The following is a 134,686-nucleotide window of genomic DNA, read 5'->3' on the forward strand; positions in this document are numbered from 1 at the left end:
ACCATTGTCCCTTTAATAGTTTTAAGCCACTCACTTTTCTTTTGTCCCAGGGGAGTCTGCTGTGGGCACCCTCTTGCAGTCTCCGTCTTGGATTTTACTTTTCCATTTCTCTAATATCCAGTACACCGTGCAATGTGTGTCTGTGCTCCCAGAGCAGATTACTAGGGCTGGTTATTTAGCAGTCTGTGCTTCCACTCCCTCCCCACTCTGATTCTTTTCCTCCCCCTGGTGAGCTGGATTGGGGGCAGTGCTTGGGTCTCACCAGGTCACGGCTTTGTGTCTTACCGGGTTTCATGAGATGCTGAGTTCTCGCAGATGTAGATGTAGCCTGGCTGTTGTACTGTATCTTCTGGTCTCTTTTAGAAATAGTTGTATTTACTGTATTTTCCAAAATATGTATGGTTTTGGGAGGAGATTTCTGCCACCCTACTCATGCTGCCATCTTGAGCACCTCTGATCCATTTGTAGGAATTTACCCAAATAATACAACTTCTCTAACTCAAAAAGACATATGCACCCCTATGTTTATCACAGCACTATTTACAATAGCCAAGACATGGAAGCAACCTAAGTGTTCATCAGTAGATGAATGGATAAAGAATATGTGGTACATATACACAATGGTATACTATTCAGCCATAAGAAAGAAACAAATCCTACCCTTTGCAACAACATGGATGGAGCTGGAGGGTATCATGCTCAGTGAAATAAGCCAGGCAGAGAAAGACAAGTGCCAAATGATTTCCCTCATTTGTGGAGGATAACAAAGAAGCAAAACTGAAGGAACAAAACAGCAGCAGACTCACAGACTCCAGGAAGGGACTAGCAGTTACCAGAAGGGAGGGGTTGTGGAGGGTGGGTGGGGAGAGAGGGAGAAGGGGATTGAGGGGTATTATTATTAGTACACATGTGTAGAGGGTATCCTGGAGAAGACAGTGTAGCACAGAGAAGACAAGTAGTGACTCTGTGGCATCTTACTACACTGATGGACAGTGACTGCAATGGAGTATGGGGGGAGACTTGATAATATGGGTGAATGTAGTAACCACATTGTTTTTCATATGAAATGTTCATAAGAGTGTATATCAATAATACCTTAATTTAAAAATTGTAATAAAAATAATTCCTGGCACTTATGGAGAATTTATTGTGCCAGTTGCTATTCTAAGTGTGGCCATGTGTGTTAACACATGTTCTGATAAGCTTCTATTACTATCATATCATTTTGCAGCTGTAGAAACTGAGGCATGGAGGGGTTATGCAACCCACTCAGTCATGATGGTGGTAGAACTGGCTCCAAATTGTGCAGATTGGCTCTATGCACTAGTGTGCTTAGTACTATACTTTCTCTTCTCTGTTATTATAGATCTCCCTGACTCTGTTTTCCCCTTCTGTAAAGTGAGTTCATAATATCAACTTCATAAGATTTTTGAGAAATAAACATCAAAGCATGTGAAGTGCCTGAGGCATACATAGCATGTGTGAAATAAATTGACTGTTATTAGCATCCTGGGAAGTCATCCATTTACCAGGATGGCCGTCCCAGAGGGCATTCTCTGTAGACCCTGATCTTGCAAGGACACACCCCCTTGAGGACCACTCTTGCTCTGCTCTGCAGTGGGAAAGCCATTGCTTATGATGGTTTAGACTCCATAGTAGCAACGTTCAGACACAGAGAAGCTGCATCCAAACTGGCCATTGGAGACTCAGGCCCATGTCCTCTCACTATGGTTGCCCTTCTCTCTTTGTCAGCCAGGAGGTGGCCACAGGGACATGGATGAGGAGGCCACTGGCAGCCTCAAGAGCACAGGACAGGAGGAGGGCATCCCTCTGGGGCAGCACTGCTGCCTCTGGCCAGCAGGTGAGGCTGAGAGGCCCGGAAGCGTCAGCATTAGTCTCTCAGCATCTTTTGAACAGATTGTTGGAATCAGGCACCTTCTGCCCTAAACCTTCCACCCCTTTTTTAAGTGGAGGCTATTCCTTAATAATTATTATCAGTATTATCATTATTTGGATATTACTATTTGCAAGACAAATGGAAAAATGTACCTCACATTTTTAATGTTGGTTAGATCTCAGTAATGGGATTATGGGAGACTTTTTTTTTTTTTTTTTGAGAGGGCATCTCTCATATTTATTGATCAAATGGTTGTTAACAACAATAAAATTCAGTATAGGGGGGTCAATGCTCAATGTACAATCATTAATCCATCTCAAGCCTAATTCTCGTCAGTCTCCAATCTTCTGAAGCATAACGAACAAGTTCTTACATGGTGAACGAATTCTTACATAGTGAATAAATTCTTACATGGTGAACAGTACAAGGGCATTCATCACAGAAACTTTCGGTTTTGATCACGCATTATGACCCATAAACAATCAGGTCAAATATGAATATTCATTTGATTTTTGTACTTGATTTATATGTTGATCCCACATTTCTCCCTCTATTATTATTATTATTTTTATTTTTAATAAAATGCTGAAGTGGTAGGTAGATGCAAGATAAAGGTAGAAAACATAGTTTAGTGCTGTAAGAGGGCAAATGTAGATGATCAGATGATCAGGTGTGTGCCTATGGACTAAGTATTAATCCAGGCTAGACAAGGGCAGCAAAACATCCACGGATGCATAAGATTTCTCTCAAGGCAGGGGGGGTGAGGTTCTGAGCCTCACCTCTGTTGATCCCCAAATTCTCACCTGATGGCCCCCATGCGACTGTGCCTATCTTAGGTTGTTCCTCCCTTGAGGAATCTTACCCGGGGAGACTTATTTTTTAAATACAAATTTCTAGAAGTCTTTGATTGCTTCTATTAGACCCATTTTTACTTTTGAATCTGAAACTGAAAAAATATACACAATTTCATGATGGACAGTGGCACTTAGGAGTGTTTTGGGTGTGGAAGCTGGAGTGATGGTGTCCATTCTGTTCAGGTGTTCTACAGCATCCAAAGCACATTCACAGATATAACTGACTTAGGCTCATCAACATCTGTGATGGAACTAAGGCAGAAAAAATTTCTACCTTTTTTATATAAAGAGACGAGCATCCAGAAAGTGGACCTAAGGTCACAACACCTAGAAAGTGACACATTCAGTCCTCTCCCCACCTCCTCTGGCTGGCTCTGTGGCTCTGTGGCACCTCTCTTCGGAGTCCATGCCTTCCTTATCTCCCACACTGCTCCTCTTCAGGTCTCCTAGTCCTTCCTGGGCTGACTACAGCCCCCACTTTGAGCTCCCTACTGCCGGCTTCCCCTCCAGACTCTCCCTTTCACAAAATCCTTCAATGGCTCCCTGCTTTCAGAACAGTCTCTAACCTACCTTTTGGGCCCTGACCTTCTGGCCCCTGCCTATGCACTCACACTCTTCTCCCGGCATTCCTCCCCTTCCAGTACCTGCCCAGGCCAAGGCTACCTGCTCATGTCAGGCTCTCTGAGGCCTCAGGCCATTAGTGAAGGCTATTCCTCTTGCCTAGAATGTCTTTCTACATTCTTCAAATGTAAACAGTGGTCACAGAATTAGCTCCTCTCTGAAGCCATCCCCAAACCTTCCAGGCAGTCTGCCACTCTCTTTCTTCTATTTTAGGGAATTGCAGACACAAATGCCTACAATGGGCAGGCAGGTGACTATAAGTTGGTGTAAAATGATCATTAGCATAGATACAAACCCATGATAAATAGCAATAGTCTCTGACAATGGGCCAGGGGACTGGTACAAACTTGAGAGCACATGTCCCTTCTCAAGGAGACAACCTTAACAAGCTGCAGCTCATCACTGTCTAGCACCAATGCCAAGTGTCACCAAATTTCCTAGCTTTTTAAGGTAAGTCAGAAATCTGGATTTTTACATTAAAATCCCATATTTTAAAATGCTAACAGCCAATTCAAACTTAAAGCACTGTAGAGGCCAGCTCTTGCAAGCCAAGTGAAAGACATTAGTGGGCAGGCTTTATTCTGTGAACCTCCGGTGAGCAACCTCTCTTCTACATTTTAACGGAGCATTGTACATAACAGTGGCCAACATATGAAAAGCCCACTACATGCCAGGCCAGTCCTTTTCTAAGTGCTTTATGTGTACCCATACATCCAGTCTTCTTAGCAACCTGGGAGGTGGACACTATTATTATCTCCATTTTACAAAGGAGCCAACAGAAGTTAAGTAGCCTGCTGAGGGTCACTGAGTTGGTAAGTGCATTCCAGTACTAGCAGCGCCCCCAATCTAGTGCTTCTCTCATGATGTCACCTACCAGCCCACAGCTCCTTGGGTTCAGACACCACAGCCACTCACCTTATTTCCTATGGTGTCTGGCCTATGAGGGACTCCTTAACTGTACGTTGAGCTGAACTGGTATGGTATGTAATAGATGTAGTTACATCTTCATTCATTCACTCAGTAAAACATCTGGAGTGCCTACCACTTTTCCTGTAGTGTGGGAGTCCTGAGAGGTGGCCTTTACCCTCCAGGTGCTTGCAGTCAAGAAGCACAAAATAACTATCACTACTGAAGTGCTGCATTGCTAAAGAAGACCAACTGAAATTTTTTACTGAGTACTGATTACTAATTCACCAGATAAAGCAGGAAATACACAATTGAACTCAATCTCTGGGGATCTAGCAATATTTCACAGAGAAGAAAATATGTGGAGAGAACAAAGGAAAAGGTTGATTTTAGGGAAAAAACTTCAGAAAGCATTTCAGAATGTAATACTTATGTGGCAAATGACTGGTTGAAATGGAGCTTAACTGAAGTTCATTTACCAAAGGCAGTTGGTAGAAATGTACCTTCTTTGGTATAGGGACAGACTTGGGAAGGTATCTGAAAAGGTTTCAGAAAATACACCATTTTACTCACTCTGTATGTCTCTTCATGTACAAAAGACAGAAGTATGGAAACACAGGTAGTTTCTCTAAACTGTGTATAGAAGGCAGATTCTACTGTGACATGTAGTTACACATGTGTCTCTTGAAAACAAATGTCTCTTAGGAAGCCTTGCGGGAGGGAGGGACTAACGAAGGGATGATGGAATGTTTGTTACCTTAATGATAGTAATGGCTATACTGATATATGTGTTTGTCAATTAGAAACGCCTCAGGTCCCCCTCTAGATTCCTTCCTGGGTCAGAATCTGCAGTTTAAGGAGCTCCTCAGGTGAGTCTCATGCCCATAAATGTTTGACTTATTATTATAGTGACTGTCTGGAACCTATTTCCCACAGTGAGTTGTTAAAGAGAATTCCCTAATCTATTTTAGGTCACTAAGAGCAACTATCTACAGGACATTTTTTGATGGTTGTTAGGAAGAGGTTTCAATGTGTGATGGGGAGGATGTGGGGATTTTTCAAGAATAGTCAATATGTTAAGTTCCAAAACAATAAAAAATAAGTAAATAATGGTTCATTATATGTTACCTATCTTCCTAACGGTATTCTGTAGGTTTTAATGTTTATACTGTCTAAAAAAATTTGTTTCTGTTTACAAAAGACATTCTTTTTGTAGAAAACTTGGAAAACAATCTAGGATTCCATGAAGTAGAGTTATATTTACCCATCTTGTGGGCACCTCCAAGTTATTGAATACCAGAGGCAGAACACTGAACCAGACACAACGAAATAATATATTTATTGGAGTCCTTGGAGGTTAGACTTTGTGATATGCTTATTTTTAAGGTAATTAAAGCTAAATTTAAAGATTCAAGTTAAATGGAAAAAAATAACTGGGCTTAGAGTTGAATTAGTTTTGAGTCCCCTACCAGAGGTGAGTTTACCATAATGAATTAATGAAACTTAAGCTTCAAAGCCCTAGCAGTGTACTTACCTAGTCAATGTTTCCAAAGAAGTTTCTAAAGTAAGATATGTGTGACCACTGTATCTGCCTACTTTCCATCACTCCTCCTCTGCATTAGGTGATTATAGGGAATGGCCATGGATATGGCTAAAAGGACAATGATTGAATAAAAGATACATTTAACTTGGGTGTAATGGCATGCATTTATGTGGTTTGCCATCATTTCATGTACTGTTAAATTATTGCTCATGTGGGTGTACGAATGGCTTTCTGGAATTACACCTACTGCTCATTGTGGCAACTCGGCTGGCACCATGTCACAAAGGTACAGGGCCAAAGGGCAAAGGAGCTCTGTGATGCCTGGCATAGGACATGCATGGATAGTGGAGGAAAAACAAGATTTGAAAGAAAAGGAGAAACTCGTCCATAGAAAATCCTTCCAACCAACAGAAGTAAAAATATTACAAGTGGAGGGATCAATATTTTCAATTTCTAATCTAAAAACCTAACCTCAAATGGAGGCTCTTACTCATCAGCAAACTACTAATGTCATATATACAATTATAAATGCCCCATACTTATTGTTTTTATGTGAATCATGTAAAATGTTATATATTAGAATTCCTGTGTTTATGGGACACAAATTTGTAGTTGTATTACAGTGAGTCTGTCTGTATGTGAAATCACGTTGTATTCATATTAATGCATCAAATCCTGTTTTAACATAGCAGAAAACTCTTGTCCTGAAAAACGCTGGGGATCCAGTAAGCCACACACAAATGGCCCTGAAATATTATAGCTCATGTGTGAGCAAAACCTTGATACAAATTTTCCCAGATTTGACAATAATCTTAAAAAAAATACACACTAGCAACAGTAATGAGCTGTGAAGCTGAAACATAGTATTAACAATGCTAAAAAAAAAGACATCTATTTTTTTTTATAGAAGACATTACAAATAATTGCCATAGTGATGCCAGAGTTCTTGTTTGAGTTCTTGTTTGCAGAGTTGAAGAATAAACTTAGCAAACAGTCAAGGTAGGAGAGCTAGGGAGACTTTTATTGAGATACAGTGAGGGGACAGACAGAGCTCCTGGCATGAGCCAGGAGGGGGACAAGAGAACCCCTAGTGGTGCATTGTCTAGGGGTTTTATAGGCAGTTGATATTTGGGAACATGAAAAAAAAACTTAGGGGTGTGGACTTAAGTGGTCCCTGAAAATTTAGAATTAACTTAACATAAGGAATTTCCTGCCTTGATTTATCTCTGGGATACTGGCGTCTTGGTCTGGGAGAATATCAAAAGGCCGCCTGCCCAGCCCCCAAGCTGGGCTGAGGTATTGTCTGTTTGCTAAAGAGTAAGTTAAGAATCTTACTTCTTAAACTTCCTGGGTGTTAAAATGCAATCTTATCTTTAAGGTGGAATCCTTCCTGCCTTTTACTATGTTTTTTACAGCTTGGTCTGCACACTAAATTCGTTGCCCAGTTTGCAAAATCACCTCATCAGATCTGAAGGAGGAAAGGCAGCATCTAGGCCTAGGCGTTTAGCATGCTAAGGTGAATCTTGCACATAATTACAAATGATTAACATAATAAAAACATGTGCTACTCTTCTTTATCTGGGGAATATTAACTAATCTCACTGAAGAATGACTCTAGAGCTTAATGTTCAACGCAAGAGTTTTGGTAGGGGGTTTCCTTGCATGTAGTTACATTGCTCTGCCTGTAAATATCCTGCCTTGCTTTTTCCAGAGACCCTCACCCTATTCTGTTTAAGCTCGTGGTCCCTGTCTCAATAAGAAAGAGGGATCAAAAATATGCAGCCAAAAACCTTGGGGAAAATTATTATAAATGGGGCCCATGAAGTCTAAACACTGGTGAATATACATAATGTCAAGGGCATATTCAATCTTTAAAAAAAAAAACCGTTACTTCTTTTGGACACCTATAGAAAGAAGTACGTCAGGAGTTAACAAAACTTTTGTGGTACTTGCCATGTTTCCGAGATTTGAAAACTTCCCAGAATGTCATTTGGGATTTCTTTCTGGTTCTAAGTACATATTCACTTTCCTCCCTGACTTTTTGCATCTAATTTTTTGTGATTTTTCCTTAAAGAGGGCCCCACAAATTGTAAGGGCGTCAGTTCTCGCAAAACCAGGCTCTGCCCATTTACCACTGCCTCAGGGAAGCCACCGAATTTCTCCGCAGCCGGTTTCCTACTTAAAGGAAAAAGCATTTGCCCTGCATTTCCTCAGACCTGCTGTTGTAGGGCCGCCCGGATCGGTGGGGGCGGGGGAGCCGCGACCCCCGCACGATCCTGAGGACGGGGTCTCCTTCCCGGGGTAAGGGGGCCACCCCGGGTCACGGCCCGCCAGCCTGATCGAGGGCCGCAAGAGCTCAAGCGCGGGGATTTGAGCAGAAGACAGCCGGGCCCTGGCCGTGCGGAGGGGAAAGAAGAGACGGGGGCTGCTCCCGTGGGGGCGGAGCGCCGAGCCCAGCCCTCCCCGCCTTCGAGCCTCCTCGGCGGCGGAAGTTCCGGTGTCGGCTAGCGGAGGTCAGAGGTCCGCAGGAAGTCGATACGTGGCCGCCGCCTGTCCCCGCCGAGGAGGCGCAGCAGCGGAGATGGCGGCTGTGCTGAATGCCGAGCGGCTCGAGGTCTCCGTTGACGGCCTTACGCTGAGCCCGGACCCGGAGGAGCGGCCCGGCGCGGAGGGCGCCCCGCTGCTGCCGCCGCCGCTGCCGCCGCCCTCGCCCCCTGGGTCCGGCCGGGGTCCGTGCGCCGCCGGGGAGCGGCCGGAACCCGGGGAGGCGGCGGAGGAGGAGGCGCGGCGGCTAGAGCAGCGCTGGGGCTTCGGCCTGGAGGAGCTGTACGGCCTCGCGCTGCGCTTCTTCAAAGGTGAGCCTGCCGGCCCGCCCGCCACCTCTACCGCCCGGTCCACCGGGCAGTCTCATCTCACCCACCCGTGCTGGGCGCAGAGCTCCGCCCTGGGGGCACCTGAAGTTGGCGCCTGGTCACACCCCCGAAGGGCCTGGACCAGCGGCTCTCCAATCCGAGGCCCGCCTCCGCGAAGTTGCGGACAGTTCACCTGATTGAGCTGCTCGGGTTGTCACGAACCAGGGTAGAAGAATGAGCTCTTTCTCTCCCGGAGGACCCCATTCTGGGGTTGTCCGTTTTACCGTCGCATTTCTTTTCTGTTTCCTATGGGTTGTCAAATCAGACCCAGCCGATTTTTATCCTTTTCTGTAGTGAGCAAATCTTTCATCAGTTCCAAAATACCCTTTCCAGTCATACTCGGACTGGAACTCAAATAGACCTGATCACCTGGCAGTAGTGATGTGTCCCGGAGGAGGAAGTAATGTATTAAGAGAATACATCCCCTCTGGCTTGTCAAACCATGAAGAAAAGGGGTGCCTGCTATGTTCAAGTATCGTCTAGATAGTTAAAATTCTACTTTGCGAACAGTATGCAAGAGTGAATTCTCAAGAGTTGAGGCCTAAAAGTACCCTCTTTGCTTCTCGAAGATTGAATTGTAAAATGACTCTTGCTTATTAGAGCAAGATTGTGATGTGTGGTTTTTTTTTAATTGGGTGATTCGCTAAGCCGAATGGTTGGTGATCCTAGTTACATGATCTTGTCAGTGGGAAAGACTGGTGCCCGTTAGTTTGATTAGAGATGTTTAGATCTCATAGGTTGAGTGAGCAAAGGGAGACTAAGCAAACGAAACTTGAAGAGTGGTTGCTAGGTTTCATATACATTCCAGGACAGCATTGTTTATGACGCTTTTCCCAGAGGAAGTACCTTTTGGAGGACATATTTTGCTAGCTCAGCTTGAGTAGTTCATTGTAGTGATACATGCAAAAGTTACTTGTTTTCTTACAGCATAACTGTAATTGTGCAAACTAATGAATGTCTCTTTTGTAAATTTTTCAGAACATTTGATCATTCCACAGTCATTGCATTTCTTATTAAAAAGTTTACCCTTGAAATATATGTCATTTCACAATGAGTTCAGCTCTCTGCACTAGCTAGCTAGGAAATTGGTAATGGCTAATGGGTTTATATCACTTCACCTTCAGGTCACTGGCATGAATTTAGAGTTTCCTTTGGCAGTGATATATTACCACCTATATAAAAATCTGGTGGTTTCTGTACAGTTCATATAACTACATTTTACTTAAAATTTTTATTACAATGTATTTTCTCAATGTTCAGTAAGATTATATGGTAGCAGAAGAGTGTATAAGAATAAAGAATCAAACTTCTAATCCTAGCTTTTGCGACATGACTAACAAAAAGATAAATAGGTAATAATAAAAAAAATTTCATTTTCTTTCAAATAAGAGCCTGTCTTATTTGAAAATAGTAGTAATATTTTATTTGAAAGAATAATGTGCAGTAAACAACATTGCTTTGGGGTCAGGAAACTCTGGATTCTATTTGCCATGTAAATGCCTAGACAATTTTCCTCTTCTAGATTCGATTATATATATAGCTTGACTAAATGAAATTTGATGTCTCAGATTTAAGATTTGGTCTAAACCTAACCTTATTTTAACATGTTTGTTGAGTGGTGGGACTCCTATGGGAACCTATAATTGGGAGGCCTCATCAGTGACCTTAGAGAAAAAACTATGTTAACAGGGATGGTTCACTCAGTTCCTAAATTAAGCTCTCAAAGCAGTATTCAAATACTTAAAAGGAGAACTACTAGTGTAGCAATTAAAAGCTACCTTTCTGCATGAAGCATTAGATAGTTAGCAGTGAAGAAGCTATTAGTATGTTAGATGCCTAATTGGACAGGAAGTGCTGAAAGGAAGCATCTAAAAGTTGTCAGGAGAATTACGGAAAATGGGGTGAATCAAGTATTGCTGCCTTTGTTTTAATGTGTGGATTTGTCCATTGTAATTCTTGGCATTTTTATCAGTCTTGAGAGGACTTCTAATTGGTCACTCTTTTGTGGTTTTGTATCAGGTATCTCACAAGAATTAGAAATCATTTATCTTATGCTGTGGAGTAAATATGAATCTTGAAAGAATGAATATCTTTTTCCATTGAAAATAACTTGGGTTGGGAATCAGGAACCTTGTTTCTTATTCCATCCCTGTCACAGTGGTCACAGGCCAGTGACTGAATCCATTATGTTAACTACTCCTAATTTTGTGAAGGCAAAAGTGAAATATTAGATGAAAATATGGGTAAATATAAGTTAGAATTTTACCATCTAAATTTTAGACATTATTGAATCCTTATGGATAGAGTGTTATATTAGGGTACCACTCTAAATGAATAGTACATTCCCTTTTGCTATTAAGGAACTTAGAGTCCAAAAGGAGTTAAAGACCCAGTGACAATGCAATGTGAAGTGCACTGTAATGTGCAGGATCCAGGGAGCAGATATTGCAGAGAACAGTCTAGAGCCATGAGAGGGCAAGACATGTGTCTGGGAAATGGCAAATAGGAAGTGGTTTGATGGAGAGAGCTGAAACAGTAAGTCAGTGGCAGATCCGTGGAAGGACCTGAATGTCATGTGTAAATAGCTTTTTTGTAGGTAGAAAGGAGCCTTTGAAGGTTTTTAAAGGAGCAAAATTTGCCCAATTCTAGTTTAGCAAGATTGAGGTGGTTTTCTTATCTCTTTAGGAAGGACTATTGGTTGGCTTTATTGTAGCTTTCATATTTCTGGGATGGAGCTAACCCAGGGAACTGTATTTTGGTTTTTAAAGTTCTTGGGGTGAATTTTTCCTTCTCTAATACTTTATTGCCTCATTACATTAAGCTCGTAGATGGTGGCATTAACCTAACATTCCAGAATAATTGCTACCAGTTATTGAACAGTTATTCACTAAATGTCAGGTTCTGTTTTGAGAGCTATACATACACTATATTGTGTGATCCTCCACAGCCTTTCAGTGAGGGTATAGTTATCCCAGTTTCCTAGCTTGGCCTCAGGCTGGTCAGTTAGTTGTAGTAAGAAGAAAAGTTAGTTTTACGATTTCAAAGACAGTTCTTCCCACTTTCCAATGTAATAATGTTCATTGGAGATGGAAGCAGATAGGACCCTGCTTTTTCTGGTGGTGGTCTGAGAAAAATACTCAAAACTAAAGCTGCCTACCCTGATGCCTTACCACATTTTGGAACTTCTTTAGTGTGTTTGCTTGAAAATATTAAGGGCCAATGGAAAGAATTTTATTGTTCATGTACATGTGATCGCTTTATTGACAGTCTCTTTAGATACCTGGAAAAGTATGAGAACCATGTACTCTGAATTCTCACATACATTGCTATCAGTTTTGAAGTTTTGAACAAAATGGGGGCAAAATCACCTCCAAAGGACTGAAGTAAATGTTCCTGTTCAAATATTGATACACTGGATCCCATTGCTCGTAATACAATATTAGATCTTTTGGGAGGCCTACATTTAGCCACTGTGATGATTTTTTTTTAATCTTGTAAATTGAAAATAGATACATTAATTCATTAGGGATTGAAAAATGGGGATATTCTAATTGTCTTCACTGCAGTACTTTTCCTCATATACTGTTTGGTCTGGGTTACAAATTCAAATGAGAAAGGGTAGGTTAATGCTTCTTTCCCCCTTTTTATTAGTTTTTCAAGATTTTCTCCTTCGAGTTGTCTCCTTCACAGCCTTGGAAGGTAACAGTTTTTTGTTTTAGGTGTGCTTATTTTTTTTTAATTGAGGTGCAATTGATAAACGTTCTTACATTGGAACAGTTTTTTTAAATGTCATTTTGTACTCATGCTTTCAAACATAATATACATATATTTTTTAGGTTATTGATGCTTAACTTGAACCATCTTTGGCAAGGGGGAGCCTAAGTTCCTTTGACATGACTAGTAACCTCCCAGGGCTACCCTGCTGTCTAGTATGATGAGATGGTCCAGGTTCATCTTAGACATTTCCTGCCTCAGCAGAAATCAGCCATTTCTCCAGGGAGACATGATTCCTTTTAGTGGGAAGAGACATTTGAAGATACATAGTCTGGGTAATAGGAGTGGTACTCATTGCTAATGAATTGGTCATTATTTCTAGTCCTTTTTAGGAGTCAGATCTAGGGGTGTGTGGGGGGGGAGAGTATTTTGAGGATAATATATGTAAAAGGAAGCTCTGGTTGAATTTGGAGGAACTTAAGTCTTGAACTCAGTTTGTTTATGGAATTGTTAATGCGTTTCTGAGGGCATTGCTGTTGATTTCACTCAGTTATACTACTGATAGCAAAGAAGCAGTCATATAGACATGCTGAAGCAGTTCTGTTTCCTTTTGTCTTCTTTAAACATACAACCTTATGAGAACATTTATAGATGGCCCCTATTGGTGTTTTAAAATACTGTACAGCTGTAATTTATTCTTTGGTAACATACATAATTATTGTGTGTCTCCTGTAAGTGTTCCGGCCTCACATAATTTCAAGTTGAACATGTATTAAATTTTGAGCTTATTTTTCCCTTCTTTATTGTCTTTACTCTTAGACTTTAGTATAGGAGAATGTATAGACCTAAGAAACAGTTGTAAGAAAGAAAATCAAAGCACCAAGTAATGCCTCTCAAACATTTTATTTTTTAATTTGCTAGTTCATCTTAAATCTGAGCTTAACTAAAGTTTTCCTTTGAAGACTGGATTCAAGGATATGTTTATACAGTTGATCCTTAAACAAGGTGAGGATTAGGGGCACTGACCCCCTTTGTAGTTGGAAATCCACATATAACTTTTTTTTTTCTCTTCTGTTTTTTTATTTTGGTATCATTAATCTACAATTACATGAGTAACATTATGTTTACTAGACTCCCCCCTTCACCAAGTCCTCCCCACATACCCGATTATAGTCACTGTCCATCAGCGTAGTAAGATGCTGTAGAATCACTACTCGTCTTCTGTGTATACTGCCTTCCCCATGGCCCCCACCCCCTACATTATGTGTGTGAATTGTAATGCCCCCTTTTCCCCTTTCTCCCTCCCTTCCCACCCATCCTCCCCAGTCCCTTTCCCTTTGGTAACTGTTAGTCCATTCTTGGGTTCTGTGAGTCTGCTGCCGTTTTCTTCCTTCTGTTTTTTTTTTTTTTTTTAGAGGGCATCTCTCATATTTATTGACCAAATGGTTGTTAACAACAATAAAATTCTGTATAGGGGGGTCAATGCTCAATGCACAATCATTAATCTATCTCAAGCCTAATTCTCATCAGCCTCCAATCTTCTGAAGCATAACGAACAAGTTCTTACATGGTGAACGAATTCTTACATAGTGAATAAATTCTTACATGGTGAACAATACAAGGGCATTCATCACAGAAACTTTCGGTTTTGATCACGCATTATGAACTATAAACAATCGGGTCAAATATGAATATTCGTTTGATTTTTATACTTGATTTATATGTGGATCCCACATTTCTCCCTTTATTATTATTATTATTTTTATTTTTAATAAAATGCTGAAGTGGTAGGTAGATGCAAGATAAAGGTAGAAAACATAGTTTAGTGCTGTAAGAGGGCAAATGTACATGATCAGGTGTATGCCTATGGCCTAAGTATTAATCCAAGCTAGACAAGGGCAGCAAAACATCCACAGATGCAGAAGATTTCTCTCAAAACAGGGGGGTGAGGTTCTGAGCCTCACCTCTGTTGATCCCCAATTTCTCACCTGATGGCCCCCCTGCGACTGTGCCTGTCTTAGGTTGTTCCTCCCTTGAGGAATCTTACCCGTCTCTGGCTAACCAGTCATCTTCCGGGGCCATACAGGGAAATGTAAAGTTGGTAAGTGAGAGAGAAGCCATATTGTTTGAAAAGGTTAGCTTTTTACTTCTTTGCATATTTATGCCCTGTGGCTTCTATGCCCAGCACTTGTCTCGAGGTATCTTTACCACCTGGAGGAATTATGATATTCAGTAAATTCAATATGAGGCACGAATTCTATTTAAGGGTTGTAATTAGGAAGGAAGAAGAAAAGCTATAGAGGTAGCATATGGAGGAAAACATGGGAGGATTGATTATTTCTTTGACATATCTTCCTGTAGAGTACCTTAAGCATGTGTAGGTTTTAAACTACTAACTAACTTGCGCTCACATATTAACATAATAGGAATACGGTGACATAAACAAAGCAAATCTGTAATTACCATCCATCTCCAGTGAAGACAAGAAAACCATTTAGGCACCTTAGGCATTTGTGAAAATTTGTCTATGATTTGATGGATATTGTCCAACTGTACTTGAACAGTCTGAGAGAAATCAGACAAATTAAAGCAACCCATTTCTGGGATCTGTTCACATCCCATATGTTCTTTTAACCGTAGATAGTCTATAGTCATAAGATTTTGGAGTGCTACAACTTGCACCCCTCCCAACTCCTGGTTGAGTTCCAACAGTACAGATCCGGTCAAATTTGTTGTCTCACTGTATGCACATGCCAGCCTAGACATCTCCCTCCTCATTCCAATGGCAAGTCCAGGAAATGGTGGGGTGGATGCAGCCACAACCGCAGCATCGTCCGGATCCCTGTGGAGGCTTTTTGATGATCATCCCCCGGCACAAGTCCTCCAGAGAGTGCTGATGCCGGAAGCCCCTCCTCATAGCGTATCTTAGTTCATTTTCTGGGTAGCCAAGCTAGGCCTTGATCTTCTGCATAGAAACAAACAGACCCTTTGCCCACACTTTGACATGCCCTCTATACCACTGTGTAGAACTCATTGGAGGTCAGCACACAGGAACTGCTTTTTTTTTTTATTATTAAGAGAAAGGAATATTATCAGAAAAGAGTACCTCCATAGCTGATAATCTGACACCCTTTAAGTGATCAACATTAAGGATATTTAAAGCATGTGTTGATCTTTGATTTACCAATAGTTTTATCCTATCAAGGAGTAATCCCCCTTTTCCTTCTTTATTTCTTTTATTTTTTAATCTTTAATCTACACTTACATGAAGAATACTATGTTTACTATGCTCTCCCCTATATCAGGTCCCCCCTAACAACCACATTACGGTTACTGTCCATCAGCTTAGCAAAATGTTGTAGAGTCACTACTTGTCCTCTGTGTTGTACAGCCCACTCTCCCCTTTCTCCCTGCCCCCATGCATGCTAATCTTAATACCCCCCTTCTTCTTCCCCTCCCTTATCCATACCTGCCCACCCATCCTCCCCAGTTCCTTTCCCTTTGGTACCTGATAGTCCATTTTTGGGTTCTGTAATTCCGCTGCTGTTTTGTTCCTTCAGTTTTTCCTTTGTTCTTATACTCCTCAGATGAGTGAAATCATTTGGTATTTCTCTTTGTCCACTTGGCTTATTTCACTGAGCATAATACTCTCCAGTTCCATCCATGTTGCTGCAAATGGTTGGATTTTTCCACTTCTTATGGCTGAGTAGTATTCCATTGTGTATATGTACCACATCTTCTTTATCCATTCATCTACCGATGGACATTTAGGTTGCTTCCAATTCTTGGCTATTGTAAATAGTGCTGCAATAAACATAGGGGTGCATCTGTCTTTCTCAAACTTGATTGCTGCGTTCTTAGGGTAAATTCCTAGGAGTGGAATTCCTGGGTCAAATGGTAGGTCTGTTTTGAGCATTTTGATGAACCTCCATACTGTTTTCCACAATGGTTGAACTAATTTACATTCCCACCAGCAGTGTAGGAGGGTTCCCCTTTCTCCACAGCCTCGCCAACATTTGTTGTTGTCTGTCTTTTGGATGGCAGCTATCCTTACTGGTGTGAGGTGATACCTCATTGTAGTTTTAATTTGCACTTCTCTGATAATTAGCGATGTGGAGCATCTTTTCATGTGTCTGTTGGCCATCTGTATTTCTTTTTTAGAGAACTGTCTGTTCAGTTCCTCTGCCCACTTTTTAATTGGGTTATTTGTTTTTTGTTTGTTGAAGCGTGTGAGCTCTTTATATATTCTGGACATCAAGCCTTTATCGGATCTGTCATTTTCAAATATATTCTCCCATACTGTAGGGTTCCTTTTTGTTCTATTCATGGTGTCTTTCGCTGTACAGAAGCTTTTCAGCTTAATGTAGTCCCACTTCATTTTTGCTGTTGTTTTCCTTGCCCGGGGAGATATGTTCAAGAAGAGGTCACTCATGTTTATGTCTAAGAGGTTTTTGCCTATGTTTTTTTCCAAGAGTTTAATGGTTTCATGACTTACATTCAGGTCTTTGATCCATTTTGAGTTTACTTTTGTATATGGGGTTAGACAAAGGTCCAGTTTCATTCTCCTACATGTAGCTGTCCAGGTTTGCCAGCACCATCTGTTGAAGAGACTGTCATTTTGCCATTGTATATCCATGGCTCCTTTATCAAATATTAATTGACCATTTATGTTTGGGTTAATTTCTGGAGTCTCTAATCTGTTCCACTGGTCTGTGGCTCTTTTCTTGTGCCAGTACCAAATTGTCTTGATTACTATGGCTTTGTAGTAGAGCTTGAAGTTGGGGAGTGAGATCCCCCCTACTTTATTCTTCTTTTTCAGGATTGCTTTGGCTATTCGGGGTCTTTGGTGTTTCCATATGAATTTTTGAATTATTTGTTCCAATTCATTGAAGAATGTTGCTGGTAATTTGAGAGGGATTGCATCAAATCAGTATATTGCTTTGGGCAGGATGGCCATTTTGACGATATTAATTCTTCCTAGCCATGAGCATGGGATGAGTTTCCATTTATTAGTGTCCCCTTTAATTTCTCTTAAGAGTGACTTGTATAAGTATAAGTCTTTCACTGCTTTGGTTAGGTTTATTCCTAGGTATTTTATTCTTTTTGATGCAATGGTGAATGGAGTTCTTTTCCTGATTTCTCTTTCTATTGGTTCATTGTTAGTGTATAGGAAAGCTACAGATTTCTGTGTGTTGATTTTGTATCCTGCATCTTTGCTGTATTCCGATATCAGTTCTAGTAGTTTTGGAGTGGAGTCTTTAAGGTTTTTTATGTACAGTATCATATCATCTGCAAATAGTGACAGTTTAACTTCTTCTTTACCAATCTGGATTCCGTGTATTTCTTTGTTTTGTCTGATTGCCGTGTCTAGGACCTCCAGTACTATGTTAAATAACAGTGGGGAGAGTGGGCATCCCTGTCTAGTTCCCGATCTCAGAGGAAATGCTTTCAGCTTCTCGCTGTTCAGTATAATGCTGGCTGTGGGTTTATCATATATGGCCTTTATTATGTTGAGGTACTTGCCCTCTATTCCCATTTTGCTGAGAGTTTTTATCATGAATGGATGTTGAATTTTGTCAAATGCTTTTTCAGCATCTATGGAGATGATCATGTGGTTTTTGTCTTTCTTTTTGTTGATGTGGTGGATGATGTTGATGGATTTTTGAATGTTGTACCATCCTTGCATCCCTGGGATGAATTCCACTTGGTCATGGTGTATGATCCTTTTGATATACTGTTGAATTCTGTTTGCTAATATTTTATTGAGTATTTTTGCATCTACATTCATCAGGGATATTGGTCTGTAATTTTCTTTTTTGGTGGGGTCTTTGCCTGGTTTTGGTATTAGGGTGATGTTGGCTTCATAGAATGAGTTTGGGAGTATTCCCTCTTCTTCTATTTTTTGGAAAACTTTAAGGAGAATGGGTATTATGTCTTCTCTGTGTGTCTGATAAAATTCCGAGGTAAATCCGTCTGGCCCCGGGGTTTTGTTCTTGGGTAGTTTTTTGATTACCGTTTCAATTTCTTTGCTCGTAATTGGTTTGTTTAACTTTTGTGTTTCTTCCTTGGTCAGTCTTGGGAGGTTGTATTTTTCTAGGAAGTTGTCCATTTCTTCTAGGTTTTCCAGCCTGTTGGCATATAGGTTTTCATAGTAGTCTTTAATAATTCTTTGTATGTCTGTGGAGTCTGTCGTGATTTTTCCATTCTCATTTCTGATTATGTTGATTTGTGTTGATTCTCTTTTTCTCTTAATAAGTTTGGCTAGAGGCTTATCTATTTTGTTTATTTTCTCAAAGAACCGGCTCTTGGTTTTGTTGATTTTTGCTATTGTTTTATTCTTCTCAATTTTGTTTATTTCTTCTCTGATCTTTATTATGTCCCTCCTTCTGCTGACTTTAGGCCTCATTTGTTCTTCTTTTTCCAGTTTTGATAATTGTGATGTTAGACTATTCATTTGGGATTGTTCTTCCTTCTTCAAGTGTGCCTGGATTGCTATATACTTTCCTCTTAAGACTGCTTTCGCTGCGTCCCACAGAAGTTGGGGCTTTGTGTTGTTGTTGTCATTTTTTTCTATATATTCCTTGATCTCTATTTTGATTTGTTCATTGATCCATTGATTATTTAGTAGCATGTTGTTAAGCCTCCATGTGTGTGTGAGCCTTTTTGTTTTCTTTGTAGAATTTATTTCTACTTTTATACCTTTGTGGTCTGAATAATTGGTTGGTAGAATTTCAATATTTTGGAATTTACTGAGGCTCTTTTTGTGACCTAGTATGTGGTCTATTCTGGAGAATGTTCCATGTGCACTTGAGAAGAATGTATATCCTATTGCTTTGGATGTAGAGTTCTGTAGATGTCTATTAGGTCCATCTATTGTAGTGTGTTGTTCAGTGCCTGTGTGTCCTTACTTATTTTCTGCCCGGTGGATCTCCTTTGGGGTGAGTGGTGTGTTGAAGTCTCCTAGAGTGAATGCATTTCAGTCTATTTCCCTCTTTAGTTCTGTTAGTATTTCTTTCACATATGCTGGTCTTCCTGTATTGGGTGCATATATATTTAGAATGGTTATATCCTCTTGTTGGACTGAGCCCTTTATCATTATGTACCGTCCTTCTTTATCTCTTGTTACTTTCTTTGTTTTGAAGTCTATTTTGTCTGATATTAGTACTGCAACCCCTGCTTTCTTCTCACTGTTGTTTGCCTGAAATACGTTTTTCCATCCCTTGACTTTTAGTCTGTGCTTGTCTTTCAGTTTAAGGTGAGTTTCTTGTAAGCAGCATATAGATGGGTCTGCGCTTTTTTATCCATTCTATTACTCTGTGTCTTTTGATTGGTGCATTAAGTACATTTACATTTAGGGTGACTATTGAGAGATATGTACTTATTGCCATTGCAGGCTTTAGATTCGTGGTTACCCAAGGTTCAAGGTTACCTTCTTTAGTATCTTACTGCCTAATTTAGCTCGCTTATGAGCTCTTATATACACTGTCTGGAGATTCTTTTATTCTCTCCCTTCTTATTCCTCCTTCCTCCTCCTCCATTCTTCATATGTTGTATGTTTTGTTCTGTGCTCTTTTTAGGAGTGCTCCCACCTAGAGCAGTCCCTGTAGGATGCCCTGTAGAGGTGATTTGTGGGAAGCAAATTCCCTCAACTTTTGCTTATCTGGGAATTGTTTAATCCTGCCGTCATATTTAAATGATAGTCGTGCTGGATACAGTTTCCTTGGTTCAAGGCCCTTCTGTTTCATTGCATTAAATATATCATGCCATTGTCTTCTCGCCTGTAGGGTTTCTGTCGAGAAGTCTGATGTTAGCCCGATGGGTTTTCCTTTATAGGTGACCTTTTTCTCTCTAGCTGCCTTTAAAACTTTCCTTGTCCTTAATTCTTGCCATTTTAATTATTATGTGTCTTGGTGTTGTCCTCCTTGGATCCTTTCTGTTGGGGGTTCTGTGTATTTCCGTGGTCTGTTCGATTATTTCCTCTGGAGAAGTTTTCAGCAATTATTTCTTCAAAGAGACTTTCTATCCCTTTTCCTCTTTCTTCTTCTTCTGGTACCCCTATAATACGAATATTATTCCTTTTGTATTGGTCACATAGTTCTCTTAGTGTTGTTTCGTTCCTGGAGATCCTTTTATCTCTCTCTATGTCAGCTTCTATATGTTCCTATTCTCTGGTTTCTATTCCTTCAATGGCCTCTTGCATCTTATCCATTCTGCTTATAAATCCTTCCAGGGATTGTTTCACTTCTGTGATCTCCTTCCTGACATCTGTGATCTCCCTCCGGACTTCATCCCATTGCTCTTGCATTTTTCTCTGCATCTCATCCCATTGCTCTTGCATTTTTCTCTGCATCTCTGTCAGCATGTTCATGATTTTTATTTTGAATTCTTTTTCAGCAGGACTGGTTAGGTCTGTCTCCTTCTCAGGTGTTGTCTCTGTGATCTTTGTCTGCCTGTAGTTTTGCCTTTTCATGGTGATAGAGATAGTTTGCAGAGCTGGTACAAGTGACCGCTGGAAGAGCTTCCCTTCTTGTTGGTTTGTGGCCTTCCTCTCCTGGGAGAATAGCGACCTCTAGTGGCTTATGCTTGTCAGCTGTGCGCAGACTGGGCTTCTGCTACCTGCCCTTTTGCTATGGAGTTTATCTCCGCTGTTGCTGTGGGCGTGGCCTGGCTGGGGCCACTCCTCCAAAATGGTGGAGCCCCGTTGGAGGGGGAGTGGCCGGGAGGCTATTTATCTCTGTAAGGGGCGTCTGTGCTCCCCGTTGCCCAGGGGGTTAGAGTGCCCAGAGATCCCCAGATTCCCTGCCTCTGGTCTAAGTGCCCAGCCCTGCCCCTTTAAGACTTCCAAAAAGCACTCTCCAAACCAAAACAACAACAGCAACAATGAAAGAGGAAAAGGAAAAAAAAAAAAAAGGAAAAACACGCGATTTTCTTTGTCCTCAGGCGCCGATCCCAGGCACTCGCTCACCGGTACTGCTGCTCTGCCTCCCCAGCACCAGGGTCCCTGTCCCTTCAAGGCTTCCAACAAGCACCCGCCAAAAAATAAATAAAATAACATAAAAAAAGGAAAAACATGCGATACTGTTTGTCCTCAGACGCCAGTCCCAGGCACCCGCCCACTGGTCCTGCTGCCCTGCCTCCCTAGCACTGGGGTCCCCCCTAAGGCCTCCAAAAAGCACTCGCCAAAAAGAAAAAAAAGGGGGAAACGCGCGATTTTCTTTGTCCTCAGGCGCCTGTCCCAGGCACCCTCCCACTGGTCTTGCTGCCCTGCCTCCCTGGTATTGGGGTCCCCGTCCCTCCAAGGCTTCCAAAAAGCACTCGCCAAAAAAAAGGGAAAAATGCGCGATTTTCTTTGTCCTCAGGCACCGGCCCCAGGCCCCCGCCCACCGGTCCCACCGCCCTGCCTCCCTAGTATTGGGAAAAACGCGCAGTTTTCTTTGTCCCCAGGCACCGGTCTCAGGCACCCGCTCACCAGTCTTGCTGTCCTGTTTCGCTGGTATTGGGGTCGCTGTCCCTTTAAGGCTTCCAAAAAGTACTCGCCAAAAAGAAAAAAAAGGGGGGGGAAACGCGCGATTTTCTCCGTCCTCAGGCGCTGGTCCCAGGCACCCGCTCACCGGTCCTGCTGCCCTGCCTCCCTGACACTGGGGTCCCTGTCCCTTTAAGGCTTCCAAAAAGCACTCGCCAAAAAAAAACCGCTCCGGTTTCTTTCCACCCGCGGGGAGCCGGTGGAAGGGGTGCTCGGGTCCCGCCGGGTTGGGGCTTGTATCTTACCCCCTTCGCAAGGCGCTGGGTTCTTGCAGGTGTGGATGTGGTCTGGATGTTGTCCTGTGTCCTCTGGTCTCTATTTAAGGAAGAGTTTTCTTTGTTTTATTTTCATAGATCTATGTGTTTTTGGGAGGAGATTTCCACTGCTCTAATCATGCCGCCATCATGGCTCCGCCCCCCACATATAACTTTTGACCCTTAAAATCTTCACTGCTAATAGCCTGCTGTTGACCAGAAGCCTTACTAATAACAAACAGTCGATTAACACACATTGTGTACATGTATTATATGCTGTATTCTCACCGTAAAGTAAGCTTGAGAATAGAAAATGTTTTTTCAATGGTCCCAAATCTCCAAAAGGTTTTCCAGTATTTATTGAAAAAAATCTGTGTATAAGAAACTCATGCAGTTCAAACCTGTGTTCAAGGGTCAACTCTTTGTGTTTGTATATATATATTTTTTTAATGTAGGTGATTTTAACATTGGCTTGAGGCCTCCCCTTTATTTACTACACATGCAAAAAAGTACACAGATCAAAAATGTATAGCTTGATGAGTTTTTATAAAGTGAGCACAGCCTGGTCACCAGCACTCAGAAGATAACCTTTACAGTAGCTCCTCCTCCTCCACAGAGTCTCCTCAGTTTCAGTTTCCCACATCAGCTGCAGTCCATGGCAGGTGATCCTCCTTCTGACGAATTGTTGGGTCAGTAGTGGCCTGACCCTGTGTCACAACACCTATGAAATTCACCTCACTTCATTTCATTTAGGCGTTTTATCATCTCACATCACAAGAAGGATGAGTATAACACAATAAGATTTTGAGAGACACTACATTCATCTTTTATTACAGTATACTGTTATAATTGTCATATTTTATAATTACTGTTATTAATCTCTTACTGTGCCTAATTTACAAGTTTTAACACAGGTGTGTGTGTTAGGAAAAAACAGTATATATAGGGTTCAGTACTACCCATGGTTTCAGGCATCCACCAGGAGTCTAGGAACGTATCCTCTACAGAGAAGGGGGGACTGCTGTACTTGTATCAGTTAACTAAAATAAGAGCTACTCTGGCTCAGTATTTCGGCAGTTGAGCTTTGGAGTCAGCACTATTAGGGGTACAGTCCTTGTTCTCCTGGTTGTTTAAACTGTATGCCTTTCTTTACCCAAAGGGTTGTTGTAAGAATTACAAGAAATTGTAAGCTCATAGTAGAGTACCTGGCAATTGGTATTCTATGGCTGCTATGTTGCTGAAGAGAACTTATAAGAATTTATTATGAGGTGTGTTGAATTAATGAGGGTGGGGAGTCAACTTTTATAAAGTGCTTGGTACATGCTAGGCAGTTTCCAAAGTGTTTTATATTCATTGGATTAGAAATACTACAGTGTATTAAACTTGTACATAGTATAAGAATTTATCAGCCAGGTTTTTTTTTTCTCAGTCCAACATGGGGTAGCTGTGGTTTTAATTTTAATGTTTCTGAAAGATGGCTTTTATTTGAAGTGTATTCTCTGGGAGGCAACAATGTGATAGGCCCTGAAAGAAAATGGGTTTGATCTTAGGCAGCTATGGTGGGAATATGGTATCTAGGATGAGGGAAGGAATAGATGGTCTTGCCCTTGTCTGCACAGATCAATCCCTGGAAAGTGCTTTCAGTTTGGAGCATCATCCTTTGGGGTTAAAGATAAAATGGAGCTCATTCAGAGGAGAACAACTTGTGTAGTGTGGAGACTCAGACCTCTGCCATCAGTGTTGCAGTAGCTGCTGTCTAGTCGGTGTCTGTGCTGCTCAGGCACTAGATCAAGACTTTGGAGCACATTGTTAACCTCACAAGAACCCTAAGGAGAAGTTATCTCCATTTTATTGCTAACAAAATTGAGGCTCAGAAAGGTTAAGTAACTTGTCCATGTTACATGCTTAGTTAGTGGAACGTAAGCGCAGGTCTTTAGGATTATGAGTGACTAAGCTGGGGGTTCTAGCCTAGAGAATAGAGAACTTAGGGCAAACATGATGGGTATTTGTTGCTTTTTGAGGGCTGATGTGTTAGATGTTTTATTTAATGCTGAGAACTAAAAACAGACCCTGTGGATAGAAAAGAAATCAATGCAGAATAAAGAGATAAACATCACAGCCATCCAAAGACAGAATGGACTGCTGGGGACTGTGAGTTCCCATCACCAGGACTTGCTCAGGCATGGCTTAGCAGTTACCAGGTGGATGCACTTTGATCCCTTTTCCTGATCTTCCATGTATCTACCATATGATCTATCTTTGTGGTCCCACAGCTTACATAATTTATGTCTTAGGGTTATACTAGTTAAGGCTGGTAACTTTTACAGTATACAGGAACTCTGTACTAATGCCTCCCTCACATTTTAGGTTATTGATACTATAATTTACATCTTTTTTATATGCGTATCCAATAACAAGTTATTGTAGGCCAAATGAATATGTAGAAGGGATTTAAGCTTTGTGTAGTTTGGTCACATGTCTTGAACATCCATTCCAACCCACAGATTTCATTTCATCAAGTAAAAGCTAGAAGGGACATTGAAATAATTTGTTACATCCCTCTTACCTTTACCTCCAGAGAGAAGAAAAATACAAATTTCTCTCTAACCTTATTCTAGTAATTGAGGTGTGAGACTAATAACCTTCCTTATAATTGATTTCAGGTGAAAGGGACTTAATTTTAATCTTTCAGAGCTTTGGGCTTCATAACTGTGATTATAATGCTATTATCAAATTATTATGCTATTAGAACTATAAAGGTAAATACTTAAGAATTTCCAAGAAGGGACTAGTGGTTACCAAAGGGGAGGGGTGTGGAAGGGTGGGTAGGTAGGGAGGGAGAAGGGGATTGAGAGGTTATGGTTTAGTACACATGGTGTGGGGGGTCATGGAGAAAACTGTAGCACAGAGAAGGCAAATAGTGACTCTGTGGCATCTTACTACACTGATGTACAGTGACTGTATTGGGGTATGGGTGGGGACTTGATAATATGGGTAAATGTAGTAACCACATTGTTTTTTTATGTGAGACCTTCATAAGAGTGTATATCAATAATACCTTAATAAAAAATTAAAATGAAATACTTATGAATTTAATGACAATCTAGAAGCCATTTATGTTTTTAATTGCTTGGGAAAATGTGTTTTGTATATTAGTTTCCTGTTCCTCCTGTAACAAAAATACCACAAATTTAGTGGCTTAGTATGACACATGTTGTCTTACAGTTCTGGAGGGAACAAGTTCAAAATGGGTCTCACTGGATAAAATCAAAGTGTCAGGAGAGCTCTGTTCTTTTTCTCCTTCAGGAGAACCTGTTACCTTGCCTTTTCCAGCTTCTAGAGGCTTCCTTCCTGTAGCCTGTGGCCCCTTCCTCCACTTGGACAGCCAGTGACATAGCATCTTCAAATCTTTCTTTCCCCCTTTCCATTTATAAGGAACCTTGTGATTACATTGGGCCCACATAGGTCATCCAGGATGAGGTGTGCTGTGGCCTTCATTCCCCCCTTTCATGTAACCTCACGTGATCACAGATTCTGGGGATTGGGAGGTTGCCTCTTTTGACTGTTCCTCTGCCTACCACATATGTCATATATCTTACAGATTGAGTGCTAAAATGGAGCATGTGACTAATCATTTTACCTTTTCATCCAAGTGGAAACCAAAGCCATTTAAAAGGTAAAGTGTACTACACAATTTATAATGAAAAGTAACATTCCTTGTCCATTGTTTTCTATCTCCAAGACCATTTCTGCCAGGTAACCACTTTCCATTATTTTAACTGTTTTTTCCTGATATTTGTCTCCTTTTTCCTGCTGCTGCTTTAATTTTTTTTTAATTCAAACTTATATGTGTGCGTTTCTCACTCCTTCCATTTTCCCAAACTCCTAAGTTTATGCCATCCCATTTTGTGATCATATCAGTGTTGTTTATATTATTCATGGGTGAGACAGATTGTGCACTTTGATTATAGTTTGGTTCTTGTGCAAACCCTTTGTGGTTTGTGTAGTTAGAGGCAATTGTTACTTGTTGACGGCTCTCCACGTTCTTCTTTAATTCTTGATCAGTTTTAGCTTCCTACCTTCTGAGTTGGCTGCCTAGCCATTACCTTGGAGATTACCTTCACCTCCTTGTGATGTAGGTTCCTTTCCCTAAATCCCTTATTTTCTTTTGCTGTTATTTATTCTCTTACCTTGGAAATGCACACACACACCCCAAGTAGCTTCTTGAGAAAAGGGTTTGTAGGAAGTAAAATTTTTAAGACTTGCCTTTACAAAAATTTGATTATTTTTACTGTCACATCTAGTTAATTTGACTGGGCATAAAAATCTAGGTTGGAAATAATTTCCCCTTGAATACCAAGATATTATTCCATTGTTTTCTAGCTTTCAGTATTCATACTCTTGAGAAATCTGTAGTCATTCTTACTCTTGATCCTATGCATGTGACCTGTTTTCTTTTTTAGAAGTTTTTAGCATTTTCTCTGTCTCCAGTGTTCAGAAATTTGTTATTTCCTTTTTGTTTATTTACTACTTATAATTAATGACTGTGCTGAACGTTTAATTGTCCTCTCTATCTTGGTCTTGATCTCTTAACTTGTATCCTTTATTTCTGGGAAATCTTGTACTATCTCATTGATAATTTCTTCTCATCTTTTCCTCTTGTTTTCACTCTAATGCTGTTAATATCCAGATAGTGAATCTTTTGGATTACATTTAGTATTCTCTTATCTTTTCCATCTTTATATTTTTACTGTATTTCCAGGATATCCTCAATTTTATTTTTCATATTAAAAATTGTTTTAAAATTTTTTGCATTTTTTACTTTCAAGAGTTTATTCTCTGAATGGTCTTTCAAGTTTTACTTTGTTTTGCTTCATGGACATATTAGTCTTCCTCTCTAAGGATATTAAATAGAAATTTTGGTTTTTTGTTTTAAAAATCTGTTTTGGACATTTTTTTCCCCATGTTGAAAGCTTTCTCAAATGCCTGGTAGTTCTTGGGTATTCATTCATGTTAAACGGTAAGGCATTAATAGCAAATTGTGACCTTGAATAGAAGCCTTTTATTATACTGTGATGAGGCAGAGGTCTCAAGGGCACCCTCAGACATAAGTATCTTTCAAATCAGTTATCTGTAGGTCTTTTCTTTTGGGCTAGTTTTTCTTGAAAATACTCCTGCTTAAGATGTGTGAATCTTACTGGCAGCATTCAGGAACTGAGCAGGAGAAGGGAGGTGGGGGCTGTTTACCATTTACTAGGGAAAGTTCCATTTCTTTTTTTTTTTTAATTTGTTATTAAGGTATTATTGATATACACTCTTATGAAGGTTTCACATGAAAAAACAATGTGGTTACTACATTTACCCATATTATCTGCAGGCACTGTCCATCAGTGTAGTAAGATGCCACACATTCACTATTTACCTTCTCTGTGCTACACTGTTCACCCTGTGATCCCCCACACCATGTGTACTAAATATTATACCCCTCAATCCCCTTCTCCCTCCATCCCCACCTGCCCTCCCACACTCCTCCCCTTCGGTAACCACTAGCCCCTTCAACAGTCTCTTGAGTCTGCTGCTATTTTGTTCCTTCAGTTTTCCTTCATTGTTATACTCCACAAATGAGGGAAATCATTTGGCACTTATCTTTCTCTGCCTGGTTTATTTCACTGAGTGGATTATCCTCCAGCTCAATCCATGTTGTTGCAAATGGTAGGATTTCTTTCTTATGGCTGAATAGTATTCCATTGTGTATATGTACCACATCTTCTTTAACCATTAATCTGCTGATGGACACTTAGGGTGCTTCCATATCTTGCCTATTGTAAATAGTGCTGCGATAAACAAAGGGGTGCATATGTCTTTTTGAATCTGAGAAGTTGTATTCTTTGGATAAATTCCAAGCAGTGGGATTCCCGGGTCAAATGGCATTTCTATTTTTAGTTTTTTGAGGAACCTCCATATTGCTTTCCACAATGGTTGAACTAGCTTACATTCTCACCAGCAGTGTAGGAGGGTTCCCCTTTCTCCACATCCCCGCCAGCATTTGTTGTTCTTAGTCTTTTTGATGCTGACCATCCTTCCTGGTGTGAGGTGATATCACATTGTGGTTTTAATTTGCATTTCCCTGATGATTAGTGATGTGGAGCATCTTTTCATGTGTCTGTTGGCCATCTGAATTTCTTCTTTGGAGAACTGTCTGTTCAGATCCTCTGCCCATTTTTTAATCATATTATTTGCTTTTTGGGTGTTGAGGCATGTAAGTTCTTTATATATTTTGGATGTTAACCCCTTGTCGGATATGTCATTTACAAATATATTCTCCCATACTGTAGGATGCCTTTTTGTTCTGTTGATGGTGTCCTTTGCCATACAGAAAGTTTTTAGTTTGATGTAGTCCCATGAGCTCATTTTTGCTTTTCTTTCCCTTGCTCGAGGAGATGCCTTCAGGAAGAAATTGCTCATGCTTATATTCAGGAGATGTTTGCCTATGTTGTCCTCTAAGAGTTTCATGGTTTCATGACTTACGTTCAGGTCTTTCATCCATTTTGAGTTTACTTTTGTGTATGGAGTTAAACAATAATCCAGTTTCATTCTCTTACATGTAGCTGTCCAGTTTTGCCAACACCATCTGTTGAAGAGGCTGTCATTTCCCCATTGTATATCCATGGCTCCTTTATCATATATTAATTGACCATATATGGTTGGGTTTATATCAGGGCTCTCTAGTCTGTTCCATTGGTCTATGGGTCTGTTCTTGTGCCAATACAAAATTGTCTTGACTACTATGGCTTTGTAGTAGAGTGCCAAGTTGGGGAGCATAATGCCCCCAGCTTTATTCTTCCTTCTCAGAATTGCTTTGGTTATTCGAGGTCTTTTGTGGTTCCATATGAATTTTTAGAACGGTTTTCTCTAGTTCGTTGAAGAATGCTCTTGGTATTTTGATGGGAATTGCATTGAATCTGTAGATTGCTTTAGGCAGGATGGCCATTTTGACAGTATTAATTCTTCCTATCCATGAGCACAGGTTGTGTTTCCTTTTATTGGTATCTTCTTTAATTTCTCTCATGAGTGTCTTGTAGTTTTCAAGGTATAGGTCTTTCACTTCCTTGGTTAGGTTTATTCCTAGGTATTTTATTCTTTTTGACACAACTGTGAATGGAATTGTTTTCCTGATTTCTCTTTCTACTAGTTCATTATTAGTGTATAGGAATGCCACAGAGTTCTGCAGAGTAATTTTGTATCCTGCAACTTTGCTGAATTCATATATTATATCTAGTAGTTTTAGAGTGGATTCTTTAGGGTTTTTTATGTACAATATCATGTCACCTGCAAACAGGGACAGTTCAAGTTCTTCCTTGCCAATCTGGATGCCTTTTATTTCTTTGTGTTGTCTGATTGCCATGGCTAGGACTTCCGGTACTATGTTGAAGAGAAGTGGGGAGAGTGGGCATCCTTGTCTTGTTCTGAATCTTAAAAGAAAAGCTTTCAGCTTCTTGCTGTTAAGTATAATGTTGGCTGTGGGTTTGTCATATATGGCCTTTATTATGTTGAGGTACTTGCCGTCTATACCCATTTTGTTGAGAGTTTTTATCATGAATGGTTGTAGAATTTTGTCAGATGCTTTTTTAGCATCAATGGAGATGATCATATGGTTTTTGTCCTTCTTTTTGTTGATGTGGTGGATGATGTTGATGGATGTCTGAATGTTGTACCATCCTTGCATCCCTGGCATAAATCCAACTTGATCATGATGGATGATCTTTTTGATGTATTTTTGAATTTGGTTTGCTAATATTTTGTGGAGTATTTTTGCATCTATATTCATCAGGGATATTGGTCTGTAATTTTCTTTTTTTGTTGTGTCTTTGCATGGTTTTGGTATTAAAGTGATGCTGGCCTTATAGAATGAGTTTGGAAGTATTCCCTCTTCTATTCTTTGGAAAACTTCAAGGAGAATGGGTATTAGGTCTTCACTAAATGTTTGATAAAATTTAGCGGTGAAGCCATCTGGTCCAGGGATTTTGTTCTTTTGTAGGTTTTTGATTACCAGTTCAATTTCATTGCTGGTAATTGGTCTGTTCAGATTTTCTGTTTTTTCTGTGTCAGCCTTGGAAGGTTGTATTTTTCTAGAAAGTTGTCCATTTCTTCTAGGTTATCTAGTTTAACATATAATTTTTCATAGTATTCTCTAATAATTCCTTGTATTTTTGTGGTGGGCGTCGTGATTTTTCCTTTCTCATTTCTGATTCTGTTAATGTATGTAGACTCTGTTTTTCTTGATAAGTCTGACTAGGGGTTTATGTTTTTCATTTATTTTCTTGAAGAACCAGCTCTTGCTTTCATTGATTCTTTCTATTGTTTTATTATTCTCAATTTTATTTCTGCTCTAATCCTTATTATGTCCCTCCTTCTACTGACTTTGAGCCTCATTTGTTCTTGTTTTAGTTTCATTAATTGTGAGTTTAGACTGCCAATGTGGGATTGTTCTTCTTTCCTGAGGTTCGCCTGTATTGCAGTATACTTTCCTCTTAGCACAGCCTTTGCTGAGTCCCACAGATTTTGCAGTGTTGAATTATTGTTGTCATTTGTCTCCATATATTGCTTGATCTCTGTTTATATTTGGTCATTGATCCATTGGTTATTTAGGAGCATGTTGTGAAGCCTCCATGTGTTTGTGGGATTTTTCATTTTCTTTCCATAATTTATTTCTAGTTTCATACCTTTGTGGTCTGAGAAACTGGTTGGTACAATTTCAATCTTTTTTAATTTACCAAGGCTCTTTTTGTGGCCTAATATATGATCTATTCTTGAAAATGTTCCATGTGCACTTGAGAAGAATGTGTATTCTGCTGCTTTTGTGTGTAGAGTTCTATAGATGTCTGTTAGGTTCTTCTGTTCTAATGTGTTGTTCAGTGCCTCTGTCACCTTACTTATTTATGTCTGGTTGATCTGTCCTTCAGAGTGAATGGTATATTGAAGTCTCCTAGAATGAATGCATTGCATTCTATTTCCCCTTTTAATTCCATTAGTATTTGTTTCACATATGTGGGTGCTCCTGTGTTGGGAGCATAGATACTTATAATGGTTATATCTTCTTGTTGGATTGACCCCTTTATCATTATGTAATGTCCTTCTTTGTCTCTTGTTACTTTCTGTGTTTTGAAGTCTATTTTGTCTGCTACAAGTACTGCAACTCCTGCTTTTTTCTCTCTGTTAGTTGCATGAAGTATCTTTTTCCATTCCTTCACTTTTAGTCTGTGTATGTCTTTGGGTTTCAAGTGAGTCTCTTGTAGGCAGCGTATAGCTGGGTCTTGTTTTTTTTATCCATTCAGTGACTATATGTCTTTTGATTGGTGCATTCAGTCCATTTAGATTTAGGGTGATTTTCGATAGGTATGTACTTATTGCCATTGCAGGCTTTAGGTTCGTGGTTACCAAAGGTCAATGGTTAATTTCCCAACTATCTGAGAGTCTAACTTAACTCACTTAATATGCTGTTACGAACACAATCTAACAGTTCTTTTTTTTCTCCTCCTTTTTCTTCCTCCATTCTTTATATATTAGGTATCATATTCTGTATTCTTTATCTATCCCTTGATTGACTTTGGGCATAGTTAATTTACTTTTGGATTTGCTTAGTAATTAGCAGTTTTACTTTCTTTACTGTGGTTTTATTACCCCTGTTGACAGCTATTGAACCTTAGGAACACTTCCATCTACAGCAATCCCTCCAAAATCCACTGTAGAGACGGTTTGTGGGAGGTAAATTCTCTCAGCTTTTGCTTATCTGGAAATTGCTTAATCCCTCCTTCAAATTTAAATAATAATCTTGCCGGATAAAGTAATCTTTGTTCCAGGCCCTTCTGCTTCATTGCATTAAATACATCATGCCACTCCCTTGTGGCGTGTAAGGTTTCTGGTGGGCTTTCCTTTGTATGTGATCTTACTTCTCTCTCTGGCTGCTTTTAATAGTCTGTCCTTATCCTTGATCTTTGCCATTTTAGTTACTATATATGTCTTGGTGTTGTGTTCCTTGGGTCCCTTGTGTTGGGAGATCTGTGGACGTCTATGGCCTGAGAGACTATCTCCTTCTGCAGGTTGGGGAAGTTTTCAGCAATTACCTCCTCAAAGGCACTTTCTGTCCCTTTTTCTCTCTTCTTCTTTAGGTACCCCTATAATGTGAGTATTGTTCTGTTTGGATTGGTCACACAGTTCTCTCAATATTCTTTCATTCTTAGCAACCCTTTTTTCTCTCTGTGCCTCAGCTTCTTTGTATTCCTCTTCTCTAGTTTCTATTTCATTTATCATATCCTCCACCATATCTGATCTGCTTTTACTACTCTCCATTGTGCTTTACAATTGGATCTCCGACCAGAATTCATACCTGAATTCTTGAATATCTTTCTGTACCTCCATGAGCATGTTAATGATTTTTATTTTGAACTCCCTTTCAGGAAGATTCATGAGGTCAGTGTCATTTAAAAATATTTCTCAGGAGTTGTGTTAATGATTTTACTTTGAACCAGATTCCTTTGGTGTTTCGTAGTTGTATATTATGCCCTCTAGTGCCCAGAAGCTCTCTTCTCTGGAGCTGCTCAGCCCCTGGAACAATGTCAAGGGTCACATGGGAGTTGTATTGGTGCCTGGGGGAGGAAAGAGCTGTTTCCTGCTTCCTGGCTGCTGTACCTGTCTCCACTGCCTGAACTAGTGGGCTGAGCACACACATATAAGCCTCTATGCTTTACGTTTGTTGTTGCTGTAGACAGTTCTTCCCCCTGGCTGGCCTAACGCCAGGGTAGGGTTTGATGGTTTGTGAGCCAGGTGGGGCTGGCCTGGAGAAAGGCACTGTAGGCTGCGTATCACAGAAGGAATCCTTGAAGCTGTGTAGCCAGCCAGGGAGCTGGAACACCTGAAGATGGTGAAAGCTCCCAACCTGCTGTACAGTGTGCACCTGGACAATTTTGTCTACCTGTCCTTTCTCTTGAGCAGTAAGCTCTGTGCAGTCCTTGCCCCTTTAGCAGCCCTCTTGCTGTTGGGAAGTCTCTCAGACTGCCCGCCTTTCTTTTGTCCCAGAGCAGCCGAATATGAATCCCTTCTTTCCACAAGCAGCTGGAATCTCAGTCTCTCCAGGAATTCTGCCTGTCTTTGCTTTCCAACCCCTTAATCATGAGAGTACCATGCAAGCACCATGAAATGTAGGTTTGTGCTCCCAGAGCAGATCTCTGGAGTTAAGTATTCAGCAGTCGCAGGCCTCCACTCCCTCCCTGCTCTGTTTCTCTTCCTCCCGCCCGTGAGCTGGGGTCAGGGAAGGGCTTGGGTCCCTCTGGGCCGGGCCATGGCTTTGGTACGTTACCCTGTTCCATGAAGTCTGCTCTTTTCTCCAGGTGTATGCAGTTTGGCACAGCCCTCTTTCCTGTTGCTTTTTCAGGATTCATTGTATTAATTATATTTTCGTATTATATGCAGTTTTAGGAGGAAGCTTCTGTCTCACCTCTCATGTTACCATCTTTAATCCCTTCCAGCTAGGGACAGTTGCATTTCTTTTCTTGGTTTTAGCCCTGCAGTTCTCTCCCAGCCTGGGGTCCTCCCATCTGGAGCATCTGTGATTCAGGTCTCTGGTAAACATCCAGCCCTCTGCTAATGTAGGGCACATAGCCTCACCTGCCTGCTTGGAGTTGCCAAACCCAGTGGGAGGGAGGGGTACCTGCTTCTTAGAGATTAAACTAAAGCTGTTTCTCACCTCGACTCCAGCTTTTAAAGAACCTGGAACTATCAATTCCTGAACCTTTCCAGGGTTCTCTGAATTGGCTTCCTTATTCCTTTTAATGGGGTTTCATAAGGATCAGAGGTAATTAATTGTGTGTGTGCACTCCACCATTTCTAACTGGAAGTTTGTAGGTATGTTTCTATCCTTTTAATTATATTAGAATTTTTTGAAATATCTGGAAATTATTTGGCTTCTAAGGTTACTTCTTCCTGTAGTCCAGGGTCATAATAAATATTTTAGGTTTAAGGTCCATTATGGTCTTCGTTCATATTTATTTTGTTTTGTTTTGCTTTCTGTTTTTAAAACCCTTCAAGAATGTAAAAACCATTCTTAGCCTATTGGCTTTACAAAGAAACCTGTAGGCAGAGTTGACCATTCTGCCAATCTCTACTTCAATCTGCGTCCTTTAAATAAAACAGGTTTTTAACCTGACTTTTTACTGGTCTTCAAGTTTATAGAAAATTAACTTAAGAATTATTGCTGGATGAATACCAACAATGGATCCCTTTTAGTTCATTCAGTTTCAAGTGGCTAGCTTTGTAGTCACACTCCCCTAGGTAGCAGAAGTAGTTATTTTCTACTCATTGGTGTGTGTTTATATACTTGCACCTAAAAAGAGCTCTGCAGCTTCTTTCTAATCAAACGTCTGTCTCTTTGGCCACCATAGAAAGCAGAATCTGAAAATCAGCTGAATTAAATAACTACTAATTAATTAGCCCTGTACATGTGGGAACCTAGGAAGATGCCAGTGGTCCTTCCTGGCAGGACTGAAATGGAACTTTCCTTTGGGAATATGGTCCTGGTTAAAAGTTTTTGAGTTTCAGCAAGGCTTTTTCTATGTGATTAATGTTAGTTATAATGTATTTCTTGCTAAATTTCCACATTTAATGCCCTGAGAACCAGAAATTTTGAAGAAAATTATTCTTATCCAACTCAAAAACTAGACAAAACAAACCCTTGTGATGTGTGAACCAGACCCATCTGAAGACTAAAGAGAACTTTTTTGTAGTACTTATAGTTTGCCTAGTGATGTAGATATAGATCATTTTCTGTGTTTTCTTTGAAGTTTAGAACGTCAACACAATGTGAGCATAAAAAGAGCAGCTGTTAAAATGACATCCAAAAATCCTGAAACTTACCCTACCAATGAATCACTTCTTAGGGCTGGAGATAGACTCATCTTGTAAAAGTGGTTGGGATTATTTGCACATCCTCCCAGGTTTTTCTCAGGGGAGAGAATTGATCTGTAAACCTCATCCCAAAGGCTGAAAGATAAGTTGCCATTTTAACTTTTAAAAAACGTTTGTTAAAAAATTAAAAAAATATGTCTATTTACTAGGAAAGTATATATGTGTTTTGAAGAAAATTTGGAAAATAAAAAAATGAATAATGATGAAATCTGTAATCCAAACTTTCAGATATAATTATTAGTATTGACATTTTGGAATGTTTCCTTTTCTTTTAATTTTTTTTCTTGTAAGGCAGATTTGGTCCCTGACTAGAATAATGATGATTAATTTGAAGATTTAGTAATAGGATTTAAAAGAAGGATTTAAGAGTAGTTCTTAACAAAACAGCAGCAGGCTCACAGACTCCTAGAAGGGACTAGCAGTTACCTAAGGGGAGGATTGGGGAAGGGTTGGTGGGGAGGGCGGGAGAAGGGGATTGAGGGACATTATGATTGGTACACATGGTATGGGGGGTCACGGGTAAGACAGTGGAACACAGAGAAGACAAGTAGTGACTCTGTGGCATCTTACTACACTGATGGACAGTGACTTCAATGGAGTATGGGGGGGTACTTGATAATATGGGTGATTGTAGTAACCACAGTGTTTTTCATGTGAAACCTTCATAAGAGTATATATCAATGATACCTTAATTAAAAAATGTATTTAAAAAGGCAGTTCTTAAAACTAAATTACATAAAAGGTTCTATGGAAATGCCAATAAATTCAAAAGAATGGACTTGCTGTTTTGCTAATTCTGTAAAATCAATTTCTTCCTCAGTGAAACTTACTGGGCATGGTTTTGTGGTGAGTGCTAGGTGAAAACACAGCCTTGTGCTCATCACTGGGGTTCCTGGTGGTGAACAGATTCATTTGACTTCTTGACCAGAACTAGCACTTACAACATACTCCTCTTCTGAAAAATTCTCTATGGATTGGCAGTATATTCTTTATTCTGTCAGGTGTAAAAAGGGCAGCTGTTAAAATGACATCCAAAAATCCTGAAACTCACCCTACCAATGAATCACTTCTTAGGGCTGGAGATAGACTCCTTGTAAATAAAGGTAGTTTCCTTGTTTACTCTCGCTATCCCAAGGTCCTCCCACCTGCTTCACACTACTGGATGTTTGAAATACAGAGGCAGATTTATCACCTAATAAGGAATGGACCCACCCTCCATTAAAATAACTTTATAGTAGTCATAGATTAAAATTTTTTTCATGTCCACTAGCCCTGTTGGCTTCAAATCATCTCCCTGCAGCAAAGAAGAAAAATTTTGTGTGTATATGTTTGAAAATTGCTGTATTACATGACAGAAAAGTGTTTGGTCTTCCAGTGACCAAGTTTTCCAACTGATTTTAAGTTTATTGATGTTTATTTAGGTCAAAGCAACCACACTCAGAATACAGATTTTTTTTTTTTTTTTTAAGGAAAAACAATCCCAGGAATCCTGACGGAACAAAACAAGGAAGTTTTATCCTATCCCCAGTCTTCCTCAGGCCTGTATACCCTTTCTTGCATCACTAGCAGCATATTTTCCCTTTATAAGACTCAAGGTAAAATAACATAGTCAGGTGGATGCTTTTTTTGGATTTAAAAAACAAAAACCTTCTAGATAAGTAATCTTTCAAACTAATAGACCAAGATCAGAAGTTGGAGCTGTTTTTCAAATCATCACGATTTGGGGAAGGTGAGAAGGAAGTTGTCCTGGAACCACATTTCTAATAATTACCTTGACATAATTAGCACAAGAAACTTTCGGTGATTAATTATGTGCAAAATTAAGGTAGAGATGGTAAAGGAAGGTTATGGACACCTTTAAAATTGGAGAAGGGCTTTTTGGTAAATAGTAGGCAAAATGTAGCTGCTATTGTTTTGTATGTTTTAACACGCTACATTAACATCTTAGATTTATAGCTAGCTAATTTTGTTAAGAAAATCTTAACTGCCGACTTTTAAAGAACTATGCATGTGATGACTCACCCAGATTCTTAAAACTTTCTTCCTACATTCTCTTTGGGTATTTGGTCACATCTTGCAGGCATTTTTACAGAGTTGTAAACAGTGCATATATAATTTTCAATTCTACGTATTTTAATTAATATATAATCAATCTGTTCTCTAAAATGCCATATAGCCCTTATACTTGTCTTTTCAATAGCTGTATAATCTGTTCAATGGATTACTGTAATTGAAGCTTGTGTTATTGAATAGTTTTGTAAAAATTTAAAATTATGCAGCAGTGAACACATATAATACCATTTTTCTTACTAATTTTTAAATATTGTATTTCAGAGGGGTTTCATTGGGAAGAGAATAAAATAAAGAGCAATTCTTTCAGGCTTGTTGATTTCTAGGTGAAAGAAAATGCAAAGGTGTATTTTGGCTTTGTAAAGTCTAATCCATTTTGCTTTGATTATATACTATGTTAGAAAGTAACTGCTGGCCCACCCTAAGGAGCTGGAGCAGATCTACCTCAACCTTTTTGATCTAATTTTTTTCCCCCTAGGTCAGAAATAAACTCTAAAATAATCTTTTCTTTATCTCAATGCAATTCTGTTACTATCTGAGATATATATATATATATATATATATATACACACACACACACACACACACACACACACACACACATACACCTAGACACAATTATTTTCTGTATTGCCAAGTTACAAATTTTTAATTGGAACTTAATTGATTGTCAACTCTTGAGGACAATCAATCCCTAGCATCTAGTCCAATGATTTACATACACACAGGGCTCAATAAATATCTGGTAAGTTGAATGTGTGAATATGAAAAAGATCTTCTTATAATGTCCATCATTGATTGAAACAGCATTCTAATACTTAGATTTGGAAGTGGGAATTTCCTCTTAGTTGGTAAATATAGAACTATGGTCACACTGTTTTAAAAGCTTCAGAGGAAGTTCCTACTTCCCTGCGACTAATTGTCTTGGTAACAGTTGTCTAGTACTACTGTTTCCTCAGTAACAAAGATAGGTGGCTGACTCACAGGTTACTGAGATGTTTCAATTTTTATTAAATAAATGAGGTGTCACAGTTTTGTCTTTTTAAAATATTTTTTCCAATATTGCATGAATTTTTTCCTGTTGGAAAAAGAATGTATACTTATATATACAGAAGTATATATAAATGTAAAACTCCTCTTCACTCCCACCCACTAGTTGGCCAATCAGAGGCAGTATGTCTTTAACAGTTGAGTTTGTTCTTCCACACATTTTCCTTTGAAAAATTCAAATGTTGCGAGTAAGGCTTACATTCTCTTTGATACTCCTTCAGTCTCCTTTAGTGTGACTCCTCCTAGGTCTTTTTCTTTTGTATTCTCATAAATGTACCCACATAGTATATGTGGGTGTGTTTACATGCTGAATTTCATCGATTCTAAGATTATTATCTCGTACTATTACAAAATAAAAACCGATTATAACTGTAAAATACCATACACTATAAAACCTCATCTTTTAGAGATGTTAAAATTTGTGGTCGTGGAGTGTATAGAATTGATGGAATATATGGGTGCTGTGTTTGCATATAGTTTTCTGCAGCTTGCTTTTTTTCCCTTAGCAAAATTTCCTATAATTGCTTCATTTGAATGACAGTCTGAATATAGTGCATTATCCAGCTGTTTCCTTGAACTTCTCAGGCGCTTACAGTAACAAGCAGACAGTGCTGTAATGAATAGCCTTACATGCCCCTGCGTCTACATGTTTGGATACTTACCAGGGATAGAAAATGGGAGTTGGAACTGTGGATCATAGGCACACACATCTGTAATTTTGAAGGATATTGCCAAATTACCCTGCAATGTAACTGAAAGAGTTTATATATTCAACATTAGTGTATGAGAGTGGGTACCTGTTTGTCCCATTTTATCAACTCTTGATGTTAACTTTTTTGACCTGTATGAGGGCAGAGGAGATCTTGCATTTTAAGGATTCAGTTTTCATTTCCTTGACTAGTAAGTTTGGCTCTCTTGGGATGCTTATTGGCAACTTCGATTTTCTCTCATCTTGTGTATCCTGCTTATAACCTTTAACTCATTTTGTCATCCATCATCAGTGATTTTATTAGGTGACTACTATGTACTTGGATAAAACTTGTAGCAATACATACTACTTCCTACCTCCTTTTTTTTCTTTTAACTTAGTAGTCTCTTACTATCATTAGAATCAACCAATAGTTAATGCTACCATTTATCAAAGAAGCAGAATTACTCTCCACAGATTTTCCATTTTACCTGCACCTGTTTCATACTGCTTTTGAATGTTGGTGGTAGCTAAAGTCAAACTGGCTCTGCTCTTAACCATCCTTTGGAGACCTGCCAGAGCCTATCATAATATGAAGGAAGGAAAAGGATCTAATAGTTATTAACAAAACTCATAACCTCTGAAATAGTAGGGGACTCCTCACTTTATTGGTGAACAAACTGAGAGGTTAAATGGTCCTAATGCTAGGAAATGTCTGAGGTGAGATTTAAACCTAGGTTGTCTGATTCCAAAGCCCCTTTGACCATGTCACACTGCCTTAGTGGGATGGATTATGTTTGGAATATAGCCTTTCAAAGTATATGTAATCTCTTGTGCATGATCATATTAAAAGTGATTGATATAAAATTATTAATAAAAAACTTTAAAAATGATTGTACCTTTTTAATATGTGTGCAAGACATCAAGTGGTACTCTCTTATATGTGTGCACCTGACTGTAGCTTGACAGAATGGTTTCCCTGTTGTAGTTTTAATATATATATTAGTACTTGGCTTCATTTTAAATTATTCAGCCTAAAGGGTTACTGTCTTGGGCTCTATTAAAATTTGGTCTTTAAAATAAAAAATTCACTATAATAGTGTTATAACATACCTTATAGAAAAGCTTCATATACTGTTGAAAATATGTATTTTGCTAATGCTAATTGTTCTTTCTGTGCTTCTGTTTCTCACAGAAAAAGATGGTAAAGCATTTCATCCAACTTATGAAGAAAAACTGAAGCTTGTGGCACTGCACAAGCAGGTTCTTATGGGTCCATATAATCCAGACACTTGTCCTGAGGTTGGATTCTTTGATGTGCTGGGGAATGACAGAAGGTAACAGTGTTTTGTTGTGTATGAATTTTTTTTTTTTTTGATAATTATTTTTTATTGAGGAGTAGTTGACACACAGTATTACATTAGTTTCAGGTGTACAACACAGTGATTCAACATTTATATACATGATAATTCTAGCTACCAGCTATCACCATACAAAGTTGTTACAATATTTTGACTATATTCCTTATGCTATACATTACATCCCGGTTACTTATTTATTTTACAATTGGAAGTCTGTACTTTTTTTTTTTTGAGAGGGCATCTCTCATATTTATTGATCAAATGGTTGTTAACAACAATAAAATTCTGTATACGGGAGTCAATGCTCAATGAACAATCATTAATCCACCCCAAGCCTAATTTTTGTCAGTCTCCAATCTTCTGAAGCATAACGAACAAGTTCTTACATGGATAACAAATTCTTACATAGTGAATAAGTTACATGGTGAACAGTACAAGGGCAGTCATCACAGAAACTTTCAGTTTTGATCACGCATTATGAACTATAAACAATCAGTTCAAATATGAATATTCGTTTTATTTTTATACTTGATTTATATGTGGATACCACATTTCTCTTTATTATTATTATTTTTAATAAAATGCTGCAGTGGTAGGTAAATGCAAGATAAAGGTAGAAAACATAGTTTAGTGTTGTAGGAGAGCAAATGTAGATGATCAGGTGTGTGCCTGTAGACTATGTGTTAATCCAAGCTAGACACAGGCAATAAAACATCCACGGATGCAGCAGATTTCTCTCAGACCAGGGAGGGGAGGTTCTAAGCCTCACCTCTGTTGATCCCCAATTTCTCACCTGATGGCCCCCCTGCCAACTGTGGCTGTCTTAGGTTGTTCCTCCCGTGAGGAATCTTACCCATCTCTGGCTAACCAGCCATCTTCCGGGGCCATACAGGGAAATGTAAAGTTGGTAAGTGAGAGAGAAGCCATATTGTTTGAAAAGGTTAGCTTTTCACTTCTTTGCATATTTATGCCCTGTGGCTTCTGTGCCCAGCATTTGTCTTGAGGTATCTTTACCACTTGGAGGAATTATGATACTCGGTAAATTCGATATGAGGCACGAATTCTATTTAAGGGTTGTAATTAGGAAGGAAGAAGAAAAGCTATAGAAATAGCAGGCGGAATAAAACATGGGAAGATTGATTATTTCGTTGACATATCTTCTTCTAGAGTAACTTAAGCATGTATAGGTTTTAACCTACTAATTAAATTGCACACACACATTAACATAATAGGAGTACAGTTACATAACCAAAGCAGACCTATAATTACCAGCCATCTCCAGTGAAACCAAGAAAACCAGTTAGGCACCTTAGGCATTTGTGAAAACTTATCTATGATATGGTGGATATTGTCCAACTGAACTTGAACAGTCTGAGAGAAATCAGACAAATTAAAACAACCCATTCCTGGGGACTGTTCACATCTGATATGTTCTTTTTACAGTAGATAGTCTGTAGTTGTAAGATTTTGGAATGCTACAACTTGCACTTCTCCTAATTCTTGGTTGAGTTCCAACAGTATAAATCCAGTCAAATTTGTTGTTTTACTGTATGCACAGGCCAGCTTAAATATCTCCTTCTTCATTCCCATGGCAAGTGCAGGAACCGCTGGGATGAATACAGCTACAGCTGTAACAGTGCCTGGATCTTTGTTGAGTTTTTTTGATGATCATCTTCTGGTATGGGTCTTCCAGAGAGTGCTGATGTTGGAAGTTCTTCTTCATATCGTATCTTAGTTCATTTTCTGGGTAGCCAAATTAGGCTTTGATCCTCTGTATAAACACAAACAGACCCTTTGCCCACACTTTGATATGCCCTTTATACCATTGTGTAGAACTCATTGGAGGTCACCACAGAGGAACTGCTCTTCTTTTAAGAGAAAGGAGTATTATCAGAAAAATGTACCTCCATAGCCGATCATCTGACACCCTTTAAGTGGTCAAAATTAAGGATATTTAAAGCATGCATTAATCGTTGATTTACAGTTAGTTTTATCCTATCAGGGAGTAATCCCCCTTTTCTTTCTTTCTTTTTTTTTTGTTGTCATTAATCCACACTTACATGATGAATATTATGTTTACTAGGCTCTCCCCTATACCAGGTCCCCCCTATAAACCCCTTTACAGTCACTGTCCATCAGCATAACAAAATGTTGTAGAATCACTACTTGTCTTCTCTGTGTTGTACAGCCCTCCCCTTTCTCCCACCCACCCCATGCATGCTAATCTTAATACCCGCCTTCTTCTTCCCCCCCTTAACCCTCCCTACCCACCCATCCTCCCCAGTCCCTTTCCCTTTGGTACCTGTTAGTCCATTCTTTGGTTTTGTGATTCTGCTCCTGTTTTGTTCCTTCAGTTTTTCCTTTGTTCTTATACTCCACAGATGAGTGAAATCATTTGGTATTTCTCATTGTCCGCTGGGCTTATTTCACTGGGCATAATACCTTCCAGCTCCATCCATGTTGCTGCAAATGGTACGATTTGCCTTCTTCTTATAGCTGAGTAGTATTCCATTGTGTATATGTACCACATCTTCTTTATCCATTCATCTATCGATGGACATTTAGGTTGCTTCTGATTCTTGGCTATTGTAAATAGTGCTGCGATAAACATAGGGGTGCATCTGTCTTTCTCAAACTTGATTGCTGCGTTCTTAGGGTAAATTCCTAGGAGTGGAATTCCTGGGTCAAATGGTAAGTCAGTTTTAAGCATTTTGATGAACCTCCATACTGCTTTCCACAATGGTTGAAATAATTTACATTCTCACCAGCAGTGTAGGAGGGATCCCCTTTCTCCACAGCCTTGCCAACATTTGTTGTTGTTTGTCTTTTGGATGGCAGCTATCCTTACTGGTGTGACGTGATACCTCATTGTAGTTTTAATTTGCATTTCTCTGATAATTAGCGATGTGGAGCATCTTTTCATGTGTCTGTTGGCCATCTGTATATCTTTTGTAGAGAACTGTCTGTTCAGTTCCTCTGCCCGTTTTTTAATTGGGTTATTTGTTTTTTGTTTGTTGAGGCATGTGAGCTCTTTATATATTCTGGACGTCAAGCCTTTATCGGATCTGTCATTTTCAAATATATTCTCCCATACTGTAGGGTTCCTTTTTGTTCTATTGATGGCGTCTTTCGCTGTGCAGAAGCTTTTCAGCTTAATATAGTCCCACTTGTTCATTTTTGCTGTTGTTTTCCTTGCCCGGGGAGATATGTTCAAGAAGAGGTCACCCGTGTTTATGTCTAAGAGGTTTTTGCTTATGTTTTTTCCTAAGAGTTTAATGGTTTCATGACTTACATTCAGGTCTTTGATCCATTTTGAGTTTACTTTTGTATATGGGGTTAGACAATAGTCCAGTTTCATTCTCCTACATGTAGCTGTCCAGTTTTGCCAGCACCATCTGTTGAAGAGACTGTCATTTTGCCATTGTATGTCCATGGCTCCTTTATCAAATATTAATTGACCATATATGTTTGGGTTAATGTCTGGAGTCTCTAATCTGTTCCACTGGTCTGTGGCTCTGTTCTTGTGCCAGTACCAAATTGTCTTGATTACTATGGCTTTGTAGTAGAGCTTGAAGTTGGGGAGTGAGATCCCCCTACTTTATTCTTCTTTCTCAGGATTGTTTTGGCTAATCAGGGTCTTTGGTGTTTCCATATGAATTTTTGAACTATTTGTTCCAGTTCATTGAAGAGTGTTGCTGGTAGTTTCACAGGGATTGCATCAAATCTGTATATTGCTTTGGGCAGGATGGCCATTTTGACAATATTAATTCTTCCTAGCCACAAGCATGGGATGAGTTTCCATTTGTTAGTGTCCCCTTAAATTTCTCTTAAGAGTGACTTGTAGTTTTCAGAATATAAGTCTTTCACTTCTTTGGTTAGGTTTATTCCTAGGTATTTTATTCTTTTTGATGCAATTGTGAATGGAGTTCTTTTCCTGATTTCTCTTTCTTTTGGTTCATTGTTAATGTATAGGAAAGCCACAGATTTCTGTGTGTTAATTTTGTATCCTGCTACTTTGCTGTATTCCGATATCAGTTCTAGTAGTTTTGGGGTGGAGTCTTTAGGGTTTTTTATGTACAATATCATGTCATCTGCAAATAGTGACAGTTTAACTTCTTCTTTACTAATCTGGATTCCTTGTATTTTTTTGTTTTGTCTGATTGGCGTGGCTAGGACCTCCAGTACTATGTTAAATAACAGTGGGGAGACTGGGCATCCCTGTCTAGTTCCTGATCTCAGAGCAAAAGCTTTCAGCTTCTCGCTGTTCAATATAATGTTGGCTGTGGGTTTATCATAAATGGCCTTTATTATGTTGAGGTACTTGCCCTCTATTCCCGTTTTGCTGAGATTTTTTTATCATGAATGGATGTTGAACTTGGTCAAATGCTTTTTCAGCATCTATGGAGATGATCATGTGGTTTTTGTCTTTCTTTTTGTTGATGTGGTGGATGATGTTGGTGGATTTTCAAATGTTGTACCATCCTTGCATCCCTGGGATGAATCCCACTTGGTCATGGTGTACGATCCTTTTGATGTATTTTTGAATTCGGTTTGCTAATATTTTGTTGAGTATTTTTGCATCTATGTTCATCAGAGATACTCGTCTGTAGTTTCTGTTTTGGTGGGGTCTTTGCCTGGTTTTGGTATTAGGGTGATGTTGGCTTCATAGAATGAGTTTGGGAGTATCCCCTCCTCTTCTATTTTTTTGGAAAACTTTAAGGAGAATGGGTATTATGCCTTCCCTGTATGTCTGATAAAATTCCAAGGTGAATTCATCTGGCCTGGGGGTTTTGTTCTTTGGTAGTTTTTGATTACCACTTCAATTTCGTTGCTGGTAATTGGTCTGTTTTGATTTTCTGTTTCTTCCTTGGGCAGTCTTGGAAGGTTGTATTCTTCTAGGAAGTTGTCCATTTCTCCTAGGTTTCCCAGCTTGTTAGCATATAGGTTTTCATGGTACTCTCTAATAATTCTTTGTATTTCTGTGGGGTCCGTCATGATTTTTCCTTTCTCGTTTCTGATTCTGTTGATTTGTGTTGACTCTCTTTTCCTCTTAATAAGTCTGGCTAGACGCTTAATCTATTTTGTTTATTTTCTCGAAGAACCAGCTCTTGGTTTCATTGATTTTTGCTATTGTTTTATTCTTCTCAATTTTATTTGTTTCTTCTCTGATCTTTATTATGTCCTTCCTTCTGCTGACCTTAGGCCTCATTTGTTCCTCTCTTTCCAATTTTGATAATTGTGACATTAGACCATTCATTTGGGATTGTTCTTCCTTCTTTAAATATGCCTGGATAGCTATATACTTTACTCTTAAGACTGCTTTTGCAGTGTCCCACAGTAGTTGGGGCTTTGTGTTGTTGTTATCGTTTGTTTCCATATATTGCTGGATCTCCATTTTGATTGGTCATTATCCATTGATTATTTAGGAGCGTGTTGTTAAGCCTCCGTGTGTTTGTGAGCCTTTTTGCTTGCTTTGTACAGTTTATTTCTAGTTTTATGCCTTTGTGATCTGAAAAGTTGGTTGGTAGGATTTCAATCTTTTAGAATTTACTGCGGCTCTTTTTGTGGCCTAGTATGTGGTCTATTCTGGAGAATGTTCCATGTGCACTTGAGAAGAATGTGTATCCTGTTGCTTTTGGATGTATAGTTCTGTAGATGTCTATTAGGTCCATCTGTTCTAGTGTGTTGTTCAGAGCCTCTGTGTCCTTACTTATTTTCTGTCTGGTGGATCTGTCCTTTGGAGTGAGTGGTGTGTTGAAGTCTCCTAGAATGAATGCATTGCATTCTATATCCTCCTTTAGTTCTGTTAGTGTTTGTTTCACATATATTCGTGCTCCTGTATTGGATGCATATATATTTATAATGGTTATATCCTCTTGTTGGACTGAGCCCTTTATCATTATGTAGTGTCCTTCTTTATCTTTTGCTACTTTCTTTATTTTGAAGTCTGTTTTGTTTCATATCAGAATTGCAACACCTGCTTTCTTCTGTCTGTTGTTTGCATGAAATATCTTTTTCCATCCCTTGACTTTAAGTCTGTGCATGTCTTTGGGTTTGAGATGAGTCTCTTGTAAGCAGCATATGGATGGATCTTGCTTTTTTATCCATTCTGTTACTCTGTGTCTTTTGATTGGTGCATTCAGTCCATTTACATTTTGGGTGATTATTGAGAGGTATGTACTTATTGCCATTGCAGGCTTTAAGTTTGTGGTTCCCAAAGGTTCAAGGTTAGCTTCTTTACTATCTTACTGTCTACCTTAACTCGCTTTTTGAGCTATTATAAACACGGTCTGATAATTCTTTATCTCTCTCCCGTCTTATTCCTCCTCCTCCCTTCTTCATATGTTGCATGTTTTGTTCTGTGCGCCTTTTAGGAGTGCTCCCATCTAGAGCAGTCCCTGTAGGATGCCCTGTAGTAGTGGTTTGTTGGAGGCAAATTCCCTCAACTTTTGCTTGTCTGGGAATGGTTTAATCCCTCCTTCATATTTAAATGATAATCGTGCTGGATACAGTAGTCTTGGTTCAAGGCCCTTCTGTTTCATTGCATTAAGTATGTCATGCCATTCTCTTCTGGCCTGTAGGGTTTCTGTTGAGAAGTCTGATGATAGCCTGATTGGTTTTCCTTTGTAGGTAACCTTTTTTTTCTCTCTGGCTGCCTTTAATACTTTTTCCTTGTCTTTGATCTTTGCCATTTTAATTATTATGTGTCTTGGTGTTGCCCTCTTTGGATCCCTTGTCATGGGAGTTCTGTGTACCTCTGTGGTCTGAGAGGCCATTTCTACCCCTAGTTTGGGGAAGTTTTCAGCAATTGTTTCTTCAAAGACACTTTCTATCCCTTTTTCTCTCTCTTCTTCTTCTGGTACCCCTATAATGCAGATAATGTTCCGTTTCGATTGGTCACTCAGCTCTCTTACAATTCTTTCATTCCTGGAGATCCTTTTATCTCTGTCTGCATCAGCTTCTTTGCGTTCCTGTTCTCTGTTTTCTAGACCATTAATGATCTCTTGCATCTCGTCCATTCTGTTTTGAAGTCCTTCCAGAGCTTCTGTTATTTCTGTATTCTCCCTCCTTAGTTCTTGCATATTTCTCTGCAAGTCCATCAGCATGGTTATGACTTTTGTTTTGAATTCTTTTTCAGGAAGACTGCTTAAATCTATCTCCCCAGGTTCCTTCTCAGGGGAAGATGTAGCAGATGCTGAAGCTGTCTAGGTTAGTCTTGTCTGGATCATATTTTTTTGCCTTTTCATGTTGATAGGTGCTATTGACTGTCATCTGGTAGAGCCAAACTTTTCACTTGCCCCTGGCCTGTCTTTACTGGGACAACTGTGACCCCTAGTGGCTTGTGTTGGGTAATTGCGTATAGACTGGGTCTTTGTGTCTTGCCCTGCCTGTATGGAGGAAGCTCCCTTTCTGAGGGCATGGCCTGCCTTAGGCTGCTCTCTGCTTTTGCAGCGCCTGGAGGGGTAATGGACGGGGGGCTGTTTGGCTGTTTACCTCTGTGAGGGTCCCAGAGCTGTTGCCCAGGGGGTTAGTGCATCCAGAGTTCCCTGGAATTTCCAGCTGCTGGACTGTGACCCGGGATGCTTCCTTCCAGCTGTGGCGTCCCGATCCCTTTAAGACTTTCAAAAAGCACCCGCTTTTCTTTGTCACAGGGGCGCTGGCTTCAGGACCCGCTCACAGGTCTTACTGTCCTGTTTCCCTAGTATCCAGGACCCCATGCATACACTGTGTCTGTGCTCTGGTGCGGATGGCTGGGGCTGGGTGTTGAGCATTCCTGGGCTCCCTCTCCCTCTCAGCTCTGACTCCTCTCCTCCTGCCGGGAGCTGGGGGGAGGTGTGCTTGCGTCCCACTGGGCCAGGTGTTGTATCTTACCCCTTTCACCATGCGCTGGGTTCTTGCGCGTGTGGATGTAGTCTGGCTGTTGTCCTGTGTCTTCTGGTCTCTCTTTTAGCATTAGTTGTATTTGTTATATTTTCAAAAATATATATGTTTTTGGGAGGAGATTCCCACTGTCCTACTCACACCGCCATATTGGCTCCGCCTCCTGTGTATGAATTTAACGAGAGTAATGTTGGAAAGGGTGCAAAGTGAATTGGTTGAGATGTAAACAGCTGGTTCATTAGCTTAGAATAAGAACTAAAACAAGCATTTTTACTTACAACTTACGGAGTCTTCAGATGTTTACCTGTTTTTGGCTTGGAGATGTTTATGGTTAAATATTATTGAAGAAGTTTACTCATCTGATTATGAACATAAGACAAGTACAGCTTCATTTGATTCTTCCTAAATATTAAAAGCAGCCATTTGAAATACATAGTAATTGATTCCCTTATTGAGACATACAGAGAGTTGTGACAAAAACAAATACTCTGAGCATTTGATTCAGTTAAGGCTAAAATATGATAGAAAAGGAAAATAAAATGTTGATACCCTTTTGCCATTCAAAAGGTATGGAAATTCTCGGGAGATCATATGTAAACTACACAGACTGTACACAAATTGTTGTTTATGGCAGTAAGTTTGGATTGTATACGCACATCTAATTTAGTAAATCACTGCATGCTTGAAACATGAAGTTTTGAGCCTTTTGTTTATGGTAAAATCGTTCTTTATTTTGTAATTGAGAAGTATTCATATTTAGGTTTAAATTAAATCAAATTCTCATCTGTTAGGAAGAAGAGGTGATTTTTCTTGTTGTTCCTTACAGGAGAGAATGGGCAGCTCTGGGAACCATGTCTAAAGAGGATGCCATGGTGGAGTTTGTCAAGCTTCTAAATAGGTGTTGCCATCTCTTTTCAACATATGTTACATCCCACAAAATAGAGAAGGAAGAGCAAGAAAAGAAAAGGTGAGGTTTGAGGGCACAGAATACTGTATCCTTGAGTAGCCCCAGTACTGGTGCTTTTGCTTTATGGAGTGTCTGCTTTAGATCAGGTGTCTTACTTCCCTTGTATCCCACTTATGGCAGTTGCTCAGACTTCCTGAAGTGAGCAGGTATTTATGTAAGGAGATTTAGGGCAAAGGGCTGCTGCTTCTGTCTGGCTCTGAAACCACCTGTCCATCCTGGCAGCATTCCTTTTGCCCTAATGACACTAAGTTTGTGAGCAAGCTCGACCATAAACTCGGCCATAAACTCCCCCTTACCCTCTCATCTGACATACCCTTTGCTTCTAGAATATTCATACTCCATAGCATCATAATCAGCTGGGCTGCATGGTAGACTTTGAATAGACATTCATATTGGCCCTGGTTCCCAAATGGCTTGTTATTTCCAGGGGTCGGGAGGTGAGCTGCTCAATGCACTGTTTATGTTTATGGATTCTATGTCATGATTGTGAATTCAGTAGAATTATAGTTAACACCTTATTTATGTAGGGGTTATGTTTCCAATAACTTTATCTAATATTTCTAGGTAATGAAAATGATGCTATAATTTTTTCATATTAATTTTTTTCTCAGATTATATTATATTTACTTTTGAAACACTTGTTTCTGATTTCACACCTTAACTGGGATTGAAATAACAGATTAAAAGAGAAAACCTATTAGGTAGAAGATTGCAACCATGAAAAATAAGACACGAGAATTACCGAAGTGTGGCATCAGGGGTCACTTAATACAAACTTCACCCCCACAGTATTATGACATACAATTGCTATGTAGTTAAAGCTCCTGAGTCATCAACAGACAGTACACTAGATAATATTTACTCCTGTTCAGAAGGATAGGAAATAGCTTGATAGATTTTTAGAAGATACTTAACCAAAGGAAGGTTATTTTCTAAAGGAAAAATTTTTATTTTTACAAGAATGGAAATGTAGTTCCTCCTTTACTGTGCCATAGTCCATTGTGTGGTGATGTTGGATCAATGAGGTATAGCTATATTGCCTTTGGAAGCATGTATTTATTGCTTTTCTTTTAAGGTCTTTTTTAATGATAAATTGAATATTTAAATTACTGCTCATCTTGACACATACAACTGTATTTTTCCTTTAAAAACTATACTTCTCTCATTAGATGAAGTTCACATAGAGTTCTTCTAAAGAATTTAAGACTGGGCATCCTCATTCCTGAAGTTTAAGCTCTGGCTTGTGGAGCATCTTGCCCTCTCCCAGTGGGAAGTGTTGAAAGTGGGCATATTATTACCATATTTGAAATATGGCTGTGGCTGAGCTGTGTGTTAATCACTTACAGGATTTGGGGAGTAAACTCGGGTGACCCAGCCAGTATTCGTGGTAGGACCAAGAAGTGGTTCTTCTGGGAGTATCCTCAGACTTCCCTTCATCCGTCTTCAGCCACCCTGTGCTCCGAGCCACTCGTGCCCCGTGAGGTGTCTGTTCCAAGCATAGCAGTTCCCTTTCTCCTCGGGGAAGGGGTCTAGGCGTGGTTGTTGGGTGGGGCTGCACCTGGTTGTCCAGCTGTTCTTTCCTTTTTTAAATTAAAAGCTTTAAAATTTGTTTAGTTTCAGAAATCGTACACAAATGTATGCAATGTAAATATTTTCTTTTTATGGTGACATACACACACAGACTGAAAACCTTCCCTCCCATCTCCCTTTAACTCCATGGATAATAACTGAGACACTTGAGGTGTGTCTTTCCAGACCTTTTCTATGTATTCACCTGTTCTTTTCATTAAACAAATATTAAATGTCTTTATTTATGAGGCCACATGGTTGAGTTCTTTATTTATGGCAGCACAACATTTCAGAGTGGACTTTCATTTCTGTAGACACTTGTTGACTGTTCTTTCCAGCACTATGCTAAGCCCCAAGGGTGCAGTGGTGTGAGCTAGGCAGTCTCTGCCCTTAAGGAATATGTACTTTAATGGGTGAGGCTCAAATGTATTGCTGAATTTATCACACAGATCTAATTGTACTGCAGTAAATGATGTGAAGGAAAAGCGGTGCAGTGAGCATATATTGGGGGTGTCTGCAGGTGAGGGTCTTCCTTAATGATTTAAGTACTATCTTAGTTGGTGAACCTCTTGTTCTGTTGCTATGCAGCAGTAGGTATTCATTGCTGTAATCTTGTGTAGTGCGAGACTGACTCCATATGATAGGTGTCTTCCAGTGGAGTATATCCATTCCAAATGTTTGTATTCACCCCATTGTTCTCTGAAAGGGTCATATTAGTTTTCATTGGTAAGTAAAGTTATATTTTTCAAACAGGATTCTTTGTAAAGGGCTCATTCTCTCCTTTCCCTGCAGGAAGGAGGAGGAGGAACGAAGGCAGCGTGAAGAGAAAGAAAGAGAACAGCTGCAAAAGGAGGAAGAGAGACGGAGGAGAGAAGAGGGGGAGAGGCTTAGGCGGGAGGAAGGAGAGAGGCAGCGGATAGAAGAGGAGAGGCTCCGGTTGGAGCAGCAAAAGTAAGCTATTGCATGACTTCTGAGAAGTAGACTGCCACCCTGCTGTTGCTTGATCCCTGTGCTCACAATAATTTTGGTTTTTGTGACTGGGAGGGAGGTAGACCAGCGCAAGCTACTTACCCTTGTACCAAATGATCTGCGCCCCGGGACAGCCTTGGGTTAAGCTTCAGTTGGTTGCAAAAAGAGGAAGGTATCAGAAGAATTTTGGATTAGCTCTCAGAGCCTAGGCTCTAGATCAGGAGCTGAGGGTGCACACTTGCTCTCTGTCTCTGGGGCCACAGGATCCCTTGTCTTTACTTCTCACAGCTTGTGTCTGTTACATTCTTCCTATGCTCTGCAAATCGTTACTCTGTTTGGCATTCACAGGCTATCCTAGGCTGGATTTATGTGGTCTATGTTTTTGTGCATTTGACAGAGACTGGCTGAAATTTGAGAGACCCAGTTACAGATCCCCAGGACAGAATCCAGCTGGTCCAGCCAATGTCAGGTGTCTGTCTCCACCACAGGGATCGAAACAGACACCATGTCTTAGTCAGCAAGGGCTGTGAGAGCAGCTCTCAGAAGGGACTGGTTCTTCACGAGGGATCTGTGGGCATGGGGAGGAAGGGATCAACACCCATAAAACCTTAGATTCCAGAGATAGCATGGTGTCTAGATTAAACCAGAGAACATGAGAGTCCATTGATTCCTCCTTATTTCTGAGTAGTTGCTCAGAAAAGCTTTGTTGCTAATCTCAAGCCAATCCACATCTCTGTACTCTGAACATCCAGAGACTATGAATACCACTCATTTGTAGGGGAGGGGGTGCCCTAGGGGGACCCAGTGTCACGTTCTATTTGAAGTTTGTAAGATTTTGCTATGTTTCTTTTTATGTGTTTATTTATGTATTAATAGATGATTTTGAGGTTTTTGTTAAGCGGGTCATGAAACTGAGTTAAGCATGTGGTGTCTCTGTGAAAGAAAATATGAGAATTATAGTAGATAACAGAAGGTAGTGTCTCTGAAGCAAGTGTGCCCAGGTATTATTTTCAGTGTTTTTCTTTAAGAGCAGGCTTAAATTAACTGCTAAAGGCCCTCAAATTTGCATTGGCCCTATTATACTTGCTAAGGCCACTTGTAACATCTCACTGTTCTTCTGCCTCTCCCTGCTTTTCATGCATTCAGGCAGAGAGGCCACGGCCAATAGTTAAGTAATCTCACCCCTGGCACAGATGAGAGTCCAGCCTCTTGCAGCATCATGCTAGAGAGGATGGACTGGAACCAGACTGCCTAGACTCGAATCCTGGCCTTGGCATCTACTGCATGTAACCTCGGGCAAGTCACCAAACATCTTCATTTCCTCCTTTGTGAAACTGGGTTGTGAGAATGAAGTGGGAATGAAGACTGTGCTTTGAACACTACCCAGCACATAGCAAGGGCACAGCAAATGCCTGTGATTATGATGTGAGATGTACTACTGTTCTCCCTCTCCATCCCAAGCTTTCCTTGAAAGATTGAAGTTAAAAAATTACAGGCCAAGTTTATTTTCTCAAATGTTTTTCTGGGCCTGGGACACATGCTGATTGGTATACATTACTAGTTCAGTAGCTCTTAAAGCTTAGACATTATAAAAATAAATAAGAACATTTTATTTTGTCATGAACAGCCTCCTGGAGTCAGACTAGTATATGTTTTAACGTTTTAGGCAGCAGATAATGGCAGCGTTAAACTCCCAGACTGCCGTGCAGTTCCAGCAGTACGCAGCCCAGCAGTACCCAGGGAACTGCGAGCAGCAGCAGGTCCTCATCCGCCAGTTACAGGAGCAGCACTACCAGCAGTACATGCAGCAGCTGTACCAGGTCCAGCTCGCACAACAGCAGGTACGGCAGACAGCCCAGAGCCTGGCCTGGGATGGCTTTCTTCCCACAGGGTGCAGGCTCGATGAAGTTTGCATTAGGTAGCTTCTGAGGTGGAAAATAACGTTCAGGTGACCTTTATTAAGTGAGACTTCTGTGTTGCACTTGCAGTTAGGAAACAAAATGATACCATCAAAGCAACAAACGACGTGGCCACTATTGCATTGTCATGAGGGTATCTGGATGTTGTATGGGCCAGGTATCATCCCAGTGAGTCTGGTACAGAGCCTACTAGTGGTCCTAGAACCATGAGAACTTGAGTAATGGGACTGGGGTGTCTGACATGCATTAGGGTGAGGAGTCGGAGGGCGCTTGCCCGCAGTGGGGTTGTAGCCCTCCTCTGACTCCCCACCTCTACCCACATAGGAAGGAGTGGCTTCAAGGAACAAACCCAGGACTGGTATTGGGGCAGGGTGTAATGCCGGGATTCTGTCCTGGCTTTGCCATTGTCTTATTTGATCTCAGACAAGTTACCTACCATACTGATTTGTATGCCTTTTCTCCTATTCAGCAAGAACATTGTGTAAAATACTGGTACCTATCCTGTTAATCTCAGAGAACTACAGAGGAATAAAATGAGACAGTAGTTGCTCTGTAAAAATGTTTTATACACATGGAAGATAACCTTTTTTACATGCATTTTTCACATTTGGTGGAGGCATTAAATGCCTTCTGAGATTTAACTTGGCCAAGTTTTTCTTATTTATATTCACTTATAAAGCAGTTACTGTTTGTCAGAAAATCTGAGTAAAGAAAAGTGTTGCATTATACTTGCTCAGCTTTCTTGTTAGATGAAATAATCTTTGTTGTTTTGCCAAGCTCTTTAAATTCTTTGAGAATTAATACAGTCCCTAAAACGTCTTTCCCTGAGGCTTTAGCACTTTGGAGCTGTAAGCCCTGCAGGTTTCATGCAGTGGTAATGGCTGCTCGGCTGGAGTCTGCTCAGGACAGTCAGTGGTGTTCTTGAGGGATTTCTTTTCTGCCCTCTAAAGACTATTTCTGCTTAGCATATCGCTCCCCTTTTCCTGATTCTTTGATGGCACTAAGATAATTTTTCAATGGCAATAGCTTATACATGCTATACTGTTCATTCATTGCTATCACTGAATGGAAATAGTCCAGTCAAGGCAAAACCAAGAATCTTTGAAACAGAACTAGAAAGAACTATAATCCATAATTTAGGTTACAGTTATCAAACCTGGTTTATTAAGTTGAATGTCTCTGGGAATAGAGAAGGAAAGGGACTGGGAAGAAACAAAGGGAACTTCAGCCCATAAAATATTAATTTCTGTATAAATACTGAGCAAAACAACCAAATGATGACACTTGTTAACATGGAGGTGCAGTTATGTGGGTGTTACATTGTTCAAGGTTTATCTTTCTGTGCTTTAAAAAAACTTCGCATATAAGAGAAGATGTGCGTATAAGTAATCATAGTTTGGTGTATATTCATGGCAGGGGCAGGGGGTCTAGAGGGAGGGAGCTGTACATTTTAGAGAGTTTGAAGGAAGGCCAGCTGGTGAGGGCCATCTGTGCTGGGCCTGCTCATCAACAGAAATGCTTCTTTGTTTTTTTTTTTGCTTTCCTGTCAGGCAGGGAGTGTTGAGTGTGCTGAAATGTTTTGGTTGTATGTACTTTTTCTGGAAGCTAATACTCTTTCTAAAAAATTAATGTGTAAATTACTGAGTATCTAGGCCTTGGAAGAAGGTATTTTAAAATGTCAAGTGTGCTAGCAGCCTGCACTGGAAGCAGAGAGACATTACTGTTCATCTAAGTAATTGGTTTGTGAAGGAAATAGGAGTATGAATGTGTCTAAACATATCATTACCCTAAGCCATGAGATCACGAAGGCTTCCTTCCTATATTTTCTTTTCCTTCTTCCCTTCCTTCTTTCTTCTATTTTGTAAACTTATGCTCTCTTACGACTTACTGTTTTAATCTAAAAAGTTAAATGCCCAAATGCTCATCAACAGTAGATTGGATAAAGAAAAATTTTGTATTTTCACAATGGAATGAATGTCCTATAGTAATGCAAACAAGAAGTAATTACATGTGACCCTATATATAGATGAAGCCAGACACAAAAAGATCCAAAATTCCATTTATATAAAGTTTAAAACCACTCAAAGCACATCTATAGCATTATAAATCAGAGTAGTTGTCATTTTGACTCAGAGGACATTTTGGTTTCATGTTTATGAATATTTTAACACATATTTTGACCATAATAATGTAAACAGTGATGAATTCTCATTAAGGCACTATTTGGAGCTCACACTCAATTTTAGAAGCCTGTTTAACTCTTAGGTCAGTGTTTTGTACAACATGATTAACAATTTTCAATTAATTGCAATAAGAATTTTTTGTATATAATTTACAGTGAAGGTTTAATTTATTAATTGTTTTTCTCATCAGAATACTTGTCTGTATTTAATTTTATTGGTCACCCTGGGGATCACATATCAGATTTACCAACTAGCTTCTATTTTTGTGAATTTGCTTCTGTGACAATTTATTTCTACCAAATTTAATTTTCTTGATTCAAATTTGATTTATCTGAATTTTATCAAGATTTTCCTCTATCAGTTTTAAGGACAAGTGTTACTGTGTTCTGTTTTTGCCCTTAGTAATTTTATTGTGGGTTGATTATTTCTACATACATTAATTTTTCCTGGTTACTTTTTAAGGTAATCCTCAGGTCACAAAAAATTTGATCCTCAGTTACAAGGGTTTTATTTTTATTTCTTTGTCCATGTTAACTTTGGTTTTTTATCCATGTTAATTTTTTGTCATTTGTAGTTGTCAGTTTGATACTACACTACTAATGTTTATCATTGATAAGATAAAAACTAATAATGTTTATTAGTAATCTTGGAGCAGAGTGCTTTGGTAGGGAAAACCCATGCAGTCAGGGTGCATTCCAGTGCAAATGTCCCATTGGCTAGTCTTCCTGATCAGTGAATCCCCACTTTTTCTTGATTTGTAGGCAGCATTACAGAAACAACAGGAAGTAGCAGTCACTGGGGCTTCTGTGCCTACATCATCAAAAGCGAATGTAGCTGCACCAAACGATGTGCTGTCAGTTAATGGACAGGCCAAAACCCACACTGACAGCTCTGAAAAAGAACTTGAACCAGAGGCTGCAGAAGAGGCCCTAGAGAATGGACCAAAAGGTATGGCTGGCAATGGCTGGCACGTGTGTTCATCCATCCTGATTTCATGAAAAGCAAATCAGAAAGTCAGGTTAACTAGCTTCTGAGAGCAGTTAGGTATTTGTGACAGAGTCAAATGCTTTTTCAGTCTGAATGTGATGGTTCTGGTGAGCCTCACAGTGGTGTAGAAGTTGGGCTCATTTTATATATGTTAGCTGTATGTTGCTGCATAACAAATTGTACTCAAATTACCAGCTTAAAATAACAAACATTTATTATCTTTCACAGTTTCTGTGGTTCAGGAATTCAGAAGTAGCTTGTCTGAGTTGTGGTGGTTATTACCTCTAATGAGATTGTAGTCAAGATGTTGGCTGGGACTGTAGTCTTGTTTAGAGGCTCTGTTTCCCAAGGGTGGGGTTCCCTCATGTGGCTGGCAAGTTGGTGCTGGCTGTTGGTAGATGGCCTCAGTTCCTTGTGTTGTGAAGCCTCTCTGTAGGGCTGCTTGAGTGTCCTCAGCACAGTAGCTGGCTTCCTCCAGAGCATGTGATCCAAAAGAGAACGAGGCAGAGTGGCAGTGTCTTTTATGCTCTAGTACGTGAGCACTTCTGTTGTATCCTGTTGGTCACACATACCAGCCCTGATATGCTGTGGGTGGTGATCCCCAGAGGCAAGGATCACTGGGGCTGATTTGGAGGCTGCATACCACATATTACAGTGCATTTTTTGAAACTGAGGTACCATGTTACCCAGCAGGTAACTTAGCATCTTCAAAGGTATACCAGCTTTTCATGGGCAGCTCAGGCAGCTCATTCCTTCAACCAACAGTTGGTTGAAGATACTCTGGGTGCTAGAGGTATGGTGGTGAGGCAGAATAACCCCATAAAATGTAAATTGTCACTGGCGTAGATACTCCGGTGGGGAGAGAGGTACATTATTGTTTGGGAGCAATCTGGGGTATATGACCTAGTCAGAGAGGTCAGCAGAGGCTTTCCTGGGGAAGGGACAACTGAGCTGAGAGAGCTGAAGGAAGAGTAGGACTTAACTGAGAAGAGAGGAGCATTTTGGTGACAGTGATCAGGGACAGTGGTGTGGTCCATCACAAAGTTGGTTTCAGTGATCGTCCTTAGCTTTTTAGAACAAGTAACACAAAATAGCTTCAGGAAAGACCTTGGTTCCCCCTTCCCCTTTTCTCCTATTAAGAGGTTACCTGTATTTTCAAATGAGTCTTTTTTCAAAGGCTCTGTGACTAACTGTACACCCAGTACACGTAGATAGTAAGATTTCACCGCTTTTTATCTAGTCCCCTGTAACCCACACCCTCCACCTAAGTGCCACTGGCCTGGGTGGTTCTCTGCACATGTTGCTGCCTGTAGTAGGTGAAGGCTCATTGTCTTTAGCTCTTGTAATTCCTGTTGCCTTTAGAATCTCTTCCAGTAATAGCAGCTCCATCCATGTGGACACGACCCCAGATCAAAGACTTTAAAGAGAAGATTCGGCAGGATGCAGATTCTGTGATTACAGTGGGCCGAGGAGAAGTGGTCACTGTCCGAGTACCCACGCATGAAGAAGGATCATATCTCTTTTGGGAATTTGCTACAGACAATTATGACATTGGGTTTGGGGTGTATTTTGAATGGACAGACTCTCCAAACACTGCTGTCAGCGTGCATGTCAGTGAATCCAGTGATGACGATGAGGAGGAGGAAGGTACAGCCATTGGTCATATTTAGTAGTTACTAGGTTGTATGTTGGCAAAAATGGCAGCAGTTCAGATGTCAGCCAACCTGTGCTTCCTGATTAACAATTGCCAGCTGGTCAGGGACCCATCTCTTCACTACTGGGGCCCTGGGCTGAGGAGACTGTGAGAAGCCAGCCCTCCTGTAGGGACTGAATGCTGAGCACAGTTCGCTTTTGAATGCTGGGAAGGTCATGTGTTGAAAAGCCAATGTGCAAGGTCATTTTGAAAAATTTCTAAGGAGCATGCAAGGCATTCGGCCAACTCAGATTTATTTAAACATGTTTCTGATACTAGCTTTTAGGTAGTTATTCTAAGATTTTTTAAGTGTAAATACAGAAACTCATTAGAACATCCTCCCTAAAAATGTTGTCATCATTCTTCCCCTACTTTACTGGCATTTAATTTCTTATTTTCTCTAAGTAGACAAAATTGTGTTTCCAAGGACAACCTAAATTGTCTTGGTCTAAGAAGTAGGTTATAAAATGCATTGCTTGTTAATTGAGAAGATGGTCTCCTTAATTTTGTTATCCAGGAAGTTTAAAACTAAAGGTGTTCTACACACTGTAGCACTTAACTATTTATTGCCTTGATTGAGAATGATTTGGAAGAGTGCCACTGACTGAGAATAGTTCCAAGAACTGGGAAGTACTTCTCCAAGTCACCTTTCAGGTGACTGGTAACCAGACTGCTTATTCTCAAAGGGCGTTGGTGATTCGTCACATGGTTTCACTAGGATATGACACTAGGATAACTGTAAAGAAGTTGTTGGAAGTATGTGCAGGGAACCTATTAAATGGAGTCAATCAGGTTAATTACTGCACCATGCCATGCTCTGCGCCCCGGGTCATGCATGAGAACACACAGGCCAGTTTCACTTCGAAGCTGCTCTGTCTTACATGGTATTTTGTTTTCAGCAAGTTTATTTCTGAGTACATCTAACAAGGTAAAGTGTTGCCCATAAATATTACCAAGTAAACCAGAAAGACAAGATACAAGAGTGAAAAACCAAGAGGCTAAAGTCACACAAGCATGGTGCAGGGCAGGTGCCTCTGCCATGGGCTGATGCCCTCAAAGTTGGCCTTGCATCAGCCTCTCTGATGGATCCAGGGCCTCATCACAACCAGACGTGCATGTGCACGTGTGTGTGTGTGTGTATGTGTATGCAGATTATGGTACTTAATCTGTGACGAGTTTGTGAATACACAGGCCAATTCTCTGTTCAGAAGTAGGTTGAGGTGACATGTTTCTCCTGGCTTGTCTTCTGGCAAGCTTCTCCAAGGAGGTTATTTCCTATCTGAGCCCTCCGCTGGTTATCATTTTGGGTTATTGATGCTAAGAGGAGCACAGGTATTAAATGACTGGGATCCAGTGCCTGTCTAGAGGTGAGAACCATCACCCTTGACCTTTGCTCTTATATAGCACTCTTTCAGTAGAAATGGCATTCATTACCTGTCCTCGTGCCCTTCCTAACCAGATGAGTCACAGCTCAAACCGCTCCATTAAAATCTGTTAACAGTTCAACAGGGGGGAGCTATTGCTCCCAAGAATTGTTTGCTTTTAGTGAGCACAGCTTTCTTCTGTTTGAAGATGTACCGGTGCACAAACTACATTTGTCCATATGCCATACTCCCCCGTAGGGAGGCTCCTGTGCCATCTCCCTAAGAAACCTCCCATGTCTTTTCCACACTGTGAATTTTATGGAGGGGTCCTTTTAGCTCAGTTTGAGATGGAAGAGGAGTCCAGTTTTTTTTGTTTGGTGCTTTGGTTTTTCTCCATTAGGTCTTAGGAAGATAGTTTATTTTCTCTGAAGAAGCATGGATGATAACTCATTCATCTGCTGTTAATTCTCTATTTTATTGTTTCCAGGTCCCAACTCTTTGCTTATATTGATGAAAGATGCATTGTTCATCTCTCTCAGTAACCTTTACTTTTACAGGTTTTGAACAAAATTTGGGTCATGACTTAATGAACCAGTAATCTCTTTGATGGATATCCTTATAGGCAATAGTGTACATTTTGATTGGCTCTGTATTTCTCATTTGCAAACAAAGGGCATTTAATTTAATATATAGCTATGATAAAGCATATCTGACTTGGGCCTCTTTATAAGTGTCATTTCCTTTTTTTTCTTTTTAATAATTTTTTTATTTTAGGATATGTTAGATTTATAGAAAAGTTACAAAGATAGTACAAAGAGTACCCCACACAGCCATCCAAGGTCCCCTATTGTTGACATCTTATAGTACGGTCATTGTAACTCCTGAACCAATATTGATACTTGTTATTAACTAAAGTCCCTATTTATTCAGATTTCCTTAGTGTTTACCTAGTGATCCAGGATCCCATCCAGGATGTCACATCTCCTTAAGCTCCTAGACAGTGAGTTTCTCAGACTTACCTTGTTTAAATTCTTCTTGGTGACCATTGACAAGCATCACACAGTTAACTCATGTCAACAGAATTCACTCTGCTATGTTATAAACCTGAAAGTCTCCTATCTTCTGGGCTGAATATATCCACCTGACCAATTTTCCCTGAGGCTGTTCATATTTAATATGTTAAGCTGAGGCTTCTAGGCTGGTTCACAGTTTTCTTACTCCGGGTTTCTAGAGGAATTTTTTTTCCTAACCTCATACCATTACAGTTTAAAACAATTAACAGGGGCAAACCCAGAATCAACTCACTTTTGCCACCCGGATCATCCCTGGGTTACATGGCCTAATGAAAATAGTTGAATTGTTAGAATGCCTCCCAATGCCTACCTCTCTACTGTGGTTTTCTCATTTCACTCTTCATATTTAAGATACATAGAAAATAGTAGTCCTCATATGCTCCGTCACTGGTCCTAAAATAAGGAGGACTCACATTTAGAAGAAGGTGGATCAGAGCAACATTTTTCCTTGGTCTTACTCATGTGAGTGAGATCCCAATATCGGGAGGAATTGGGGGTTGAAAAGATGTGGAAAGGGAGGTGGGGCTCAGAACAGGAGCAGTAGTCAAGGCAGAAGGGCATGCTGCCTACCAGAATTCACCACAGTTCCCAGGGCCCAGGCAGGGCTTGGTACACAGCCATGGCTCAAATACATGAAAGAAGGAACCCATTCATGGCCGTGCACATAAAGTGTAGAATGGATCAAGAGAATTCCTAGTCAGCCTTTTCTCAAAGGGTAGAGTTTCAGGGATTGGTGCAAATGTAGTTTTTCTGGATCTGTCCACTGACTTGTCTCTATTTTCTCTCATAGAAAATATCAGTTGTGAAGAGAAAGCCAAAAAGAACGCCAACAAGCCCCTGTTGGACGAGATCGTGCCTGTGTACCGGCGGGACTGTCATGAGGAAGTGTATGCCGGCAGCCACCAGTACCCAGGGAGAGGAGTCTATCTCCTCAAGTTTGACAACTCCTACTCCTTGTGGAGGTCAAAGTCAGTCTACTACAGAGTCTATTACACTAGATAAAGATGTTACGGAGTCTGGAGTCTAGGGTTGGGCAGAAGATGGCATTTTACTTGGAAATTTCTTTTGACTTTGTGAGCATTGCAGTCAGTGTTTGCCCTCTTGCTTTTGGTCTGGTGGTTTGTGAACTCCTGTTGGGAAGCAGGATTTCCTTGAGACTGAAGCATTTATTTGGGGATAAAGGGATTCTTCAGACTCACCCAGCTCTGGGTGCTGACAGCAGTCATTAGTGGATGAAGGCATATGAGCCTCATGCTAAATCTTTAAAGTCTCCAACAAGACGTCCCAGAGTTGACCCCACTCGGCTGATGGGTGATTGGCCGCTGCCTGTCCATATGTTTTATGAGAGCCCATACTTACAGGATCCTCTGATTTGAAATCCTTATATTAGTAGTCTCCATGAGGTACAGCTGATTTTGATGAAGGTCACTATCTCAAAACACTTACGACCTCACAGATTATAATAAAAAAAGAAATTGCCTCAGTTTGATCTTGTGAATGACCCAGGTTGATTTTGCTTCAGAGCAGCTGTTTAAGTTTAGAGTTACATTACAGAGAATTATTTTCTTATATAATCTAAAGAATGTTCAAAGCTGACTAATAATTGAAGTGTCAGGACACATGGAGCACCCTAGACACGTGGAGCACCCCAGACATCATCATGGCAGCCTCCACAAACCCTCAGGCCTTTCCTCCTCATCTGCTGTTCGTACTACCAGTAACAAAACAAAAATAGTTCATTTTGTCTAATTTGGCTTTATAGAGCATAGTTAGAGTTTTGTAAACTCAGATTGGCACCTACTGAATTAAAACACAAAATCATTTAAACATAATTCTGTGTATGAGGAATGACATTGCGCTAAGTGGAAGTCACTGCCAGAGATGTTCCATTTTCTTTTAATTTGTTATTACTTAGGCACAACCCCTACATGATCCCACTTGGAATTACTTACTAGAGAGAACTGGAAATGTATATGCTTGTGCTTAAGTTTTTTATAGCTTTAATCTGTATTATGTCTTTCTTGGTGGGAAGAGGTACATCTTTGTTTTCTGTACTGAAAACAAATATGGATTAATGGTCTCAAATGTGTATAAGTGATTGACTAATCTAGAGATTCTTGTTTCCAAAAGGGAGGGTGGTATAGATAAAAAGTGATAAAAATGGCAACATACACATAACGTTGTTGTTACATGTTGTTACTGAAATACTTCGATTTTAAAAATTTCAAATCATAAATCACTTTCCCATAGAAGGGTTTCCGTTGATTAGCTGCGTGTATTCTGTAGAAGTTCACTGATGTAAGGAGTTGTTTGTTTTTCGTGTGCTGCATTTCTGTTTTTTAATACCTGGTTTTGTACATACCTAACTGTTCTCTCTTGGTTGCTCAGAAACTGGGTTATTTTCTCCTAAGCAGTGCTTACCTTGTGTTTCTTACTCTGGATTCAGAAGTTGCAGCTGGTAGCTATCCACACTGTTAAACCGGAAACACTCGCCAGGCTGTCCATCATTTCTCATGTATATATGGTAAAGAAACCACAGGGTTAGGCACTTCCTAGCTTTTTTTTTTTAATGAGAAAATACTGTATTTAAAATGTAAAATAAACTTTTAAAAGCAGGCACTAATATATATTTCTTCCAACCTTTGATTACAGATTTGTCCTTGCACATGTTAAGATGAATTATCTTCTAAAAATACTGTTCTTGGGAGCATGTATGTTACTTTAGGTTCCTGTCACGTGTTCATGTCAGACCCTTTTTTGGTTTTAAACTTTTTTATTGCCTTTGGCTGTTGATTAGTACAGTACAAGTATGATTCCAAAAAGGTCTTGAAAATAATATATTTAATCAATTAAAATGTTTATCCATAACTTGTTGATGTTTCATTAAGAACTCAGAGTTACTCTCTGAAGCATTCGTTCTGTATTTCATTATTTGGGTAGGACAAGAAGAAAGGTGTTAAATTATCTTTTCTGTTTTAAAAAGTTAAAATAACAGTAACAAACTATTTCTGGCTAGTTATCTACTTTTTGCTGTGAATCACCCTACTGAGTTGACATAGATTTACATTTTTCAGACTTCTTGATGACAGGAAAATACTGGTCTTTCTTACTGAAAGTGACTTGTCATAAGATTATTTCCCCTGCATAACCATTGTGTGTCCCGTGTTTCCTGAAGCACGTGGGGTCAGCCTGTTTCCTGAGGAGAGGCAAAGCAGTCAAGGGCAGAGTTGGGGCCCAATCAGTATGGCTTGCCAGAAAGTACTCTACAGATGACCCCACCAAAATGTACAAGGGTGCCTTGGACATTAACAAAATTCTTCTTTGAAATTTGGAGAGAAGAATGAACAGATCATGTCACGTTTCTTGCTGTGTCAGAGTACATGAAGCCAGACCAGAGTAAGGGGAGGGAGAGCTGGTGTGTGTGAGCTCATCTTGGAACCTGTGCTCCTCAACCTTGGCCAGTTTCATCTTAACAGAAGAGAAGCAACCAGTTCAAAATAATAAATGATGGCTAATAATTTCCTGGGGCTTAGAGCTACAACCAAAGCCATCTTTGCATCCGTCCCCAACTTTTTTCTTAACTCAGTACTTCTGTCAACAACTTAAAAATATGTGCATGTCTACATTTGCTCTCTTACACACTAAACTATGTTTTCTACCTTTATCTTGCATCTACCTACCACTTCAGCATTTTATTAAAAAATATTATTATAATAATAATAAAGGGAGAAATGTGGGATTCACATATAAATCAAGTATAAAAATCAAACGAATATTCATATTTGACCTGATTGTTTATAGTTCATAATGAGTGATCAAAACCGAAAGTTTCTGTGATGACTGTCCTTGTACTGTTCACCATGTAAGAACTTATTCACTATGTAAGAATTTGTTCACCATGTAAGAACTTGTTCGTTATGCTTCAGAAGATTGGAGACTGACGAGAATTAGGCTGGGGGTGGATTAATGATTATGCATTGAGCATTGACTCCCCTGTACAGAATTTTATTGTTGTTAACAACCATTTGATCAGTAAATATGAGAGATGCCCTCTCAAAAATAAAAAATAAAAAAATAAAATAAAATAAAATAAATTCATCACCAAAGTCAAAAAAATAAAAATAAAATAAAAATATGTGCATGTTTGTCTTCCTGGGGTAAAACAAGTCCTAATGAATTTCTATTCACTAACTTTTCAAAATGTGTTCAAATCAACATTAGACTTTTCTCACATTTATTTGCCTAGAATTCTTCAACTTTCTTATAGAAAGCTATTTAAGACCAAGTTTATTACTGTCCTTTTCAACATTGTTAATTTGAATTAATTATTATACTGTCACTATTTCAAGTGCTTATTCTGCTGGATTTATTTTGTAATGAAAGATGAAATATTAGCTCTGTTTTTATTAGTCGACATGCCACTTACAAGTTGCGATTTGATTGGGGTACTTAATTCAATACCAGGAAACGCAGTGGTTGACTTCTCCAGAAGTGACATTGGCATTTGGCCTCAGGCTGTCAAACATGCAGGAAGAATATAAACTGGAACTAACTCATTTCTTGTAGCTGCAATGAAAGCTTATGTGTGATTGCTCAGTTCATCCCCATGAGGAACTGGTGACTTGCAAGTACAAATTCGATTACAAATGCTGACTTTCTTTAATCTTTCTTTAATAGCACACCTATACAATTAAAACATTTTTTACCCTTTCCAAGGTGATTCATTGAAATATCTCCAGTTGAAGGCAATAAAACTTTTTCTTTTTGGTGTGGCAAAATACAGAAATGTAAACATGTTTTTCATAAGGTCTTCATTTTGCAATTTTTAAGATTTCACATTGTGTTATAGAGAGTTTTTCATGTGTTCTTTCCTCTGAAACACTTGATATTATCAGACTTAAGTTTTGTAAGTCTGGTGGGTGAAAAATAAAATTTCATTTTAATGTGTGTTTCCCTAATAACTAGTAAGTTAAGCATCTATTTGTATTGGTCATCTGTATTTCCTCTCCTATAAATTGCCTGTTTGTGTCTTTTAACCATTTTTCAATTAGGTAATTTTTTATGTTTTACTAGCATTTAAAAATATAGTTTGTGTACTACTTATACATTATATATAGGTATTTTCTTCTTATTGCTAATCTGTTAATTTTGTTGATGGTGTTTTGTGTGTGTGTACATGATCATAGACATTATAAGCTGTGTTGTCAGTTTTATTCAATTTTTTTCCTTTATGGCTTTTGTATATTTCCATACATATGAGTCTGTTTCTGGACTCTCTTCTATTTATCTGACCATTTATATGCTAATACTATAAGTTAACTATAGTTTTAAAATAAGTTTTGATACAAGGCAAATCTCCCCTGTTCTTTTAATACTTTTTCTTGGCTATATTTATACCTTTCTTCCTTATGAATTTAATCATTAGCTTGTTCTACTTCATGAAAAATCTTACTGGAGATGTGGCCAGTTCAATGTGAACTTAAATTGCATTTTAAAAGATAGATAGTTCTTTGTTCTTAAATGGTTATCTTCAGTAGAAGAGTTGGAATGTGCACCCCGTAAGTGGTCTTCCTTGCCATCATTAGTTAGGACAGTAGCTAACCTGGGACAACAGAGACTCACAAGTAAAGTACCTCAGATAAGAGGTTGATCTTACAGGTCAGAAGAGGCAAGTGGTGCAAGGCAGGTGGTCTCCACTAATTTGTGATGTGATTGAGAGCCTCCAATTTCTTTAATTTTGTTGCTGTGCCATTCCAAGGGGTGGTATTGCTTGTATATGCATGGCTAGAAGCAGGCTTGCCAGGATCACATTCCCTGTTCAACCAGGGTGGGAGGAGAGGGAATATATACAGTTTTATGGGGAAGTCCCTTATTTCTGTGCCTTTTTCATCAACAAATCCTTAGTTACATGCACCTTTCAGCTGCCATATCTTGCTGGGCAGTCATGTGCCCGGCCAAACTTGGAGAGGGGTGTTTATTATGAAAAGGAATTGGGTTCTAGTGGACAGTAAGACTGCAGTAACCAGTTGTATGTTTTAAAATATAGAACTTATATTGAATTTTTTTTCATTATAAAAGCCATACCCACTTATTGTAAAAAAAAATTTAGACCATAAAAATGGGTAAAAAGAGTAGAACAAAAATTATACGCCTACCCTAGGAATAGTCATCATTTGGGAACTTTCCTTCTGTTTTTTTTTTCCTGACTTTCAGTTACAATCAGCCCACAGAAAAGTGTGGAGCACAGTGTGAGTGTTTATTACCCACCACCAGCCACCCACACTGGCCACGTTTGCTGTTTTGCCTTATTTGCTGTAGGTCTTATCTAAGTAATAAAACATTAATGGAAGAGTTTGAGCCCTGTGTGCTTTTCCTAATTACAATTCTTCTTTCTTCTGCCAAGGATAATCATTCTGACTTTGATGTTTATCATTCATATAAATATATACATTATTAAAAGTTATTTTCCGAAAAAGGAGATAATACAGGTTTTTGCAGAATGTTTGAATTTTTATAAAATATCACTCAACAGTTTTTTCTGATGTACATTATTTTTAGTGATGAGCTGCATAAAGCTCTACTCTCAGTAATCCATCATGTAGACACTATCACCATGTAGTCATTCTGCTTTTGGACATTTAGGGTTTTTCCAAGGTTTCCACGATTACAAACATCCTTGTATGTGTCTCCTTAAGCCCACAGTAAGAGTTTCTGTAGTGTATATACAAAGAAAGAGAAGTCATAGACTGTATTTCTTCAGGTATTCTAGATAATTCAAAACTGTACCCATTAAAACTGTGAAAAACAATATTTGAGTTTCTGTGTTGCACATTTTTTGACAGATTTTGTTATTTTTTACCGGTTCAGTGAGTGTTTAACAGTCTCATCTGTGGCTTAATTTGCATTTCCTTAATAACCAGTGAGGATAAGCATCTTTTCATGTTACTGGCCTTATGTGAATTGCATGTTTATATCCTTTGTCCATTAATATGCTGGGCTTTTTCTTGGTTTGTAAGAATAAGTGGTCTGGGTACTATAATTTTTTGATCCACATGCATCACAGATAACTGGGCACCACACTTTGGATTGTCTTTTTACTTTGTTTATAATGTCTTTTATTTAGAAGTTTTTACTTTTATTTTAAATTAAGCTTTCATGTTTTGTGTCTTCCCTACCTTTTTAAGAAGTTTTCCTCAACCCCGAGGATAGAAACGTGGTCTTCTGTATTTTAAAATGTGCTCTGCATTTAGGTCTCAGGTACCCCTGAAATTTATTTTGGGTGTGAGATAGGGGTTTCTTATTACTTTATTTTTCTGTAGGGATAACTAAAATTATTCCAGACCATTCATAGATTAATTATCCTTTGTATATTTTGGCTAGTTTTGGTTGCTTTTCCTTACAAACTTTATTTTTCCCTTTTAGTTTTTTGAATATTAATACATTTACATGGTTCAAAATTCAAAGATACTAAGGCTTCTGTAAAAAAAGAGCTTACTACCCTGTCCCCAAGTCACCTGAGGACTCAAACTTTGATCCGTGGAGGCAACCAGTATTACCAGTTTCATGTGTTTTACACATCAAGTAAAATAAGTACATATTTCTAAATTCTTCTCTACCCAATGTACTCCACAACTTTTTTCACTTAGTTTTATTTTGGCAATCTTCCTATGTCAATACATAAGAGCTTCTTCATTTGTTTTTTTTTCTCTCTTTGTATTAGGTGAAAGTCATAGCAAGCAACTGACCATTTTAAAGTGAACAATGCAGTAGCATTTAGTACCTTCACAGTGTGGTGTGACCATCACCTCTCTTAAAACTTTTTCATTATTCCAGAAGAACATCCAGACCCATTTAAAAAGTTACTTCCCATTCTCTGCCCACTTCTTGGCAACCACTAGCCTGTTCTGTCTGTGTGGATATGTTGTGTAAGGAATCGCACAGTACGTGACGTTTGTGTGTGTGTCTTTAATGTTCCCAAGGTTCATCCAAGTGTTAGCGTCTGTAAACCCTTATTAGATACGTGATTTGTGGGTATCTTCTCCCATTTTATAAGCTGCTTTTTTACATTCTTGATGATGTCCTTTGATGCACAAAAGTTTTAATGTTTCTCAAGTCCAGTTTATCTTATTTTTTTCTTTTGCTGTCAAATCTAAGAATCCACTGCCAAATCCAAATCATGAAAATTTACCTATGTATTATTTGCTTCTAGTAGGTTTATAATTTTAGGTCTTATATTTAGGTCATTAGTCTATTTTGAGTTAGTTTTTGCATATGTAGTGAGGTAGGGGTCTACCATTTTGCATATGTATCTGTGTAGTTTTGTTTTATAAGTAGATCTTTAAATCTGTGATTTTGTTGCTATTACATTTTTTTTAATATCAGGTTTATATTGAGGCTTATATTGAGGTATAAATTACATAATAGTAAAATGTACCCTCTGAGTTGTGATTTTAAGTATCATGGTGCCAGTTTTTTTTGCCTTGTCCCTTTAGAGTCAGTCCCCTGTCCCTGCCTCCTGGCAGCCACTGATCTGATTCCTGACTATGTAGATTTGCCTCTTCTAGAAGGTCATGTGAATGTCATCATATACAGGCAGCTTTTGGTGTCTGGCTCTTTTCACTTAGCATAATGCTTTTGGGAGTCACCCATGCTGACGTGTCAGGAGTCTGTCATTGCTGAGAAACATCCCCTTGTATGGATGTAGCCTACTTTGTTTATCCATTTACCTGTTGGTGGTATGTGGGTTTTTCCAGTTGGGAGTAATTAGGATTAAAGCTGCTGTAAACATTTGTGTACAGGTATCTGTGTGGACTTAAATTCTCATCCTCATGGGTTAATACCTAGAAATGGGCTTATTGACTAAGTCGTATGGTAAGTATATGTTTAATTTTTCTTAAACTACCAAACTTTTTCAAAGTAGCTGTGCCATTTCTGTATTCCCACTAACACTGTGTGAGTTCTAGTTGCTTCGTTCCCTCACCAGCACTTTGTCATATAGGTGGAATTATGCAGTGTACATCCTTTTTGTTTCTGCCCTATTTCACTGAGTACAGTGTCTTCAAGGTTCACCCATACTGTAGCATGTGTCAGAAGTCCCTACCTTTTTAAGGGCTAAATAGTATTCCATTGATGGCTGTTTAAGTTGTTTCTACCTGTTTGCTATCATGAATAATGCTGCCGTGACCACGGGTGTGCTCCTGTCTCTTTGAGACCCTACCTATCAAATCTTTTGTGGTATATATAATATACCCACAAGTGGGATTGCTGGGTCATGTGATAGTTCTAGTTTTAATTTTTTGAGGAATTGCTATACTGTTTTCCACAGTGGCTGCATTCCCACCAGCAATGAATAGGATTTCAGATTTTCTTCAACACTTGCTTTATATATAAATGAAAAAGCTACTCTAGTGGGTGGTATTTTGCTGTGGTTTTGATTTGTGCTTCCCAATGGCTAGTGATGTTGAACATCTTTTCACGTACCCATTAGCTGTTCGTGTGCCGCCTTCACAGAAATGTCTGTTTGAGTCCTTTGCCCATTTTTTAACTGGGTTGTTTTTGTTGAGGTGAAGAAGTTCTTTATATATTCTGGATATAAATTCCTTACCATACATGATTGGCAAATATCTTCTCTCATTCTCTGTGTTGGGCAGATTGATTTTTTTGAAGGCCGTTGCTTGTTTAGCCAGGGGCACGGGCAGGCTTGCTAAACCTCAACAACCTAAGTGCAGAGGTACTAGAGGACAGAATGGAAAATTCCTTTCCTGTCTGCCCCCTGGGCTTCAGCATTACATTGAGAACTAGCTTCAGAGTCCAGGTCTGCTGTGGACAAAGACTTGCCAGCCAGCTGGTGATGGTACTTTGAAGTGTGCATTCAGGAAGTGCTGTCAGACCTCTGATGACTCTTCTAGGGGCTTCTGTCTGTTTTTTTAAAAGGTCCTTTTCTCAGCAACTTGTGGAGAGACTGAGGGCTTGGGGCCTGTAATATTGCCCGCAGTGATTGTCAGATACTTTCCAGAGCTCAGCTGTTTCATAATAAGGAACCAGCAATAGCCTGAAGCCTCAGTTAATTGTCTCTGGCGGCAGATACCTGTCCCCAGAAACCTTTCACAGTAAGCCAGCTGGGATAGTGGTACAGAATCTTCCTGGAACAGATTAATTTAGCTCTTGAGTATAATCAGTTCCCTTAAAGGATTAAAGATCCTGTGGCAAACTCTGCCTTTGTGTTCCATTTATTAACATCCTATGAATACTTTCTGCCTTAGGGATAAATTACCTCTGTAGAGTCATAGGAAAATCTTTATATTACACAACAAAACATCGAGGATACATAAGATTATGTAAGACAATGAAGATTTGTGTTTTTTCTCTCCTAAAAATGGGTGTCCCATAGTCTCCAGTGCTTTCTGACTTCCCATACTAGTTGCCAGTGTCTGAAAGGCTGCCTTCCTCAGCCTCCCTGACATCCTAGGACAGACGGGCACAGCCTGCCACCAGCTGTGGGTGTGGCCAGATGCTTGCCTCCTCCAGCAGGACTCACCCTCTCACGTGTGACCGGAGGACACTGGCCCAAATGAACTCATCTCTAGGTTGTGACAGAATTTCTCTCCTAGCTGTTGGTGGCAACCCTGGAAGCTTCCCCAGTGTGACTGAAACCAGCCCCTGTGTGTGGAAGGCAGGGAGACACCAAGGAGAGGCAGCCGCTCCAGGTGGGTGAATGGCAGGTGTGATAAGCAGGGAAGCACATACAAGCTTGTCTCTTATGGGATTCTGCCTTGTACCCTGCCAACATGGGCTCAGCACCACATCACTGCCTTAAACTGTGTCCTTGGAGAGGTCCCAAGGATGGGAGGGGGTGAGGAGCTTCCAATTACCAGGTCCTCACCTGTCAGCTGCTGATCCCATCCTCAGGATGATCTCCCCCAGGTCCAGGCAGTTCTCATACTCACCATTCCTTCTTCCGCTGACAGAGTCAGCCCCAAATTCTGGAGACTAAAATTAAAAGGGTGACCAAAGAAAGCCCCAGACTTGCTGCCATCCCCAGATGGGGAATAGCCGCCTTTCCAGTGACATTCAGTGGGTGGTCTCTCTGGGTTTGGGGTCAGGCTGGGCCCCTGAGGCTGTTGCAAGGCCCTCTGGAACTTGTCAAGCTCAAAGCCGCAGAGCCAAGGCTGAGTCCGCAGATGCCTAGTTAACTCCCTTCTGACAGTAAGCTTTAAAAACTAGGAAATGCTGTGCCCACCTCAGCGTGCACTGGCAGGAAAACCCAAAGGAGCCTTGCAGCTCCCCAGTCCCCTTCTGTGGAAACAACTCCCTGGTGTCGCCATGTGGGGCTTGTACTGTGTTTACCTGCAAAGAGAGGCCAGTGACCCCCCTCTTGAGAATTTTGCTGCTTTTTGGAACAGTTCGAGTCTGTGACCCATGTGTTAAGACCATCACTCAGGCACCCACCCTATCAAAGGGGCAGGCCCACGGCTCCGTGAGGGGTTTTGCAGTAAGAGAACCAGCCCCTTGAGCCTGTTTTTATGTTGGGCCTACACTTGCTGGAGAGGGGCTCCCTGCCCAGGTTATTGCAGGTCATGTGGCCCCAGGGCCACAGGACTTCTGAAACCTTGCACAACCTTGATCCCCTACAGCAGCCATTACAGGCCCGGCAGCCACCATCCAAGTGAGGTTGCCCTGCATCCTCATCCTGGCTTGACCATCCCATCCCACCCTGTGTCCCTGAGGCCTCTGCACCATGAGGGCCTCTTCCTGCCTGGCCGCTGTCAGCATGCATGAGTTTCATCCAAGCCCGGCCCCCATTGACTTTTGCACCATCTCCTCTCCCTTACACATGCCAGCTTCTCAGGAGGAAGTCCTAAGCTTCTTGTCTGTACTGTCTCATTAAGCTGGCTTCTGCCCCAAGAGGCCACCAATAATCTTTGTGGTAAAGGCTGTTGACACCTTTGTGTCTGGGCTGCCTTGCGATGTCCGGCCCCGTTGCGCACTTCCTCCTGGCAGTGCGAGCTCCTCCTGCTGCAGGGAGCCTGGTTCCCGCCATCTCTGGGCGCTCTTCCACCTCTCCTGTGCTCCGCCTCTGTCTCCGAAAGGCCCGTGTTCCTCGGATTCTGGCCGCAGCCCTCCTCCCGCCCTGTGCCCTAGGAGGCAGTCTGTTTCGTGCACTTCCTCTGTAATCCAGGAGTAGGAGCTCCTGCATGGCTTCCTTAGCTGGTTTAAGGAGCTCTTGTGTGTAAATTGCCTTTGGCAACCTGTAAGTAGTGGACAGTGTTGGCAGCTTAGAGGACCTGGGGCGGGAGGCTCCTCATTTGGACCGTGGACCCCGTGGACAGGCTGTGTGACACAGGCCCCCTGGAAACCTGTGCAAGACTGAGATACAGGCCTTTTTCTGAACTTGCTTCTGTTCCCAAAGGATTCTGTGACCAGAGCAGTTAGTGCTCGCTGCTCTGTGCTCTGGAGGACCCAGTGCCCCTCCAGTGCCCACCAACTCCTGTCAGCGCTGCCAGCCCAGCTCCAAACTGGAGTAGGGAATGGGTGGTTCCCCTAAAAGGAGGAATATCTCCCCTGGAGCGGAATATATGGCAGACTGCAGGGGAGCAGAGAGGGTGCTGGAGAAAGGCCAACTCTGAGGCAGGATGGGGGGGCACAGAGGGAGGTGGGCAGCGTGTGCCCAGAGAGCCATTACCAGGGCGACACTTGTTCCAAGGTGCTATCTTAAGGGCAGGGATGTCTCCAGGCTTCCCCAGTGCAAAGCTAGGATGCACTTGGGACCGGGGGCCCTCCAGCATTCAGTGACAGCTCATTGGGCAGCTGCTCACCTGTGCAGACACTGGTGCTCCCTGGCACGAACCCGGCAAGGGCCCTTCTGCCAGGGAGCTGGCCTGCTCTTGGGCAGAGATGATGGGAACAAGGGGACAGGTGTCAACAAGAGAAAAATAGTCAGGTGATGAAAGAGCAGTGCAAAAAGCAAAAGATGGTGGTGTGAATCTGCACTGGCCACTGGTGTCCTCAGAAGTGCAGAGAGGCCTCATTGAGGGGTGTCATCTGAGGTCTGAATGGTAAGTTGGCCCTGTGCAGACCCCTGGGCGGAGCCCTCCAGGGCAGAGGGAGCAGCAGGTACAAAGGTCCACAGTGGGCACAGCATGTATAGGGAGAAGGATGGCCAGTGTAGCCAGGGTGGGGGGTGAGGAGAGGAAGGGGCATGAGATCAGAGAAAGGGGGAAAGGGAGCTTACACTGAGGGCTGTCATGGTCTGGTGTAGGTTTTGAAGGTTCTTGTTGCCATATGGAGAATGGGGCCTGCTCCAGCCTGACCATGGGGCCTTCCTGAGCAGCCACACATGAGTGCGGACACTCTGGCCCTCTCCATGGCCCACAGCCAGGGAGCCACTGGGGCTGATTCCAGAGGCCACAAGTGGGGATAGGGATGAACGAGCGAAGGGCAGGTGGGACGTGCACAACACCAGCTGGGGGCATGCAAGAACCTCTCCGCCTCCCCCAGGATCACCAGGCAGCCCCCCTGTCCGGTCTGTGAGTGGGAACTGCCAACAGCTTGCTTCCATCTGGCAGAAAAGTCATCAGGGCTAATGCTGAGTGTTTCTTCATACCGACCACTGTGCTGACTTAAGGCACTATAAACAAGCTGTCCTTTACTACCCCATTTCACAGAGGTGAACTCTGACCCTTAAGGAGCCATGTAATTTACTGGTAGATGGCAGATACTTGGCTAAGCTGAGGTTCAAATTCAGGGCTGTCTGACTCCATTTCCCCAAACATAATTAAGATTGTTGTTTCTGGAGTCGGATAGCATGAGGCCAGATCCCACCTCTCCATTCACTGTAAACGTGGGCAGGTACCCTCTGTATGTCCGTGTCCTCATTTGTAAAATGGTAATGACTGAACCTACCTCAGAAGCTGTTCTAAGGGATGAAGGTACCACAGAAGTGTGTGGCCGAGGGCCAGGTACATGGAGAGCACCCGCACGCATGGTGGTGGTTATGCGTTACTGTCAGCTTGTAGACCCGGCACTGCTGGAGGGTGGGCCACAGCCCCCTGGGCTCAGCTACCCTCCTCCCCACAGAGGGGAAGGCGCTGCTTGGCTGCCCTTCTACCTGGGGATGGAGGACCACACACAGACATTCTCCCTGCAGGGTCTCCTGCCAGGGACTGAGTATGTGTCAGTCAGACCAGTATGGCTCATTTTTTTCTTAGCGTCAGGCTCCAGTACGGTTTAGTTTGGTACTATTCCTGAGACTGTATTTAAAAATTGGTTATTTTGTTCATCATCGATTTTGTTTTTTGCATGGGTTTTTATTTTCTAAAATACTGCATTAGAAGATCTACCTTGATTACGGACATCGTTAGCACCCTTTAAACATTGTACCTGAAATAAGTGCCTCTCTCACCCCTGTGCCTGCCCTGCTCCCCACAGCTGCATGTCCTCACATCATGGCAGCTGGCTTCCCCTACAGCCAGTGAGCCTGTGTGAGCAAGAAGCTCAGTGTTTAAGGCCTAGCCTTGGAAAGACTCCATATGTTGTCAATATCTTCTTGGTTACACAGATCAGCCCTGTTCAGTGTGGAAGGGACTACACGGGGACATATGAGAGTCAAGAATCATGGTGCCATCTTGCAGGCAGTTACCACACCAGGTCTCCCGCCCCAAGACCCACAGGTTGGGAAAAGCCTCCATAGACTGGAACCACAAATGTGGGTGGTCTTCCCCTCTTTACCACATTTCTCTCCTCAGACCCTGAGTGGTTCTGGCCCAGGGCTGGGCTATTGGGGCCCAGGTAGGCCCTGGTCACCTAACCATAGTTCATTGGTTCAGGGAGAAGCACCTGATCCAATCAGCCCTCTCCCAGGGTCTCTTATTTTGGGAGAGCAAGTCAGCCCCTGGTGGAAGATGTTCCAGCTGGATGGAGAAATTAGCCATGTGAGACAAGAGAACTCATTCCAGACCTCAGCTCCTACTGTCCCAAGACCCAGTGACATCCTCACTCCCCTCTGTCCTTTGAGCCTTGGAATCAGTGAACTGTTTCCATTTGAGTTGGGTTTCTGTCCCTCATCACCTCTTCCCAGGTGGCCCTCTGTGGGAGGTGATGCTAAGGTGGTGTTTCTCAGAGTATGATCAGTGCTACATGCCTCCAAGTCACCAGCATGGCCCCTTTTTGGAAACACCAGCGCCTGGGCCCCACCCCAAGCCCACAATTCAGACTCAGGGCAGGTCCAGGCACTTGCGGTGGTGACCCTGAAGTTTGGGTACAAGTGTGCATGCCTGGCAGCCATATCCGCCTGCGGCAGTCAGGGTGGCTGGTGCCGATGTGGACTGAGATGCCCAGGATGGCAGGGCCCTCCCAGGACGTGCTCACAACGAGGGGAGGAATCGAGCTGTTAGCACAGTGCAGCAGCAGCACGGGCATGGCGGAGAGGGAGGAGGGAGGACTACGTGGGAAGGTGGCTGGAGGGCGAGAAGCTGCTTCTGACTGTGCCTCATTCTCCAAGGGCCTCTTGGCAAGTCCTGTCAGTCAGCTCAACCTGCTTCCTGCCCAGCTGCACGAAGATGTTGACCTGGTGACTGGAGATGTCCCTGTAGCTCTAACACTCAAGTCAAGGGCCCTGGGATGGGCAGTTTCCTTTCCTGAAGGCCTGGCTCTGAGGTCACTCTGGGCTGCTTCCTCCCTGGCCATGGGCTCATCCCTGCACTGTTTGTTCACTTCACTCCTCCCCAGGGGCCAAAGTTCTCCCTGGAAGCAGGTGCCAAGAAGGCTGGGCACTTCCCAGCTAAGCCTGGTTTCCATAGTGCTCAGCCACACCAGCCAGCAAGATGTGGGTTTCTCCTGGTTGACAGCCACAGGAACTTGACCCCTCCATTTTCCTGCCATGCCACTGGGTCAGACGGAATGAAGTACTGGGATTGGTGTGCCCCAACTCAGCCTTCCATTCCAGCCAGTGGCTCCAAAGAGGCAGCAAGGGCGCCTGGGAGCTTGTTAGGAGTGCAGGTGAGACCACACTAGACCCTCTAAATTGGGAACTCTGGGGTAAGACTCAGCTGTCTGTGTTTTAGTAAGTCCCCAGGTGTTTCTGGTGCCCGCTGCAGTCAGAAAACCTGCTCTATCCCAGGTACCTGGGATGCTTCCAGGCTTAACACTGAGACTCGAGTCCCCAAGCAAACCAGGATGTTGGTCACCCTAGCTTTGAGTCTTGTGTTTCATTCTCTACCCACCCCCAGAATGGAGTGACCTAGAAGTGTTACTGTTAATGCATCTACAATCTGGGCAGGGCCAGCAGGCCTGGGCCCTGTGCTGGCTGCAGTGTAGGCATTGGAAGCCACACACTCCAGGTTTGGCTGCTGTGCTGGGATGGCACAACCAGCCAGGCCGGGACCACTGAGGCTCTCACATCTCCAGCTAAAGGTGATCCCTCAGCCTAGTGGCTTCAGGGTGAATGTACTTCTACATATTGCTCAGGAATCCCAGGGACACGTCCCGCGAGGCAGAATGCCAAACACATCACTTTTGGAGCAGCCGCAGGCTCCCCATATTCCAGCAGAGGAAATAGACACCACACACATAGTGCCCCTGCCCCCTGTGCTGGGGGTACTCACCCACAGGTGGTGCAGCTGCCTTTAGGATATCCACTTGGACACTGGATCTTTTGCCCCAGCACAAAAAATTAAGGAAAGGGAACTCTAATCAGCCAGATTCTTCTTTGTCCACTCTTCCTTGTTCTTAGGCCACAAAGTTCATTGAACACCAGCAGTATGCTTAGGAACTGGGGCTGGGGGCTAATGTTTCTCTGCAAACTGTTTATTTTTAACAAGTCAGGCCTGAGCCCCAGTCCAGGAGCCTGGGGCAGCCTGGGGTGCTGGGGAAGGACCAGGCCTAGGCACTGTTAGGGGTGGGTGGCCGAGTAGACAGGTGGCTCTGACCTTGGAACAGCAAGCAAGTGGAGAAACACGAGGAAGGGGGAATCCTGCTGCTCTGAAACTTTCCCAGGTATATGGCAGTGAGCCCATGCCCTCCCCATAGACAAGGGCTTTAGTGGTTTCAGAGGGCCTTCCTCGCACCACCTTTTTTGATTCCAAACTGATAGAGCAGTGACAGAGATATAGCTGTCCAGGGTCTACTCCTTCCACTGCTGAAAGCTCCTTTGGAGGTAGGGACCATCCTAGAGCCACCATCAACACTTCAGTGCCCAGCAAAGAGAACCTTCATCCCATCTGCCTCTGGACTCTATATTTTCTGCAGGAGCTGGGGTCCTCTGCAGGTGCAGGCTGTGGAACACAGGGCTTTCCCCTGCAGTTTTCCCTGGCCTAGCCCACTGCAAGCACTGTCTGAACTTGTGTGAATAAGAAAGCAGCCCCCCTGGGCTGCCAGCCTGTCTCACAGCCTGCATTACACCTCCACCTTGGCTGGAGCCCTTGGGTGGGGCTCAACCTGTAGACATGTTCACCCTGCTCCCCATCGCACAGCCTCCTGGTGTTAGAGGCAGCCGGTGGCTCAGGAGAGCCTACGGGGCCAGACCCTGGAGACACTATCCAGCACGGGCTGCAGAGCCTCGGCCTCATCGTGTGGCTTTGGTGCCACCTAGTGGACGTGTTTGGCTTGTGCGGGCTGTAGTCCAGAAGCAAAATCAGTGGTGCCTTTGGATTTAAGTCCCAGGTCCCAGCCCAGCCGTTCTCCTGGACTCAGCAGGCACTCCACTGGGCCTGCTCAATCAAGTCAAAACACCCCCACCTCAGATGAGCAGGGACTCAAACTGAGACTCTCCCCACCAAATTTCATCCCCTGTACTTAAACTGGTGCACGAAAGTGGGCATAATTTTAACAGAACAGAAAGAAACAGTCCAATGTCCGTCAACATGGTCCACCATGCTGATTCTGCACAATGTTATGTAATGGGGAAAGGACTGTCAGGGCTGGAAATATCACCAAGCCCATTAAAAAACTATATGCAGCAAGATTCCCATTACTGAAAGAAACCCAAACCTGACCTGTTATGTACCTACTGGTGTGAAAATGTAAGGGGGGGGAGTTGGTCAGGACACTCAACCAGGGGAGGGGTGGAGGAGGCCTTTCCTCTCGTACCCTTTCTGTGTGTCTTTCTAGGTTATCAAAACAAAAGGTCAATTAAACAAACATAACAATGTTCTGTCCTCAGCTTCAGAGTCCCTGCCACTGTCCAGTGGTTCAGGAGGAGCAGCCCTGGCCTCTGACTCTCTTAGGGGACCACCAGCCCCAACATTGGCCCCTCTCCTCGCCCTCAGGATGCCTTGCTCAGTCCTCTGGCTTCTTCCACTCACATCTGGCAGCTGAAAGTCAGCTCTGGCTGCCAGCCCCTCCTGCAATGTCATTTCTGACCAGGGGGGCTTTTCAGAAGCCTGTGTGGTGTGGGCTGGGGTGAAGGCCCTTTAAGGCGCTCAGCACTGAGCCCTGGGGCTGCCTAGTGTCCACACCGTCTTCCTGTTGGGGGCAATCCCCACCTGGGCAGTCATGGAGGCAGGGCTTTTGCTCATAAGTCAGAGGTTTGAGGGGTCCAACTGTCTTCCCCTCCCTATGTGGGCAGCTGGCTTGCAGGGCCCAGACCCAGGCTGGGGCAGTGAGAGCTTCCCCAGGAGCAAGTAAGGCAGAAATGCCAGGACATTAGCTTCCCCTCACTGCCAGTTGAGTGACAGTGGCAGAGGCTTTGTCCCATGGTGCTGCAGCCCAGTGGTGGTGGAGGCCCCCCAAACTCCCATGACCCCTCTTTGCTTTCTGAACCCTGTTCCTGCCCCACCAGCAGCCCTCAAGCTCCTCAGTACCCCCACTCCCTTTCTGTTTAAAGCCATAGAGTAGGTTTTGATGGGTGGCTACCTCTCTAGGGTGCAGGCCCCTTCCAAGAGTGACAGTTAAGTAACAGTGGGTGAGGGGCACCGGTAAGTGCCATAGCCTGTCGTGCATGCAGCAAGGGGCTGCAGCAGCAGGAAGCTGTAAGGACCCAGGTGTTGAGAGGCAATGTGACAGCCTAAAGGTAGTTTTCACAACCACAGGAGATGATTTTGCTGGATTTTCAAGGGAGCTGCGGACATAGGAGGTTTGGGAACTCCCACTTGGGACTGACAGGGCCTCAGCTGGGCTGAGCACGGTGAGCCCATCCAGGAGGGCCTGGAGGAAAGAGAGGCTGTCTGTGCAAACATCTGTTGGTGCTCTACTGTCCGCAGATACTGCAGTCAACCACCACTGTTACAAGCAGTAGGCTGGAGGGTTCGTTTCACCCACCCCCTGGGGGCCTTCACAGGCGCCCTTGCTACCCTCAGGACTTTCCACCAGCCCTCCGGCCTCCTCAGCCTCATCCCCACCCAACCAACTTTCTCTCCCGTAGGCAGCCCGCCCGGCCTTGCAAAGGCCCAGGCTCCTCCAGGTCCCCAACTCCCCTCAGACCTTCCCAGTCCTCCAGCTAGCCAGAGCTCGCCCAGCTCAAGGTCCACCTCCATCACGCGGCTGGTGTGTAGGTACTTACGCGTCCAGCGCCCACCCAACCAAGCTCCGGGAGCGTGGAGGCCCTGGCGGCTCCCTAGCCTTCCCCGTCCCCCGCCCGCCCCCTGTCTCTCGCGGTGAGTCGGCGGCCCCCCTCCGCTGGGTCCCAGCCCAGTTGCACTCGCGCTCCAGGCGCGCCCGTCCTCTGGCTGCGCCGGGCGGCTGGGACCCCAGCAGCTCCACTCAGGCCAGAAAGCCACCCGCAGAGGTGTCTGCGAAAAAAGGCATTTTGTAAAGCCAGGGGAGCTGGGGATTTACCCAGTAGACTGTGCCCCCCGCCCTAAGGACGGGGTCGGCCCATCCTGTGCCCTGGGCCTCAGCCCTGCCCTGCGAGAGGAGAGGGGAGGAGGCCGCCGGGGGCGGGGTTGGGAAGCAGCCCGAGACGGGGAAACGCGGGGACTGGGCGCGACTTGCTCCCGCGACCCGAGATCGGCTCCGGCTGTGTGGCCGGTGTCCCTTCCTGGCGCGGACGTTTTCTGTACTGGGGCGCCGGCCTCCAGGCGGACAAAGAGGGGACGAGCGGCGGGTCCCCACCACTACATCGCCCACGCGGGCCAGACGCTGGGCGCGTTGCCCTCACCGCACCGACCGGGGGTCCCTGTCGATTTCCCCAGTTTCACACCAGCTTGGCTGAACAGATGCGCTTCTTTCTGGCAGGAAAGCGGGTCTCGGCAGAGGACGCCCCGCCAGACTGCAGCTTGGGGACTCGGGGCTCCCGACTGCGGCCACCAGAGGGCGCGCGGCCCGAGTGCGGTGTTCTGCTGGCGGCGCGGGAGCCGGTGGGGCGCCGACCCAGACCGGGGTGGGTGCGGGGGTCCTGGGGCGCGGAACCAGACCTGGGCAGGTTATGACTGTGTGGGGACAGCTCTGAAGTCCCCAGCCCGGCCGCGTCTCCAGAGGCCCCGCACAGCCCTGAGGGGTCGCTGAGACACGGCGGGGCTCTCCAGGGGCCGAGTTTCCCGCGAAGGGACGCGGGCGTCGCAAGTCCGCGTGGAGGCCCATGTCCGTTCCTGGAGCTACACAGGCTGCCCTGTCACTGCGCTTTAAAATCCAAAGCAATCTGAAGGTAGGACCAGGTCCTGCAGTTCCCAGGTGCGCCGACCCCCACGCTGCGGCGTCACTGCTCAGGGTGGCCGTAGCCTAGGAAATGAGGAGCAGACCGTTCTTCAAGCGCACTGTGTTGAGGGGAACCTGGCCTGCCAGAAAACAAGCCTTCCCTGGCAAACGTGGGCAGAGGGCTGCGGGGAGGAGACATTTTCCTCTGCCTGCAAAGGTCCTTCTGGCTGGTCTAAAAGTTAAATTAACATGGGACAAATTAACAAAAGAAAATCAAATTAAATTTCATACATCCGGGAACCCCGCGTAGAGGAGTCGTTCCGAGGCAGAGCCGAGGACTGGGTCAGGGTCCGGGGGCCTCAAAGTGGGAGGGCAATTCACAGGGCAACCAGAGGAGCCGATGTCTGGTAATTTGAGTTTGCCTGCCATACAGATGGGTCACGCAGATAAAATGAATCCCTGGGGTACATTATTCTGGGAAAGACCCCCGATTCTGATTCTTCTAGGTAATTAGGGAGGGGCAAGAGTTTCTCTGGAACCCTCTGGGTTTCGCTTGCCTTTGGCTCAAAGTAGTCTACCTGTCAAAGTGGCACATTTTGGGGAGACTTGTTCTGAACTCCTTCAGGGTCAATGGCAGGCATGTGATTGGGGGCAGCTAGCCCCGGAGTCACCTGATAGGTGCCTTAAATAGCTGGATAGGACCTATTTTCTTCTACTCCCTCTATATCCCTCTTTCTATCTCAGTTTCCCTCCTGAACCTCACATTCTACAATATAGATTCTTTGGCTGCTCTCTACGCTCAGCTGGAAGAGACCTGGACACCATTCAGGGGGCAGCCTGGCCAGTCAACTTAGGTGTGCTAGCCAGCCTCCAGCCCTGCCTGGGTGGGTGCTCCTCATGGGGACGCCCATCGTCGCCCCCAACAGCATTCCTGAACTCAGCAGGATATTTCTCTCCACGTGAAGTGGAACCACACTGTGGCCCACCAGCCCCATGCCACCGTGCTGGGGGCTGGCCACACAACATTGCCCTTCCTTGGGCCATCTGGTGATGGGCAGGGACCTGCCTGTCAGCAGGTACCACTGCTCATTCAATACTTTTAAGTCCCCTGAAATGTGTGAATTTTAATTAAGTCCAAAGAGCCAGTGGAACACACAGGTGCACATCCACTGGGCTGGGGGATGGAAGCCAGTGAATATAGGAGTTTGGCAGGACCCTCTTCACCCCCATTTAGGTGGAAAGCACCCTCTCTCTGCAGCACTGGGCCTCTCTGCAGGTGGGGCCGAGCCTGTGACCTGAACCTAAGGTGGGACCCACCTGGCTGCCCTCACCACAGTCTCCCATTACCCCCAGCCACCCAGAGCCCTGCAGCTTGGGAGGGCTTATAGCCCATTCAGGAGAGGCAGGCTCCACCCTCTGGGAAGCATGTGCAGAAGGCGCCCCCTATGGTAGATTCCATTCCTCTTTTTCCAAGTGTTCTTCATTTATTTGTTCTCCCCACAGTTCCTGATGCTTATTTGGAGTCAGGCTGTCCACTGGAGGTGGGAGTGGGGACCTAAGGACATTGTTATAGGACTCGTGGAGGGTACTGCTTACTTCCTAACACCCGGGTGGAAAACTCTGACTCACTACTTATCAGCTGTGTGACCTGGGGCAAGACACTCAACCTCTCTGAGATTGAGTCTCCTCATGTACAAAGTGGCACCAAGGGTGCCTTCCCAGAGACACAGCCCAGACTCTCTCCAAAGCCCCTTGGTCTTTCCTCCATCTGTCCTCACCTGTTTTGGGCTCCTCCACCCCTCTGGGCTTCCTCATCATCTCCTCCCTGTTGTCTGGTGATGTCCAAGGCTGTGCTGTCTGTGTGGTTGGTCCCTGGTCAGCTGAATATTGAGGGCCACTGCGGGCTTCTGTCTGGGACAGGACAGATGTCTCACAAGAGAAAGAGCTCCCTCAGCACACCCTAGTTAGGAGGCCTGGTCACGTCGTGGTCTGTGCTGGCGGCTGTGGGCCCTCCCCTTGCCAGCCTCTCCCCATCGCTCGAGGGTCAGAGCAAGGCTGCTCCAGCATCCCCACCTCCCCACGTCAGCCATCAGTCAGGAAAACTTTTATGTCTCATCAAGACCCTTTGTCTCCTTTCCCTAGAAATACACCTCCACCAGGAAATGCCCTTTCCTCCCTGAAGATCTATCCTCCCTGTCCCCCAGCTCACCACAGCGGCCCCCATGGCAGCCTGGGTCTGACCTCAGTACCTGACCTCTAGAAGAAAACTGCCCCTCCCCTTCTCCGTCCCTCCCACACACAGTGGGCAGCCGCCCAAGGCGAGGCGGAGACAGTACCGCCCGTCCCCCACAGCAGCACCACCAGAGGCGGAGCCACACAGGAACGGCAGGCCACGAGATGTGTGGACAGCTCCCCACATTCACCACTGACCCTCTTCATCGCCTCTCGGTGTCCCGGGTTCTTTAGTGAACCTTCTAGCCGACCACTGATGCTGCCCTTCAGGAGGTGACAGTCCCTTGATGAGGGAAAATCCCCCCAACTTCCGACCAACTCCCCAAATACCAGAGCCCCTATGTCATCCAGAGTACAGCATTTGCCCTTCTCCCAAGTGGCAAAAGAAGACCCTTCCCCACAGGGACGGTGCCATCCTCAGGAGCTCCGTGTTGGCCGGAGTCAGAAAGCCAGCATAGGAAGAGCTCCCAAGACTCCGGTCCCTCGCAGGGTCCCGTCCTCATGATGTGCCCAGATGGGGGAATCACCCCACTGCCTTGTGTCCTGAGAGCTTAGCTCCACAAACCTCCTGAGGCGTGAGTGAAAAATGGGCTCCTGCAGACCAAAGTTGAAGGTTTGGACCAGCCCTATAATGGTCCTAAAATGTGCCCACAAAGTCTTTGACACACTCCCTTCCAAATACAGGGCAAACTCCCAGCCCCTGGATGTGAGCTGGGCTTGACTGAGGGACTGGCTTTTGGAGACTAGGATGTGGTGGAAGTGACATGTGACTTCTGAGACCAGGTCATGGAGGGCCTGACAGCCTCCACTCCCTCTCAGATCACTTGCTCTGGGGGGAGCAAGCCCCCATGTTCTGAGGCCATGTGAGTAGCTTTTCAGAGAGACCCATGTGGGAGGGCTGAGCCTCCGGCCCACACTTGCCAGCAGTGTGAGGCAGCCTTGGAAGTGACCTCTCCAGCCCCCACCAAGCCTTCAGATGCCTGAAGCCCCAGCTGACATCTTTTTGTTGTTGTTGTTGTTATCATTAATCTACAATTACATGAAGAACATTATGTTTACTAGGCTCTCTCCTTCACCAACTCCCCCCCACATCCCCGTTCACAGTCACTGTCCATCAGCATAGCAAGATGTTGTAGAATCACTACTTGTCTTCTCTGCGTTGCACAGCCCTCCCCTTTCCCCCACCCCCCACATTATACATGCTAATCATAGTACCCCCTTTCTTCTTCCCCACCCTTATCCATCCCTACCCTCCCATTCTCCCCAGTCTCTTTCCCTTTGGTAACTGTTAGTCCATTCTTGGGTTCTGTGATTCTGCTCCAGTTTTGTTCTTTCAGTTTTTCCTTTGTTCTTATACTCCACAGATGAGTGAAATCATTTGGTATTTGTCTTTCTCTGATTGGCTTATTTCACTGAGCATAATACCCTCTAGCTCCATCCATGTTGTTGCAAATGGTAGGATTTGTTTTCTTCTTATGACTGAATAATATTCCATTGTGTATATGTACCACATCTTCTTTATCCATTCATCTACTGATGGACATTTAGGTTGCTTCCATATCTTGGTTATTGTAAATAGTGCAGCGATAAACATAGGGGTGCATCTGTCTTTTTCAAACTGGAGTGCTGCATTCTTGGGGTAAATTCCTATAAGTGGAATCCCTGGGTGAAATGGTATTTCTATTTTGAGCATTTTGAGGAACCTCCACACTGCTTTCCACAATGGTTGAACTAATTAACATTCCTACCAGCAGTGTAGGAAGGTTCCCCTTTCTCCACAACCTCGCCAACATTTGTTGTTGTTTGTCTTTTGGATGATAGCCATCCTTACTGGTGTGAGATGATATCTCATTGTGGTTTTAATTTGCATTTCTCTGATGACAAGCAATGTGGGGCATCTTTTCGTGTGTCTGTTGGCCATCTGAATTTCTTCTTTAGAGAACTGTCTATTCAGCTCCTCTGCCCATTTTTTAATTGGATTATTTGCTTTTTGTTTGTTGAGGTCTGTGAGCTCTTTATATATTTTGGATGTCAACCCTTTATCAGATCTGTCATTTATGAATATGTTCTCCCATACTGTAGGATACCTTTTTTTTCTATTGATGGTGTCCTTTGCTGTACAGAAGCTTTTCAGCTTGGTATGGTCCCATTTGTTCATTTTTGCATTGCATTGGTTTCCCTTGCCAGGGAAGATATGTTCAAGAAGAGGTCACTCATGTTTATGTCTAAGAGAGTTTTGCCTATGTTTTTTTCTAAGAGTTTTATGGTTTCATGACTTACATTCAAGTCTTTGATCCATTTAGAATTTACTTTTGTGTATGGGGTTAGACAGTGATCCAGTTTCATTCTCTTACATGTAGCTGTCCAGTTTTGCCAGCACCATCTGTTGAAGAGACTGTCATTTCCCCATTGTATGTCAATGGCCCCTTTATCAAATATTAGTTGACCATATATGTTTGGGTTAATGTTTGGAGTCTCTATTCTGTTCCACTGGTCTGTGGCTCTGTTCTTGTGCCAGTACCAAATTGTCTTGATTACTGTGGCTTTGTAGCAGAGCTTGAAGTTGGGGAGTGAGATCGCCCCCCACTTTATTCTTCCTTCTCAGGATTGCTTTAGCTATTCGGGGTCTTTGGTGTTTCCATATGAATTTTTGAACTATTTGTTCCAGTTCATTGAAGAATTCTGTTGGTAGTTTGATAGGGATTGCATCGAATCTGTATATTGCTTTGGGCAGGATGGCCATTTTGACTATATTAATTTTTCCTAGCCACGAGCATGGGATGAGTTTCCATTTGTTAGTGACCTCTTTAATTTCTCTTAAGAGGGTCTTATAGTTTTCAGGGTATAGGTCTTTCACTTCCTTGGTTAGGTTTATTCCTAGGTATTTTATTCTTTTTGATGCTATTGTGAATGGAATTGTCTTCCTGATTTCTCTTTCTATTAGTTTATTCTTAGTGTATAGGAAAGCCACAGATTTCTGGGTGTTAATTTTGTATCCTGCAACTTTGCTGAATTCCGGTATTAGCTCTAGTAGTTTTGGAGTGGAGTCTTTAGGGTTTTTTATGTACAATATCATGTCATCTGCAAATAGTGACAGTTTAACTTCTTCTTTACCAATCTGGATTCCTTGTATTTCTTTGTTTTGTCTAATTGCTGTGGCTAGGACCTCCACTACTATGTTGAATAACAGTGGGGAGACTGGGCATATCTGTCTGTTACTGATCACAGAGGAAAAGCTTTCAGCTTCTTGCTGTTCAGTATGATGTTGGCTGTGGGTTTATCATATATGGCTTTTATTATGTTGAGTTACTTGCCCTCTATACCCATTTTGTTGAGAGTTTTTATCATGAATGGATGTTGAATTTTATCGAATGCTTTTTCAGCATCTATGGAGATGATCATGTGGTTTTTATCTTTCTTTTTGTTGATGTGGTGGGTGATGTTGATGGATTTTCGAAAGTTGTACCATCCTTGCATCCCTGGGATGAATCCCACTTGGTCATGGTGTACGATCCTTTTGATATATTTTTGAATTCGGTTTGCTAATATTTTTTTTATTTATTTACTGATGTATAGTTGATATACAATGTTTTATTGGTTTCAAGTATACAATATAGTGATGCAACAGTTTATATACATTATTAAATCTTCACCCCAACTAGTGTAGTTACCATCTGTCAACACAAAAAGGTGTTGCAGAACTATTGACTATATTCTCTAGGCTGTACTTTCATTCCCATGACTAATTTATATTATGACTGAGATTTTGTGCCACTTTATCCCCTTTATCTATTTTACCCACCCATCCCAATACCTCCCACATGCAAACAATTTTTCTAAAAAGATTTAACTTTTCACGCAAATTGGTTTTGTGTATGTCTGAAACTAATTTTTTTTTGAGAGGGCATCTCTCATATTTATTGATCAAATGGTTGTTAACAACAATAAAATTCTGTATAGGGGGGTCAAAGCTCAATGCACAGTCATTAATCCATCTCAAGCCTAGTTCTCTTCAGTCTCCAATCTTCTGAAGCATAACGAACAAGTTCTTCATGGTGAACGAATTCTTACATAGTGAATAAGTTCTTACATGGTGAACAGTACAAGGCCATTCATCACAGAAACTTTCGGTTTTGATCACACATTATGAACTATAAACAATCAGTTCAAATATGAATATTCGTTTGATTTTTATACTTGATTTATATGTGGATCCCACATATCTCCCTTTATTATTATTATTATCTTTATTTTTTAATAAACTGCTGAAGTGGTAGGTAGATGCAAGATAAAGGTAGAAAACATAGTTTAGTGTTGTAAGAGAGCAATTGTAGATGATCAGGTGTGTGCCTGTAGACTATGTGCTAATCTGAGCCAGACAAGGGCAATAAAACTTCTCTCAACAGAGGGGGGTGAGGCTCTAAGCTTCACCACTGTTGTTCCCCAATTTCTCACCTAACGGCCTCCCTGCGACTGTGCCTGTCTTAGGTTGTTCCTCCCTTGAGGAATCTTACCCGTCTCTGGCTAACCAGTCATCTTCCGGGGCCATACAGGGAAATGTAAAGTTGGTAAGTGAGAGAGAAGCCATATTGTTTGAAAAGGTTAGCTTTTTACTTCTTTGCAGATTTATGCCCTGTGGCTTCTATGTCCAGCACTTGTCTCGAGGTATCTTTACCACCTGGAGGAATTATGATACTCGGTAAATTTGATATGAGGCACAAATTCTATTTAAGGGTTGTAATTAGGAAGGAAGAAGAAAAGCTATAGAGGTAGCATATGGAAGAAAACATGGGAGGATTGATTATTTCTTTGACATATCTTCTTGTAGAGTACCTTAAGTATGTATAGGTTTTAAACTACTAACTAACTTGCACACAAATATTAATATAATAGGAATATGGTGACATAAACAAAGCAAATCTATAATTACCAGCCATCTCCAGTGAAGCCAAGAAAACCATTTAGGCACCCTAGGCATTTGTGAAAATTAGTCTATGATATAATGGATATTGTCCAACTGTACTTGAACAGTCTGAGAGAAGTCAGACAAATTAAAGCAACCCATTTCTGGGATCTGTTCACATCCCATATGTTCTTTTAACCGTAGATACTCTACAGTCGTAAGATTTTGGAGCACTACAACTTGCAACCCTCCCAACTCCTGATGGAGTTCCAACAGTACAGATCTGGCCAAATTCATTGTCTCACTGTATGCACATGCCAGCCTAGACATCTCCCTCCTCATTCCAATGGCAAGTCCAGGAAACGGTGGGGTGGATGCAGCCACAACCGCAGCATCACCCGGATCCCTGTGGAGGATTTTTGATGATCATCCACCGGCACGAGTCCTCCAGAGAGTGCTGATGCCGGAAGCTCCTCCTCATATCGTATCTTAGTTCATTTTCTGGGTAGCCAAGCTAGGCCTTGATCTTCTGCATAGACCCTTTGCCCACACTTTGACATGCCCTCTATACCACTGTGTAGAACTCATTGGAGGTCAGCACACAGGAACTGATTTTTTTAAATCTTTAATCTACACTTACATGAAGAATACTATGTTTACTATGCTCTCCCCTATATCAGGTCCCCCCTAAAAACCACATTACGGTCACTGTCCATCAGCATAGCAAAATGTAGAATCACTACTTGTCCTCTCTGTGTTGTACAGCCCTCCCTCCCCTTTCTCCCTCCCCCCCATGCATGCTAATCTTAAGACACCCCTTCTTGTTCCCTCCCTTATCCCCCCCTGCCCACCCATCCTCCCCAGTTCCTTTCCCTTTGGTACCTGTTTGTCCATTTTTGGGTTCTGTAATTCCGCTGCTGTTTTGTTCCTTCAATTTTTCTTTTGTTCTTATACTCCTCAGATGAGTGAAATCATTTGGTATTTCTCTTTGTCCGCTTGGCTTATTTCACTAAGCATAATACTCTCCAGCTCCATCCATGTTGCTGCAAATGGTAGGATTTTTCCTCTTCTTATGGCTGAGTAGTATTCCATTGTGTATATGTACCACATCTTCTTTATCCATTCATCTATCGATGGATATTTAGGTTGCTTCCAATTTTTGGCTATTGTAAATAGCGCTGTGATAAACATAGGGGTGCATCTGTCTTTCTCAAACTTGATTGCTGTGTTCTTAGGGTAAATTCCTAGGAGTGGAATTCCTGGGTCAAATGGTAGGTCTGTTTTGAGCATTTTGATGAACTTCCATACTGCTTTCCAGAATAGTTGAACTAATTTACATTCCCACCAGCAGTGTAGGAGGGATCCCCTTTCTCCACAGCCTTGCCAACATTTGTTGTTGTTTGTCTTTTGAATGGCAGCTATCCTTACTGGTGTGACGTGATACCTCATTGTAGTTTTAATTTGTATTTCTCTGATAATTAGCGATGTGGAGCATCTTTTCATGTGTCTGTTGGCCATCTGTATTTCTTTTTTTAGAGAACTGTCTGTTCAGCTCCTCTGCCCATTTTTTAATTGGGTTATTTGTTTTTTGTTTGTTGAGGCATGTGAGCTCTTTATATATTCTGGACGTCAAGCCTTTATCGGATCTGTCATTTTCAAATATATTCTCCCATACTGTAGGGTTCCTTTTTGTTCTATTGATGGTGTCTTTCACTGTACAGAAACTTTTCAGCTTAATGTAGTCCCACTTGCTCATTTTTGCTGTTGTTTTCCTTGCCCGGGGAGATATGTTCAAGAAGAGGTCACTCATGTTTATGTCTAAGAGGTTTTTGCTTATGTTTTTTTCCAAGAGTTTAATGGTTTCATGACTTACATTCAGGTCTTTGATCCATTTTGAGTTTACCTTTGTATATGGGGTTAGACAATAGTCCAGTTTCATTCTCCTACATGTAGCTGTCCAGGTTTGCCAGCACCATCTGTTGAAGAGACTGTCATTTCCCCATTGTATGTCCATGGCTCCTTTATCAAATATTAATTGACCATATATGTTTGGGTTAATTTCTGGAGTCTCTAATCTGTTCCACTGGTCTGTGGCTCTGTTCTTGTGCCAGTACCAACTTGTCTTGATTACTATGGCTTTGTAGTAGAGCTTGAAGTTGGGGAGTGAGATCCCCCCTACTTTATTCTTCATTCTCAGGATTGCTTTTGCTATTCGGGGTCTTTGGTGTTTCCATATGAATTTTTGAATTATTTGTTCCAATTCATTGAAGAATGTTGCTGGTAATTTGATAGGGATTGCATCAAATCTGTATATTGCTTTAGGCAGGATGGCCATTTTGACGATATTAATTCTTCCTAGCCATGAGTATGGGATGAGTTTCCTTTTGTTAGTGTCCCCTTTAATTTCTCTTAAGAGTGACTTGTAGTTTTCAGAGTATAAGTCTTTCACTTCTTTGGTTAGGTTTATTCCTAGGTATTTTATTCTTTTTGATGCAATGGTGAATGGAATTGTTTTCCTGATTTCTCTTTCTATTGGTTCATTGTTAGTGTATAGGAAAGCTACAGATTTCTGTGTGTTAATTTTGTATCCTGCAACTTTCCTGTATTCCGATATTTGTTCTAGTAGTTTTGGAGTGGAGTCTTTAGGGTTTTTTATGTACAATATCATGTCATCTGCAAATAGTGACAGTAACTACTTCTTTACCAATCTGGATTCCGTGTATTTCTTTGTTTTGTCTGATTGCCGTGGCTAGGACCTCCAGTACTATGTTAAATAACAGTGGGGAGAGTGGGCATCCCTGTCTGGTTCCTGATCTCAGAGGAAATGCTTTCAGCTTCTCTCTGTTCAGTATAATGCTGGCTGTGGGTTTATCATATATGGCCTTTATTATGTTGAGGTACTTGCCCTCTATTCCCATTTTGCTGAGAGTTTTTATCATGAATGGATGTTGAATTTTGTCAAATGCTTTTTCAGCATCTATGGAGATGATCATGTGGTTTTTGTCTTTCTTTTTGTTGATGTGGTGGATGATGTTGATGGATTTTTGAATGTTGTAACATCCTTGCATCCCTGGGATGAATTCCACTTGGTCATGGTGTATGATCCTTTTGATATACTGTTGAATTCTGTTAACTAATATTTTATTGAGTATTTTTGCATCTACATTCATCAGGGATGTTGGTCTGTAATTTTCTTTTTTGGTGGGGTCTTTGCCTGGTTTTGGTATTAGGGTGATGTTGGCTTCATCGAATGAGTTTGGGAGTATTCCCTCCTCTTCTATTTTTTGGAACACTTTAAGGAGAATGGGTATTATGTCTTCTCTGTGTGTCTGATAAAATTCTGAGGTAAATCCATCCGGCCCCGGGGTTTTGTTCTTGGGTAGTTTTTTGATTACCATTTCAATTTCTTTGCTCATAATTGGTTTGTTTAACTTTTGTGTTTCTTCCTTGGTCAGTCTTGGGAGGTTGTATTTTTCTAGGAAGTTGTCCATTTCTTCTAGGTTTTCCAGCTTGTTGGCATATAGGTTTTCATAGTAGTCTTTAATAATTTTTTGTATTTCTGTGGGGTCTGTCGTGATTTTTCCATTCTCATTTCTGATTATGTTGATTTGTATTGATTCTCTTATTCTCTTAATAAGTTTGGCTAGAGGCTTATGTATTTTGTTTATTTTCTCAAAGAACCAGCTCTTGGTTTTCTTGATTTTTGCTATTGTTTTATTCTTCTCAATTTTGTTTATTTCTTCTCTGATCTTTATTATGTCCCTCCTTCTGCTGACATTAGGCCTCATTTGTTCTTCTTTTTCTAGTTTCGATAGTTGGGATGTTAGACTATTCATTTGGGATTGTTCTTCCTTCTTCAGGTGTGCCTGGATCGCTATATACTTTCCTCTTAAGACTGCTTTTGCTGCATCCCACAGAAGTTGTGGCTTTGTGTTGTTGTTGTCATTTGTTTCTATATATTCCTTGATCTCTATTTTGATTTGTTCATTGATCTATTGATTATTTAGAAGCATGTTGTTAAGCCTCCATGTGTTTGTGAGCCTTTTTGCTTTCTTTGTACAATTTTTATGCCTTTGTGGTCTGAAAAGTTGGTTGGTAGGATTTCAATCTTTTGGAATTTACTAAGGTTCTTTTTGTGGCCTAGTATGTGGTCTATTCTGGAGAATGTTCCATGTGCACTTGAGAAGAATGTGTATCCTGTTGCTATTGGATGTAGAGTTCTATAGATGTCTGTTAGGTTCATCTGTTCTAGTGTGTTGTTCAATGCCTGTGTGTCCTTACTTATTTTCTGCCCAGTGGATCTATCCTTTGGGGTGAGTGGTGTGTTGAAGTCTCCTAAGATGAATGCATTGCAGTCTATTTCCCTCTTTAGTTCTGTTAGTATTTGTTTCGCAATTGCTGGTGCTCCTGTGTTGGGTGCATATATATTTAGAATGGTTATATCCTCTTGTTGGACTGAGCCCTTTATCATTATGTACCGTCCTTCTTTATCTCTTGTTACTTTCTTTGTTTTGAAGTCTATTTTGTCTGATATTAGTACTGCAACCCCTGCTTTCTTCTCACTGTTGTTTGCCTGAAACATGTTTTTCCATCCTTTGACTCTTCATCTGTGCTTGTCTTTGGGTTTGAGGTAAGTTTCTTGTAAGCAGCATATAGATGGGTCTTGCTTTTTTATCCATTCTATTACTCTGTTTGATTGTTGCATTAAGTCCATTTACATTTAGGGTGACTATTGAGAGATACGTACTTATTGCCATTGCAGGCTTTAGATTCGTGGTTACCCAAGGTTCAAGGTTAGCTTCTTTAGTATCTTACTGCCTAACTTTGCTCACTTATTGAGCTGTTATATACACTGTCTGGAGATTCTTTTCTTCTCTCCCTTCTTATTCCTCCTCTTCCATTCTTCATATGTTGTGTGTTTTGTTCTGTGCTCTTTTTAGGAGTGCTCCCATCTAGAGCAGTCCCTGTAAGATGCCCTGTAGAGGTGGTTTGTGGGAAGCAAATTCCCTCAGCTTTTGCATGTCTGGGAATTGTTTAATCCTGTCATCATATTTAAATGATAGTCGTGCTGGGTACAGTATCCTTGGTTCAAGGCCTTCTGTTTCATTGCATTAAATATATCATGCCATTGTCTTCTGGCCTGTAGGGTTTCTGTCGAGAAGTCTGATGTTAGCCTGATGGGTTTTCCTTTATAGGTGTCCTTTTTCTCTCTAGCTGCCTTTAAAACTCTTTCCTTGTCCTTGATTCTTGCCATTTTAATTATTATGTGTCTTGGTGTTGTCCTCCTTGGATCCTTTCTGTTGGGGGTTCTGTGTATTTCCGTGGTCTGTTTGATTATTTCCTCTGGGGAAGTTTTCAGCAATTATTTCTTCAAAGAGACTTTCTATCCCTTTTCCTCTTTCTTCTTCTTCTGGTACCCCTATAATATGAATATTATTCCTTTTGGATTGGTCACATAGTTCTCTTAGTGTTGTTTCGTTCCTGGAGATCCTTTTATCTCTCTCTATGTCAGCTTCTATATGTTCCTATTCTCTGGTTTCTATTCCTTCAATGGCCTCTTGCATCTTATCCATTCTGCTTATAAATCCTTCCAGGGATTGTTTCACTTCTGTGATCTCCTTCCTGACATCTGTGATCTCCCTCCGGACTTCATCCCATTGCTCTTGCATTTTTCTCTGCATCTCTGTCAGCACGTTCATGATTTTTATTTTGAATTCTTTTTCAGGAGGACTGGTTAGGTCTGTCTCCTTCTCAGGTGTTGTCTCTGTGATCTTTGTCTGCCTGTAGTTTTGCCTTTTCATGGTGATAGAGATAGTTTGCAGAGCTGGTATGAGTGACAGCTGGAAAAGCTTTCCTTCTTGTTGGTTTGTGGCCTTCCTCTCCTGGGAGAATAGCGACCTCTAGTGGCTTATGCTTGTCAGCTGTGCGCAGACAGGGCTTCTGCTACCTGCCCTTTTGCTATGGAGTTTATCTCCGCTGTTGCTGTGGGCGTGGCCTGGCTGGGGCTGCTCCTCCAAAATGGAGCCCCGTTGGAGGGGGAGTGGCCGGGAGGCTATTTATCTCTGTAATGGGCCTCTGTGCTCCCTGTTGCCCAGGGGGTTAGAGTGCCCAGAGATCCCCAGATTCCTTGCCTCTGGGCTAAGTGACCTGTCCTGCCCCTTTAAGACTTCCAAAAAGCACTCTCCAAACCAAAACAACAACAGCAACAATGAAAGAGGGAAAAAAAAAAAGGAAATAATGCTCGATTTTCTTTGTCCTCAGGCGCCAGTCTCAGGCACCCGCTCACCAGTCTTGCTGCCCTGTTTCCCTGGTATTGGGGTCCCTGTCCCTTTAAGGCTACCAAAAAGCACTCGCCAAAAAGAAAGGGAAAAACGCGCGATATTCTTTGTCCTCAGGCGCCCGTCTCAGGCACCTGCTCACCGGCCTTACTGCCCTGTTTCCCTGGTATTGGGGTCCCTGTCCCTTTAAGGCTTCCAAAAAGCACTCGCCAAAAAAAAAAGAGAAAAATCCGTTCCGGTTTCTTTCCACCCGCTGGGAGCCAGGTGGAGGGGCGCTCGGTTCTCGCCGGGCCGGGACTTGTATCTCACCCCCTTCGGGAGGCGTTGGGTTCTCGCAGGTGTGGATGTGGTCTGGATGTTGTCCTGTGTCCTCTGGTCTCTATTTTAGGAAGTTGTCTTTGTTATATTTTCATAATTCTATGTGGTTTTGGGAGGAGAGTTCCTCTCCTCTACTCACGCCACCATCCTGGCTCCGCCCATCATGGTTTGCTAATATTTTGTTGAGTATTTTTGCATCTACATTCATCAGGGATATTGGTCTGTAGTTTTCGGTTTTGGTGGGGTCTTTGCCTGGTTTTGGTATTAGGGTGATGTTGGCTTCATAGAATGAGTTTGGGAGTATTCCCTCCTCTTCTATTTTTGGAAAACTTTAAGGAGAATGGGTATTATGTCTTCTCTGTATGTCTCATAAAATTCCGAGGTAAATCCATCTGGACTGGGGGTTTTGTTCTTTGGTAGTTTTTTTATTACTGCTTCAATTTCGTTGCTGGTAATTGGTCTGTTTAGATTTTCTGTTTCTTTCTGGGTCAGTCTTGGAAGGTTGTATTCTTCTAGGAAGTTGTCCATTTCTCCTAGGTTTCCCAGCTTGTTAGCATATAGGTTTTCATGGTACTCTCTAATAATTCTTTGTATTTCTGTGGGGTCCGTCATGATTTTTCCTTTCTCGTTTCTGATTCTGTTGATTTGTGTTGACTCTCTTTTCCTCTTAATAAGTTTGGCTAGAGGCTTATCTATTTTGTTTATTTTCTCAAAGAACCAGCTCTTGGTTTCATTGATTTTTCTATTGTTTTATTCTTCTCAATTTTATTTCTTTCTTCTCTGATCTTTATTATGTCCTTCCTTCTGCTGACCTTAGGCCTCATTTGTTCTTCTTTTCCCAATTTCAATAATTGTGACATTAGACCATTCATTTGGGATTGTTCTTCCTTCATTAAATATGCCTGGACTGCTATATACTTTCCTCTTAAGACTGCTTTTGCTGTATCCCACAGTAGTTGGGGCTTTGTGTTGTTGTTGTCGTTTGTTTCCATATATTGCTGGATCTCCAATTTGATTTGGTCATTGATCCATTGATTATTTAGGAGCGTGTTGTTAAGCCTCCATGTGTTTGTGAGCCTTTTTGCTTTCTTTGTACAATTTATTTCTAGTTTTATGCCTTTGTGGTCTGAAAAGTTGGTTGGTAGGATTTCAATCTTTTTGAATTTACTGAGGTTCTTTTTGTGGCCTAGTATGTGGTCTATTCTGGAGAATGTTCCATGTGCACTTGAGAAGAATGTGTATCCTGTTGCTTTTGTATGTAGAGTTCTATAGATGTCTATTAGGTCCATCTGTTTTAGTGTGTTGTTCAGTGCCTCTGTGTCCTTACTTATTTTCTGTCTGGTGGATCTGTCCTTTGGAGTGAGTGGTGTGTTGAAGTCTCCTAAGATGAATGCATTGCAGTCTATTTCCCTCTTTAGTTCTGTTAGTATTTGTTTCACAAATGCTGGTGCTCCTGTGTTGGGTGCATATATATTTAGAATGGTTATATCCTCTTGTTGGACTGAGCCCTTTATCATTATGTAGTGTCCTTCTTTATCTTTTGCTACTTTCTTTATTTTGAAGTCTGTTTTGTCTCATATCAGAATTGCAACACCTGCTTTCTTCTGTCTGTTGTTTGCATGAAATATCTTTTTCCATCCCTTGACTTTAAGTCTGTGCCTGTCTTTGGGTTTGAGGTGAGTCTCTTGTAAGCAGCATATGGATGGGTCTTGCTTTTTTATCCATTCTATTACTCTGTGTCTTTTGATTGGTGCACTCAGTCCATTTACATTTAGGGTGATTATTGAAAGGTATGTATGTATTGCCATTGCAGGCTTTAAGTTTGTGGTTACCAAAGGTTCAAGGTTAGCTTCTTTACTATCTTACTAACTTAACTCGCTTATTGAGCTATTATAAACACGGTCTGATGATTCTTCATTTCTCTCCCTTCTTATTCCTCCTCCTCCCTTCTTCATATGTTGGGTGTTTTGTTTTGTGCTCTTTTTAGGAGTGCTCCCATCTAGAGTAGTCCCTATAAGATGCCCTGTAGAGGTGGTTTGTGGGAGGCAAATTCCCTCAACTTTTGCTTGTCTGGGAATTGTTTAATCCCTCCTTCATATTTAAATGATAATTGTGCTGGATAAAGTATCCTTGGTTCAAGGCCCTTCTGCTTCATTGCATTAAGTATATCATGCCATTCTCTTCTGGCCGTAGGGTTTCTTTTGAGAAGTCTGATGATAGCCTGAAGGGGTTTTCCTTTGTAGGTGACCTTTTTTTTCCTCTCTGGCTGCCTTTAATACTTTATCCTTGTCTTTGATCTTTGCCATATAAATTATTATGTGTCTTGGTGTTGCCCTCCTTGGATCCCTTGTCATGGGAGTTCTGTTTACCTCTGTGGTCTGAGAGGCCATTTCCTCCCCTAGTTTGGGGAAGTTTTCAGCAATTATTTCTTCAAAGACACTTTCTATCCCTTTTTCTCTCTCTTCTTCTGGTACCCCTATAATGCGGATATTGTTCCGTTTCAATTGGTCACACTGTTCTCTTAAAATTCTTTCATTCCTGGGGATCCACTTATCTCTCTCTGCATCAGTTTCTCTGTGTTCCTGTTCTCTGTTTTCTAGTCCATTAATGGTCTCTTGCATCTCATCCATTCTGTTTTGAAGTCCTTCCAGAGCTTGTTTTATTTCTGTATTCTCCCTCCTTAGTTCTTGCATATTTCTCTGCAAGTCCATCAGCATGGTTATGACTTTCGTTTTGAATTCTTTTTCAGAAAGACTGGTTAAATCTATCTCCCCAGGTTCCTTCTCAGGGGAAGATGTAGAAGATGTTGAAGCTGTCTGGGTTAGTCTTGTCTGGATCAAATTTTTTTGCCTTTTCATGTTGATAGGTGCAATGGTGAGCTATTGACTCGTCTGTCATCTGGGAGAGCCAAGACTTTCCACTTGCTCCTGGCCTTTCTTTACTGGGACAACTGTGACCCCTTGGGGCTTGTGTTGGGCAATTGTGAGTAGACTGGGTCTCAGTATCTTGCCCGGCTGGTATGGAGGAAACTCCCTTGCTGTGGGTGTGGCCAGCCTCAGGCTGCTGTTCTGCTATGGCAGGGCCCCGGAGGGGTAATGGATGGGGGGCTGTTTGGCTGTTTACCTCTGTGAGGGGTCCCAGAGCTGTTGCCCAGGGGGTTAGTGCACCCGGAGTTCCCTGGAATTTCCAGCTGCTGGACTGTGACCCGGGATGCTTCCTTCCAGCTGTGGCATCCCTATCCCTTTAAGACTTTCAAAAAACACTCGCTTTTCTTTGTCACAGGGGCGCTGGCTTCGGGACCTGCTCACAGGTCTTACTGTCCTGTTTCCCTAGTATCCAGGACCCCATGCATACACTGTGTCTGTGCTCTGGTGCGGATGGCTGGGGCTGGGTGTTTAGCAGTCCTGGGCTCCCTCTCCCTCCCAGCTCTGACTCCTCTCCTCCTGCCAGGAGCTGGGGTGAGGGGCCTCGGGTCCCGCCAGGCTGCAACTTGTATCTTACCCCTTTCACCAGGTGCTAGGTTCTCGCAGGTGTGGATGTAGTCTGGCTGTTGTCCTGTGTCTTCTGGTCTCTCTTTTAGGATTAGTTGTATTTGTTGTATTTTCAAAAATATATATGTTTTTGGGAGGAGATTCCCACTGTCCTACTCACACCGCCATATTGGCTCCACCTCTCCCCAGCTGACATTTTGACCATATAATCTCCTGAGGACCCTGAGCCAGAACAAAGCCACTCCTGAATTCCTGGACCACAGAAAATGATAATAAATCATTTTAGAGGCATAATAAGTGTACACCTTTTTTAAGCCACTGAGTTTTAGGGTAATTCATTGTACAGCCATAGATAACCAATAAAATTCCTCATAAGCTGAGTGTCTTCAGGCAATTACTTGAGTTTTCTGAGCCTCAGTTTCCCAACCTGTAAAATGGAAATAACCCTCACAGAGTAATTGGAAGAATCAGAAATAAGACACTTAACACCATGCAGCAGGTCCTTAATGTGTGGTGGCTGAATATTAATCAAATACTGTTCGTTCCTTGTTTGCAGGTCCCTTCCACAAACATGCATTGGGTCCCTGATGGACACGGCATCAAGTCCTGCTATGTCAAGACCATCCTGCCTGCAGGGGGGGACTGGAGATGCTGCTGGCAGGCATCCTCATCATCCTGCCAGCAGGGAAAGGTTTGCATATTTCTGGAGCTGAAACCTTTCTGCTGGAACACAGAGCCTCGTCTACCTCCATACACTGGGAAAGGGGAGTTTGACTGTGAACAGCTCTTTTTTTTGCCTTTTGGATTCTGAACCATGTGAATGTGTCATCTCCTCAAGTAAATAAGGAAGGCAAAAGTTATAAAAAGTGAGGCATACAAAAATAATTAATTAATCACAACGGAATAACATAACTATTAAAATAAAACAAGACAACATGTCCAAAATGGAGTCACTTATGCTAAGCTCCATGTCACCAAGACTTAATTACAATTTCTGCTCTCCCAGAAATGGAATCTTACATTAGTCAGGACTTACCTGATGGGCACTAGTGAGGTGGTCTGCCCGACAGACCCTGCCATCCCCCAAAGGAAGGTGACTCTGCAATAACTATCTTACTTTTCCACCTACTATAACATCCTTGTCCCCCCTCCCTTCTGCCTGTATAAATCTGTCATTTTGTACAGCTCCCCAGAGCTCCTTTCTATCTGCTAGATTGGATACTGCCCAATTTGAATCTATTTTGGTTCATACTCTTAAATTTGTAATATGCCTCAGTTTATTTTTTTAATTATACAAAGATAAAAAACCACGCACCAAGGAAAGGACCAAGTCTGATGATCCTGGCAGGGTTCTAGGGTGAGCCAGCACAGGACCCCCTGGTGGTGGAACTCAAAGGTTCACAGAGGACAGGAGGTGGGGGACCATGCCAAGGTACTCCCTCGTATCGCCAGGCCAGGACCCACAACCCACATTCCTACCTGGCTCTGCCCTTTTGCCCTTCTCCTTTAGGACACATAGGTTATTTTCCTAGAGCTAATCATTTACTGGGTTCCCGCCTCACCCTGAGCCCCAAGTTTCTTGTCCCCAAAAGCCATTTCTTTCTGGCCTCTTTCCCCAAGGCCTGTGCTGGTCATTAGTAAAGAAGAGACAGGACAAAGCCATGTACAGCAGGCTTGGGAGTGTGAATCTTCATTTTTCTCTGAGAGTAGGAAGACCCCAGCTTTGACCTCAGTACATCAGCAGTGGCACTCAGACTGCCTGGCTGTACCTAAGGTCCTAACACACAGGCATCCTTCTTGGCCATGGCAATAAGGGACCTAACACTGGCCACCAATGGCTTTTTATTCTGGCCACTGGAGAAGAAAGCAAAGTGGGGCAGGCCCCTTCCTATCAGTGGTGGTCTACCTTACATCCTCAGTGGTCTAGAAGACTGCATGCATGCATAAGACTATATAACACTCAAGAGGGACTGAGAGGCCTGAGTTCCTCCACACATCCTTGCCTAAAAGCATGCCTTGCACACATTCAGAAGAGACAGGCAAGGGCCTGGTGGAAAGCTGAGCCATACCTGTAAAACTGCCTGGACTTCACATACATTCCTTTGATCAGCACACAGCCCCATCAGCAGGGGGTGGAAGCCTTACTAGCTCAAATATTTGGGTACAACCTCTGACCAATCACAGTTCACAGAGACTACCTCTAGAGAGGAGGGCTTAAAAAATCAACAAGAAGAAAAAAACTGAGCAGAGCAGCAACTGCACACTGTGGGGAGACAGATTTTGCAGAGTTAGTCCAAGCAAGCCAAGAAGCAAACAAAATCTGGCAAAACCATGGGGAAGGATCAGAATACAGATACGCTACAGAATATTATCTAGAAGTCCATTCGTCAATTAAAAAGATTATGAGACATGCAAAGAAACAGGAAAGTATGACCCATACTGTGAAAAAAGGGAGTCTATGGAAACTTATTGAGGGAGCCCAGATTCTGGACTTTGTCTCTCTCTTTCCCTCATTTTCTCCTCATTCCAGTTTATAAGGAAGAGGCTCTGATTGGGCCAGGTGTCCACCCCTGATCCTATCAACTGTGGAGGAAGTGCAGTGGGAGACAGAGAAAATGTGTAATGATACAGCGGGTAGAAACTGCCTCCTTAATCCCAAATGGATGAGGATCAGTTTCAGAGAAAAGAGTGGCCATTGATTCCAGTGGGCATTGATTCCAACTGGACAAACATCCAATTACCAAATATCTGCTCTTGGTTGCCGTATGAATTGTCCTCCCCTCCTTTGAAGCCCCAGGCCCCTATTCCTTAGCTCAAAATGACATATAAGCTTCAAGTGAGGACAAGCTTCAACTGTCCTTGGGTCTCATTGTCTTTGTGGGGCTCTGTGCATATGTAATTAAGTGTGTTTTTCTCCTGTTAATCTGTTTTATGTCAATCTGATTGTTGACCAGCCAAAGAACCTAGGACGGTAGAGGAAGAATTTTTCCTCCTCTACTCTTCCTTTCTGAAGACTAAGCAGTGATGTCTCCAGGAGCCCAAAGGCACTCGGATTTGTTCTCTCCCATCGGAGGAGGACATCATCTACTAGCCATTTCTCAGGGGCTTTACAAATATGGATTCTCCCCTGGAGGGCCGTGTAGGGAGTCAGAAGTGGGAGGGGTGGTGAGAAGAGCTCCTTTTTAGTTATCACGGCTCAGAAGTGGTGCTATTATTCTATTTGACGTAAACTGCACTCCAAGAGATGGCTTTTGGATCTTCTTGTCTTCCCTCTGTTCCCTCTGACTGTTCCTGCCCATGATCAAGGCTGGGCTGTGCATACACAGAACATGGGTGGGAGCCCTGATAACACTCAGGGTGGGCCCACTGTTAAATGCACTCCAAAGTTGCAAGGGGAAGACAAAGAAACCAGGAATGAGAAAAATAAAAGGTATTAAAATAGGCTTAACTACTTTGGGGTTTTCCTTTGTATTTATTTTTAGCAAGGATTATGTGCCTAACTGCATTAAAACAGCTGATGCTACCAGTCATTGTTCCAGGCCCTTGAACACAGGCAGCCTGGCAGGCTTTCTGCAACCAAAATGAAGACAGTTGGCAGGGTCTGGCCCACCCAAGGTGGGGAAAGGGCATTTGTTTCACGGACCCCCCTCCTGGAAACCTCAGCAGCAGTGTGTAGGCAAACAGAAAGGGGTCTTTGGGTATGGTCAGGGCTGGGAGAGAGCTCACCAGTGGGAGGCCACCAAGCTCAAGGACCTCCCCTGCTGACTCCCTGGCAGAGGGCTGGAATTCCTCCCCAGGGTCACCGAGCCTGGCATCCCAGGGAGATGCAGCCAGCTCTCTCACGCTCCACTGGGGCTTTCCTTGGAGTACTTTTCCTAGGAGACAGGGCCAGGGGAGACTTTCTATTCAGCAAATTTTACCTAAAACTACCTGAATCTGTTACATCTTCCTCTCTGGGCCACTGGCCAGTGGGGCCACAGCCAGCTGGGAGAACCGCATGTGCTGAGGAGGAGGTAGGAGAGTGGAAGGGGGACAGGATCTTGTAGACTAGAGTAAGGTTCCCAATTCTTAGCCCTGGAGTCAGGCACCTACCTCCAAGTGAGGCTGGACAGGATCCCTGCGGGGTGGCTCTGTTTAATCCCGAGCAGGGGCTGCCCTTGTCTGCCCTTGTGTCCTGGCTGCCTTTGGAATACTGGGACAGAGACAGCGTGGGGCTGCTGTGTGTAGGGACCTCAGTTTTTCCCCTGGGGACAGCTGGTTAGTGCCTAAGTACCCTGTCCAGAGTGCGCAATCCAGAGGTGGCTGTGTTAACCGCATCAAATTTCTTCATCCGCACGTGCACCTGAAGGGTATTTAATATAACTCCTCTTTGGCAAAATGGTGTGCGATGACAGGACTTGCGGAAATCCGTTGGCTGGGGAGCGGGTGTGTGTGTAGAGGGGTCGGACCCGCCCGTGCCTGTGGCTTCCCTTGGGGACGATCCTGGAGCTGATACTGTAGGAACAATCCTGCTATTTTTGCTTCAGAGATCGGGGACCTCGCTGTTGTGGCGGCACAGTGGCGTTGAACAGGTTATAACTTCCCTGAGCCGTATTTTCTACTGAAGAGATTGGAGATACCATAGCCTTGAGGTGGCTGCGAGGACAGGGGCCGCCCAAGGTCAGCTCCGCTGTAGGGTCCGCCCCGCGCGGCCAACTGCGGTCAGGATGCCGCCCGGGCGCAGCGCGGGGATGGGTGGCCCCGGCCCAGATCCCCCGCTTCGCCCCCGGCCCTTGGACACTTCCTCCCGCCCCGCCCCGGAGCCCACCACCCTAGTGCAGCCCCAACCGCGCCGCAGCTTCCTCCCAAATATCCTTGAACTTGCCTCCTCCCGAGCACAGAGCGCTGCCAGGAACTGAAATATTAATAGGTACAAACTTCCTGGAAAGATTTTCGTCTCCCTGCTACGTGACTCCACCTTCCAACACCAAAAGAAAGAAAGTGCAGCTCCAGGGCCCGGCGGCGGGGAGCCGGGGAGCTGGAGAGCCTGGAGCGGCGCGCACACCCCCGTGAGCGGGCGCTCCTTTGTCGGCACGGCCCGGGCACGCGCCCGCCCCTCCATGGGACTGCACCGTGTGCCCGCCCCTCCATGGGACTGCACCGTGCGCCCGCCCCTGCTTCGACCCCGTCCGCTAGTCCCCGGCTCTCCGTCCCAGGCCCCGGTACCAGCCCAGCCCCCAGCCGCTGCTCGCAGGCGGCGGCGCTGCGGCCACGTGGCGCACTTCCCCAGCCAGCACTCAGGCTCCGGGAACAAAGCCCGGCCTGCTCTCCGCGCCCACCCGAGGGGGCGTTTGTCATTTAGGGTCCTGCAAACGAACCCCCACCCGGCGTTTTAAGCCACGATTTGCTCTTTCTGCGTTCCTGGGCTGCCGGCTCTCCCGGGATTCTCGCGTCCGGATGTAGTCGCACGGAGGAATCTCCCCCAACTCCAGCCTCCTCTGAGATTAGAGGCCCGCCGCCTTCCTGGGGCGCTGAGGTTCCCAAGCCGGCTCTCAGCTCGCCTCCAGCAAAGTTACAGTGCAGACTGGGATCCATGAACTGGGCAGCAGCCCGTGGGGGCGGTCGGGTCCCCCCAACTCCAGCTTCAGGCTGCTGAAAGTAGCCGTCTGTGGGTAAAATTGTATTTCCAGAATATCTAACCTGGCTTTAGTGTATTTGCGTATCCTCAGGGGTAGAGAAAAGTTCGTCTCCATGTCAATGGGCAACAGAGGGCTTATCTGAACCTGAGAGGTTAGGGAGAGGTCCTGGCTCGCTTCTGCCTGAGTAGGAGAGAGAAGGCCCCGGACTGAAGTTTGTAAGCAATAAACGAGTTTTAAACTTTATTTCTCCCTTTTGATCAATTTCAGTTTTAGAGATATTTTCCCCCCGTACTTCCTCTACCCGGATTTACACCGTCGTTCCTGGATTTGCTCCAATTTCTCTCCCTGCCTGGAAGTCACTCATTCATTCAGCATACTTTTTGAGAGCCTAATAGGTCCCAGGCACTATTCTAGTGGAGACAGAGCAAAAACACACACGTACAAACATCTCTGCCCTCCTGGAGCATATGTTATATTGGAAATGACTGAGCAGTTTACATAAGATATAAATTAGACAGTATTAAAGGCTAAGGACAGAAGCAGGAAGACCATGAAATAGGCATGCAGGAGAGGTGGGCTTGGAGACAGGGTAACCAGGAAGGCCTCACTCAAAAGATTTTAGTATAAAGGCCTTGGGGGCGGGGGGTGCAGAGGGAGCCAGCCCTGCAGATACCTGTGGCCTACTGTGTTCCAGGAATGGCGGGAGACCTGTGTGGCTGGAGCTGAGCAGGAAGAGAAGCAGGGGAAGGAGAGGGAACCGGGAGGGTTCCGCTGTTGGAGGGCCTAGGGCACCATTGGGAGGACTGTGGCTTCCCTCCCCATGAGGTGGGAGCTCTGCAGGGTTCTGAACAGAGGAGGTGTACGTGACTTCTGAAAGCACTGGGAATGGCAATGGTGAGCAGGCTTCTAGAGCCGGCCAGAAGCCGCAGGCCCGTCTGGAGGCTCTGGCAGTAATCTGGGGCGGGGTGGAGGGCGTGGCCATGGTGGAGCAGCTAGGGTGACTGCAAGTGGTGGGTTCTGGAAATATTTTTAAGGAAAGACTGGCAAGACTTATTGCCAGGCCAGATATGAAGCAGGAGAGAAAGTCGTCAAGGGGAGTACCAAAGTTCTGGTCTGAGCCACGAGAAGAAAGAGCTGTCATTAATCAAGATGGAGAAACTAGGTCTGCTAGTTTGGTGGTGGTGGGTGGGCCCCTCAGGAGGGCAGTTTTGAACAGGTTAGGCTTGAGGCGCCTATTAGACAGCCAGGTACAGGGTTGACTAGACACTGGTTAGACAGGTCTGCAGTGCAGCGCAAAGTGCAGGGTGGAGATAAATAAGGGAAGTCATCACAGATCTGCTAGTACTCAAAAATTTCCGCAATTATCTAACCCTGTGCTATTGGGTGCAGGAGCCACTAGCCCCATGTGGCTACTGAGCACTTGAAATTAGTGGAAATTGTGCAACTGAGGAACTAGATTTTTAATTTTAAGTTAAATTTTAAAAACTGATATTTGAATCAGTTACTGGGAAATTTTTAAGTTTGGAACAACTTTGGTATGTAAATCTACTTTTTCACCTGTAGTGTTTATGAAATCTACATACAGATCCATAATTTCCAATGAAAATTTAGTGTCCACATTGAGGTATGCTGTAAGTGTAAAATATACACTGGATTTCAAACATTGTGTACAAAAAACTAACATATCTCCTTAATTTTTATACTGGTTCCATGTTTAGATGATACTATTTTGGCTGTATTCGTTAATAAAATATGATATTAGAATGAATTTTACATTTTTAAATATATTTTTTAATAAACCACTAGAAAATTTTTAATTACACATGTGGTTCATATTAAACTTGTGTGGGAAAACACCAGTCTAGGGAGGGAGTGTGGATAGAAAGGACGGGCCTTTCTAGCAGGTGCTAATGAGTGCTTGGGTTTGCCACCGTCTCTGTCTTTCTAAAATCAGTTCCTGGAGAGTTCGACCAAAGCTGCTTTCAGGCTTTCCCTTGGAGCCTGGCACAGCACCTAGTGGTCGATAATGAAATGAAGCTGGGCCTTTGGAAGCGGTGATGCCTTAATCCAGTATTTCCCAGGAGCTTTCAGCACGCGCAGGTTCCGCTGGTGAGGCTGAGTCCCGTCCGCATGTGCTCTCCCAGGTGTCTGTAACCGTGGGAACTTGGCGTTGCAACGAAGTCTGTGTAGGCACTTCTCCTAAATGGATTTGACCCGGACCCTTTTAAAATCAGAATGCTTATTCACATAAGCCAAGGCCATGAATGCACTTGCCTCTGGGGAGAGACTCCAGGGGACCATGTAGGCCAGTCCACTGTGCCCTGGATGTGACCGTTTGCGGGGGCTGCCTCTGTGCCACTCACCCAAATTTCAACACCAGTTTTGAGGACTGGGTATGACTGCTCAGCCCACTCGTCCAGGTACCTGGCCAGCAGAGCATCTGAAGCCATCTCTGTCCAGGGCCCTGGACCATCACTCTAGGGCAGATGAGGGATCGCTTCCCCTCAACCTTGGGCAGCTCTCACAGCCACTGCTTTAAGACATGCAAGGTCACAAAACACATTAGGGGTGATTACTATATTGATCCTACAAAAAAGATTCTTCTCTTTCAAGTGGCTCTTTGGGACTTTTGTTATTTAGTGGCCATTACCCCACTGACTGAGAAGTGAAAAACTTAACACCGATTAGTTGTCAAAGCCAACCGAATACTGAATAATAAAGGAATCTCTAAAATCCGTAAGGTAAGTCAATGGGCAATCGTGACTAGATCTATAAAAATATGGTTTACACAGAATATTTTAGGAAAACATTGTTTAGAACCCAGGATCCTCCTTGATATAGAAGTCAATGAATGAAAATTTTATTTGACAAGCAATTTTTTAGGAAGACACTTCTTATGTGAAATGAAGTCACTTCAAATCCATTAAGTGTGTCTGTCTCTTATATAAACAGTCCAGACACAGGAATTCCAGGATGGGATGGCAGGTCCACAGCCACAGAAGCCCAGGCTCCACCATTATTAGCTCATAGCTTCCATTCTCAAGGTTGCTTTAGGGTACAAGATGGATGCCAGTGCTCTAACCCTCACCTTTCAGTCCCAGGAAGGAAGACACTCTCCATCTTGAGAGAGCTTTCTTAGAATCCCCATCCAGTGACTTCCACTTATATCCCCTTGGCAACTCCTGTCTGCAAGAGAGGTTGGGAAATGTCAACCTTTAGCTCCGTCCCCTGCCGACTATACAAGGGCTGGTTACCAAGGAGGAAAGGACAACTGGATATTGGGTAGGCAGCCAGCAACCTCTGGCACAGTGTCCAAGTGAATTCTCTGTGTGGCTTGCCTCTTCACAAGCCTAGAGGGGAATGGTTCCACACTTGACATCACCCCCAGATTCCCTGTGTGAGGGGTGCAATGGGAACTTGGGCCTGAAAATAGGGCAGTTCTGAAGATGACTTGCCCAAGAGCTCTGTTTGAAGGAGCAGAAACTGCAGCAATGATAATTGATTGAGTGAGGAAGGGAGCAGAAAGACAAGGTGTGGTGGCCTCCTCAGGAGCCACAGGAGCAAGAGGACTGGAGAGGGGGAGCTGCTCAGAGGGTCCTTGAGACCTGCAGTGGGCCTCGGCCCTGCCCTGTCACAGGAGCGACCTTGCAGCGACCACTTACTTGGCCTCTGTCCTCGTGGCCTGAGGGCACAGAAGGCAACAGAAAGATAGACAGGGATGTTCTGTCCATGTAAGAGCACCGGATCTCCATGCAGCCCCATTAATATTATTCCAAGTAACAGACTTGGAAACTTTTTCAGTGGCACCCTGCCCAAAAGGCAGTGCTAGGACACTGAACCCTGGGCCTGGGGACATGGTGCAGGGGCAGTTACACACGAGAGGTCCTGAGCCCTTCAGCATAGCAGGCTAGAAGGGCTGGCGCCTTCTGCCTTGTCTCTGGGCACCTCTGTGGCCTGGGGAGGGGAGGCAGCAGCGATCCTCCCAGCAGGGTGCGAGCAGCTGTGCTGGGAACTAGCAGTGGGATCATACCCTCTCCTCTGCCCATCAGGCCTGCACTCTTGACTTTCTTAGAGGTAACCTTTGTAGGGGAGCCAGATTCTTATGCAAGGAGAGTCCACAGCAGCTCAGTGCCAGCATAGATGCTGTACAGTTTTCCCTGGGGTTGCCTAGGAGGTGAGGGCTGGTGTTGACCGTCTCTCCCTGAGCACCTGCTTCTCCCCACCTCGGCCTCTGTGCCTTCTCTTCTCTGCAGAGTGGGGTTTTGCTTGCTGGCATCTCTGGCCTTCATTCGGCACTCCTGGCTCTGCTTCCCCAGTTTTGGTTGGTGGGTGGCCCCCCAACACCCCAGCCCTCTTTCAGCTCCTCCTCCTGCTCTAGAACCTGTTCCCAAGGAAAGTTCTCCAGAGAATTTGACAGGTCCAGCTCACCTTTGCACACCAGCCCTCACTCATGAGCCACTGTCAGGTGACAGATTGGCCATTTGGGGCCACAGGGCTGTGGCTGGGGGAGGGAGTGGGGTCACTTGGTTGCTTGGGACTGCCCCTGCAGTGAGGGCCTGTGGGCTGGGCAGGAGGCCATGGGGGTGGGAGCAGCTGTCACAGGCGCCTCTGACACCCACATGCTGGGATTACCGGAGAGCCTGGAAGCCTTCAGGGATGAGGAGGGGCTTGAGAGGCCTGGAAGAGTAGACAGGATTCCGGTGGGCAGGGAGGGGCAGGACAGTCAAGGAGGAGTAACAGAAATAAGGCAAGTGTTCCAGGCCCTGTAGGCAGGCTGGTGGAATTGAGGAAAATGAGGCAGAGAGTTGGGCTGAGGCCAGCCAGGGCAGAGGTTGTGTTCATAGGAGGGAAGCAATGGGGCTGGTGTTATCAGAGCTGTGCTCTCACAACCAGGGGGCAGGTGGAGGGTGCAGGCACCAGAAGGAGCCCATACCTTACTCTGCATCCTGGGTCATCCATCTTTCTATGTCCAGGCAACCTGCCCTCCAACCCGGCACTCACCAGGCTGCCTGCTGAGTGCTATGGGCTTGCCCTAAAGTCAGAGTTAGAGTTCTCTATGCCCTCTCTTCCCATACTACCATGAGAGGTGGCTGGCCAGACAGTGGCTCTTACAGGAGCCTGGGTCTCTGAGACACTAGGTGGAGCAGACCCTGCTCTGCCATCACCTTCCTCCCACTGCACTGGACATATAACATGAAATGGACAATAACAATAACTGGACAATAACAAGAAATGTTTATTGCGAAGCCATTTAAGTTTGGGGGCTGATTTACTGAAGTAGAATCAGCCTAACCTGACTAACATACCAGCTGAAGCACCCCCTTCTCTGTGGCATGGACCTCCCACCACCATGCAGAAGTGGGCTGGGGTGAGTGAAGCCACGAAGACCTCAGGAGTCAGACCCTGGGGAGGATTTTGCTGGGCCTCTCAAAGCACAGGGCTTGCCACCTCCAAAGGGCCACAATGGGGCCGAGCCTGCATGGCCTGGGCATACCTGTGCTGTGGGCCAGGAGGCACCTGGACCTGACATGGGGAGCTGCCTGTGGAGGATCAGCCACCAGTGGCAAAAGAAGGCACATTGTGTCTAATTCACCAGCTGCTCGGCAGGCAAGGGCCCTGTCCTGGCAGGTAGTGTGGCTGGAGACCAGACTGACCCCAAGGTGACAGCTCCTCCTACAGCCCTCTACTGGGAGCTCTGAGCCAGGAAGGCCTGATCTCCTTACTTTCCACTTAGAAACCCAGGATATGGTCCAGATACCTTGGTGGAGATTTCAAGGTCATCTATAACCCAGCCCGTTCCTTCTGCTTGGCCCCACGTGCCCACTGCCCAGACTCCCTGGGAGGCTCCCACCTAGAGTCTGGCTGTGTGACCTACCTAGAGGGCCCTCGCCCCTGCCAAAGTCCTCCCACAGCTGGCTGTGTTGCCTGGCTTCTGCATTTCCTGGCCTGCTCTCACGAGCTCTACCTTTGGCTCCTACTGACCTGGGCTCCTGAGCCAGCCCATCCTCTGAAGGAGGCAGGGCCAGCTCCTTACAGCCTGGACGTCTCTGCCCACAATCCCCATTGCCTAAGGTGCAGATAGGGTGGCTCCCACCAGACACTCTGCCAGGCACCATGCTGGGTGCTGATCAGAAAAGCAAAGTAAACCTAGTCTTTGCCCTCCTGGAGCCGGCCGTCTTGGGGACAGATGGATGTTAGATAATCTGACAAATACACCTACAGACCTTGCCTGGAAGGATAAAACAAGTTGAGAGGGATGTATTCTGATGTGGGTGGGGGGTTTCAAGGGAGGGTCTCTTGGAGGAAGTGGTTTCTAAACAGGAGTGAGGAGGCCTGGCCTGACCAGGCAGGGGTAGGGAGATGCAGCAGGCAGATAGGAGTATGTGTACACCCCTGAGCAGTGGTGGGAAAAGGCAGACTTCTGAGCCTGCACTGCAGGCCCTGTAAAGCCCAAGGCACTCTCCTGCTGGTGTGTCCACTCCTGCTTTCCCTTCTCTGCTTCCTGTTGTCCTCTCACCAGCCCCATCTCCTCTGCCTTAGCTGGAACAGCTACTGGGTGCACAGGCACTTTGGCCAGAACTTTAACACTGTCATCCTCCAGTCACCCTAGGAAAGAGGGACAGCTGTGCCCATCTTACAGACTAAGCAACCAAGGCCCAGGGAGGTAAGAGTCCTGTCCAGGTTGTAGCAGCAAGTGCACACACTGCAGGCACCCAGCAGGCCTGGGGTGGCACTGCGTTCTCTAGCCTGCAGGGCTCTGGAGTGGGCCTTTGTGCCTTCCAGCCAAACCAGCCATCCTCGGCCCCTCTCCCTCTGCCTAGCTGGGGTTGCAGGGGTAGAGGATGCCCAGGCGGCCCCAAGGCCAGGCAGCCCTGAGACCTTGCTCCTTGCAATAGCAACAGAAGGCCTCCAAGGCCCAAGCTGTGTTGGGCTGTGCCTCCATCACAGCCCACCCCAGTCCTCAAATTGCGCTATGGGTGCTGTTCCACACCAGCCCCAGCACCTCAGACAAAGCAGAAGTCGCAATAAATCCAGAAGCCTACCCCCACTCGGGCCTGGCGGCTTGCTGATCACATAGTTCTAGATTGAACTGGAGCCCAGATGAATGTGAAGCAGGTCCAATGCCGCCCCGTGGGCACCTAGAAGGGTCTGAGGGCAGGGCACCCAGCCACCACATTCCATTGTCCACAGTCTCTGCAGAGGCAAGGGTGCCTACTGGCCGAGAGAACCCAGGTCCCTGGAGTAATCGCCCAAGGTCACACTGAAGGAGCATTGGGTCCCCTGACCCTGATCCCATGTTTCCTTCCAGCAGGCCTGGCAGGGCCCAGCCTCTCGTGGAAGCTGAGTCCAAGCCCTGTGCCAGGAACCCTTCCAAGAAGTGCCTTTGTGGGGTTGTGGCAAATGCTGCTTGGCATGCTGGGGGGTCACTAAGCTAGTAGAACAGGCATGACCTCCAGAGGGCGAGGAAGGAAGAGAACAAGCGTAGTGCTGAGCTGAGTACAAGGCTCTTGGGGATGGAACTAGTTCTACAGGAGCTGAAATCAGCCTCGTTTCTATTTCTGTGACCTTTCACTGACTCCAGGACAGATCTAGGAAACTGTACATCACTGTGTGAGTGATGGTGGCAGAGGGGGGGTAGGTGAGTGTCCCAGTCTCCTAAAGTCCTTTACATCTATAGTGTGTAGACAGGCACCCCCTCCCTGCTGTCTCCCATTGGACCTTGCACAGCATAACTGGCAGAGTGGTTTCTAGAAGCAGTACTTCCCCTAGTCCTACAGGAAGCTCCTCCAACAAGATATGAAATAAGATGCTGCCCTTTCCAGCTGTCCAGACCAGGGCAGCTTTATGGACTGAGAAACCCGAGTCATAGCAAATCTTAAGCACCCACCATGTTGACAAACTATTCTAGACCTTTTGCATCTATTTTTTTAAAACTTTGTTGAGTCATGTTTTATATGTTGTTAATTCATTCATTTCAAGTGTAGAATTCAATGACTTTTTAATAAGTTTACCAAGTTGTACAGCCATCACCATCAATCAGTCATAAAATGTCCTCACTAAGCAATGAGACTGCTCTCGCCCATTCCCTGCTAATTCCTGTTCTCTCCCTGTCCCAGGCAACTCCAAAAATATTTTCTGTCCCTACATATGTTTGTCTTTTCTGGACATTTCACATAAATGGAATCATACAATATGCAACCTTTTGTGACTGGCTTCCTGCACTTCACAGAATGTTTTCAAGGCTCATCCACGTGTCAGCCCATCATTCCCTCTTATTGCTGAATTGCATTCCACCGTATGGATAGACCACATTTTGTCTGTCTGTTCACCAGTTGATGGACATTTAAGTTGTTTCCAGCTTTTGGCTATTATGAACAATGCCACCATGAACATTTGCATGTAGATTCTTTCAATCTGTTCTTTCTAATCCTCACAGTCCTGTGAGGTGAGTATCCTCACCCTTGCTTTATAGATGAAGACACTGAGGGGAATAGAGATTAAGGAACCCATCCAAGGGCAGTTACTATATTTCATCAGTTCTAGAAAGTATTTTTTTCCTCATATTTCCACATTTCTGAAACTAGGATGCATCTTATAATCAAGGGCTTGTCATAGCATATTTGGCAGCACCTCTTTCACAGTGGTACATAAAATATGAATATATTTTGCAATCAAGGGCATCTTCTGTTTGATGAGAGAGGTATTATGTGGCTGACACTAGCAGCCTCCCTTGTGCAGTTAGCTCACTCTCATGTCAGTCAGGACTCTTGGTTATAAGTGACAGAAATCCAACTCAGGGGAATTTACTGGCTCAATAGTTGGGAAGGATCTTGGGACTAGGTCATTGGATTGGAGGTAGAGATGCAGGGACCCCAAAAGTGGAACTCAGTGCCTTTAAGTCTCTGTTCATTTTTCATCTCTGCTTATGTTTGCCAACAGAGTCTCCTCCATGGGCAACCCCAGCGTAATAGTTATGGGATTAAATTCCAAAATCCTTTCTTCTGATCTCTGTGCATCAATCCTAGGGAAGAACTGATTAGCCCTACTTGCATCACACATCCATCTCTGAGGCCTGGGGAATGGGTACCACATGGTACCTTCCTCGTGGCAAGGAAGTCTGATACCAGAAGAGGTGGAGTAGGAGTCAGTGAGCTGGGCACCACCACCGTGGCTCCCTAGGCCACTATCACACTCAGACAGTACAGACTAAGAGGACATTAGAAAGGATATCCGAGATTTATGGTTCATTCAATCTGTTGTGAGGTGATGTTCTAAAGAGGTTAATTATACCTCAAGAACTATGCTGTTTGAAAGATTTAATAAAGTGATGAAATATGCATGTAATATACTAGATGTAATTATGTTTAAACTTCTCATCAAGTAAAGATTTGTTTGCAGACAGCTCTCTAATAGAAACATGAAAAAATCTTTAAGGATAGTAAACCTGTGAATTATCCATGTTGAATTTAAGCCTCAAAGTATTAGCTTATATTTAGCTCTGCCTTTAAACTGTGTACTATCTCTTCCGTGCTTCCCTGAAAGATCTGGCACCTTCCTAGTGTGCTCTGACTCACTTTCCCTTTATCTGAACTACCCATACCCCATTTCCACCTATCCAAATCCGACCTTCAAATGAATGCTGCTGTCTCTGCAGGAGTCTTCCTTAACAGCTCCATCAGAAGGATTTCTCCCTCTTCTAGGTTCTGCTGGGACCACTTATACGGCACCCATCAGAGAAGGCCTTATAGCAGGGTAATTTGGGTTTTTTTCCTCTCTCTGTTTTCAGTTTCCCATTTGGAAAGATACCAGGCTCTTCTGTGCCCTCCTGACTTCTGCACCCTTGTTTCAGGGACGGTTAAGCCCAGGGCTTGAGACACTTCCAGTATTATTGGGGTAGAGGCTAAGCTTCGATAACGAAGAGCCCCCAAAATATAGTCATGCAGACAAGATAGAAGTCTATTTCTCTCTCAATGCAGAAGAGGGCAGCAGTGGTTCAAGCAGATAAGCTCCTGTGCTTCGCGTGGCTATTTTGGGACTCAGGTCTCTTCTATGCTGTTGTTTCTCCATCTCCTGAAGTATTATCCACATCTGCACAGTTGCAGCACGGACATCATCCTGTTCTGTGATCCAGCCCATGAGAAGGGGAGAGTTTAGAAAGGCACCTGTCCAAGGCCTAGACATAGCACACATCACTTTCATTCATACCCCATTGTCTGGAATTAAGTCAATGGATACATACAGCTGCAAGGGATGCTGAGAAATGGGCCTCTAGCTGGAGCAATGTGTGCTAATCTAAACCTAAATGACTATAGAGGAAGGGGAGGAGAGATTTTGAGGCATAACTAGCAAGTTACCACATTCTCCTTTCTGGCTTTAGTTTTCCCAAAGGTGGTGTCATTGAAGATATTGTTCTGGGTCTTTGTGGGGTGGGAAACCCAGAGGAGAGCTCTGGGTGGGCTGGACCATCAGATGGGGAGGTTGTGCATATGTGGGGGTAGGGGAAACATGGGAATGATCTGTACCTTCCACCCAATTTTGCTGTGAACCTAGACCTAAAACTGTTCTAAAAAATAAAGTCAATTAAAAAAAAAACCCTAAAAATCAAATAGTTAAATAAATAAAATCCCAGCAATTTATTGACTTAATGACATAGCAATGAACACAGGTGGAGAGGGCTTCCAGAGGTGTCTGATGTCACCAGGGCCTAGCTCCTCTTCTTCCCCATTCTCTTGGCTCTTCCCCATCTGCATGTTGGTTTCGTGCCCATGCTGATCTGCTCTGGAAAAAATGCTGCCACTGTTCCGGGCTCACATCTGTGTTCAATGCCATCCTGCTAGAGAATGTTTTTATCCTGCATTTGGAGCAAGAGCCTGAAATTCTTTCCAAAAGTAGGTATTCTAGGAGTAATACCTACTCCTGAACCACTTCTTGTGGTAAGAGGAGAATGTGCCAGTTGAGTTAGCCTAGGTCATGTAGAGAGGGCTTCAGGGTTGGTTGACTTCATGGCTCATCTGAGTGTCCTACCTGAGTCCTGAGTTTTTTGTTTGTTTGCTTGTTTTGTTTTGTTTCTGGCTCTAATCTGATTTTCGTAGTCTCAGCTTTCATCTTAAGGTTAGCTGCCACTCGTGATCACAAAGCCTCTCAGGGCTTCATGCTTCAACCATGGGGGTTTGGGTGCATGTGTGCTGCATGGGGGCACTTTGGGATGGTGCCTAGAAGAGGGAGGAATCTTTATTTTTCTTCTTAGAAGTCCTCATCAAAAGTCTTCTTCACTCTCATTGGCTCCAATGAGCCATATACAACCTGAGGGGGATTGCCTCCTGGCAAGTTCACTCTAGATTTGGTGAGACTGAATAACAATCGAATGTAGATTAAAAGGTTTGTACCAAGCTTTACTCTCACCACTGGCAGGTTGAGCACTGGAATCCCATCTGCCTCTGGGGCAGTCTGCATGCAGCAAGCCCTTCTGCATCTCTGCCTCCAGGCCTCTCTGCCACCTCACAGCCTGGTTGTCTCTACCCCTGGCTCTCCCTTGCTCTTTTCTCCAGGTTCTGCCCTGCTCCAGGCCCTGCTCTCAGCTCCAGGTGCTCCCTCCTGCCTCCAGCCTCTGCTCTGCTTCAGGCACTGAGCAGGGCTCTTTGTACAGCAACACAGGCAATATTGGCTTATTGCCAATGGGTGTGTAACAGTAGCCTGGCAACAGACCAATTACATCATCAAGTAGAACAGGGTCAGGTGAGGATCCTGGCCAAGAGAGCTTCCATTTTTCCTACAGACTGTATAGATGAGGCTATTGTGTGGGCAACGTTGGTCTAACCACACTGTCCACCTTGAGGGCCTAGAGAGGAGCCAGCTTTCCCAAAGCTGTGGGCTACTTGGGGAAGAGGGCTAGCCAAATTAAAACCAGGGTGGATGCTACAGGAAGGGAGAATGGATACAAGGAAGTGACCACATTATCCTCTAAAAAGAACCACCAATAAGGGTTTACTGCACCTGCTGGATAATAAGCCACCCCACACTTGATGGCACCAAGCAAACATATTTCTTTAATGCTCACAGCTCTTGTGGGTCAGGAGTTTTGAAAAGTATCAGCGGAGACAGTTTGTTTCTACTCCCACATGTCTGGGGCCTCAGCTAGGAAGATTGGAAGGCTGGGGTGGCCTGACAGCTGGGAGCTTGGAAATGAGGCCTCTGATACCTGCAGGGCTGGTATCAGGGCTGGGAAAACTGGAAGATTGAAGGCTGTCAGTGCAGCTCTACACAAGGACCCCTCCTGGCAGCTTCTTCCATGCATGGAAGCCTTGAGGAGTTGTTTTCCTCTCTGGAGCCTCTGCGCTCACAGCTGGAAGGTAAGTTGAATTCTGCTGTATTCTGCTGGTTACAAGAGAGTCATGAGTCCATCCAGATTCAAGGAGAGGGTAATCAGATCCCCTCTCTTGATGGGGGAGTGGTATGGTTCTAGAAGAGTATGTGGGGTGGCAGATCTGCACCATACCCCAATTATGGATGAAATTAAATTTCCTCCCAGCTTGGTGGTCAAGGGCTCAGAGTCAGATTTAGACTGGTTTCAAGAAATAGAAATGTAAGCTGTGGACCTAGCTGTGCCCATTCTGGCTTCTTCTCCCCTGGAAAGCTTTTCACAAAGGTGAGCTGTGTGTTACCAGCAGGAACTCAGGGTGCTTTAGGCAGCATGGGGGTGAAAACTTTTCATTCTAAATCTTAAGTATTTATTTTACTTAAAGTATACTAAAAAAAATAACAGCCCATCACAGATAACACTGCTTAGAATGAGATTGAGTTTGAGTTTATTTAGGTAAAAAATAGTCTGTTTAAAGGACTGTATTAAACACATACCTTTAAGCAAGGTCTGGAGCAGGAGGAGGCTCTGTGGCAAGTGCAGGTGGCAATGGCAGCTGCTCTCTCCTTTAGACCCTATGATCCAGCAAATCTAACAATATCCCAAGTGTCTGCGGCGAGTGGGGATGCCCTATGCAGTCCCTAGCAAGCACCAGTGGGAGAATCACTGCTCAGAGTCCTGAAGTTTTGGAGCAAGTCCATGCCCCATTCTGTAGATAACTGTTCTTTGCTCTGGCTTGCCATGGCCCCTGAAAGCCTCGCCAGGGTCATGAGTGGCTGTGTGTATGCTCACTAGGCCAGAGGCTGGGCATGTGCAGCAATCTTTTATCACATGGATTGGCTTATGAGAAGGCAGGCTCAGAGGCATGAACAAGGCATGTGGGAAAGTAGCAAAGATGCCTTCAACAGAGATTTGTGCTTCGTTGCCACTTTTCCCTTAATCCTGCAACCTCATAGAAAGTTCTGTGTGATCAGATGACTGAGGAGGAAAAGATTCAGGTCTGGTTTACAGATGGCTGTGGATGACATACTGGCACTAACAGAAAGTGAGCAGTTGTAGTCTTACTCCAGGGTGGCCTTGAAGGACATGCAGAAAGAGAATCTTCCCAGTGGGCAGACTGTCAAGAGGCACATTTGCTTATCTACTTTGTCTGGACTGAGAGATGGCCAGAAGTATGGGTCTACACCGATTCACTGGCAGGGAGGTGGAGGGAATATGAATGGAAGACTGTGGACAAGGAGGTATGGGGAGGGGTATGTGGATGGATGGATATTGGGTGATGCTCCCAGAAACTGGAAGCAGACAGAAGCCCATGAGGAAGAAGCAAGTCCCTTGCCTCCTCTAGCCTGGAAGTCTCCTGCTGTGAAGCCTATCAGGGAGCCAGCAGGAAAGGATGGGCCTGGTCACATCACAGAGCAAAAAGTCCAGAGTGAGTCCCAGGGAAGTAAAGCCACGGCGCGGTGTGGCAGAATGCCATTCCCAACATTCCAGTTTGGAAACGCTGCTTACTAAACCTAAGGGCGGCTTGTGTTTGTCCTGGGCCTCACAAAGCCCAAAACGTACTTCATACACTGCTTCATTACCTAAATTCACTCTCCTACCAAGATGGAAGTCAGTTCTCTCACTCTGACTCTGCCCTTAACGGCTGTGTGAACCGGCCTGTCATTTCATGGTCTGAGCATTCAGTTCCCTTATCTGTAAGAGAAAAAAACACCACCTTTTCCTCAGGGCTGCTGAGGTGACATGATGAGAACTTAGCATGTTGCTTGGCACATGACGTAGAAGCTATTAAAAAACATTAGCTCCCTCCAATATGAAGCCAAATATCCCCTTTAAACTGTCGACTGTTTTCAACATTCACTTCTATGTCCCTGGAAATCTCAGGTTCAGCCATTGTTCTTTATTCCCCAAGACCTGGGCCGACTTGGGCACCGTCCCCACCCCAGCCCGCGGAGAAGGCAGGGAGGCTGTGCACATCCCAGGGAGAACCTAGCTGAAACCCCAAGAGTGGACCTCTCCCTGTAGGTGGAAAAACAGCCCCTACTCTGCTGCCTACTCTTTTCTCTTGGACACACTGCCAAGTGGTCCATGCTGTGAGGAGGAGAGAGGCCTCACATTTATTATGTGGTACTATCAGAACCTCTCGGCAGGAGCTGGGGTGGCGCAGAGGCCTGAGCAAGGCTGCCCTGAAGTAGTATTTGTGCCAGGGACTCTCTCCAGGCCTTAGAGCGCCCTTCCCCAACCAATAAGAGAGGCTGAGACCTACCCAGGACTGCCGAAGGTCGTCTGAATATCCTTCCACCTTTGGTTCATCCAGGACTTGCGTGCCCTCTTCCCCAGCGGCAGCTCCTTGGGCCTTGCGCCCTCATAACCTATCACTTTTCCAAAACCCTCCACTACTGACGCCTAAGTGAAATTCGACCTGCAGCCTTACCGGTCCGGTCCTGACTGTGTATATAAGTTCTGCTCGGGCAGGCGGGCTGGCCCCGTCCTGAGTACCCTGAGGACTTGCCTCTCGACCCTGGGCCCTGGACATCCTTCTCCGGGTTCCTCGCCGGGTGGCCAGCCACAACCCAAAGCGCCGGGCAGTAAGGGAGCCGGACCCTCCACACCGGGAAGGCGTCCCGCAGTCCCCTCCTCGGGTTAGGCCTCTGCGGGCTAAAGGCTGAAACCGCTCCCTGGGACAAAAGAGTGGCGACGTTCGCGCGCAGACCGCATGGTCCTCCACCTCTGGGAGGCAACTGAGCCCACCCGAGTGGTTCCCAAAGGGCCACGTGTCACCCCTGAGCAGGACGTGTCGCACCTTCAGGGCGGCCACGCAGCAGGGTGGGGGTGGGGGACGCGGGGCTCGGAGCCACGCAGGCCAGCGGACGCTACCCGGGAGAGGTCCCAAATCCAGGGCCGGGAGGCGCTGCGGGGACAAGCCTGGGCCGCGCGCCGCCCGGCTGAGATCTCAGGAGCTGGGGCCGGTTTGGGACGGCAGGGGCATCCCTGATGAGGGTGCTGGCGGGGACGAAGGGGGCGCCAGCGTCGTGGATGCGTTCCCAGGGGCGTCGTAGGGCGTCCCCGCTGGGGGCGCCGGAGGGGAGCGCGCGCGGCACCGCCAGCAGGCGAGGCCAGAGCATCTCGGGAAGGTGGGCGCGAGGGCGGGGGCTGGTCTGGGCGGGACCCAGCGCTTTCTCGGGGCTGGCCGGACCCCGGGAGCGCGGCGTCGTAGCGGGAGCGCCGGGCGTTGGGCCGGATACGGCGAGAAGGGTCCATCAGGCACCTGAGGGCGGGAAGGGAGAAGGCCCAGACCAGGCGGCGACTTGAGGAACAAGCAGAAAAGGCACATCCGTCGCCGGGGGGACGACAGTGGGTGAGGGGGGAAAGGAGTGCGCTCGAGAGGCTCGACGGCAAGTCCGCTGGTGACGGGGCGCGCGGTCCCGAGGACCGGTTGGCAGGGCGGCTGTTCCCAGCGGGCCTCTGGAAGCCGGCCGCTCTTCTCGGCGGTGCGGGCCGCGCGGAGGCGGCTGCGGGGCCTGCTGCGAGGTTTCCTGGGGCTACAGTCCTTGGCTGCCCCCCGGCCCCGCTCGTTTCAGTTGAACCAAATAAAATCTGCCGCTACCGAGCGGTCGCTGCGCCTGGCCCCGCGGGCATATCTGGTCTCTGCCACCCGGCGTGTTCGTCTCGACGGCGCCACCTGTACCTTATAGTACTCATTACATTTTTGAGTCACTCGAATGTTAAACCGAAAGAGGCGATTTCTGAAATCTTGTGCCTGCGTTGCTTCTGACTCGCATCTACACACACTTGAGGGCGCTAGCGCCTGTGCCGCCGGAAGTCGCCAGTGTTCCCGGGCAAGCCGAGGCCCCGGGGGTAGGCAGAGGCCACGCAGGCGCCCTCTTTCCCCGGGAAGTGCCCACCAGGCCCGGTGCCCCCGAGAACGCGGCCCGCAGGCGGGTCGCGCGGCGAGCGCACGGGGTCCTGGGCTGCGGCTGTGTGGGACGAAAGTGGCTGGTGAGCCCTGTCCTGCCCCCGCGCGCTGGGATCCCGCCTCCGGCGGCCGGAGGGTGAGGGGCTGCGGCCACAACTGGGGTCGTCAGTTTCTGTTAAACTCGTGGAAGATGTTGCGCTGCTTCCGTAGTCTGCTTTTAAATTTAAGAGCACAGGTTGGAAATTTTCCCACTCCAGCGTGTACACGTCTCTGTGCCTCGTTCTTTTTAATGGCTACGTGGTGTTTCTTAATACCTCTCCACAAAAGTTTAGCCATTGTTCCACTGACGGGCATTTAGCTTGGACTTTTTCAGTGTTACAAACAGCGCTGCAATATATGTTTACCCTTGCATATCTCTGTATTTCTAGGGTACAGGTTAATAGAAATGGGGATTTTTAGGAAGAGCATTAAAACATTTATAATATTTCGTTTCAGTTCCCTATTAATATTGTTTTTGGTGTTTAGCATTTTAATCAATGTGAAATTAATTTTTGTCATATGAAATGGTAATACAACAGCTCTCATGAATAGTGTAATTATCTTTTAAAAAATTGAGTAATTCACCCTTATCCAAGTTTTTTTAATGATTTTTATCATATGTTGAACCCCCACATATTCTTGGTTCTGTTTCTTGACTATTTAGTCCCCTTGATCTGTTAATCCTATGCAAATACTAGTTTTAAATATTGTAGCCTTATACTCTTGACATTTGTTTAAAGGAAGTCTTTTTTTCCTTTTCTTCTAAAATTTCTTAGCTCATCTTGCATATTTTCTCTTCTAGGTGAACTTCAGAATTTTCAAGTTCCATGACAAATTCTGTTAGTTTTGTTGATATTGTCTCAACGTATAGATCAGTGTGGAAAGAACTAAAATCTTTACAGTCTTGAGTCTTTCCATGCAAGAACATACATCTTTCTTGGTTTATTCGGATCTTTGCTATGGCCTTCAGTAAAGGTTTTGGTTTTCTTTAAACAATTCTCACACATTTCCTAAGTCTGTTTTTTGATGTTTTAAAGGTTGGCGGACATTGTGGATCCTTGGTATTATAACTATCAACTACTTTCATTATAACTTATAACTAGTTATTGGCAAGTATAGAAATTAAGTTAACTTTTATATGTTTTATAACCTGCTATCTTACTGAGATCTCATTAAGAACCAGAAATTTTGTGATTGAGATTCTTGGACTTTGAAAATAAAATTATTTATTAACAATAATAATTTTATACTAAAATCAGCAGGAATATTTATTGAGCATTTACTGTGTGCTAGGAACAGTTCCACACTCTTGACTTGTTTTAATTTACATAGTCCTCGGAATCCTGACAATACACACAAGACACACAATAGCAAATGTTCTATTTCTTCCACCTTATAGGGGAAGTCCTCCTGAGCTCCCACTTTCCTCTTCAGTTACTTTCCATGTCTCTCCATTTTCAGCAAAACTCCTGGAAAGTTACCTATATTGCTGTCTCCAATTCCTTTATTCCAGTTCTCTTGTTAGAAGCATTTTCCAACTGGTTGTTTTGAAAATGTTAAACCTATAGAAAGTTGAAGGAATGGTTACAATGAACATTGTTACAATGAAATGTTACAGTGAACAACTTTCATGTAAATTTCCAGTGTTGTCATTTTACCAATTTTATTTTATCCTTCTCTATATGTTTTAAATTAAACTGCAGTAAGTATGATTCTTCACTCCTTAAGCATGCATCTCCAAAGAGCAAGTACATGCTTCTTTACATTACCATACACCCAAGAATGTGAAATTCATGTTACTTAATACACAGACCATATTAAAATTTCCCCAAATGTCTCAATATTTTCCTTTTAACTCAGAATCCAATGACAGATTAACGTCATTTGCTTGCCATGTCACCTTCAATCTGCAAATACTGTACCCCTGAGCTGTACCCCCAAGTCACCTTTAATCTTAAACAGTTTCCCTGCCTGTTTTCTTCTGTGAAATTGGCATTTTGGAAGAGCCTATGCCAGTAGTTTGGTGGAATGTATCACACTTTGGATTTATCTGGTTGTTTCCTTATGATTATATTCAGGTTAAACATTTTGGTACCATTTGGGTAATGTGCCCTCAGTGTTTTACATCAAGAGGCTTATAATGTCACTTTGTCTCATTATTGGCAAGGTGAAGTGTGATCATTTTGATTAAAGCCCCAATCTCCCTTGAATCCACTCTATTCAGGTTTCATTCCATTTCTCCAAAACTGCTCTTATCAAGATGACCAGAATCCTCCATGTTGCCAAATTCAATGGCCAGTTCTCAGACCTCCCTCAGCTTGACTTATCCACAGTAGCATTTGACACAGTGGACCACTTTCTCTCTTCCTTGGAGCACTTTCTTTTTCAGTTTTCAGACACCATTTTTGGCTTTCTTCCTCTCTGCCCACTCCTTCTCAGCCTCCTTCAGAATTTTCCCTCACTCCCCAAACTCTAAACATTGAGTGCCTCAGGCCTTGGACCTCTCCTCAAATTTCCATCTACATTCACTCCCTTGGTGATCTCATCTAACTTCTTGTCTCTAAGATCATGTATTTGCTGATGACTTTTAAATTTCTATCTCCAGCCCAAACCTCATTGCCAAGTCCCAGGCTCATATCCAATAATCTTGAAATCTCCACTAAAGTCTAATATCTTTCCCCAGCCCTCCTCCCTTCAATCTTTCCTATCCCAAATGGAGCAACTTTATTATTGCAGTTGCTCAAACCAAAACTTTGGTACCATTAATCCCTCTCTTTTCATGCCCACATCCACCAGCAAGTTCTAGCCATCCTACCTTTTTAAAAATATCCAGAAGGGGGTGTCGCAGCGCAGCCCTGCTGGCTGGTGCGTGTGCAGCCATGGACGCTCTGGAGCGAGTCGTAAAACCCAAAACGAAAAGAGCTAAGAGATTTCTTGAGAGAACCAAAACTCAGTGAAAATATTAAAAATGCTATGCTGATTAAAGGGGGAAATGCAAATTCAACAGAGACACAAGTACTTAGAGATGTGTATGCACTGAGAAAACCATATGGGGTTCTGTTTAAAAAGAAAAGTATTAGAAGACCATTTGAGGATCAGACATCATTGGAATTCTTTTCAAAGAAATCAGATTGTTCTTTATTCATGTTTGGCTCCCATAATAAGCAGCCAAATAATCTAGTAATAGGTCGCATGTATGACTACCATTTGCTGGATATGATTGAATTACGTATTGAGAAGTTTGTCTCTCTAAAAGATATTAAGAATAGAAAGTGTCCTGAGGGAACAAAACCCATGTTAATATTTGCCAGTGATGATTTCACTGTAACAGAGGACTACAGAAGGCTGCAGAGTCTCCTCACTGATTTCTTCTAAGGCCCCACAGTATCAAACATCCGCCTGGCTGGTTTAGAGAGTGCCCTGCACTTCACTGCCCTGAACGGGAAGATTTACTTTCGATGCTATAAGCTGCTACTGAAGAAGTCAGGCGGCAGAACACCACAAATTGAACTGGAAGAGATGGGGCGCTCGCTGGAACTGGTCCTGAGGAGGGCTCATCTGGCTTCCGACGACCTTTACAGGTTGTCTGTGAAGATGCCAAAAGACCTCAAGCCAAAGAAGAAGAAAAATATCTCCCATGATACTTTTGGTACAACTTACGGACAGATTCATATGCAGAAAAGAGACCTGAGCAAACTACAAACCAGGAAAATGAAGGGGTTAAAGAAGCGACCTGCAGAAAGGAGAACAGAAGACCAGGAGAAAAAATCAAAGAGAATTAAAAGAAATTGATGGAGCTCAGCCAAAAAAAAATCCAGAAGAGATGTGTATGCACTGAGTCCAAACTCCTATGTCATGTCATATCAGGTTACTGCAATAGCTTCCTACCTGGCTCTCCTTCCTGCTTTACCCTATTCCTATTTTCCACACAGGAGTTGGAGTAATTTTGTTAAAACATAAGTCAGACTACTTTATCCTCTGCTCAGAACTCTCCAGAGGCTTCCCCCTCACTCAGTGTCCTCACTAGGGCCCATAAAGACCTACCTCATCTGGCTCATGTTCCATTTCTGATCTGCAGTGGCCACACCTGTATCCCTGTTGTTCCAGAAAACTCCAGGCTTACTCCCCAAGAGGGCCTGAAATATTCATCTCTCACACCTCTGTGGCTTGGTCTCTCATTTTCTTCAGGTCTTACTACTCAAAAGATACCTCAGTGATGGCTTCGCTGGCCGAACTTCCAACACCTACCCCCTCCTTGTATCACATTTCTTATCCACAATTTTTTTCCTGTTTAGCACCTAACCACTATCTATAGTGGTAATTAGACAGTGGTAATATATCTATGTTTATTAGATATACAGTAATTGAATTTTTTTTTAGGATTAAGTGAAAATAGATGTGAAAACAAAAAGCCTGACACATAATACTCAATAAATGCTTGACTAGAATTTAAAATTAGGATGGGGCAAATATATTATTCTTGCAACATTGTAGAGAAAAATCTGGCTTCCAACTTCCTCTTGTCTGTTTTCCTCACTAGGATATAGCTGTGTGACAGGAAACTTTGTTTTGTTCACTTCTGGATTTCTACAACAGTGCCTGGCACACAGAAGGTGCTCCATAAAAACTGAATTAATGAATGAGGCATGGAGGGTTGGGCAGTCTGCCAAATCACACAGCTAGGAGAGTGGCAATTTTGCTCCAAAACCTGAACTCTTAGTGAAGCCACACTGCAAATAATTCTTTCTTAAAAAAAAATGCATTTTCCCATTGACTACCACTTTTCAAAGAATACTTAATAATAATGGTGAAAAATGTATTCATAATGACTTTAAGAGAATGCCTCTTAGGATTTCACTACTAGTTATGTTGTTACTTATTTGACTGACTGCATCATGATAAAGGTATACCCACCTAATGCTATTTCATTTAGAGACCAATGCTTAATGGCATAAGAACAATAGCTATTCAGCTGGTATCTAATAAAAAATGCCTACTTGGAAAGATTGGAAGTTGGAGGACAGATTTTTCTCTACAATGTTGCAAGAACAATATATTTGCTCCATACTAATTTTAAATTCTAGGTAAGTATGTATTGAATATTATGTGTTGGACTTTTTGTTTTCACATCTATTTTCACTTAATCCTAAAAAAAAGTCAGTTACCATATATTAAAAGTTGTAGAAAATCTGAAGGCAAGCAGGAACACTCATTCTGGCATGAATCCCACAGATATTTACTCCGAGTCACTGTGTACCAGTACTGGGGTTATGATGGGAAATACAGCAAACCCCTGTTCTTGTTGCCTATTCTAATGGGGGTAGAGTCAATAAAAAAGTAAGCAATGGGGGCTCTCTTGTCCCCTCCAGGCGTGAGCCAGGAGCTCTGTCCTCTCACTTTCTCTCTAAATAAAGCCTCTGCTTTGCTCTCCTAAAAAAAAAAAAAAAAAGTAAGCAATGTAATTTCAGATTTTGATAAATAGCAAGGAAGAAAAGCCAAAGGATGGGCTGAAGGTTTTGGCAGAAGCTCAGTAAGCAAGTGGTGGTGAGAGAAAAGATGGGCAAGGCCAGATCACATAGGGCCCCATAAGCCAGAGTTTTATGTTCTTTGGTGTGCAATGGGGAGCCATTAGAAATTTTTAAGTGGGGAAATGACTTGTTTTAGAAGCACTTCTCTGGGGGCTTGTGTGAAAAGGCCAGAGAGAATGAATGGATGTAGTCAGAGATTTAAGTTATTGCAATAGTCCAGATAAGACACTATAGCAGCTTGTACTAGGATAGCGGAAATTATGAGTGGCAAGTTTGGATGCATTCTGGAGGAAGTAAACAGGATTTAATGGAGGTAAGGCAGGGAGGAATTAAAAGTGGCTCAGACTGGGATTAAAGATGGCAGGGTGAGAGGAGAGACAGAGGCTTCCTCCTAAAACTGTATACAATTAGAAAATAAAGTCGGTGCAACTAATCCTGAGAGAGCAACAGGAAAGAGGACGGCGCCAGACAGCATACACCTGGAGAAAAGAGCAGACCTCACGGAACAGGGTGACGTACCAAAGCTGTGGCCCGGCAGGACCCAAGCCCTTCCCTACCCCAGCTCACTGGCAGGAGGAAGAGAAATGGAGCAGGGAGGAAGTGGAAGGCCTGGGACTGCTGAATACCTAGCTCCAGAGATCTGCTCTGGGAGCATAAACCTACATTTCATGGTGCTTTCATGATACTCATGTGATTATGGGGTTGGAAAGCTAATACAGGCAGAATTCCTGGAGAGACTGAGATTCCAGCTGCTTGTGGAAAGCAGGCATCCATATACAGATGCTCTGGGACAAAAGCTTATACCTGTGTGCTCGGACCACTGGTTCAGGCAGTGGAGGCAGGCATAGCAGCCAGGAAGCAGGAAACAGCTCTTAACTCCCCCCAGGCACCAATGCCGCTCCCCTGAGACCCCCGACATTGCTTCAGGGGCTGAGCAGCTCCAGAGTAGAGCTTCTGGACACTAGATGGCGCCATATACAAATATGAATCACCAAAGGAACCTGATCCAGAGTAAAATTAATATAACTCCAGAGACAGTTTTAAATGGCATGGACCTTATGACTCTTCCTGAAAGGGAGTTCAAAATAAAAATCATCAACATGCTAATGGAGGTACGGAAAGATATCCAAGAACTCAGGAATGAATTCTGGTAGGAGATCCAATCATTGAAGAGCATAATGGAGGGTATTAAAAGCAGGCTGGATACGGTGGAGGAGATGATAAATGAAATAGAAACTAGAGAAGAGGAATACAAAGAAGTTGAGGCACAGAGAGAAAAAAAGATCTCTAAGAATTAAAGAATATTGAGAGAACTGTGTGACCAATCCAAATGGAACAATATTGACATTAGGGATACCAAAAGAAGAAAGAGAGAAAGGGATAGAAAGTGTCTTTGAGGAGGTAGTTGCTGAAAACTTCCCCAATCTGGGGAAGGAGATAGACTCTCAGGCCATTCCATAGATCTCCCAACACAAGGGAACCAAGGAAGACAACACCAAGACATATAGTAATAAAATTGGCAAAGATCAAGGATAAGGACAGACTATTAAAAGCAGCCAGAGAGAGAAATAAGATCACATACAAAGGAAAGCCCATCAGGCTAACATCAGACTTCTCAGCAGAAACCTTACAGGCCAGAAGGGAGTGGCATGATGTATTTAATGCAATGAAGCAGAAGGGCCTGGAACCAAGATTACTTTATCCTGCAAGATTATCATTTAAATTTGAAGGAGGGATTAAACAATTCCCAGACAAGCAAAAGCTGAGAGAATTTACCTCTCACAAACCATCTCCACAGTCTTTTTTGGAGGGACTGCTATAGATGGAAGTGTTTCTAAGGTTTAATAGCCATCACTAGAGGTAATAAAACCACAGTAAAGAAAGTAGAACAGCTAATTACTAAGCAAATGCAAAATTAAATTAACATCCCCAAAGTCAATTAAGGGATAGATAAATAGTAAAGAATATGATACCTAATATATAAAGAATGGAGGAGGAAAAACAGAAAAGAACCTTTAGATTGTGTTTGTAACAGCATATTAAGTGAGTTAAGTTAGACTCTCAGATAGTAAGGAAATTAACCTTGAACCTTTGGTAACCATGAATCTAAACCCTGCAATGGCAATAAGTACATACCTATCGATAATCACCATAAATGTAAATGGAATGAATGCACCAATCAAAAGACACAGAGTCATTGAATGGATTAAAAAACAAGACCCATCTATATGCTGTCTGCAAGAGACTCACTTTAAACCCAAAGACATACACAAACTAAAAGTGAAGTGATGGAAAAAGATATTTCATGCAACTAACAGAGAGAAAAAAGCAGGAGTTGCAATACTTGTATCAAACAAAATAGACTTCAAAACAAAGAAAGTCACAAGAGAAAAAGAAGGACATTACATAATAATAAAGGAGTCAATCCAACAAGAAGATATAACCATTATAAATATCTATGCTCCCAACACAAGAGCACCCACATATGTGAAACAAATACTAACAGAATTAAAAAGAGAAATAGAATGCAACGCATTCATTCTAGGAGACTTCAATACTCCACTCACTCTGAAGGACAGATCAATCAGACAGAAGATAAGGAGACAAAGGCACTGAACAACACAATAGAAGCTGGACCTAACAGAAATCTACAGAACTCTACACCCAAAAGCAACAGAATACACATTCTTCTCAAGTGCACATGGAACATTTCAAGAATACATCATATACTAGGCCACAAAAAGAGCCTCAGTAAATTTGAAAAGATTGAAATTGTACAACCAGTTTCTCAGATCACAAAGCTATGAGACTAGAAATAAATTATGCAAAGAAAATGAAAAATCCCACAAGCACATGGAGGCTTCACAACATGTTCCTAAATAACCAATGGATCAATGACCAAATAAAAACAGAGATCAAGCAGTATATGGAGACAAATGACAATAATTCGACACTGCAAAATCTGTGGGATACAGCCAAGGCTGTGCTAAGAGAAAAGTATATTGCAATATAGGCCTACCTCAAGAAAGAAGAACAATCCCATATAAGCAGTCTAAACTCACAATTAACGAAACTAGAAAAAGAAGAACGAGTCTGTAGAAGGAGGGACATAATGAGATTAGAGCAGAAATAAATAAAATTGAGAAGAATAAAACAATAGAAACAATCAATGAAAGCAAGAGCTGGTTCTTTGAGAAAATAAGCAAAATAGATAACCCCCTAGCCAGACTTATCAAGAAAAAAAGAGAGTCTACACACATAAACAGAATCAGAAATGAGAAAGGAAAAATCACTACAGACACCACAGAAATACAAAGAATTATTAGAGAATATTATGAAAAATTATATGCTAACAAATTGGATAACCTAGAAGAAATGGACAACTTTCTAGAAAAATACAACCTTCCAAGGCTGACCAAGGAAGAAACAGAAAATCTAAACAGACCAATTACTAGCAACAAAATTGAACTGGTAATCAAAAACCTACCTAAGAACAAAACTCCTGGACCAAATGGCTTCATCACTGAATTTTATCAAACATTTAGTAAAGACCTAACACCCATCCTCCTTAAAGTTTTCCAAAAAAACAGAAGAGGAAGGAATACTTTCAAACTCATTCTATGAGGCCAGCATCACTCTAATAACAAAACCAAGCAAAGACACCACAAAAAAAGAAAATTACAGACCAATATCCCAGATGAACATAGATGCAAAAATACACAACAAAATATTAGCAAACTGAATTCAAAAATACATCAAAGAGATCATCCATCATGATCAAGTAGGATTTATGCCAGGGATGCAAGGATGGTACAACATTAAAAAATCCATCAACATCATCCACCACATCAACAAAAAGAAGGACAAAAACCACATAATCACCTCCATAGATGCTGAAAAAGCATTTGACAAAATTCAACATCCATTCATGATAAAAACTCTCAACAAAATGAGTATAGAGGGCAAGTACCTAAACGTAATATAGGCCATATATGACAAACCCACAGCCAACATTGTATTAACAGCGAGAAGCTGAAAGCTTTTCCTTTAAGCTCAGGAACAAGACAAGGATGCCCACTTTCCCCACTTGTATTCAACATAGTACTGGAGGTCCTACCCATGCCAATCAGACAACACAAAGAAATAACAGGCATCCACATTGGCAAGGAAGAAGTCAAACTGTCCCTTTTTGCAGATGACATGATATTGTACATAAAAAACCCTAAAGAATCCACTCCAAAACTACTAGATCTAATTTCTGAATTCAGCAAAGTTGCAGGATACAAAATTAATATGCAGAACTCTGTGGCATTCCTATACACTAACAATGAACTAGCAGAGAGAGAAATCAGGAAAACAATTCCATTCACAACTGCATCAAAAAGAATAAAATACCTAGGAATAAACCTAACCAAGAAAGTGAAAGACCTATACTCTGAAAACTACAAGACACTCATGAGAGAAATTAAAGAAGAAACCAATAAAGGGAAACACATCCCATGCTCATGCATAGGAATAATTAATATTGTCAAAATGGCCATCCTGCCTAAAGCAATCTATAGATTCAATGCAATTCCTATCAAAATACCAACAGCATTCTTCAGTGAACTAGAGAAAATCATCCTAAAATTCATATGGAACCACAAAAGACCTCGAATAGCCAAAGCAATCCTGAGAAGGAAGAATAAAGCTGGGGGCATTATGCTCCCCAACTTCAAGCTCTACTACAAAGCCACAGTAATCAAGACAATTTGGTACTGGCACAAGAACAGACCCATAGACCAATGGAACAGACTAGAGAGCCCTGATAAACCCAACCATATATGGTCAATTAATATATGATAAAGGAGCCATGGACATACAATGGGAAAATGACAGCCTCTTCAACAGCTGGTGTTGGCAAAACTGGACAGCTACATGCAAGAGAATGAAACTGATTACTGTTTAACCCCATACACAAAAGTAAACTCAAAATGGATTAAAGACTTGAATGTAAGTCATGAAACCATAAAACTCTTAGAGGACAACATAGGCAAACATCTCCTGACTATAAGCATGAGCAACTTCTTCCAGAACCATCTCCTTGAGAAAGGGAAACAAAAACAAAAATTAACTCATGGGACTACATCAAACTAAAAAGTTTTTGTATGGCAAAGGACATCATCAACAGAACAAAAAGGCATCCTACAGTATGGGAGAATATATTTGGAAATGACATATCTGACAAGGGGTTAACACCCAAAATATATAAAGAACTTACACACCTCAATACCCAAAAAGCAAATAACCCAATTAACATATGGGCAGAGAATATGAAGAGACAGTTCTCCAAAGAAGAAATTCGGATGGCCAACAGACACATGAAAAGGTGCTCTACATCACTAATCATGAGGGAGATGCAAATTGAAAGCACAATGAGATATTACCTCACACCAGTAAGGATGGCCAGCATCGAAAAGACTAAGAACAACTGTTGGTGAGGATTCACAGAAAGGGGAACCCTCCTACACTGCTGGTGAGAATGTAAGCTACTTCAACCATTGTGGAAAGCAACATGGAGGTTCCTCAAAAAACTAAAAATAGAAATACCATTTGACCCCAGAATCCCACTTCTTGGAATATACCTAAAGAATACAACTTCTCAGATTCAAATAGCCAAGATATAGAAGCACCCTATGTGTCCATCTGTAGATGAATGGATAAAGAAGATGTGGTACATATATACAATTGAATACTATTCAGTCATAAGAAAGAAACAAATCCTACCATTTGCAACAACATGGATTGAGCTGGAGGACATTATGCTCAGTGAAATAAGCCAGGTGGAGAAAGACAAATGCCAAATGATTTCCCTCATTGGTGGACTATAACAATGAAGCAAAACCGAAGGAACAAAATGGCAGCAGACTCAGAGACTCTAAGAATGAATTAGTGGTTACCAAAGGGGAGGCATGTGGGAGGGCGCGTGGGGAAGGAGGGAGAAGGGGACTGAGGGTTATTATGTTTAGTATACATGGTGTGGGGGATCATGGGGAGAACAGTGAATCACAGAGAAGGGACATAGTAGATCTCTGACAACTTGCTACACTGATGGACAGTGACTGCATTGGGGTATGGGTAGGGACTTTATAATGTGGGTGAATGTAGTAACCACATTGTTTTTTCATGTGAAACCATCATAAGAGTGTGTATCAATCATACCTTAATAAAAAAAATTTTTTTTAAAGCGGCTCAGACTGAGCAGGTGGTGAGTGTATTTGCAAATGCAGTTTTTGGTGATTTCTGTAATGTCTCTCCTCATATCCAACTTTGTCTTTTATCCCCTATGTGTTTCTAACTCCTAGCACCCTGGCAAAATTAACTGTTTTAAGTTATTTGTATATCACACCTAGAGCATGGGAATTAAAGAGTAAGGACCTAGATTTAGTCTACCAGGGGACAAATCCCATCTTCTTAATTTACTGTGTGAACTTAGGCAAGCTTCTTCACCTATAAAATACGGTATATAACACTACCCACACCTCATAGGTTACTAGTTAAAATTGAGGTAGAGCATCCTTTTATTTTTACTTCCCCAGTATCTAGATCATCCTCATTATGTTCAAATTTGCAAATTCTATTTTATTTCCTCTCACATTCTAGGCTGTCAAGATCAGAAGGGCAAGAGCTTGGGCATTGTTGAAGCACTCACCTCACATGGCCATGTTAGCCAAGTGAGATTTCCCCCATTTACTTACAAGAATATTTCCAGACTCTTTTCTGAAAGCTCTTCCAGATACAGTATTCCCAATTTCCCCAACCTACTTACCTAAAACCTTTCTTATTATGTAATTTTAGAGTTTATCATCTGTAGTTTAGACTTCAGAATCTTTTTGGGAAACTTAAGAGGTGTTAATTGGTGATTTTCATAAGTTACTCTAATACTCAAAAGCTGGTTACTTTGTTGAAAATACTAAAGACTGAACGATGAATTCAGCTATTGTCTCACCACATGACCTCAGGCCCAACTCCAACTCTCTGGACTTCATGAGAAGCAGGGTTGTCACATGGCGACTCCAAAGCATCAAGGGGAAGAGGATTATCAGCCTCAACTGTTGAGCGTTACTCAGGGGCCAAGGGGGTGGCAGGTCACCCATTTACCCTAGTCAAAGGATAGCCATGAGCTCAAACCCATTATGCATATTGTTCAGACCCTAGTCAATAATTGTCCCAAACATCATTGCCTCATTTGGTAAGCAGGAATGAATTAACTTCATGGGAACAGATGAGAATACATGTCAAATGCAAAGACCATGGTATACTGAAAGAGGCTCAGTGTATGGACCAGAGAGGTACACAGGGTGCCAAATCCTTCTATTTTGCCCCATGTTCCTAACTGCCGGATTCTATAATACACCACTTATTAGTACCTAAAATGTATTAAAAACTTAACAAAATGAACTAACAGCCATTTAATGGATAAAGAGATACAAACATACATTTTTAGTTCACTAAAATTTAAAAGCAAATTTTAAGACTCATTCTAAAAACTCAAGGGATGGTCTCTCCTATTTGTAAATAACTGGTGCACAAGATTTTAGCAATTAACTTTACTACTCTATTGGAGATACCAATTTTCCCCGGTAATTCTTTCATGAATAAGCTTACCCTTTGTCCCTTTGCACTGCAGAAAATGAACAGGGGATTGTATTAAAGATGGCGGCGTGAGAGGAGAGACAGGGGCTTCCTCCTAAAACTGGATACAATTAGAAAATGGCACAACTAATCTTGAGAGCAACAGGAGAGGACGGCGCCAGACTGCATACACCTGGAGAAAAGAGCAGACCTCATGAAACAGGTAACGTACCAAAGCTGTGGCCCAGCGGGACCCAAGCCCTTCCCCCACCACAGCTCACTGACAGGAAGAAGAGAAATGGAGCCAGGAGTGGAAGGCCTGGGGCTGCTGAATACACTTAATAAAAAAATAATAAAAAGAAAATGAACAGGAGACATCTGGCAACAATTGGCTTTTAGTAGCTTGTGTTGCACTGGATAGATGTTCTGGTCAATACTCCAGGTAGCAGTAGTGTTTGCCTAAAACTAAGCAAACCATCACTAAAAGTAGGGCCCCTTGGTAACAAATTAGAGACAGGCTCTACAGATCCTAATTCTCATGCAAGTATTTTGTATGACCTATAGCCTAATAGCCTAAAAATGAAGTTACTGCTAAAAAGCTTATAACCATTAAGAACATAAGCCCAGTCCTATACTTACTGACACAATCTTTTCTTAGCCCACTGGTATTTCACTTCACTTCCAGGGCCACTTCAAACTCCTATGCTGCAACTTTTATCAGTACATTAGGGATGTTATACATCATAAAAGCTTTAACTTCACATTTATCATTCTATGCTAAATAAAACAGTTCTAACTAACTTCATGCTTATTACTTCACGGTTAATACACAGCATCTTAAAATAACCAGATCTCCAGAGCACTC

General features: G+C 43.1%; 1 protein-coding gene and 1 pseudogene across 1 annotated transcript; both read left to right on the forward strand.

Annotated features, from left to right (window-relative positions):
- The first annotated feature begins 8,330 nt into the window (after positions 1 to 8,330).
- Positions 8,331 to 67,766, forward strand: ACBD3 (acyl-CoA binding domain containing 3). The gene is made up of 8 exons (XM_037008883.2): positions 8,331 to 8,676; positions 40,188 to 40,329; positions 49,061 to 49,201; positions 51,563 to 51,721; positions 53,406 to 53,580; positions 56,603 to 56,789; positions 58,191 to 58,475; positions 61,749 to 67,766. Exons 1-8 carry the CDS (start codon positions 8,403 to 8,405, stop codon positions 61,958 to 61,960), a joined length of 1,575 nt encoding a protein of 524 aa, XP_036864778.2. The 5' UTR covers positions 8,331 to 8,402; the 3' UTR covers positions 61,961 to 67,766.
- Positions 67,767 to 123,558: 55,792 nt separating this feature from the next.
- Positions 123,559 to 124,486, forward strand: LOC108402590 (ribosome production factor 2 homolog pseudogene; annotated as a pseudogene).
- Positions 124,487 to 134,686: the final 10,200 nt, after the last annotated feature.

Source organism: Manis javanica, chromosome 11 (assembly GCF_040802235.1).
Source record: "Manis javanica isolate MJ-LG chromosome 11, MJ_LKY, whole genome shotgun sequence".
Lineage (NCBI taxonomy): Eukaryota > Metazoa > Chordata > Mammalia > Pholidota > Manidae > Manis > Manis javanica.

Bases quoted from the DNA above. Each gene is read 5' to 3' on its own strand.
- ACBD3 (XM_037008883.2), top strand. From the start codon at position 8,403: ATGGCGGCTGTGCTGAATGCCGAGCGGCTCGAGGTCTCCGTTGACGGC. The intron at 51,722-53,405 runs GTAAGCTATTGC...TTAACGTTTTAG, and splicing joins CTCCGGTTGGAGCAGCAAAA to GCAGCAGATAATGGCAGCGT. The intron at 56,790-58,190 runs GTATGGCTGGCA...TGTTGCCTTTAG, and splicing joins CCTAGAGAATGGACCAAAAG to AATCTCTTCCAGTAATAGCA.